Below are 144,179 nucleotides of genomic sequence, written 5' to 3'. Positions count from 1 at the left end.
ATCTGAAGTTCTCTGGGCATGGGATTTTGACATATTCCCCAAACCAAAAGGAATGAGTGGGAAACAATCAATAAAACAGATAGAAGCACTTGCATTTGAATGAGTTTCAAGCATGCTTGGGTACTTGTGTGATCTGAGTGACTCAGTTTTGGAATACAACTGTCGCGTGGCGCAACGCGACCTCCAGGCACCACGGAGTTTCTGAAAAAAAAAATTCAGCGATTTTCACGAAACCACTTTTCTTCAACTTGAATTGGGCTAAAAATCCATCCCTGAAAATAAAAATTCTCTGAGTAGTGTGTAAATGCTGATCCTTACCCTACCTGGGGTGTCCACTGAGCATTTCCGCGAACTCTAGTTGAAGTTCTCTGGGCATGGGATTTTGACATGTTCCCCAAAACAAAAGGAATGAGTGGGAAACAATCAAGAAAACAGATAGAAGCACTTGCATTTGAATGAGTTTCAAGCATGCTTGGGTACTTGTGTGATCTGAGTGACTCAGTTTTGGAATACAACTGTCGGGTGGCGCACTGCAACCTCCAGGCACCACGGAATATCTGAAAAAAAATTTTCTGCGATTTTCACGAAACCACTTTTCTTCAACTTGAATTGGGCTAAAAATCCATCCCTGAAAATAAAAATTCTCTGAGTAGTGTGTAAATGCTGATCCTTACCCTACCTGGGGTGTCCACTGAGCATTTCCGAGAACTCTAGTTGAAGTTCTCTGGGCATGGGATTTTGACATGTTCCCCAAAACAAAAGGAATGAGTGGGAAACAATCAAGACAACAGATAGAAGCACTTGCATTTGAATGAGTTTGAAGCATGCTTGGGTACTTGTGTGATCTGAGTGACTCAGTTTTGGAATACAACTGTCGCGTGGCACACTGCAACCTCCAGGCACCACGGAGTTTCTGAAAAAAAATTTTCTGCGATTTTCACGAAATCACTTTTCTTCAACTTGAATTGGGCTAAAAATCCATCCCTGAAAATAAAAATTCTCTGAGTAGTGTGTAAATGCAGATCCTTACCCTACCTGGGGTGTCCACTGAGCATTTCCGCGAACTCTAGTTGAAGTTCTCTGGGCATGGGATTTTGACATGTTCCCCAAACCAAAAGGAATGAGTGGGAAAAAATCAAGACAACAGAAAGAAGCACTTGCATTTGAATGAGTTTCAAGCATGCTTGGGTACTTGTGTGATCTGAGTGACTCAGTTTTGGAATACAACTGTCGCGTGGCGCACTGCGACCTACAGGCACCACGGAGTTTCTGAAAAAAAAATTTCTGCGATTTTCACGAAACCACTTTTCTTCAACTTGAATTGGGCTAAAAATCCATCCCTGAAAATAACAATTCTCTGAGTAGTGTGTAAATACTGATCCTTACCCTACCTGGGGTGTCCACTGAGCATTTCCGCGAACTCTAGTTGAAGTTCTCTGGGCATGGGATTTTGACATGTTCCCCAAACCAAGAGGAATAAGTGGAAAACACTCAAGACAACAGATAGAAGTACTTGCATTTGAATGAGTTTCAAGCATGCTTGGGTACTCGCGTGATCTGAGTGACTCAGTTTTGGAATACAACTGTAGCGTGGTTTACCGCAACATCCATGCACCCCGGAGTTTCTGAAAAAAAATTTTCAGCGATTTTCACGAAACCACTTTTTTTCAACTTGAATTGGGCTAAAAATCCATCCCTGAAAATAAAAATTCTCTGAGTAGTGTGTAAATGCTGATCCTCACACTACCTGGGGTGTGCACTGAGCATTTCCGCGAACTCTAGTTGAAGTTCTCTAGGCATGGGAGTTTGACATGTTCCCAAAACCAAAAGGAATGAGTTGGAAACAATCAAGACAACAGATAGAAGCACTTGCATTTGAATGAGTTTCAAGCATGCTTGGGTACTTGTGTGATCTCAGTGACTCAGTTTTGGAATACAACTGTCGCGTGGCGCACTGCGACCTCCAAGCACCACGGAGTTTCTGAAAAAAAAATTTCTGCGATTTTCACGAAACCACTTTTCTTCAACTTGAATTGGGCTAAAAATCCATCCCTGAAAATAAAAATTCTCTGAGTAGTGTGTAAATGCTGATCCTTATCCTACCTGGGGTGTCCACTGAGCATTTCCGCGAACTCTAGTTGAAGTTCTCTGGGCATGGGATTTTGACATGTTCCCCAAACCAAGAGGAATAAGTGGAAAACACTCAAGACAACAGATAGAAGTACTTGCATTTGAATGAGTTTCAAGCATGCTTGAGTACTCGTGTGATCTGAGTGACTCAGTTTTGGAATACAACTGTCGCGTGGCGCAACGCAACCTCCAGGCACCACGGAGTTTCTTAAAAAAAATTTTCTGCGATTTTCACGAAACCACTTTTCTTCAACTTGAATTCGGCTAAAAATCCATCCCTGAAAATAAAAATTCTCTGAGTAGTGTGTAAATGCTGATCCTTATCCTACCTGGGGTGTCCACTGAGCATTTCCGCGAACTCTAGTTGAAGTTCTCTGGGCATGGGATTTTGACATGTTCCCCAAACCAAAAGGAATGAGTGGGAAACAATCAAGACAACAGATATTATCACTTGCATTTGAATGAGTTTCAAGCATGCTTGGGTACTCGTGTGATCTGAGTGACTCAGTTTTGGAATACAACTGTCTCACGGTGCACCGCTACATCCAGGCACCCCGGAGTTTCTGAAAAAAAATTTTCTGCGATTTTCACAAAACCACTTTTCTTCAACTTGAATTGGGCTAAAAATCCATCCCTGAAAATAAAAATTCTCTGAGTAGTGTGTAAATGCTGATCCTCACCCTACCTGGGGTGTCCACTGAGCATTTTCGCGAAATCTAGTTGACGTTCTCTGGGCATGGGATTTTGACATGTTCCCCAAACCAAAAGGAATGAGTGGGAAACAATCAAGACAACAGACAGAAGCACTTGCATTTCAATGAGTTTCAAGCATGCTTGGGTACTTGTGTGATCTCAGTGACTCAGTTTTGGAATAAAACTGTCGCGTGGCGCACTGCGACCTCCAGGCACCACGGAGTTTCTGAAAAAAAATTTTCTGCGATTTTCACGAAACCACTTTTTTTCAACTTGAATTGAGCTAAAAATCCATCCCTGAAAATAAAAATTCTCTGAGTAGTGTGTAAATGCTGATCCTTACCCTACCTGGGGTGTCCACTGAGCATTTCCGCGAACTCTAGTTGAAGTTCTCTGGGCATGGGATTTTGACATGTTCCCCAAACCAAGAGGAATAAGTGGAAATCACTCAAGACAACAGATAGAAGTACTTGCATTTGAATGAGTTTCAAGCATGCTTGGGTACTCGTGTGATCTGAGTGACTCAGTTTTGGAATACAACTGTCGCGTGGCGCACTGCGACCTCCAGGCACCACGGAGTTTCTGAAAAAAAAATTTCTGCGATTTTCACGAAACCACTTTTCTTCAACTTGAATTGGGCTAAAAATCCATCCCTGAAAATAAAAATTCTCTGAGTAGTGTGTAAATGCTGATCCTCACCCTACCTGGGGTGTGCACTGAGCATTTCCGCGAACTCTAGTGGAAGTTCTCTGGGCATGGGATTTTGACATGTTCCCCAAACCAAGAATAATAAAAGGAAAACACTCAAGACAACAGATAGAAGTACTTGCATTTGAATGAGTATCAAGCATGCTTGGGTACTTGTGTGATCTGAGTGACTCAGTTTTGGAATACAACTGTCGCACGGTGCACCGCTACATCCAAGCACCCCGGAGTTTCTGAAAAAAAAAATTCTGCGATTTTCACGAAACCACTTTTCTTCAACTTGAATTGGGCTAAAAATCCATCCCTGAAAATAAAAATTCTCTGAGTAGTGTGTAAATTCTGATCCTTATCCTACCTGGGGTGTCCACTGAGCATTTCTGCTAACTCTAGTTGAAGTTCTCTGGGCATGGGATTTTGACATGTTCCCTAAACCAAAAGGAATGAGTGGGAAACAATCAAGACAACAGATAGAAGCACTTGCATTTGAATGAGTTTCAAGCATGCTTGGGTACTTGTGTGATCTGAGTGACTCAGTTTTGCAATACAACTGTTGCGTGGCGCAACGCGACCTCCAGGCACCACGGAGATTCTGAAAAAAAATTTTCTGCGATTTTCACGAAACCACTTTTCTTCAACTTGAATTGGGCTAAAAATCCATCCCTGAAAATAAAAATTCTCTGAGTAGTGTGTAAATGCTGATCCTTACCCTACCTGGGGTGTCCACTGAGCATTTCCGCGAACTCTAGTTGAAGTTCTCTGGGCATGGGATTTTGACATGTTCCCCAAACCAAAAGGAATGAGTGGGAAACAATCAAGACAACAGATAGAAGTACTTGCATTTGAATGAGTTTCAAGCATGCTTGGGTACTCGTGTGATCTGAGTGACTCAGTTTTGGAATACAACTGTCTCACGGTGCACCGCTACATCCAGGCACCCCGGAGTTTCTGAAAAAAAATTTTCTGCGATTTTCACGAAACCACTTTTCTTCAACTTGAATTGGGCTAAAAATGCATCCCTGAAAATAAAAATTCTCTGAGTAGTGTGTAAATGCTGATCCTCACCCTACCTGGGGTGTCCACTGAGCATTTCCGCGAAATCTAGTTCACGTTCTCTGGGCATGGGATTTTGACATGTTCCCCAAACCAAAAGGAATGAGTGGGAAACAATCAAGACAACAGATATTATCACTTGCATTTGAATGAGTTTCAAGCATGCTTGGGTACTCGTGTGATCTGAGTGACTCAGTTTTGGAATACAACTGTCGCGTGGCGCAACGCGGCCTCCAGGCACCACGGAGTTTCTGAAAAAAAATTTTCTGCGATTTTCACGAAACCACTTTTCTTCAACTTGAATTGGGCTAAAAATCCATCCCTGAAAATAAAAATTCTCTGAGTAGTGTGTAAATGCTGATCCTTATCCTACCTGGGGTGTCCACTGAGGATTTCCACAAACTTTAGTTGAAGTTCTCTGGGCATGGGATTTTGACATGTTCCCCAAACCAAAAGGAATAAGTGGAAAACACTCAAGACAACAGATAGAAGTACTTGCATTTGAATGAGTTTCAAGCATGCTTGGGTACTCGTGTGATCTGTGTGACTCAGTTTTGGAATACAACTGTCGCGTGGCGCAACGCGACCTCCAGGCACCACGGAGTTTCTGAAAAAAAAATTTCTGCGATTTTCACGAAACCACTTTTCTTCAACTTGAATTGGGCTAAAAATCCATCCCTGAAAATAAAAATTCTCTGAGTAGTGTGTAAATGCTGATCCTCACCCTACCTGGGGTGTGCACTGAGCATTTCCGCGAACTCTAGTTGAAGTTCTCTGGGCATGGGATTTTGACATGTTCCCCAAACCAAAAGGAATGAGTGGGAAACAATCAAGACAACAGATAGAAGTACTTGCATTTGAATGAGTTTCAAGCATGCTTGGGTACTCGTGTGATCTGAGTGACTCAGTTTTGGAATACAACTGTCTCACGGTGCACCGCTACATCCAGGCACCCCGGAGTTTCTGAAAAAAAATTTTCTGCGATTTTCACGAAACCACTTTTCTTCAACTTGAATTGGGCTAAAAATGCATCCCTGAAAATAAAAATTCTCTGAGTAGTGTGTAAATGCTGATCCTCACCCTACCTGGGGTGTCCACTGAGCATTTCCGCGAAATCTAGTTGACGTTCTCTGGGCATGGGATTTTGACATGTTCCCCAAACCAAAAGGAATGAGTGGGAAACAATCAAGACAACAGATATTATCACTTGCATTTGAATGAGTTTCAAGCATGCTTGGGTACTCGTGTGATCTGAGTGACTCAGTTTTGGAATACAACTGTCGCGTGGCGCAACGCGGCCTCCAGGCACCACGGAGTTTCTGAAAAAAAATTTTCTGCGATTTTCACGAAACCACTTTTCTTCAACTTGAATTGGGCTAAAAATCCATCCCTGAAAATAAAAATTCTCTGAGTAGTGTGTAAATGCTGATCCTTATCCTACCTGGGGTGTCCACTGAGCATTTCCGCGAACTCTAGTTGAAGTTCTCTGGGCATGGGATTTTGACATGTTCCCCAAACCAAAAGGAATGAGTGGGAAACAATCAAGACAACAGATATTATCACTTGCATTTGAATGAGTTTCAAGCATGCTTGGGTACTCGTGTGATCTGAGTGACTCAGTTTTGGAATACAGCTGTCGCACGGTGCACCGCTACATCCAGGCACCCCGGAGTTTCTGAAAAAAAAATTTCTGCGATTTTCACGAAACCACTTTTTTTCAACTTGAATTGGGCTAAAAATCCATCCCTGAAAATAAAAATTCTCTGAGTAGTGTGTAAATGCTGATCCTCACCCTTCCTGGGGTGTCCACTGAGCATTTCCGCGAAATCTAGTTGACGTTCTCTGGGCATGGGATTTTGACATGTTCCCCAAACCAAAAGGAATGAGTGGGAAACAATCAAGACAACAGATAGAAGCACTTGCATTTGAATGAGTTTCAAGCATGCTTGGGTACTCGTGTGATCTGAATGACTCAGTTTTGGAATACAACTGTCACGTGGCGCAACGCGACCTCCAGGCACCACGGAGTTTCTGAAAAAAAATTTTCAGCGATTTTCACGAAACCACTTTTCTTCAACTTGAATTGGGCTAAAAATCCATCCCTGAAAATAAAAATTCTCTGAGTAGTGTGTAAATGCTGATCCTTATCCTACCTGGGGTGTCCACTGAGCATTTCCGCGAACTCTAGTTGAAGTTCTCTGGGCATGGGATTTTGACATGTTCCCCAAACATAAAGGAATGAGTGGGAAACAATCAAGACAACAGATAGAAGCACTTGCATTTGAATGAGTTTCAAGCATGCTTGGGTACTCGTGTGATCTGAGTGACTCAGTTTTGGAATACAGCTGTCGCACGATGCACCGCTACATCCAGACACCCCGGAGTTTCTGAAAAAAAATTTTCTGCGATTTTCACGAAACCACTTTTTTTCAACTTGAATTGGGCTAAAAATCCATCCCTGAAAATAAAAATTCTCTGAGTAGTGTGTAAATGCTGATCCTCACCCTACCTGGGGTGTCCACTGAGCATTTCCGCGAAATCTAGTTGACGTTCTCTGGGCATGGGATTTTGACATGTTCCCCAAACCAAAAGGAATGAGTGGGAAACAATCAAGACAACAGATATTATCACTTGCATTTGAATGAGTTTCAAGCATGCTTGGGTGCTCGTGTGATCTGAGTGACTCAGTTTTGGAATACAACTGTCGCGTGGCGCAACGCGACCTCCAGGCACCACGGAGTTTCTGAAAAAAAATTTTCTGCGTTTTTCACGAAACCACTTTTCTTCAACTTGAATTGGGCTAAAAATCCATCCCTGAAAATAAAAATTCTCTGAGTAGTTTGTAAATGCTGATCCTTATCCTACCTGGGGTGTCCACTGAGCATTTCCGCGAACTCTAGTTGAAGTTCTCTGGTCATGGGATTTTGACATGTTCCCCAAACCAAAAGGAATGAGTGGGAAACAATCAAGACAACAGATATTATCACTTGCATTTGAATGAGTTTCAAGCATGCTTGGGTACTCGTGTGATCTGAGTGACTCAGTTTTGGAATACAACTGTCGCGTGGCGCAACGCGACCTCCAGGCACCACGGAGTTTCTGAAAAAAAATTTTCTGCGATTTTCACGAAACCACTTTTCTTCAACTTGAATTGGGCTAAAAATCCATCCCTGAAAATAAAAATTCTCTGAGTAGTGTGTAAATGCTGATCCTTATCCTACCTGGGGTGTCCACTGAGGATTTCCACGAACTTTAGTTGAAGTTCTCTGGGCATGGGATTTTGACATGTTCCCCAAACCAAAAGGAATAAGTGGAAAACACTCAAGACAACAGATAGAATTACTTGCATTTGAATGAGTTTCAAGCATGCTTGGGTACTCGTGTGATCTGTGTGACTCAGTTTTGGAATACAACTGTCGCGTGGCGCAACGCGACCTCCAGGCACCACGGAGTTTCTGAAAAAAAATTTTCTGCGATTTTCACGAAACCACTTTTCTTCAACTTGAATTGGGCTAAAAATCCATCCCTGAAAATAAAAATTCTCTGAGTAGTGTGTAAATGCTGATCCTTATCCTACCTGGGGTGTCCACTGAGCATTTCCGCGAACTCTAGTTGAAGTTCTCTGGGCATGGGATTTTGACATGTTCCCCAAACCAAAAGGAATGAGTGGGAAACAATCAAGACAACAGATAGAAGCACTTGCAGTTGAATGAGTTTCAAGCATGCTTGGGTACTCGTGTGATCTGAGTGACTCAGTTTTGGAATACAGCTGTCGCACGGTGCACCGCTACATCCAGGCACCCCGGAGTTTCTGAAAAAAAATTTTCTGCGATTTTCACGAAACCACTTTTTTTCAACTTGAATTGGGCTAAAAATCCATCCCTGAAAATAAAAATTCTCTGAGTAGTGTGTAAATGCTGATCCTCACCCTACCTGGGGTGTCCACTGAGCATTTCCGCGAAATCTAGTTGACGTTCTCTGGGCATGGGATTTTGACATGTTCCCCAAACAAAAAGGAATGAGTGGGAAACAATCAAGACAACAGATATTATCACTTGCATTTGAATGAGTTTCAAGCATGCTTGGGTACTCGTGTGATCTGAGTGACTCAGTTTTGGAATACAACTGTCGCGGGGCGCAACGCGACCTCCAGGCACCACGGAGTTTCTGAAAAAAAAATTTCTGCGATTTTCACGAAACCACTTTTCTTTAACTTGAATTGGGCTAAAAATCCATCCCTGAAAATAAAAATTCTCTGAGTAGTGTGTAAATGCTGATCCTTATCCTACCTGGGGTGTCCACTGAGCATTTCCGCGAACTCTAGTTGAAGTTCTCTGGGCATGGGATTTTGACATGTTCCCCAAACCAAAAGGAATGAGTGGAAAATACTCAAGACAACAGATAGAAGTACTTGCATTTGAATGAGTTTCAAGCATGCTTGGGTACTCGTGTGATCTGAGTGACTCAGTTTTGGAATACAACTGTCGCGTGGCGCAACGCGACCTCCAGGCACCACGGAGTTTCTGAAAAAAAATTTTCTGCGATTTTCACGAAACCACTTTTCTTTAACTTGAATTGGGCTAAAAATCCATCCCTGAAAATAAAAATTCTCTGAGTAGTGTGTAAACGCTGATCCTTATCCTACCTGGGGTGTCCACTGAGCATTTCCGCGAACTCTAGTTGAAGTTCTCTGGGCATGGGATTTTGACATGTTCCCCAAACCAAAAGGAATGAGTGGGAAACAATCAAGACAACAGATAGAAGCACTTGCATTTGAATTAGTTTCAAGCATGCTTGTGTACTCGTGTGATCTGAGTGACTCAGTTTTGGAATACAACTGTCGCGTGGCGCAACGCGACCTCCAGGCACCACGGAGTTTCTGAAAAAAAATTTTCTGCGATTTTCACGAAACCACTTTTCTTCAACTTGAATTGGGCTAAAAATCCATCCCTGAAAATAAAAATTCTCTGAGTAGTGTGTAAATGCTGATCCTTATCCTACCTGGGGTGTCCACTGAGCTTTTCCGCGAACTCTAGTTGAAGTTCTCTGGGCATGGGATTTTGACATGTTCCCCAAACAAAAAGGAATGAGTGGGAAACAATCAAGACAACAGATATTATCACTTGCATTTGAATGAGTTTCAAGCATGCTTGGGTACTCGTGTGATCTGAGTGACTCAGTTTTGGAATACAACTGTCGCGTGGCGCAACGCGACCTCCAGACACCACGGAGTTTCTGAAAAAAAAATTTCTGCGATTTTCACGAAACCACTTTTCTTTAACTTGAATTGGGCTAAAAATCCATCCCTGAAAATAAAAATTCTCTGAGTAGTGTGTAAATGCTGATCCTTATCCTACCTGGGGTGTCCACTGAGCATTTCCGCGAACTCTAGTTGAAGTTCTCTGGGCATGGGATTTTGACATGTTCCCCAAACCAAAAGGAATAAGTGGAAAACACTCAAGACAACAGATAGAAGTACTTGCATTTGAATGAGTTTCAAGCATGCTTGGGTACTCGTGTGATCTGTGTGACTCAGTTTTGGAATACAACTGTCGCGTGGCGCAACGCGACCTCCAGGCACCACGGAGTTTCTGAAAAAAAATTTTCTGCGATTTTCACGAAACCACTTTTTTTCAACTTGAATTGGGCTAAAAATCCATCCCTGAAAATAAAAATTCTCTGAGTAGTGTGTAAATGCTGATCCTTATCCTACCTGGGGTGTCCACTGAGCTTTTCCGCGAACTCTAGTTGAAGTTCTCTGGGCATGGGATTTTGACATGTTCCCCAAACCAAAAGGAATGAGTGGGAAACAATCAAGACAACAGATAGAAGCACTTGCATTTGAATGAGTTTCAAGCATGCTTGGGTACTCGTGTGATCTGAGTGACTCAGTTTTGGAATACAGCTGTCGCACGGTGCACCGCTACATCCAGGCACCCCGGAGTTTCTGAAAAAAATTTTTCTGCGATTTTCACGAAACCACTTTTTTTCAACTTGAATTGGGCTAAAAATCCATCCCTGAAAATAAAAATTCTCTGAGTAGTGTGTAAATGCTGATCCTAACCCTACCTGGGGTGTCCACTGAGCATTTCCGCGAAATCTAGTTGACGTTCTCTGGGCATGGGATTTTGACATGTTCCCCAAACCAAAAGGAATGAGTGGGAAACAATCAAGACAACAGATATTATCACTTAAATTTGAATGAGTTTCAAGCATGCTTGGGTACTCGTGTGATCTGAGTGACTCAGTTTTGGAATACAACTGTCGCGTGGCGCAACGCGACCTCCAGGCACCACGGAGTTTCTGAAAAAAAATTTTCTGCGATTTTCACGAAACCACTTTTCTTTAACTTGAATTGGGCTAAAAATCCATCCCTGAAAATAAAAATTCTCTGAGTAGTGTGTAAACGCTGATCCTTATCCTACCTGGGCTGTCCACTGAGCATTTCCGCGAACTCTAGTTGAAGTTCTCTGGGCATGGGATTTTGACATGTTCCCCAAACCAAGAGGAATAAGTGGAAAACACTCAAGACAACAGATAGAAGTACTTGCATTTGAATGAGTTTCAAGCATGCTTGGGTACTCGTGTGATCTGAGTGACTCAGTTTTGGAATACAACTGTCGCGTGGCGCAACGCAACCTCCAGGCACCACGGAGTTTCTGAAAAAAAATATTCTGCGATTTTCACGAAACCACTTTTCTTCAACTTGAATTGGGCTAAATATACATCCCTGAAAATAAAAATTCTCTGAGTAGTGTGTAAATGCTGATCCTTATCCTACCTGGGGTGTCCACTGAGCATTTCCGCGAACTCTAGTTGAAGTTCTCTGGGCATGGGATTTTGACATGTTCCCCAAACCAAAAGGAATGAGTGGGAAACAATCGAGACAACAGATAGAAGCTCTTGCATTTGAATGAGTTTCAAGCATGCTTGCGTACTCGTGTGATCTGAGTGACTCAGTTTTGGAATACAACTGCCGCGTGGCACAACGCGACCTCCAGGCACCACGGAGTTTCTGAAAAAAAAATTTCTGCGATTTTCACTAAACCACTTTTCTTCAACTTGAATTGGGCTAAAAATCCATCCCTGAAAATAAACATTCTCTGAGTAGTGTGTAAATGCTGATCCTCACCCTACCTGGGGTGTCCACTGAGCATTTCCGCGAAATCTAGTTGACGTTCTCTGGGCATGGGATTTTGACATGTTCCCCAAACCAAAAGGAATGAGTGGGAAACAATCAAGACAACAGATATTATCACTTGCATTTGAATGAGTTTCAAGCATGCTTGGGTACTCGTGTGATCTGAGAGACTCAGTTTTGGAATACAACTGTCGCGTGGCGCAACGCGACCTCCAGGCACCACGGAGTTTCTGAAAAAAAATTTTCTGCGATTTTCACGAAACCACTTTTCTTCAACTTGAATTGGGCTAAAAATCCATCCCTGAAAATAAAAATTCTCTGAGTAGTGTGTAAATGCTGATCCTTATCCTACCTTAGGGTGTCCACTGAGCATTTCCACGAACTCTAGTTGAAGTTCTCTGGGCATGGGATTTTGACATGTTTCCCAAACCAAAAGGAATGAGTGGGAAACAATCAAGACAACAGATAGAAGCACTTGCATTTGAATTAGTTTCAAGCATGCTTGGGTACTCGTGTGATCTGAGTGACTCAGTTTTGGAATACAACTGTCGCGTGGCGCAACGCGACCTCCAGGCACCACGGAGTTTCTGAAAACAAATTTTCTGCGATTTTCACGAAACCACTTTTCTTCAACTTGAATTGGGCTAAAAATCCATCCCTGAAAATAAAAATTCTCTGAGTAGTGTGTAAATGCTGATCCTTATCCTACCTGGGGTGTCCACTGAGCATTTCCGCGAACTCTAGTTGAAGTTCTCTGGGCATGGGATTTTGACATGTTCCCCAAACCAAAAGGAATGAGTGGGAAACAATCAAGACAACAGATAGAAGCACTTGGATTTGAATGAGTTTCAAGCATGCTTGGGTACTTGTGTGATCTGAGTGACTCAGTTTTGAAATACAGCTGTCGCACGGTGCACCGCTACATCCAGGCACCCCGGAGTTTCTGAAAAAAAATTTTCTGCGATTTTCACGAAACCACTTTTTTTCAACTTGAATTGGGCTAAAAATCCATCCCTGAAAATAAAAATTCTCTGAGTAGTGTGTAAATGCTGATCCTCACCCTACCTGGGGTGTCCACTGAGCATTTCCGCGAAATCTAGTTGACGTTCTCTGGGCATGGGATTTTGACATGTTCCCCAAACCAATAGGAATGAGTGGGAAACAATCAAGACAACAGATATTATCACTTGCATTTGAATGAGTTTCAAGCATGCTTGGGTACTCGGTGATCTGAGTGACTCAGTTTTGGAATACAACTGTCGCGTGGCGCAACGCGACCTCCAGGCACCACGGAGTTTCTGAAAAAAAAATTTCTGCGATTTTCACGAAACCACTTTTCTTCAACTTGAATTGGGCTAAAAATCCATCCCTGAAAATAAAAATTCTCTGAGTAGTGTGTAAATGCTGATCTTTATCCTACCTGGGGTGTCCACTGAGCATTTCCGCGAACTCTAGTTGAAGTTCTCTGGGCATGGGATTTTGACATGTTCCCCAAACCAAAAGGAATGAGTGGGAAACAATCAAGACAACAGATATTATCACTTGCATTTGAATGAGTTTCAAGCATGCTTGGGTACTCGTGTGATCTGAGTGACTCAGTTTTGGAATACAACTGTCGCGTGGCGCAACGCGACCTCCAGGCACCACGGAGTTTCTGAAAAAAAAATTTCTGCGATTTTCACGAAACCACTTTTCTTTAACTTGAATTGGGCTAAAAATCCATCCCTGAAAATAAAAATTCTCTGAGTAGTGTGTAAACGCTGATCCTTATCCTACCTGGGCTGTCCACTGAGCATTTCCGCGAACTCTAGTTGAAGTTCTCTGGGCATGGGATTTTGACATGTTCCCCAAACCAAGAGGAATAAGTGGAAAACACTCAAGACAACAGATAGAAGTACTTGCATTTGAATGAGTTTCAAGCATGCTTGGGTACTCGTGTGATCTGAGTGACTCAGTTTTGGAATAGAGCTGTCGCACGGTGCACCGCTACATCCAGGCACCCCGGAGTTTCTGAAAAAAAAATTTCTGCGATTTTCACGAAACCACTTTTTTTCAACTTGAATTGGGCTAAAAATCCATCCCTGAAAATAAAAATTCTCTGAGTAGTGTGTAAATGCTATTCCTTATCCTACCTGGGGTGTCCACTGAGCATTTCCGCGAACTCTAGTTGAAGTTCTCTGGGCATGGGATTTTGACATGTTCCCCAAACCAAAAGGAATGAGTGGGAAACAATCAAGACAACAGATAGAAGCACTTGCATTTGAATTAGTTTCAAGCATGCTTGCGTACTCGTGTGATCTGAGTGACTCAGTTTTGGAATACAACTGTCGCGTTGCGCAACGCGACCTCCAGGCACCACGGAGTTTCTGAAAAAAAATTTTCTGCGATTTTCACGAAACCACTTTTCTTCAACTTGAATTGGGCTAAAAATCCATCCCTGAAAATAAAAATTCTCTGAGTAGTGTGTAAATGCTGATCCTTATCCTACCTGGGGTGTCCACTGAGCATTTCCGCGAACTCTAGTTGAAGTTCTCTGGGCATGGGATTTTGACATGTTCCCCAAACCAAAAGGAATGAGTGGGAAACAATCAAGACAACAGATAGAAGCACTTGGATTTGAATGAGTTTCAAGCATGCTTGGGTACTTGTGTGATCTGAGTGACTCAGTTTTGAAATACAGCTGTCGCACGGTGCACCGCTACATCCAGGCACCCCGGAGTTTCTGAAAAAAAATTTTCTGCGATTTTCACGAAACCACTTTTTTTCAACTTGAATTGGGCTAAAAATCCATCCCTGAAAATAAAAATTCTCTGAGTAGTGTGTAAATGCTGATCCTCACCCTACCTGGGGTGTCCACTGAGCATTTCCGCGAAATCTAGTTGACGTTCTCTGGGCATGGGATTTTGACATGTTCCCCAAACCAATAGGAATGAGTGGGAAACAATCAAGACAACAGATATTATCACTTGCATTTGAATGAGTTTCAAGCATGCTTGGGTACTCGGTGATCTGAGTGACTCAGTTTTGGAATACAACTGTCGCGTGGCGCAACGCGACCTCCAGGCACCACGGAGTTTCTGAAAAAAAAATTTCTGCGATTTTCACGAAACCACTTTTCTTCAACTTGAATTGGGCTAAAAATCCATCCCTGAAAATAAAAATTCTCTGAGTAGTGTGTAAATGCTGATCTTTATCCTACCTGGGGTGTCCACTGAGCATTTCCGCGAACTCTAGTTGAAGTTCTCTGGGCATGGGATTTTGACATGTTCCCCAAACCAAAAGGAATGAGTGGGAAACAATCAAGACAACAGATATTATCACTTGCATTTGAATGAGTTTCAAGCATGCTTGGGTACTCGTGTGATCTGAGTGACTCAGTTTTGGAATACAACTGTCGCGTGGCGCAACGCGACCTCCAGGCACCACGGAGTTTCTGAAAAAAAAATTTCTGCGATTTTCACGAAACCACTTTTCTTTAACTTGAATTGGGCTAAAAATCCATCCCTGAAAATAAAAATTCTCTGAGTAGTGTGTAAACGCTGATCCTTATCCTACCTGGGCTGTCCACTGAGCATTTCCGCGAACTCTAGTTGAAGTTCTCTGGGCATGGGATTTTGACATGTTCCCCAAACCAAGAGGAATAAGTGGAAAACACTCAAGACAACAGATAGAAGTACTTGCATTTGAATGAGTTTCAAGCATGCTTGGGTACTCGTGTGATCTGAGTGACTCAGTTTTGGAATACAGCTGTCGCACGGTGCACCGCTACATCCAGGCACCCCGGAGTTTCTGAAAAAAAATTTTCTGCGATTTTCACGAAACCACTTTTTTTCAACTTGAATTGGGCTAAAAATCCATCCCTGAAAATAAAAATTCTCTGAGTAGTGTGTAAATGCTGATCCTTATCCTACCTGGGGTGTCCACTGAGCATTTCCGCGAACTCTAGTTGAAGTTCTCTGGGCATGGGATTTTGACATGTTCCCCAAACCAAAAGGAATGAGTGGGAAACAATCAAGACAACAGATAGAAGCACTTGCATTTGAATTAGTTTCAAGCATGCTTGCGTACTCGTGTGATCTGAGTGACTCAGTTTTGGAATACAACTGTCGCGTTGCGCAACGCGACCTCCAGGCACCACGGAGTTTCTGAAAAAAAATTTTCTGCGATTTTCACGAAACCACTTTTCTTCAACTTGAATTGGGCTAAAAATCCATCCCTGAAAATAAAAATTCTCTGAGTAGTGTGTAAATGCTGATCCTTATCCTACCTGGGATGTCCACTGAGCATTTCCGCGAACTCTAGTTGAAGTTCTCTGGGCATGGGATTTTGACATGTTCCCCAAACCAAAAGGAATGAGTGGGAAACAATCAAGACAACAGATAGAAGCACTTGGATTTGAATGAGTTTCAAGCATGCTTGGGTACTTGTGTGATCTGAGTGACTCAGTTTTGAAATACAGCTGTCGCACGGTGCACCGCTACATCCAGGCACCCCGGAGTTTCTGAAAAAAAATTTTCTGCGATTTTCACGAAACCACTTTTTTTCAACTTGAATTGGGCTAAAAATCCATCCCTGAAAATAAAAATTCTCTGAGTACTGTGTAAATGCTGATCCTCACCCTACCTGGGGTGTCCACTGAGCATTTCCGCGAAATCTAGTTGACGTTCTCTGGGCATGGGATTTTGACATGTTCCCCAAACCAATAGGAATGAGTGGGAAACAATCAAGACAACAGATATTATCACTTGCATTTGAATGAGTTTCAAGCATGCTTGGGTACTCGGTGATCTGAGTGACTCAGTTTTGGAATACAACTGTCGCGTGGCGCAACGCGACCTCCAGGCACCACGGAGTTTCTGAAAAAAAAATTTCTGCGATTTTCACGAAACCACTTTTCTTCAACTTGAATTGGGCTAAAAATCCATCCCTGAAAATAAAAATTCTCTGAGTAGTGTGTAAATGCTGATCTTTATCCTACCTGGGGTGTCCACTGAGCATTTCCGCGAACTCTAGTTGAAGTTCTCTGGGCATGGGATTTTGACATGTTCCCCAAACCAAAAGGAATGAGTGGGAAACAATCAAGACAACAGATATTATCACTTGCATTTGAATGAGTTTCAAGCATGCTTGGGTACTCGTGTGATCTGAGTGACTCAGTTTTGGAATACAACTGTCGCGTGGCGCAACGCGACCTCCAGGCACCACGGAGTTTCTGAAAAAAAATTTTCTGCGATTTTCACGAAACCACTTTTCTTTAACTTGAATTGTGCTAAAAATCTATCCCTGAAAATAAAAATTCTCTGAGTAGTGTGTAAACGCTGATCCTTATCCTACCTGGGCTGTCCACTGAGCATTTCCGCGAACTCTAGTTGAAGTTCTCTGGGCATGGGATTTTGACATGTTCCCCAAACCAAGAGGAATAAGTGGAAAACACTCAAGACAACAGATAGAAGTACTTGCATTTGAATGAGTTTCAAGCATGCTTGGGTACTCGTGTGATCTGAGTGACTCAGTTTTGGAATACAGCTGTCGCACGGTGCACCGCTACATCCAGGCACCCCGGAGTTTCTGAAAAAAAATTTTCTGCGATTTTCACGAAACCACTTTTTTTCAACTTGAATTGGGCTAAAAATCCATCCCTGAAAATAAAAATTCTCTGAGTAGTGTGTAAATGCTGATCCTTATCCTACCTGGGGTGTCCACTGAGCATTTCCGCGAACTCTAGTTGAAGTTCTCTGGGCATGGGATTTTGACATGTTCCCCAAACCAAAAGGAATGAGTGGGAAACAATCAAGACAACAGATAGAAGCACTTGCATTTGAATTAGTTTCAAGCATGCTTGCGTACTCGTGTGATCTGAGTGACTCAGTTTTGGAATACAACTGTCGCGTTGCGCAACGCGACCTCCAGGCACCACGGAGTTTCTGAAAAAAAATTTTCTGCGATTTTCACGAAACCACTTTTCTTCAACTTGAATTGGGCTAAAAATCCATCCCTGAAAATAAAAATTCTCTGAGTAGTGTGTAAATGCTGATCCTTATCCTACCTGGGATGTCCACTGAGCATTTCCGCGAACTCTAGTTGAAGTTCTCTGGGCATGGGATTTTGACATGTTCCCCAAACCAAAAGGAATGAGTGGGAAACAAGACAACAGATAGAAGCACTTGCATTTGAATGAGTTTCAAGCATGCTTGGGTACTCGTGTGATCTGAGTGACTCAGTTTTGGAATACAGCTGTCGCACGGTGCACCGCTACATCCTGGCACCCCGGAGTTTCTGAAAAAAAATTTTCTGCGATTTTCACGAAACCACTTTTTTTCAACTTGAATTGGGCTAAAAATCCATCCCTGAAAATAAAAATTCTCTGAGTAGTGTGTAAATGCTGATCCTCACCCTACCTGGGGTGTCCACTGAGCATTTCCGCGAAATCTAGTTGACGTTCTCTGGGCATGGGATTTTGACATGTTCCCCAAACCAAAAGGAATGAGTGGGAAACAATCAAGACAACAGATATTATCACTTGCATTTGAATGAGTTTCAAGCATGCTTGGGTACTCGTGTGATCTGAGTGACTCAGTTTTGGAATACAACTGTCGCGTGGCGCAACGCGACCTCCAGGAACCAGGGAGTTTCTGAAAAAAAAATTTCTGCGATTTTCATGAAACCACTTTTCTTCAACTTGAATTGGGCTAAAAATCCATCCCTGAAAATAAACATTCTCTGAGTAGTGTGTAAATGCTGATCCTTATCCTACCTGGGGTGTCCACTGAGCATTTCCGCGAACTCTAGTTGAAGTTCTCTGGGCATGGGATTTTGACATGTTCCCCAAACCAAAAGGAATGAGTGGGAAACAATCAAGACAACAGATAGAAGCACTTGCATTTGAATGAGTTTCAAGCATGCTTGGGTACTTGTGTGATCTGAGTGACTCAGTTTTGGAATACAGCTGTCGCACGGTGCACCGCTACATCCAGGCACCCCGGAGTTTCTGAAAAAAAATTTTCTGCGATTTTCACGAAACCACTTTTTTTCAACTTGAATTGGGCTAAAAATCCATCCCTGAAAATAAAAATTCTCTGAGTAGTGTGTAAATGCTGATCCTCACCCTACCTGGGGTGTCCACTGAGCATTTCCGCGAAATCTAGTTGACGTTCTCTGGGCATGGGATTTTGACATGTTCCCCAAACCAATAGAAATGAGTGGGAAACAATCAAGACAACAGATATTATCACTTGCATTTGAATGAGTTTCAAGCATGCTTGGGTACTCGGTGATCTGAGTGACTCAGTTTTGGAATACAACTGTCGCGTGGCGCAACGCGACCTCCAGGCACCACGGAGTTTCTGAAAAAAAAATTTCTGCGATTTTCACGAAACCACTTTTCTTCAACTTGAATTGGGCTAAAAATCCATCCCTGAAAATAAAAAGTCTCTGAGTAGTGTGTAAATGCTGATCCTAACCCTACCTGGGGTGTCCACTGAGCATTTCCGCGAAATCTAGTTGACGTTCTCTGGGCATGGGATTTTGACATGTTCCCCACACCAAAAGGAATGAGTGGGAAACAATCAAGACAACAGATATTATCACTTAAATTTGAATGAGTTTCAAGCATGCTTGGGTACTCGTGTGATCTGAGTGACTCAGTTTTGGAATACAACAGTCGCGTGGCGCAACGCGACCTCCAAGGACCACGGAGTTTCTGAAAAAAAATTTTCTGCGATTTTCACGAAACCACTTTTCTTTAACTTGAATTGGGCTAAAAATCCATCCCTGAAAATAAAAATTCTCTGAGTAGTGTGTAAACGCTGATCCTTATCCTACCTGGGCTGTCCACTGAGCATTTCCGCGAACTCTAGTTGAAGTTCTCTGGGCATGGGATTTTGACATGTTCCCCAAACCAAGAGGAATAAGTGGAAAACACTCAAGACAACAGATAGAAGTACTTGCATTTGAATGAGTTTCAAGCATGCTTGGGTACTCGTGTGATCTGAGTGACTCAGTTTTGGAATACAACTGTCGCGTGGCGCAACGCAACCTCCAGGCACCACGGAGTTTCTGAAAAAAAATATTCTGCGATTTTCACGAAACCACTTTTCTTCAACTTGAATTGGGCTAAATATACATCCCTGAAAATAAAAATTCTCTGAGTAGTGTGTAAATGCTGATCCTTATCCTACCTGGGGTGTCCACTGAGCATTTCCGCGAACTCTAGTTGAAGTTCTCTGGGCATGGGATTTTGACATGTTCCCCAAACCAAAAGGAATGAGTGGGAAACAATCGAGACAACAGATAGAAGCTCTTGCATTTGAATGAGTTTCAAGCATGCTTGCGTACTCGTGTGATCTGAGTGACTCAGTTTTGGAATACAACTGCCGCGTGGCACAACGCGACCTCCAGGCACCACGGAGTTTCTGAAAAAAAAATTTCTGCGATTTTCACTAAACCACTTTTCTTCAACTTGAATTGGGCTAAAAATCCATCCCTGAAAATAAACATTCTCTGAGTAGTGTGTAAATGCTGATCCTCACCCTACCTGGGGTGTCCACTGAGCATTTCCGCGAAATCTAGTTGACGTTCTCTGGGCATGGGATTTTGACATGTTCCCCAAACCAAAAGGAATGAGTGGGAAACAATCAAGACAACAGATATTATCACTTGCATTTGAATGAGTTTCAAGCATGCTTGGGTACTCGTGTGATCTGAGAGACTCAGTTTTGGAATACAACTGTCGCGTGGCGCAACGCGACCTCCAGGCACCACGGAGTTTCTGAAAAAAAATTTTCTGCGATTTTCACGAAACCACTTTTCTTCAACTTGAATTGGGCTAAAAATCCATCCCTGAAAATAAAAATTCTCTGAGTAGTGTGTAAATGCTGATCCTTATCCTACCTTAGGGTGTCCACTGAGCATTTCCACGAACTCTAGTTGAAGTTCTCTGGGCATGGGATTTTGACATGTTTCCCAAACCAAAAGGAATGAGTGGGAAACAATCAAGACAACAGATAGAAGCACTTGCATTTGAATTAGTTTCAAGCATGCTTGGGTACTCGTGTGATCTGAGTGACTCAGTTTTGGAATACAACTGTCGCGTGGCGCAACGCGACCTCCAGGCACCACGGAGTTTCTGAAAACAAATTTTCTGCGATTTTCACGAAACCACTTTTCTTCAACTTGAATTGGGCTAAAAATCCATCCCTGAAAATAAAAATTCTCTGAGTAGTGTGTAAATGCTGATCCTTATCCTACCTGGGGTGTCCACTGAGCATTTCCGCGAACTCTAGTTGAAGTTCTCTGGGCATGGGATTTTGACATGTTCCCCAAACCAAAAGGAATGAGTGGGAAACAATCAAGACAACAGATAGAAGCACTTGGATTTGAATGAGTTTCAAGCATGCTTGGGTACTTGTGTGATCTGAGTGACTCAGTTTTGAAATACAGCTGTCGCACGGTGCACCGCTACATCCAGGCACCCCGGAGTTTCTGAAAAAAAATTTTCTGCGATTTTCACGAAACCACTTTTTTTCAACTTGAATTGGGCTAAAAATCCATCCCTGAAAATAAAAATTCTCTGAGTAGTGTGTAAATGCTGATCCTCACCCTACCTGGGGTGTCCACTGAGCATTTCCGCGAAATCTAGTTGACGTTCTCTGGGCATGGGATTTTGACATGTTCCCCAAACCAATAGAAATGAGTGGGAAACAATCAAGACAACAGATATTATCACTTGCATTTGAATGAGTTTCAAGCATGCTTGGGTACTCGGTGATCTGAGTGACTCAGTTTTGGAATACAACTGTCGCGTGGCGCAACGCGACCTCCAGGCACCACGGAGTTTCTGAAAAAAAAATTTCTGCGATTTTCACGAAACCACTTTTCTTCAACTTGAATTGGGCTAAAAATCCATCCCTGAAAATAAAAAGTCTCTGAGTAGTGTGTAAATGCTGATCCTAACCCTACCTGGGGTGTCCACTGAGCATTTCCGCGAAATCTAGTTGACGTTCTCTGGGCATGGGATTTTGACATGTTCCCCACACCAAAAGGAATGAGTGGGAAACAATCAAGACAACAGATATTATCACTTAAATTTGAATGAGTTTCAAGCATGCTTGGGTACTCGTGTGATCTGAGTGACTCAGTTTTGGAATACAACAGTCGCGTGGCGCAACGCGACCTCCAAGGACCACGGAGTTTCTGAAAAAAAATTTTCTGCGATTTTCACGAAACCACTTTTCTTTAACTTGAATTGGGCTAAAAATCCATCCCTGAAAATAAAAATTCTCTGAGTAGTGTGTAAACGCTGATCCTTATCCTACCTGGGCTGTCCACTGAGCATTTCCGCGAACTCTAGTTGAAGTTCTCTGGGCATGGGATTTTGACATGTTCCCCAAACCAAGAGGAATAAGTGGAAAACACTCAAGACAACAGATAGAAGTACTTGCATTTGAATGAGTTTCAAGCATGCTTGGGTACTCGTGTGATCTGAGTGACTCAGTTTTGGAATACAACTGTCGCGTGGCGCAACGCAACCTCCAGGCACCACGGAGTTTCTGAAAAAAAATATTCTGCGATTTTCACGAAACCACTTTTCTTCAACTTGAATTGGGCTAAATATACATCCCTGAAAATAAAAATTCTCTGAGTAGTGTGTAAATGCTGATCCTTATCCTACCTGGGGTGTCCACTGAGCATTTCCGCGAACTCTAGTTGAAGTTCTCTGGGCATGGGATTTTGACATGTTCCTCAAACCAAAAGGAATGAGTGGGAAACAATCGAGACAACAGATAGAAGCTCTTGCATTTGAATGAGTTTCAAGCATGCTTGCGTACTCGTGTGATCTGAGTGACTCAGTTTTGGAATACAACTGCCGCGTGGCACAACGCGACCTCCAGGCACCACGGAGTTTCTGAAAAAAAAATTTCTGCGATTTTCACTAAACCACTTTTCTTCAACTTGAATTGGGCTAAAAATCCATCCCTGAAAATAAACATTCTCTGAGTAGTGTGTAAATGCTGATCCTCACCCTACCTGGGGTGTCCACTGAGCATTTCCGCGAAATCTAGTTGACGTTCTCTGGGCATGGGATTTTGACATGTTCCCCAAACCAAAAGGAATGAGTGGGAAACAATCAAGACAACAGATATTATCACTTGCATTTGAATGAGTTTCAAGCATGCTTGGGTACTCGGTGATCTGAGTGACTCAGTTTTGGAATACAACTGTCGCGTGGCGCAACGCGACCTCCAGGCACCACGGAGTTTCTGAAAAAAAAATGTCTGCGATTTTCACGAAACCACTTTTCTTCAACTTGAATTGGGCTAAAAATCCATCCCTGAAAATAAAAATTCTCTGAGTAGTGTGTAAATGCTGATCTTTATCCTACCTGGGGTGTCCACTGAGCATTTCCGCGAACTCTAGTTGAAGTTCTCTGGGCATGGGATTTTGACATGTTCCCCAAACCAAAAGGAATGAGTGGGAAACAATCAAGACAACAGATATTATCACTTGCATTTGAATGAGTTTCAAGCATGCTTGGGTACTCGTGTGATCTGAGTGACTCAGTTTTGGAATACAACTGTCGCGTGGCGCAACGCGACCTCCAGGCACCACGGAGTTTCTGAAAAAAAATGTTCTGCGATTTTCACGAAACCACTTTTCTTCAACTTGAATTGGGCTAAAAATCCATCCCTGAAAATAAAAATTCTCTGAGTAGTGTGTAAATGCTGATCCTTATCCTACCTGGGGTGTCCACTGAGCATTTCCGCGAACTCTAGTTGAAGTTCTCGGGGCATGGGATTTTGACATGTTCCCCAAACCAAAAGGAATGAGTGGGAAACAATCAAGACAACAGATAGAATCACTTGCATTTGAATGAGTTTCAAGCATGCTTGGGTACTCGTGTGATCTGAGTGACTCAGTTTTGGAATACAGCTGTCGCACGGTGCACCGCTACATCCAGGCACCCCGGAGTTTCTGAAAAAAAATTTTCTGCGATTTTCACGAAACCACTTTTTTTCAACTTGAATTGGGCTAAAAATCCATCCCTGAAAATAAAAATTCTCTGAGTAGTGTGTAAATGCTGATCCTCACCCTACCTGGGGTGTCCACTGAGCATTTCCGCGAAATCTAGTTGAAGTTCTCGGGGCATGGGATTTTGACATGTTCCCCAAACCAAAAGGAATGAGTGGGAAACAATCAAGACAACAGATATTATCACTTGCATTTGAATGAGTTTCAAGCATGCTTGAGTACACGTGTGATCTGAGTGACTCAGTTTTGGAATACAACTGTCGCGTGGCGCAACGTGACCTCCAGGCACCACGGAGTTTCTGAAAAAAAATTTTCTGCGATTTTCACGAAACCACTTTTCTTTAACTTGAATTGGGCTAAAAATCCATCCCTGAAAATAAAAATTCTCTGAGTAGTGTATAAACGCTGATCCTTATCCTACCTGGGGTGTCCACTGAGCATTTCCGCGAACTCTAGTTGAAGTTCTCTGGGCATGGGATTTTGACATGTTCCCCAAACCAAGAGGAATAAGTGGAAAACACTCAAGACAACAGATAGAAGTACTTGCATTTGAATGAGTTTCAAGCATGCTTGGGTACTCGTGTGATCTGAGTGACTCAGTTTTGGAATACAACTGTCGCGTGGCGCAACGCGACCTCCAGGCACCACGGAGTTTCTGAAAAAAAATGTTCTGCGATTTTCACGAAACCACTTTTCTTCAACTTGAATTGGGCTAAAAATCCATCCCTGAAAATAAAAATTCTCTGAGTAGTGTGTAAATGCTGATCCTTATCCTACCTGGGGTGTCCACTGAGCATTTCCGCGAACTCTAGTTGAAGTTCTCGGGGCATGGGATTTTGACATGTTCCCCAAACCAAAAGGAATGAGTGGGAAACACTCAAGACAACAGATAGAATCACTTGCATTTGAATGAGTTTCAAGCATGCTTGGGTACTCGTGTGATCTGAGTGACTCAGTTTTGGAATACAACTGTCGCGTGGCGCAACGCGACCTCCAGGCACCACGGAGTTTCTGAAAAAAAATTTTCTGCGATTTTCACGAAACCACTTTTCTTCAACTTGAATTGGGCTAAAAATCCATCCCTGAAAATAAAAATTCTCTGAGTAGTGTGTAAATGCTGATCCTTATCCTACCTTAGGGTGTCCACTGAGCATTTCCACGAACTCTAGTTGAAGTTCTCTGGGCATGGGATTTTGACATGTTTCCCAAACCAAAAGGAATGAGTGGGAAACAATCAAGACAACAGATAGAAGCACTTGCATTTGAATTAGTTTCAAGCATGCTTGGGTACTCGTGTGATCTGAGTGACTCAGTTTTGGAATACAACTGTCGCGTGGCGCAACGCGACCTCCAGGCACCACGGAGTTTCTGAAAACAAATTTTCTGCGATTTTCACGAAACCACTTTTCTTCAACTTGAATTGGGCTAAAAATCCATCCCTGAAAATAAAAATTCTCTGAGTAGTGTGTAAATGCTGATCCTTATCCTACCTGGGGTGTCCACTGAGCATTTCCGCGAACTCTAGTTGAAGTTCTCTGGGCATGGGATTTTGACATGTTCCCCAAACCAAAAGGAATGAGTGGGAAACAATCAAGACAACAGATAGAAGCACTTGGATTTGAATGAGTTTCAAGCATGCTTGGGTACTTGTGTGATCTGAGTGACTCAGTTTTGAAATACAGCTGTCGCACGGTGCACCGCTACATCCAGGCACCCCGGAGTTTCTGAAAAAAAATTTTCTGCGATTTTCACGAAACCACTTTTTTTCAACTTGAATTGGGCTAAAAATCCATCCCTGAAAATAAAAATTCTCTGAGTAGTGTGTAAATGCTGATCCTCACCCTACCTGGGGTGTCCACTGAGCATTTCCGCGAAATCTAGTTGACGTTCTCTGGGCATGGGATTTTGACATGTTCCCCAAACCAATAGAAATGAGTGGGAAACAATCAAGACAACAGATATTATCACTTGCATTTGAATGAGTTTCAAGCATGCTTGGGTACTCGGTGATCTGAGTGACTCAGTTTTGGAATACAACTGTCGCGTGGCGCAACGCGACCTCCAGGCACCACGGAGTTTCTGAAAAAAAAATTTCTGCGATTTTCACGAAACCACTTTTCTTCAACTTGAATTGGGCTAAAAATCCATCCCTGAAAATAAAAAGTCTCTGAGTAGTGTGTAAATGCTGATCCTAACCCTACCTGGGGTGTCCACTGAGCATTTCCGCGAAATCTAGTTGACGTTCTCTGGGCATGGGATTTTGACATGTTCCCCACACCAAAAGGAATGAGTGGGAAACAATCAAGACAACAGATATTATCACTTAAATTTGAATGAGTTTCAAGCATGCTTGGGTACTCGTGTGATCTGAGTGACTCAGTTTTGGAATACAACAGTCGCGTGGCGCAACGCGACCTCCAAGGACCACGGAGTTTCTGAAAAAAAATTTTCTGCGATTTTCACGAAACCACTTTTCTTTAACTTGAATTGGGCTAAAAATCCATCCCTGAAAATAAAAATTCTCTGAGTAGTGTGTAAACGCTGATCCTTATCCTACCTGGGCTGTCCACTGAGCATTTCCGCGAACTCTAGTTGAAGTTCTCTGGGCATGGGATTTTGACATGTTCCCCAAACCAAGAGGAATAAGTGGAAAACACTCAAGACAACAGATAGAAGTACTTGCATTTGAATGAGTTTCAAGCATGCTTGGGTACTCGTGTGATCTGAGTGACTCAGTTTTGGAATACAACTGTCGCGTGGCGCAACGCAACCTCCAGGCACCACGGAGTTTCTGAAAAAAAATATTCTGCGATTTTCACGAAACCACTTTTCTTCAACTTGAATTGGGCTAAATATACATCCCTGAAAATAAAAATTCTCTGAGTAGTGTGTAAATGCTGATCCTTATCCTACCTGGGGTGTCCACTGAGCATTTCCGCGAACTCTAGTTGAAGTTCTCTGGGCATGGGATTTTGACATGTTCCTCAAACCAAAAGGAATGAGTGGGAAACAATCGAGACAACAGATAGAAGCTCTTGCATTTGAATGAGTTTCAAGCATGCTTGCGTACTCGTGTGATCTGAGTGACTCAGTTTTGGAATACAACTGCCGCGTGGCACAACGCGACCTCCAGGCACCACGGAGTTTCTGAAAAAAAAATTTCTGCGATTTTCACTAAACCACTTTTCTTCAACTTGAATTGGGCTAAAAATCCATCCCTGAAAATAAACATTCTCTGAGTAGTGTGTAAATGCTGATCCTCACCCTACCTGGGGTGTCCACTGAGCATTTCCGCGAAATCTAGTTGACGTTCTCTGGGCATGGGATTTTGACATGTTCCCCAAACCAAAAGGAATGAGTGGGAAACAATCAAGACAACAGATATTATCACTTGCATTTGAATGAGTTTCAAGCATGCTTGGGTACTCGGTGATCTGAGTGACTCAGTTTTGGAATACAACTGTCGCGTGGCGCAACGCGACCTCCAGGCACCACGGAGTTTCTGAAAAAAAAATGTCTGCGATTTTCACGAAACCACTTTTCTTCAACTTGAATTGGGCTAAAAATCCATCCCTGAAAATAAAAATTCTCTGAGTAGTGTGTAAATGCTGATCTTTATCCTACCTGGGGTGTCCACTGAGCATTTCCGCGAACTCTAGTTGAAGTTCTCTGGGCATGGGATTTTGACATGTTCCCCAAACCAAAAGGAATGAGTGGGAAACAATCAAGACAACAGATATTATCACTTGCATTTGAATGAGTTTCAAGCATGCTTGGGTACTCGTGTGATCTGAGTGACTCAGTTTTGGAATACAACTGTCGCGTGGCGCAACGCGACCTCCAGGCACCACGGAGTTTCTGAAAAAAAATGTTCTGCGATTTTCACGAAACCACTTTTCTTCAACTTGAATTGGGCTAAAAATCCATCCCTGAAAATAAAAATTCTCTGAGTAGTGTGTAAATGCTGATCCTTATCCTACCTGGGGTGTCCACTGAGCATTTCCGCGAACTCTAGTTGAAGTTCTCGGGGCATGGGATTTTGACATGTTCCCCAAACCAAAAGGAATGAGTGGGAAACAATCAAGACAACAGATAGAATCACTTGCATTTGAATGAGTTTCAAGCATGCTTGGGTACTCGTGTGATCTGAGTGACTCAGTTTTGGAATACAGCTGTCGCACGGTGCACCGCTACATCCAGGCACCCCGGAGTTTCTGAAAAAAAATTTTCTGCGATTTTCACGAAACCACTTTTTTTCAACTTGAATTGGGCTAAAAATCCATCCCTGAAAATAAAAATTCTCTGAGTAGTGTGTAAATGCTGATCCTCACCCTACCTGGGGTGTCCACTGAGCATTTCCGCGAAATCTAGTTGAAGTTCTCGGGGCATGGGATTTTGACATGTTCCCCAAACCAAAAGGAATGAGTGGGAAACAATCAAGACAACAGATATTATCACTTGCATTTGAATGAGTTTCAAGCATGCTTGAGTACACGTGTGATCTGAGTGACTCAGTTTTGGAATACAACTGTCGCGTGGCGCAACGTGACCTCCAGGCACCACGGAGTTTCTGAAAAAAAATTTTCTGCGATTTTCACGAAACCACTTTTCTTTAACTTGAATTGGGCTAAAAATCCATCCCTGAAAATAAAAATTCTCTGAGTAGTGTATAAACGCTGATCCTTATCCTACCTGGGGTGTCCACTGAGCATTTCCGCGAACTCTAGTTGAAGTTCTCTGGGCATGGGATTTTGACATGTTCCCCAAACCAAGAGGAATAAGTGGAAAACACTCAAGACAACAGATAGAAGTACTTGCATTTGAATGAGTTTCAAGCATGCTTGGGTACTCGTGTGATCTGAGTGACTCAGTTTTGGAATACAACTGTCGCGTGGCGCAACGCGACCTCCAGGCACCACGGAGTTTCTGAAAAAAAATGTTCTGCGATTTTCACGAAACCACTTTTCTTCAACTTGAATTGGGCTAAAAATCCATCCCTGAAAATAAAAATTCTCTGAGTAGTGTGTAAATGCTGATCCTTATCCTACCTGGGGTGTCCACTGAGCATTTCCGCGAACTCTAGTTGAAGTTCTCGGGGCATGGGATTTTGACATGTTCCCCAAACCAAAAGGAATGAGTGGGAAACACTCAAGACAACAGATAGAATCACTTGCATTTGAATGAGTTTCAAGCATGCTTGGGTACTCGTGTGATCTGAGTGACTCAGTTTTGGAATACAGCTGTCGCACGGTGCACCGCTACATCCAGGCACCCCGGAGTTTCTGAAAAAAAATTTTCTGCGATTTTCACGAAACCACTTTTTTTCAACTTGAATTGGGCTAAAAATCCATCCCTGAAAATAAAAATTCTCTGAGTAGTGTGTAAATGCTGATCCTCACCCTACCTGGGGTGTCCACTGAGCATTTCCGCGAAATCTAGTTGACGTTCTCTGGGCATGGGATTTTGACATGTTCCCCAAACCAAAAGGAATGAGTGGGAAACAATCAAGACAACAGATATTATCACTTGCATTTGAATGAGTTTCAAGCATGCTTGGGTACTCGTGTGATCTGAGTGACTCAGTTTTGGAATACAACTGTCGCGTGGCGCAACGCGACCTCCAGGCACCACGGAGTTTCTGAAAAAAAATTTTCTGCGATTTTCACGAAACCACTTTTCTTTAACTTGAATTGGGCTAAAAATCCATCCCTGAAAATAAAAATTCTCTGAGTAGTGTGTAAACGCTGATCCTTATCCTACCTGGGGTGTCCACTGAGCATTTCCGCGAACTCTAGTTGAAGTTCTCTGGGCATGGGATTTTGACATGTTCCCCAAACCAAGAGGAATAAGTGGAAAACACTCAAGACAACAGATAGAAGCACTTGCATTTGAATGAGTTTCAAGCATGCTTGGGTACTCGTGTGATCTGAGTGACTCAGTTTTGGAATACAACTGTCGCGTGGCGCAACGCGACCTCCAGGCACCACGGAGTTTCTGAAAAAAAATTTTCTGCGATTTTCACGAAACCACTTTTCTTCAACTTGAATTGGGCTAAAAATCCATCCCTGAAAATAAAAATTCTCTGAGTAGTGTGTAAATGCTGATCCTTATCCTACCTGGGGTGTCCACTGAGCATTTCCGCGAACTCTAGTTGAAGTTCTCGGGGCATGGGATTTTGACATGTTCCCCAAACCAAAAGGAATGAGTGGGAAACAATCAAGACAACAGATAGAAGCACTTGCATTTGAATGAGTTTCAAGCATGCTTGGGTACTCGTGTGATCTGAGTGACTCAGTTTTGGAATACAGCTGTCGCACGGTGCACCGCTACATCCAGGCACCCCGGAGTTTCTGAAAAAAAATTTTCTGCGATTTTCACGAAACCACTTTTTTTCAACTTGAATTGGGCTAAAAATCCATCCCTGAAAATAAAAATTCTCTGAGTAGTGTGTAAATGCTGATCCTCACCCTACCTGGGGTGTCCACTGAGCATTTCCGCGAACTCTAGTTGAAGTTCTCTGGGAATGGGATTTTGACATGTTCCCCAAACCAAAAGGAATGAGTGGGAAACAATCAAGACAACAGATATTATCACTTGCATTTGAATGAGTTTCAAGCATGCTTGGGTACTCGTGTGATCTGAGTGACTCAGTTTTGGAATACAACTGTCGCGTGGCGCAACGCGACCTCCAGGCACCACGGAGTTTCTGAAAAAAAATTTTCTGCGATTTTCACGAAACCACTTTTCTTCAACTTGAATTGGGCTAAAAATCCATCCCTGAAAATAAAAATTCTCTGAGTAGTGTGTAAACGCTGATCCTTATCCTACCTGGGGTGTCCACTGAGCATTTCCGTGAACTCTAGTTGAAGTTCTCGGGGCATGGGATTTTGACATGTTCCCCAAACCAAAAGGAATGAGTGGGAAACAATCAAGACAACAGATAGAAGCACTTGCATTTGAATGAGTTTCAAGCATGCTTGGGTACTCGTGTGATCTGAGTGACTCAGTTTTGGAATACAGCTGTCGCACGGTGCACCGCTACATCCAGGCACCCTGGAGTTTCTGAAAAAAATTTTTCTGCGATTTTCACGAAACCACTTTTTCTCAACTTGAATTGGGCTAAAAATCCATCCCTGAAAATAAAAATTCTCTGAGTAGTGTGTAAATGCTGATCCTTATCCTACCTGGGGTGTCCACTGAGCATTTCCGCGAACTCTAGTTGAAGTTCTCTGGGCATGGGATTTTGACATGTTCCCCAAACCAAAAGGAATGAGTGGGAGACAATCAAGATAACAGAAAGAAGCAATTGCATTTAAATGAGTTTCAAGCATGCTTGGGTACTCGTGTGATCTGAGTGACTCAGTTTTGGAATACAACTGTCGCGTGGCGCAATGCGACCTCCAGGCACCACGGAGTTTCTGAAAAAAAAATTTCTGCGATTTTCACGAAACCACTTTTCTTCAACTTGAATTGGGCTAAAAATCCATCCCTGAAAATAAAAATTCTCTGAGTAGTGTGTAAATGCTGATCCTTATCCTACCTGGGGTGTCCACTGAGCATTTCCGCGAACTCTAGTTGAAGTTCTCTGGGCATGGGATTTTGACATGTTCCCCAAACCAAGAGGAATAAGTGGAAAACACTCAAGACAACAGATAGAAGCACTTGCATTTGAATGAGTTTCAAGCATGCTTGGGTACTCGTGTGATCTGAGTGACTCAGTTTTGGAATACAGCTGTCGCACGGTGCACCGCTACATCCAGGCACCCCGGAGTTTCTGAAAAAAAATTTTCTGCGATTTTCACGAAACCACTTTTTTTCAACTTGAATTGGGCTAAAAATCCATCCCTGGAAATAAAAATTCTCTGAGTAGTGTGTAAATGCTGATCCTCACCCTACCTGGGGTGTCCACTGAGCATTTCCGCGAAATCTAGTTGACGTTCTCTGGGCATGGGATTTTGACATGTTCCCCAAACCAAAAGGAATGAGTGGGAAACAATCAAGACAACAGATATTATCACTTGCATTTGAATGAGTTTCAAGCATGCTTGGGAACTCGTGTGATCTGAGTGACTCAGTTTTGGAATACAACTGTAGCGTGACGCAACGCGACCTCCAGGCACCACGGAGTTTCTGAAAAAAATTTTTCTGCGATTTTCACGAAAACACTTTTCTTTAACTTGAATTGGGCTAGAAATCCATCCCTGAAAATAAAAATTCTCTGAGTAGTGTATAAACGCTGATCCTTATCCTACCTGGGGTGTCCACTGAGCATTTCCGCGAACTCTAGTTGAAGTTCTCTGGGCATGGGATTTTGACATGTTCCCCAAACCAAGAGGAATAAGTGGAAAACACTCAAGACAACAGATAGAAGTACTTGCATTTGAATGAGTTTCAAGCATGCTTGGGTACTCGTGTGATCTGAGTGACTCAGTTTTGGAATACAACTGTCGCGTGGCGTAAAGCGACCTCCAGGCACCACGGAGTTTCTGAAAAAAAATTTTCTGCGATTTTCACGAAACCACTTTTCTTCAACTTGAATTGGGCTAAAAATCCATCCCTGAAAATAAAAATTCTCTGAGTAGTGTGTAAATGCTGATCCTCACCCTACCTGGGGTGTCCACTGAGCATTTCCGCGAAATCTAGTTGACGTTCTCTGGGCATGGGATTTTGACATGTTCCCCAAACCAAAAGGAATGAGTGGGAAACAATCAAGACAACAGATATTATCACTTGCATTTGAATGAGTTTCAAGCATGCTTGGGAACTCGTGTGATCTGAGTGACTCAGTTTTGGAATACAACTGTCGCGTGGCGCAACGCGACCTCCAGGCACCACGGAGTTTCTGAAAAAAAAATTTCTGCGATTTTCACGAAAACACTTTTCTTTAACTTGAATTGGGCTAAAAATCCATCCCTGAAAATAAAAATTCTCTGAGTAGTGTATAAATGCTGATCCTTATCCTACCTAGGGTGTCCACTGAGCATTTCCGCGAACTCTAGTTGAAGTTCTCGGGGCATGGGATTTTGACATGTTCCCCAAACCAAGAGGAATGAGTGGGAAACAATCAAGACAACAGATAGAAGCACTTGCATTTGAATGAGTTTCAAGCATGCTTGGGTACTCGTGTGATCTGAGTGACTCAGTTTTGGAATACAGCTGTCGCACGGTGCACCGCTACATCCAGGCACCCCGGAGTTTCTGAAAAAAAATTTTCTGCGATTTTCACGACAGCACTTTTTTTCAACTTGAATTGGGCTAAAAATCCATCCCTGAAAATAAAAATTCTCTGAGTAGTGTGTAAATGCTGATCCTCACCCTACCTGGGGTGTCCACTGAGCATTTCCGCGAAATCTAGTTGACGTTCTCTGGGCATGGGATTTTGACATGTTCCCCAAACCAAAAGGAATGAGTGGGAAACAATCAAGACAACAGATATTATCACTTGCATTTGAATGAGTTTCAAGCATGCTTGGGTACTCGTGTGATCTGAGTGACTCAGTATTGGAATACAACTGTCGCGTGGCTCAACGCGACCTCCAGGCACCACGGAGTTTCTGAAAAAAAAATTTCTGCGATTTTCACGAAACCACTTTTCTTCAACTTGAATTGGGCTAAAAATCCATCCCTGAAAATAAAAATTCTCTGAGTAGTGTATAAACGCTGATCCTTATCCTACCTGGGGTGTCCACTGAGCATTTCCGCGAACTCTAGTTTAAGTTCTCTGGGCATGGGATTTTGACATGTTCCCCAAACCAAGAGGAATAAGTGGAAAACACTCAAGACAACAGATAGAAGTACTTGCATTTGAATGAGTTTCAAGCATGCTTGGGTACTCGTGTGATCTGAGTGACTCAGTTTTGGAATACAACTGTCTCGTGGCGCAACGCGACCTCCAGGCACCACGGAGTTTCTGAAAAAAAATGTTCTGCGATTTTCACGAAACCACTTTTCTTCAACTTGAATTGGGCTAAAAATCCATCCCTGAAAATAAAAATTCTCTGAGTAGTGTGTAAATGCTGATCCTTATCCTACCTGGGGTGTCCACTGAGCATTTCCGCGAACTCTAGTTGAAGTTCTCGGGGCATGGGATTTTGACATGTTCCCCAAACCAAAAGGAATGAGTGGGAAACACTCAAGACAACAGATAGAATCACTTGCATTTGAATGAGTTTCAAGCATGCTTGGGTACTCGTGTGATCTGAGTGACTCAGTTTTGGAATACAGCTGTCGCACGGTGCACCGCTACATCCAGGCACCCCGGAGTTTCTGAAAAAAAATTTTCTGCGATTTTCACGAAACCACTTTTTTTCAACTTGAATTGGGCTAAAAATCCATCCCTGAAAATAAAAATTCTCTGAGTAGTGTGTAAATGCTGATCCTCACCCTACCTGGGGTGTCTACTGAGCATTTCCGCATAATCTAGTTGACGTTCTCTGGGCATGGGATTTTGACATGTTCCCCAAACCAAAAGGAATGAGTGGGAAACAATCAAGACAACAGATATTATCACTTGCATTTGAATGAGTTTCAAGCATGCTTGGGTACTCGTGTGATCTGAGTGACTCAGTATTGGAATACAACTGTCGCGTGGCTCAACGCGACCTCCAGGCACCACGGAGTTTCTGAAAAAAAAATTTCTGCGATTTTCACGAAACCACTTTTCTTCAACTTGAATTGGGCTAAAAATCCATCCCTGAAAATAAAAATTTTCTGAGTAGTGTGTAAATGCTGATCCTTATCCTACCTGAGGTGTCCACTGAGCATTTCCGCGAACTCTAGTTGAAGTTCTCGGGGCATGGGATTTTGACATGTTCCCCAAACCAAAAGGAATGAGTGGGAAACAATCAAGACAACAGATAGAAGCACTTGCATTTGAATGAGTTTCAAGCATGCTTGGGTACTCGTGTGATCTGAGTGACTCAGTTTTGGAATACAGCTGTCGCACGGTGCACCGCTACATCCAGGCACCCCGGAGTTTCTGAAAAAAAATTTTCTGCGATTTTCACGAAACCACTTTTTTTCAACTTGAATTGGGCTAAAAATCCATCCCTGAAAATAAAAATTCTCTGAGTAGTGTGTAAATGCTGATCCTCACCCTACCTGGGGTGTCCACTGAGCATTTCCGCGAAATCTAGTTGACGTTCTCTGGGCATGGGATTTTGACATGTTCCCCAAACCAAAAGGAATGAGTGGGAAACAATCAAGACAACAGATATTATCACTTGCATTTGAATGAGTTTCAAGCATGCTTGGGTACTCGTGTGATCTGAGTGACTCAGTTTTGGAATACAACTGTCGCGTGGCGCAACGCGACCTCCAGGCACCACGGAGTTTCTGAAAAAAAATTTTCTGCGATTTTCACGAAACCACTTTTCTTTAACTTGAATTGGGCTAAAAATCCATCCCTGAAAATAAAAATTCTCTGAGTAGTGTGTAAACGCTGATCCTTATCCTACCTGGGGTGTCCACTGAGCATTTCCGCGAACTCTAGTTGAAGTTCTCTGGGCATGGGATTTTGACATGTTCCCCAAACGAAGAGGAATAAGTGGAAAACACTCAAGACAACAGATAGAAGTACTTGCATTTGAATGAGTTTCAAGCATGCTTGGGTACTCGTGTGATCTGAGTGACTCAGTTTTGGAATACAACTGTCGCGTGGCGCAACGCGACCTCCAGGCACCACGGAGTTTCTGAAAAAAAATTTTCTGCGATTTTCACGAAACCACTTTTCTTCAACTTGAATTGGGCTAAAAATCCATCCCTGAAAATAAAAATTCTCTGAGTAGTGTGTAAATGCTGATCCTTATCCTACCTGGGGTGTCCACTGAGCATTTCCGTGAACTCTAGTTGAAATTCTCGGGGCATGGGATTTTGACATGTTCCCCAAACCAAAAGGAATGAGTGGGAAACAATCAAGACAACAGATAGAAGCACTTGCATTTGAATGAGTTTCAAGCATGCTTGGGTACTCGTGTGATCTGAGTGACTCAGTTTTGGAATACAGCTGTCGCACGGTGCACCGCTACATCCAGGCACCACGGAGTTTCTGAAAAAAATTTTTCTGCGATTTTCACGAAACCACTTTTTTTCAACTTGAATTGGGCTAAAAATCCATCCCTGAAAATAAAAATTCTCTGAGTAGTGTGTAAATGCTGATCCTCACCCTACCTGGGGTGTTCACTGAGCATTCCCGCGAAATCTAGTTGACGTTCTCTGGGCATGGGATTTTGACATGTTCCCCAAACTAAAAGGAATGAGTGGGAAACAATCAAGACAACAGATAGAAGCACTTGCATTTGAATGAGTTTCAAGCATGCTTGGGTACTCGTGTGATCTGAGTGACTCAGTTTTGGAATAAAACTGTCGCGTGGCGCAACGCGACCTCCAGGCACCACGGAGTTTCTGAAAAAAAATTTTCTGCGATTTTCACGAAACCACTTTTCTTCAACTTGAATTGGGCTAAAAATCCATCCCTGAAAATAAAAATTCTCTGAATAGTGTGTAAACGCTGATCCTTATCCTACCTGGGGTGTCCACTGAGCATTTCCGCGAACTCTAGTTGAAGTTCTCTGGGCATGGGATTTTGATATGTTCCCCAAACCAAGAGGAATAAGTGGAAAACACTCAAGACAACAGATAGAAGCACTTGCATTTCAATGAGTTTCAAGCATGCTTGGGTACTCGTGTGATCTGAGTGACTCAGTTTTGGAATACAACTGTCGCGTGGCGCAACGCGACCTCCAGGCACCACGGAGTTTCTGAAAAAAAATTTTCTGCGATTTTCACGAAACCACTTTTCTTCAACTTGAATTGGGCTAAAAATCCATCCCTGAAAATAAAAATTCTCTGAGTAGTGTGTAAATGCTGATCCTTATCCTACCTGGGGTGTCCACTGAGCATTTCCGCGAACTCTAGTTGAAGTTCTCTGGGCATGGGATTTTGACATGTTCCCCAAACCAAAAGGAATGAGTGGGAGACAATCAAGACAACAGATAGAAGCAATTGCATTTGAATGAGTTTCAAGCATGCTTGGGTACTCGTGTGATCTGAGTGACTCAGTTTTGGAATACAACTGTCGCGTGGCGCAATGCGACCTCCAGGCACCACGGAGTTTCTGAAAAAAAAATTTCTGCGATTTTCACGAAACCACTTTTCTTCAACTTGAATTGGGCTAAAAATCCATCCCTGAAAATAAAAATTCTCTGAGTAGTGTGTAAATGCTGATCCTTATCCTACCTGGGGTGTCCACTGAGCATTTCCGCGAACTCTAGTTGAAGTTCTCTGGGCATGGGATTTTGACATGTTCCCCAAACCAAAAGGAATGAGTGGGAAACAATCAAGACAACAGATAGAAGCACTTGCATTTGAATGAGTTTCAAGCATGCTTGGGTACTCGTGTGATCTGAGTGACTCAATTTTGGAATACAACTGTCGCGTGGCGCAACGCGACCTCCAGGCACCAGGAAGTTTCTGAAAAAAATTTTCTGCGATTTTCACGAAACCACTTTTCTTTAACTTGAATTGGGCTAAAAATCCATCCCTGAAAATAAAAATTCTCTGAGTAGTGTATAAACGCTGATCCTTATCCTACCTGGGGTGTCCACTGAGCATTTCCGCGAACTCTAGTTGAAGTTCTCTGGGCATGGGATTTTGACATGTTCCCCAAACCAAGAGGAATAAGTGGAAAACACTCAAGACAACAGATAGAAGTACTTGCATTTGAATGAGTTTCAAGCATGCTTGGGTACTCATGTGATCTGAGTGACTCAGTTTTGGAATACAACTGTCGCGTGGCGTAAAGCGACCTCCAGGCACCACGGAGTTTCTGAAAAAAAATTTTCTGCGATTTTCACGAAACCACTTTTCTTCAAGTTGAATTGGGCTAAAAATCCATCCCTGAAAATAAAAATTCTCTGAGTAGTGTGTAAATGCTGATCCTTATCCTACCTGGGGTGTCCACTGAGCATTTCCGCGAACTCTAGTTGAAGTTCTCGGGGCATGGGATTTTGACATGTTCCCCAAACCAAAAGGAATGAGTGGGAAACAATCAAGACAACAGATAGAAGCACTTGCATTTGAATGAGTTTCAAGCATGCTTGGGTACTCGTGTGATCTGAGTGACTCAGTTTTGGAATACAGCTGTCGCAAGGTCCACCGCTACATCCAGGCACCCCGGAGTTTCTGAAAAAAAATTTTCTGCGATTTTCACGGAACCACTTTTTTTCAACTTGAATTGGGCTAAAAATCCACTCTGAAAATAAAAATTCTCTGAGTAGTGTGTAAATGCTGATCCTCACCCTACCTGGGGTGTCCACTGAGCATTTCCGCGAAATCTAGTTGACGTTCTCTGGGCATGGGATTTTGACATGTTCCCCAAACCAAAAGGAATGAGTGGGAAACAATCAAGACAACAGATATTATCACTTGCATTTGAATGAGTTTCAAGCATGCTTGGGTACTCGTGTGATCTGAGTGACTCAGTATTGGAATACAACTGTCGCGTGGCTCAACGCGACCTCCAGGCACCACGGAGTTTCTGAAAAAAAAATTTCTGCGATTTTCACGAAACCACTTTTCTTCAACTTGAATTGGGCTAAAAATCCATCCCTGAAAATAAAAATTCTCTGAGTAGTGTATAAACGCTGATCCTTATCCTACCTGGGGTGTCCACTGAGCATTTCCGCGAACTCTAGTTGAAGTTCTCTGGGCATGGGATTTTGACATGTTCCCCAAACCAAGAGGAATAAGTGGAAAACACTCAAGACAACAGATAGAAGTACTTGCATTTGAATGAGTTTCAAGCATGCTTGGGTACTCGTGTGATCTGAGTGACTCAGTTTTGGAATACAACTGTCTCGTGGCGCAACGCGACCTCCAGGCACCACGGAGTTTCTGAAAAAAAATGTTCTGCGATTTTCAAGAAACCATTTTTCTTCAACTTGAATTGGGCTAAAAATCCATCCCTGAAAATAAAAATTCTCTGAGTAGTGTGTAAATGCTGATCCTTATCCTACCTGGGGTGTCCACTGAGCATTTCCGCGAACTCTAGTTGAAGTTCTCGGGGCATGGGATTTTGACATGTTCCCCAAACCAAAAGGAATGAGTGGGAAACAATCAAGACAACAGATAGAAGCACTTGCATTTGAATGAGTTTCAAGCATGCTTGGGTACTCGTGTGATCTGAGTGACTCAGTTTTGGAATACAGCTGTCGCACGGTGCACCGCTACATCCAGGCACCCCGGAGTTTCTGAAAAAAAATTTTCTGCGATTTTCACGAAACCACTTTTTTTCAACTTGAATTGGGCTAAAAATCCATCCCTGAAAATAAAAATTCTCTGAGTAGTGTGTAAATGCTGATCCTCACCCTACCTGGGGTGTCCACTGAGCATTTCCGCGAAATCTAGTTGACGTTCTCTGGGCATGGGATTTTGACATGTTCCCCAAACCAAAAGGAATGAGTGGGAAACAATCAAGACAACAGATATTATCACTTGCATTTGAATGAGTTTCAAGCATGCTTGGGTACTCGTGTGATCTGAGTGACTCAGTATTGGAATACAACTGTCGCGTGGCTCAACGCGACCTCCAGGCACCACGGAGTTTCTGAAAAAAAAATTTCTGCGATTTTCACGAAACCACTTTTCTTCAACTTGAATTGGGCTAAAAATCCATCCCTGAAAATAAAAATTTTCTGAGTAGTGTGTAAATGCTGATCCTCACCCTACCTGGGGTGTCCACTGAGCATTTCCGCGAAATCTAGTTGACGTTCTCTGGGCATGGGATTTTGACATGTTCCCCAAACCAAAAGGAATGAGTGGGAAACAATCAAGACAACAGATATTATCACTTGCATTTGAATGAGTTTCAAGCATGCTTGGGTACTCGTGTGATCTGAGTGACTCAGTTTTGGAATACAACTGTCGCGTGGCGCAACGCGACCTCCAGGCACCACGGAGTTTCTGAAAAAAAAATTTCTGCGATTTTCACGAAACCACTTTTCTTTAACTTGAATTGGGCTAAAAATCCATCCCTGAAAATAAAAATTCTCTGAGTAGTGTGTAAACTCTGATCCTTATCCTACCTGGGGTGTCCACTGAGCATTTCCGCGAACTCTAGTTGAAGTTCTCTGGGCATGGGATTTTGACATGTTCCCCAAACGAAGAGGAATAAGTGGAAAACACTCAAGACAACAGATAGAAGTACTTGCATTTGAATGAGTTTCAAGCATGCTTGGGTACTCGTGTGATCTGAGTGACTCAGTTTTGGAATACAACTGTCGCGTGGCGCAACGCGACCTCCAGGCACCACGGAGTTTCTGAAAAAAAATTTTCTGCGATTTTCACGAAACCACTTTTCTTCAACTTGAATTGGGCTAAAAATCCATCCCTGAAAATAAAAATTCTCTGAGTAGTGTGTAAATGCTGATCCTTATCCTACCTGGGGTGTCCACTGAGCATTTCCGCATAATCTAGTTGACGTTCTCTGGGCATGGGATTTTGACATGTTCCCCAAACCAAAAGGAATGAGTGGGAAACAATCAAGACAACAGATATTATCACTTGCATTTGAATGAGTTTCAAGCATGCTTGGGTACTCGTGTGATCTGAGTGACTCAGTATTGGAATACAACTGTCGCGTGGCTCAACGCGACCTCCAGGCACCACGGAGTTTCTGAAAAAAAAATTTCTGCGATTTTCACGAAACCACTTTTCTTCAACTTGAATTGGGCTAAAAATCCATCCCTGAAAATAAAAATTTTCTGAGTAGTGTGTAAATGCTGATCCTTATCCTACCTGAGGTGTCCACTGAGCATTTCCGCGAACTCTAGTTGAAGTTCTCGGGGCATGGGATTTTGACATGTTCCCCAAACCAAAAGGAATGAGTGGGAAACAATCAAGACAACAGATAGAAGCACTTGCATTTGAATGAGTTTCAAGCATGCTTGGGTACTCGTGTGATCTGAGTGACTCAGTTTTGGAATACAGCTGTCGCACGGTGCACCGCTACATCCAGGCACCCCGGAGTTTCTGAAAAAAAATTTTCTGCGATTTTCACGAAACCACTTTTTTTCAACTTGAATTGGGCTAAAAATCCATCCCTGAAAATAAAAATTCTCTGAGTAGTGTGTAAATGCTGATCCTCACCCTACCTGGGGTGTCCACTGAGCATTTCCGCGAAATCTAGTTGACGTTCTCTGGGCATGGGATTTTGACATGTTCCCCAAACCAAAAGGAATGAGTGGGAAACAATCAAGACAACAGATATTATCACTTGCATTTGAATGAGTTTCAAGCATGCTTGGGTACTCGTGTGATCTGAGTGACTCAGTTTTGGAATACAACTGTCGCGTGGCGCAACGCGACCTCCAGGCACCACGGAGTTTCTGAAAAAAAATTTTCTGCGATTTTCACGAAACCACTTTTCTTTAACTTGAATTGGGCTAAAAATCCATCCCTGAAAATAAAAATTCTCTGAGTAGTGTGTAAACGCTGATCCTTATCCTACCTGGGGTGTCCACTGAGCATTTCCGCGAACTCTAGTTGAAGTTCTCTGGGCATGGGATTTTGACATGTTCCCCAAACGAAGAGGAATAAGTGGAAAACACTCAAGACAACAGATAGAAGTACTTGCATTTGAATGAGTTTCAAGCATGCTTGGGTACTCGTGTGATCTGAGTGACTCAGTTTTGGAATACAACTGTCGCGTGGCGCAACGCGACCTCCAGGCACCACGGAGTTTCTGAAAAAAAATTTTCTGCGATTTTCACGAAACCACTTTTCTTCAACTTGAATTGGGCTAAAAATCCATCCCTGAAAATAAAAATTCTCTGAGTAGTGTGTAAATGCTGATCCTTATCCTACCTGGGGTGTCCACTGAGCATTTCCGTGAACTCTAGTTGAAATTCTCGGGGCATGGGATTTTGACATGTTCCCCAAACCAAAAGGAATGAGTGGGAAACAATCAAGACAACAGATAGAAGCACTTGCATTTGAATGAGTTTCAAGCATGCTTGGGTACTCGTGTGATCTGAGTGACTCAGTTTTGGAATACAGCTGTCGCACGGTGCACCGCTACATCCAGGCACCACGGAGTTTCTGAAAAAAATTTTTCTGCGATTTTCACGAAACCACTTTTTTTCAACTTGAATTGGGCTAAAAATCCATCCCTGAAAATAAAAATTCTCTGAGTAGTGTGTAAATGCTGATCCTCACCCTACCTGGGGTGTTCACTGAGCATTCCCGCGAAATCTAGTTGACGTTCTCTGGGCATGGGATTTTGACATGTTCCCCAAACTAAAAGGAATGAGTGGGAAACAATCAAGACAACAGATAGAAGCACTTGCATTTGAATGAGTTTCAAGCATGCTTGGGTACTCGTGTGATCTGAGTGACTCAGTTTTGGAATAAAACTGTCGCGTGGCGCAACGCGACCTCCAGGCACCACGGAGTTTCTGAAAAAAAATTTTCTGCGATTTTCACGAAACCACTTTTCTTCAACTTGAATTGGGCTAAAAATCCATCCCTGAAAATAAAAATTCTCTGAATAGTGTGTAAACGCTGATCCTTATCCTACCTGGGGTGTCCACTGAGCATTTCCGCGAACTCTAGTTGAAGTTCTCTGGGCATGGGATTTTGATATGTTCCCCAAACCAAGAGGAATAAGTGGAAAACACTCAAGACAACAGATAGAAGCACTTGCATTTCAATGAGTTTCAAGCATGCTTGGGTACTCGTGTGATCTGAGTGACTCAGTTTTGGAATACAACTGTCGCGTGGCGCAACGCGACCTCCAGGCACCACGGAGTTTCTGAAAAAAAATTTTCTGCGATTTTCACGAAACCACTTTTCTTCAACTTGAATTGGGCTAAAAATCCATCCCTGAAAATAAAAATTCTCTGAGTAGTGTGTAAATGCTGATCCTTATCCTACCTGGGGTGTCCACTGAGCATTTCCGCGAACTCTAGTTGAAGTTCTCTGGGCATGGGATTTTGACATGTTCCCCAAACCAAAAGGAATGAGTGGGAGACAATCAAGACAACAGATAGAAGCAATTGCATTTGAATGAGTTTCAAGCATGCTTGGGTACTCGTGTGATCTGAGTGACTCAGTTTTGGAATACAACTGTCGCGTGGCGCAATGCGACCTCCAGGCACCACGGAGTTTCTGAAAAAAAAATTTCTGCGATTTTCACGAAACCACTTTTCTTCAACTTGAATTGGGCTAAAAATCCATCCCTGAAAATAAAAATTCTCTGAGTAGTGTGTAAATGCTGATCCTTATCCTACCTGGGGTGTCCACTGAGCATTTCCGCGAACTCTAGTTGAAGTTCTCTGGGCATGGGATTTTGACATGTTCCCCAAACCAAAAGGAATGAGTGGGAAACAATCAAGACAACAGATAGAAGCACTTGCATTTGAATGAGTTTCAAGCATGCTTGGGTACTCGTGTGATCTGAGTGACTCAATTTTGGAATACAACTGTCGCGTGGCGCAACGCGACCTCCAGGCACCAGGAAGTTTCTGAAAAAAATTTTCTGCGATTTTCACGAAACCACTTTTCTTTAACTTGAATTGGGCTAAAAATCCATCCCTGAAAATAAAAATTCTCTGAGTAGTGTATAAACGCTGATCCTTATCCTACCTGGGGTGTCCACTGAGCATTTCCGCGAACTCTAGTTGAAGTTCTCTGGGCATGGGATTTTGACATGTTCCCCAAACCAAGAGGAATAAGTGGAAAACACTCAAGACAACAGATAGAAGTACTTGCATTTGAATGAGTTTCAAGCATGCTTGGGTACTCATGTGATCTGAGTGACTCAGTTTTGGAATACAACTGTCGCGTGGCGTAAAGCGACCTCCAGGCACCACGGAGTTTCTGAAAAAAAATTTTCTGCGATTTTCACGAAACCACTTTTCTTCAAGTTGAATTGGGCTAAAAATCCATCCCTGAAAATAAAAATTCTCTGAGTAGTGTGTAAATGCTGATCCTTATCCTACCTGGGGTGTCCACTGAGCATTTCCGCGAACTCTAGTTGAAGTTCTCGGGGCATGGGATTTTGACATGTTCCCCAAACCAAAAGGAATGAGTGGGAAACAATCAAGACAACAGATAGAAGCACTTGCATTTGAATGAGTTTCAAGCATGCTTGGGTACTCGTGTGATCTGAGTGACTCAGTTTTGGAATACAGCTGTCGCAAGGTCCACCGCTACATCCAGGCACCCCGGAGTTTCTGAAAAAAAATTTTCTGCGATTTTCACGGAACCACTTTTTTTCAACTTGAATTGGGCTAAAAATCCACTCTGAAAATAAAAATTCTCTGAGTAGTGTGTAAATGCTGATCCTCACCCTACCTGGGGTGTCCACTGAGCATTTCCGCGAAATCTAGTTGACGTTCTCTGGGCATGGGATTTTGACATGTTCCCCAAACCAAAAGGAATGAGTGGGAAACAATCAAGACAACAGATATTATCACTTGCATTTGAATGAGTTTCAAGCATGCTTGGGTACTCGTGTGATCTGAGTGACTCAGTATTGGAATACAACTGTCGCGTGGCTCAACGCGACCTCCAGGCACCACGGAGTTTCTGAAAAAAAAATTTCTGCGATTTTCACGAAACCACTTTTCTTCAACTTGAATTGGGCTAAAAATCCATCCCTGAAAATAAAAATTCTCTGAGTAGTGTATAAACGCTGATCCTTATCCTACCTGGGGTGTCCACTGAGCATTTCCGCGAACTCTAGTTGAAGTTCTCTGGGCATGGGATTTTGACATGTTCCCCAAACCAAGAGGAATAAGTGGAAAACACTCAAGACAACAGATAGAAGTACTTGCATTTGAATGAGTTTCAAGCATGCTTGGGTACTCGTGTGATCTGAGTGACTCAGTTTTGGAATACAACTGTCTCGTGGCGCAACGCGACCTCCAGGCACCACGGAGTTTCTGAAAAAAAATGTTCTGCGATTTTCAAGAAACCATTTTTCTTCAACTTGAATTGGGCTAAAAATCCATCCCTGAAAATAAAAATTCTCTGAGTAGTGTGTAAATGCTGATCCTTATCCTACCTGGGGTGTCCACTGAGCATTTCCGCGAACTCTAGTTGAAGTTCTCGGGGCATGGGATTTTGACATGTTCCCCAAACCAAAAGGAATGAGTGGGAAACAATCAAGACAACAGATAGAAGCACTTGCATTTGAATGAGTTTCAAGCATGCTTGGGTACTCGTGTGATCTGAGTGACTCAGTTTTGGAATACAGCTGTCGCACGGTGCACCGCTACATCCAGGCACCCCGGAGTTTCTGAAAAAAAATTTTCTGCGATTTTCACGAAACCACTTTTTTTCAACTTGAATTGGGCTAAAAATCCATCCCTGAAAATAAAAATTCTCTGAGTAGTGTGTAAATGCTGATCCTCACCCTACCTGGGGTGTCCACTGAGCATTTCCGCGAAATCTAGTTGACGTTCTCTGGGCATGGGATTTTGACATGTTCCCCAAACCAAAAGGAATGAGTGGGAAACAATCAAGACAACAGATATTATCACTTGCATTTGAATGAGTTTCAAGCATGCTTGGGTACTCGTGTGATCTGAGTGACTCAGTATTGGAATACAACTGTCGCGTGGCTCAACGCGACCTCCAGGCACCACGGAGTTTCTGAAAAAAAAATTTCTGCGATTTTCACGAAACCACTTTTCTTCAACTTGAATTGGGCTAAAAATCCATCCCTGAAAATAAAAATTTTCTGAGTAGTGTGTAAATGCTGATCCTCACCCTACCTGGGGTGTCCACTGAGCATTTCCGCGAAATCTAGTTGACGTTCTCTGGGCATGGGATTTTGACATGTTCCCCAAACCAAAAGGAATGAGTGGGAAACAATCAAGACAACAGATATTATCACTTGCATTTGAATGAGTTTCAAGCATGCTTGGGTACTCGTGTGATCTGAGTGACTCAGTTTTGGAATACAACTGTCGCGTGGCGCAACGCGACCTCCAGGCACCACGGAGTTTCTGAAAAAAAAATTTCTGCGATTTTCACGAAACCACTTTTCTTTAACTTGAATTGGGCTAAAAATCCATCCCTGAAAATAAAAATTCTCTGAGTAGTGTGTAAACTCTGATCCTTATCCTACCTGGGGTGTCCACTGAGCATTTCCGCGAACTCTAGTTGAAGTTCTCTGGGCATGGGATTTTGACATGTTCCCCAAACGAAGAGGAATAAGTGGAAAACACTCAAGACAACAGATAGAAGTACTTGCATTTGAATGAGTTTCAAGCATGCTTGGGTACTCGTGTGATCTGAGTGACTCAGTTTTGGAATACAACTGTCGCGTGGCGCAACGCGACCTCCAGGCACCACGGAGTTTCTGAAAAAAAATTTTCTGCGATTTTCACGAAACCACTTTTCTTCAACTTGAATTGGGCTAAAAATCCATCCCTGAAAATAAAAATTCTCTGAGTAGTGTGTAAATGCTGATCCTTATCCTACCTGGGGTGTCCACTGAGCATTTCCGTGAACTCTAGTTGAAATTCTCGGGGCATGGGATTTTGACATGTTCCCCAAACCAAAAGGAATGAGTGGGAAACAATCAAGACAACAGATAGAAGCACTTGCATTTGAATGAGTTTCAAGCATGCTTGGGTACTCGTGTGATCTGAGTGACTCAGTTTTGGAATACAGCTGTCGCACGGTGCACCGCTACATCCAGGCACCACGGAGTTTCTGAAAAAAAATTTTCTGCGATTTTCACGAAACCACTTTTTTTCAACTTGAATTGGGCTAAAAATCCATCCCTGAAAATAAAAATTCTCTGAGTAGTGTGTAAATGCTGATCCTCACCCTACCTGGGGTGTTCACTGAGCATTCCCGCGAAATCTAGTTGACGTTCTCTGGGCATGGGATTTTGACATGTTCCCCAAACTAAAAGGAATGAGTGGGAAACAATCAAGACAACAGATAGAAGCACTTGCATTTGAATGAGTTTCAAGCATGCTTGGGTACTCGTGTGATCTGAGTGACTCAGTTTTGGAATAAAACTGTCGCGTGGCGCAACGCGACCTCCAGGCACCACGGAGTTTCTGAAAAAAAATTTTCTGCGATTTTCACGAAACCACTTTTCTTCAACTTGAATTGGGCTAAAAATCCATCCCTGAAAATAAAAATTCTCTGAGTAGTGTGTAAACGCTGATCCTTATCCTACCTGGGGTGTCCACTGAGCATTTCCGCGAACTCTAGTTGAAGTTCTCTGGGCATGGGATTTTGATATGTTCCCCAAACCAAGAGGAATAAGTGGAAAACACTCAAGACAACAGATAGAAGCACTTGCATTTCAATGAGTTTCAAGCATGCTTGGGTACTCGTGTGATCTGAGTGACTCAGTTTTGGAATACAACTGTCGCGTGGCGCAACGCGACCTCCAGGCACCACGGAGTTTCTGAAAAAAAATTTTCTGCGATTTTCACGAAACCACTTTTCTTCAACTTGAATTGGGCTAAAAATCCATCCCTGAAAATAAAAATTCTCTGAGTAGTGTGTAAATGCTGATCCTTATCCTACCTGGGGTGTCCACTGAGCATTTCCGCGAACTCTAGTTGAAGTTCTCTGGGCATGGGATTTTGACATGTTCCCCAAACCAAAAGGAATGAGTGGGAGACAATCAAGACAACAGATAGAAGCAATTGCATTTGAATGAGTTTCAAGCATGCTTGGGTACTCGTGTGATCTGAGTGACTCAGTTTTGGAATACAACTGTCGCGTGGCGCAATGCGACCTCCAGGCACCACGGAGTTTCTGAAAAAAAAATTTCTGCGATTTTCACGAAACCACTTTTCTTCAACTTGAATTGGGCTAAAAATCCATCCCTGAAAATAAAAATTCTCTGAGTAGTGTGTAAATGCTGATCCTTATCCTACCTGGGGTGTCCACTGAGCATTTCCGCGAACTCTAGTTGAAGTTCTCTGGGCATGGGATTTTGACATGTTCCCCAAACCAAAAGGAATGAGTGGGAAACAATCAAGACAACAGATAGAAGCACTTGCATTTGAATGAGTTTCAAGCATGCTTGGGTACTCGTGTGATCTGAGTGACTCAATTTTGGAATACAACTGTCGCGTGGCGCAACGCGACCTCCAGGCACCAGGGAGTTTCTGAAAAAAATTTTCTGCGATTTTCACGAAACCACTTTTCTTTAACTTGAATTGGGCTAAAAATCCATCCCTGAAAATAAAAATTCTCTGAGTAGTGTATAAACGCTGATCCTTATCCTACCTGGGGTGTCCACTGAGCATTTCCGCGAACTCTAGTTGAAGTTCTCTGGGCATGGGATTTTGACATGTTCCCCAAACCAAGAGGAATAAGTGGAAAACACTCAAGACAACAGATAGAAGTACTTGCATTTGAATGAGTTTCAAGCATGCTTGGGTACTCGTGTGATCTGAGTGACTCAGTTTTGGAATACAACTGTCGCGTGGCGCAACGCGACCTCCAGGCACCACGGAGTTTCTGAAAAAAAATGTTCTGCGATTTTCACGAAACCACTTTTCTTCAACTTGAATTGGGCTAAAAATCCATCCCTGAAAATAAAAATTCTCTGAGTAGTGTGTAAATGCTGATCCTTATCCTACCTGGGGTGTCCACTGAGCATTTCCGCGAACTCTAGTTGAAGTTCTCGGGGCATGGGATTTTGACATGTTCCCCAAACCAAAAGGAATGAGTGGGAAACAATCAAGACAACAGATATTATCACTTGCATTTGAATGAGTTTCAAGCATGCTTGGGTACTCGTGTGATCTGAGTGACTCAGTATTGGAATACAACTGTCGCGTGGCTCAACGCGACCTCCAGGCACCACGGAGTTTCTGAAAAAAAAATTTCTGCGATTTTCACGAAACCACTTTTCTTCAACTTGAATTGGGCTAAAAATCCATCCCTGAAAATAAAAATTCTCTGAGTAGTGTATAAACGCTGATCCTTATCCTACCTGGGGTGTCCACTGAGCATTTCCGCGAACTCTAGTTGAAGTTCCCTGGGCATGGGATTTTGATATGTTCCCCAAACCAAGAGGAATAAGTGGAAAACACTCAAGACAACAGATAGAAGCAATTGCATTTGAATGAGTTTCAAGCATGCTTGGGTACTCGTGTGATCTGAGTGACTCAGTTTTGGAATACAACTGTCGCGTGGCGCAATGCGACCTCCAGGCACCACGGAGTTTCTGAAAAAAAATTTTCTGCGATTTTCACGAAACCACTTTTTTTCAACTTGAATTGGGCTAAAAATCCATCCCTGAAAATAAAAATTCTCTGAGTAGTGTGTAAATGCTGATCCTCACCCTACCTGGGGTGTCCACTGAGCATTTCCGCGAAATCTAGTTGACGTTCTCTGGGCATGGGATTTTGACATGTTCCCCAAACCAAAAGGAATGAGTGGGAAACAATCAAGACAACAGATATTATCACTTGCATTTGAATGAGTTTCAAGCATGCTTGGGTACTCGTGTGATCTGAGTGACTCAGTATTGGAATACAACTGTCGCGTGGCTCAACGCGACCTCCAGGCACCACGGAGTTTCTGAAAAAAAAATTTCTGCGATTTTCACGAAACCACTTTTCTTCAACTTGAATTGGGCTAAAAATCCATCCCTGAAAATAAAAATTCTCTGAGTAGTGTATAAACGCTGATCCTTATCCTACCTGGGGTGTCCACTGAGCATTTCCGCGAACTCTAGTTGAAGTTCTCTGGGCATGGGATTTTGACATGTTCCCCAAACCAAGAGGAATAAGTGGAAAACACTCAAGACAACAGATAGAAGTACTTGCATTTGAATGAGTTTCAAGCATGCTTGGGTACTCGTGTGATCTGAGTGACTCAGTTTTGGAATACAACTGTCTCGTGGCGCAACGCGACCTCCAGGCACCACGGAGTTTCTGAAAAAAAATGTTCTGCGATTTTCACGAAACCACTTTTCTTCAACTTGAATTGGGCTAAAAATCCATCCCTGAAAATAAAAATTCTCTGAGTAGTGTGTAAATGCTGATCCTTATCCTACCTGGGGTGTCCACTGAGCATTTCCGCGAACTCTAGTTGAAGTTCTCGGGGCATGGGATTTTGACATGTTCCCCAAACCAAAAGGAATGAGTGGGAAACAATCAAGACAACAGATAGAAGCACTTGCATTTGAATGAGTTTCAAGCATGCTTGGGTACTCGTGTGATCTGAGTGACTCAGTTTTGGAATACAGCTGTCGCACGGTGCACCGCTACATCCAGGCACCCCGGAGTTTCTGAAAAAAAATTTTCTGCGATTTTCACGAAACCACTTTTTTTCAACTTGAATTGGGCTAAAAATCCATCCCTGAAAATAAAAATTCTCTGAGTAGTGTGTAAATGCTGATCCTCACCCTACCTGGGGTGTCCACTGAGCATTTCCGCGAAATCTAGTTGACGTTCTCTGGGCATGGGATTTTGACATGTTCCCCAAACCAAAAGGAATGAGTGGGAAACAATCAAGACAACAGATATTATCACTTGCATTTGAATGAGTTTCAAGCATGCTTGGGTACTCGTGTGATCTGAGTGACTCAGTATTGGAATACAACTGTCGCGTGGCTCAACGCGACCTCCAGGCACCACGGAGTTTCTGAAAAAAAAATTTCTGCGATTTTCACGAAACCACTTTTCTTCAACTTGAATTGGGCTAAAAATCCATCCCTGAAAATAAAAATTTTCTGAGTAGTGTGTAAATGCTGATCCTTATCCTACCTGAGGTGTCCACTGAGCATTTCCGCGAACTCTAGTTGAAGTTCTCGGGGCATGGGATTTTGACATGTTCCCCAAACCAAAAGGAATGAGTGGGAAACAATCAAGACAACAGATAGAAGCACTTGCATTTGAATGAGTTTCAAGCATGCTTGGGTACTCGTGTGATCTGAGTGACTCAGTTTTGGAATACAGCTGTCGCACGGTGCACCGCTACATCCAGGCACCCCGGAGTTTCTGAAAAAAAATTTTCTGCGATTTTCACGAAACCACTTTTTTTCAACTTGAATTGGGCTAAAAATCCATCCCTGAAAATAAAAATTCTCTGAGTAGTGTGTAAATGCTGATCCTCACCCTACCTGGGGTGTCCACTGAGCATTTCCGCGAAATCTAGTTGACGTTCTCTGGGCATGGGATTTTGACATGTTCCCCAAACCAAAAGGAATGAGTGGGAAACAATCAAGACAACAGATATTATCACTTGCATTTGAATGAGTTTCAAGCATGCTTGGGTACTCGTGTGATCTGAGTGACTCAGTTTTGGAATACAACTGTCGCGTGGCGCAACGCGACCTCCAGGCACCACGGAGTTTCTGAAAAAAAATTTTCTGCGATTTTCACGAAACCACTTTTCTTTAACTTGAATTGGGCTAAAAATCCATCCCTGAAAATAAAAATTCTCTGAGTAGTGTGTAAACGCTGATCCTTATCCTACCTGGGGTGTCCACTGAGCATTTCCGCGAACTCTAGTTGAAGTTCTCTGGGCATGGGATTTTGACATGTTCCCCAAACGAAGAGGAATAAGTGGAAAACACTCAAGACAACAGATAGAAGTACTTGCATTTGAATGAGTTTCAAGCATGCTTGGGTACTCGTGTGATCTGAGTGACTCAGTTTTGGAATACAACTGTCGCGTGGCGCAACGCGACCTCCAGGCACCACGGAGTTTCTGAAAAAAAATTTTCTGCGATTTTCACGAAACCACTTTTCTTCAACTTGAATTGGGCTAAAAATCCATCCCTGAAAATAAAAATTCTCTGAGTAGTGTGTAAATGCTGATCCTTATCCTACCTGGGGTGTCCACTGAGCATTTCCGTGAACTCTAGTTGAAATTCTCGGGGCATGGGATTTTGACATGTTCCCCAAACCAAAAGGAATGAGTGGGAAACAATCAAGACAACAGATAGAAGCACTTGCATTTGAATGAGTTTCAAGCATGCTTGGGTACTCGTGTGATCTGAGTGACTCAGTTTTGGAATACAGCTGTCGCACGGTGCACCGCTACATCCAGGCACCACGGAGTTTCTGAAAAAAATTTTTCTGCGATTTTCACGAAACCACTTTTTTTCAACTTGAATTGGGCTAAAAATCCATCCCTGAAAATAAAAATTCTCTGAGTAGTGTGTAAATGCTGATCCTCACCCTACCTGGGGTGTCCACTGAGCATTCCCGCGAAATCTAGTTGACGTTCTCTGGGCATGGGATTTTGACATGTTCCCCAAACTAAAAGGAATGAGTGGGAAACAATCAAGACAACAGATAGAAGCACTTGCATTTGAATGAGTTTCAAGCATGCTTGGGTACTCGTGTGATCTGAGTGACTCAGTTTTGGTATAAAACTGTCGCGTGGCGCAACGCGACCTCCAGGCACCACGGAGTTTCTGAAAAAAAATTTTCTGCGATTTTCACGAAACCACTTTTCTTCAACTTGAATTGGGCTAAAAATCCATCCCTGAAAATAAAAATTCTCTGAGTAGTGTGTAAACGCTGATCCTTATCCTACCTGGGGTGTCCACTGAGCATTTCCGCGAACTCTAGTTGAAGTTCTCTGGGCATGGGATTTTGATATGTTCCCCAAACCAAGAGGAATAAGTGGAAAACACTCAAGACAACAGATAGAAGCACTTGCATTTCAATGAGTTTCAAGCATGCTTGGGTACTCGTGTGATCTGAGTGACTCAGTTTTGGAATACAACTGTCGCGTGGCGCAACGCGACCTCCAGGCACCACGGAGTTTCTGAAAAAAAATTTTCTGCGATTTTCACGAAACCACTTTTCTTCAACTTGAATTGGGCTAAAAATCCATCCCTGAAAATAAAAATTCTCTGAGTAGTGTGTAAATGCTGATCCTTATCCTACCTGGGGTGTCCACTGAGCATTTCCGCGAACTCTAGTTGAAGTTCTCTGGGCATGGGATTTTGACATGTTCCCCAAACCAAAAGGAATGAGTGGGAGACAATCAAGACAACAGATAGAAGCAATTGCATTTGAATGAGTTTCAAGCATGCTTGGGTACTCGTGTGATCTGAGTGACTCAGTTTTGGAATACAACTGTCGCGTGGCGCAATGCGACCTCCAGGCACCACGGAGTTTCTGAAAAAAAAATTTCTGCGATTTTCACGAAACCACTTTTCTTCAACTTGAATTGGGCTAAAAATCCATCCCTGAAAATAAAAATTCTCTGAGTAGTGTGTAAATGCTGATCCTTATCCTACCTGGGGTGTCCACTGAGCATTTCCGCGAACTCTAGTTGAAGTTCTCTGGGCATGGGATTTTGACATGTTCCCCAAACCAAAAGGAATGAGTGGGAAACAATCAAGACAACAGATAGAAGCACTTGCATTTGAATGAGTTTCAAGCATGCTTGGGTACTCGTGTGATCTGAGTGACTCAATTTTGGAATACAACTGTCGCGTGGCGCAACGCGACCTCCAGGCACCAGGGAGTTTCTGAAAAAAATTTTCTGCGATTTTCACGAAACCACTTTTCTTTAACTTGAATTGGGCTAAAAATCCATCCCTGAAAATAAAAATTCTCTGAGTAGTGTATAAACGCTGATCCTTATCCTACCTGGGGTGTCCACTGAGCATTTCCGCGAACTCTAGTTGAAGTTCTCTGGGCATGGGATTTTGACATGTTCCCCAAACCAAGAGGAATAAGTGGAAAACACTCAAGACAACAGATAGAAGTACTTGCATTTGAATGAGTTTCAAGCATGCTTGGGTACTCGTGTGATCTGAGTGACTCAGTTTTGGAATACAACTGTCGCGTGGCGTAAAGCGACCTCCAGGCACCACGGAGTTTCTGAAAAAAAATTTTCTGCGATTTTCACGAAACCACTTTTCTTCAAGTTGAATTGGGCTAAAAATCCATCCCTGAAAATAAAAATTCTCTGAGTAGTGTGTAAATGCTGATCCTCACCCTACCTGGGGTGTCCACTGAGCATTTCCGCGAAATCTAGTTGACGTTCTCTGGGCAGGAGATTTTGACATGTTCCCCAAACCAAAAGGAATGAGTGGGAAACAATCAAGACAACAGATATTATCACTTGCATTTGAATGAGTTTCAAGCATGCCTGGGAACTCGTGTGATCTGAGTGACTCAGTTTTGGAATACAACTGTCGTGTGGCGCAACGCGACCTCCAGGCACCACGGAGTTTCTGAAAAAAAATTTTCTGCGATTTTCACGAAACCACTTTTCTTTAACTTGAATTGGGCTAAAAATCCATCCCTGAAAATAAAAATTCTCTGAGTAGTGTGTAAACGCTGATCCTTATCCTACCTGGGGTGTCCACTGAGCATTTCCGCGAACTCTAGTTGAAGTTCTCTGGGCATGGGATTTTGACATGTTCCCCAAACCAAGAGGAATAAGTGGAAAACACTCAAGACATCAGATAGAAGTACTTGCATTTGAATGAGTTTCAAGCATGCTTGGGTACTCGTGTGATCTGAGTGACTCAGTTTTGGAATACAACTGTCGCGTGGCGCAACGCGACCTCCAGGCACCACGGAGTTTCTGAAAAAAAATGTTCTGCGATTTTCACGAAACCACTTTTCTTCAACTTGAATTGGGCTAAAAATCCATCCCTGAAAATAAAAATTCTCTGAGTAGTGTGTAAATGCTGATCCTTATCCTACCTGGGGTGTCCACTGAGCATTTCCGCGAACTCTAGTTGAAGTTCTCGGGGCATGGGATTTTGACATGTTCCCCAAACCAAAAGGAATGAGTGGGAAACAATCAAGACAACAGATAGAAGCACTTGCATTTGAATGAGTTTCAAGCATGCTTGGGTACTCGTGTGATCTGAGTGACTCAGTTTTGGAATACAGCTGTCGCACGGTGCACCGCTACATCCAGGCACCCCGGAGTTTCTGAAAAAAAATTTTCTGCGATTTTCACGAAACCACTTTTTTTCAACTTGAATTGGGCTAAAAATCCATCCCTGAAAATAAAAATTCTCTGAGTAGTGTGTAAATGCTGATCCTCACCCTACCTGGGGTGTCCACTGAGCATTTCCGCGAAATCTAGTTGACGTTCTCTGGGCATGGGATTTTGACATGTTCCCCAAACCAAAAGGAATGAGTGGGAAACAATCAAGACAACAGATATTATCACTTGCATTTGAATGAGTTTCAAGCATGCTTGGGTACTCGTGTGATCTGAGTGACTCAGTATTGGAATACAACTGTCGCGTGGCTCAACGCGACCTCCAGGCACCACGGAGTTTCTGAAAAAAAAATTTCTGCGATTTTCACGAAACCACTTTTCTTCAACTTGAATTGGGCTAAAAATCCATCCCTGAAAATAAAAATTCTCTGAGTAGTGTATAAACGCTGATCCTTATCCTACCTGGGGTGTCCACTGAGCATTTCCGCGAACTCTAGTTGAAGTTCCCTGGGCATGGGATTTTGATATGTTCCCCAAACCAAGAGGAATAAGTGGAAAACACTCAAGACAACAGATAGAAGCAATTGCATTTGAATGAGTTTCAAGCATGCTTGGGTACTCGTGTGATCTGAGAGACTCAGTTTTGGAATACAACTGTCGCGTGGCGCAACGCGACCTCCAGGCACCACGGAGTTTCTGAAAAAAAATTTTCTGCGATTTTCACGAAACCACTTTTCTTCAACTTGAATTGGGCTAAAAATCCATCCCTGAAAATAAAAATTCTCTGAGTAGTGTGTAAATGCTGATCCTTATCCTACCTGGGGTGTCCACTGAGCATTTCCGCGAACTCTAGTTGAAGTTCTCTGGGCATGGGATTTTGACATGTTCCCCAAAAAAAAAGGAATGAGTGGGAAACAACCAAGACAACAGATAGAAGCACTTGCATTTGAATGAGTTTCAAGCATGCTTGGGTACTTATGTGATCTGAGTGACTCAGTTTTGGAATACAGCTGTCGCACGGTGCACCGCTACGTCCAGGCACCCCGGAGTTTCTGAAAAAAAATTTTCTGCGATTTTCACGAAACCACTTTTTTTCAACTTGAATTGGGCTAAAAATCCATCCCTGAAAATAAAAATTCTCTGAGTAGTGTGTAAATGCTGATCCTTACCCTTCCTGGGGTGTCCACTGAGCATTTCCGCGAAATCTAGTTGACGTTCTCTGGGCATGGGATTTTGACATGTTCCCCAAACCAAAAGGAATGAGTGGGAAACAATCAAGACAACAGATATTATCACTTGCATTTGAATGAGTTTCAAGCATGCTTGGGTACTCGTGTGATCTGAGTGACTCAGTTTTGGAATACAACTGTCGCGTGGCGCAACGCGACCTCCAGGCACCACGGAGTTTCTGAAAAAAAATTTTCTGCGATTTTCACGAAACCACTTTTCTTTAACTTGAATTGGGCTAAAAATCCATCCCTGAAAATAAAAATTCTCTGAGTAGTGGGTAAACGCTGATCCTTATCCTACCTGGGGTGTCCACTGAGCATTTCCGCGAACTCTAGTTGAAGTTCTCTGGGCATGGGATTTTGACATATTCCCCAAACCAAGAGGAATAAGTGGAAAACACTCAAGACAACAGATAGAAGTACTTGCATTTGAATGAGTTTCAGGCATGCTTGGGTACTCGTGTGATCTGAGTGACTCAGTTTTGGAATACAACTGTCGCGTGGCGCAACGCGACCTCCAGGCACCTTTGAGTTTCTGAAAAAAATTTATCTGCGATTTTCACGAAACCACTTTTCTTCAACTTGAATTGGGCTAAAAATCCATCCCTGAAAATAAAAATTCTCTGAGTAGTGTGTAAATGCTGATCCTTATCCTACCTGGGGTGTCCACTGAGCATTTCCGCGAACTCTAGTTGAAGTTCTCTGGGCATGGGATTTTGATATGTTCCCCAAACCAAAAGGAATGAGTGGGAAACAATCAAGACAACAGATAGAAGCACTTGCATTTGAATGAGTTTCAAGCATGCTTGCGTACTCTTGTGATCTGAGTGACTCAGTTTTGGAATACAACTGTCGCGTGGTGCAACGCGACCTCCAGGCACCACGGAGTTTCTGAAAAAAAATTTTCTGCGATTTTCACGAAACCACTTTTCTTCAACTTGAATTGGGCTAAAAATCCATCCCTGAGAATAAAAATTCTCTGAGTAGTGTGTAAATGCTGATCCTTATCCTACCTGGGGTGTCCACTGAGCATTTCCGCGAACTCTAGTTGAAGTTCTCTGGGCATGGGATTTTGACATGTTCCCCAAACCAAGAGGAATAAGTGGAAAACACTCAAGACAACAGATAGAAGTACTTGCATTTGAATGAGTTTCAAGCATGCTTGGGTACTCGTGTGATCTGAGTGACTCAGTTTTGGAATACAACTGTCTCTTGGCGCAACGCGACCTCCAGGCACCACGGAGTTTCTGAAAGAAATTTTTCTGCGATTTTCACGAAACCACTTTTCTTCAACTTGAATTGGGCTAAAAATCCATCCCTGAAAATAAAAATTCTCTGAGTAATGTGTAAATGCTGATCCTTATCCTACCTGGGGTGTCCACTGAGCATTTCCGCGAACTCTAGTTGAAGTTCTCTGGGCATGGGATTTTGACATGTTCCCCAAACCAAAAGGAATGAGTGGGAAACAATCAAGACAACAGATAGAAGCACTTGCATTTGAATGAGTTTCAAGCATGCTTGGGTACTCGTGTGATCTGAGTGACTCAGTTTTGGAATACAGCTGTCGCACGGTGCACCGCTACATCCAGGCACCCCGGAGTTTCTGAAAAAAAATTTTCTGCGATTTTCAGAAACCACTTTTTTTCAACTTGAATTGGGCTAAAAATCCATCCCTGAAAATAAAAATTCTCTGAGTAGTGTGTAAATGCTGATCCTCACCCTACCTGGGGTGTCCACTGAGCATTTCCGCGAAATCTAGTTGACGTTCTCTGGGCATGGGATTTTGACATGTTCCCCAAACCAAAAGGAATGAGTGGGAAACAATCAAGACAACAGATAGAAGCACTTGCATTTGAATGAGTTTCAAGCATGCTTGGGAACTCGTGTGATCTGAGTGACTCAGTTTTGGAATACAACTGTCGCGTGGCGCAACGCGACCTCCAGGCACCACGGAGTTTCTGAAAAAAATTTTTCTGCGATTTTCACGAAACCACTTTTCTTTAACTTGAATTGGGCTAAAAATCCATCCCTGAAAATAAAAATTCTCTGAGTAGTGTATAAACGCTGATCCTTATCCTACCTGGGGTGTCCACTGAGCATTTCCGCGAACTCTAGTTGAAGTTATCTGGGCATGGGATTTTGACATGTTCCCCAAACCAAGAGGAATAAGTGGAAAACACTCAAGACAACAGATAGAAGTACTTGCATTTGAATGAGTTTCAAGCATGCTTGGGTACTCGTGTGATCTGAGTGACTCAGTTTTGGAATACAACTGTCTCGTGGCGCAACGCGACCTCCAGGCACCACGGAGTTTCTGAAAGAAATTTTTCTGCGATTTTCACGAAACCACTTTTCTTCAACTTGAATTGGGCTAAAAATCCATCCCTGAAAATAAAAATTCTCTGAGTAATGTGTAAATGCTGATCCTTATCCTACCTGGGGTGTCCACTGAGCATTTCCGCGAACTCTAGTTGAAGTTCTCTGGGCATGGGATTTTGACATGTTCCCCAAACCAAAAGGAATGAGTGGGAAACAATCAAGACAACAGATAGAAGCACTTGCATTTGAATGAGTTTCAAGCATGCTTGGGTACTCGTGTGATCTGAGTGACTCAGTTTTGGAATACAGCTGTCGCACGGTGCACCGCTACATCCAGGCACCCCGGAGTTTCTGAAAAAAAATTTTCTGCGATTTTCACGAAACCACTTTTTTTCAACTTGAATTGGGCTAAAAATCCATCCCTGAAAATAAAAATTCTCTGAGTAGTGTGTAAATGCTGATCCTCACCCTACCTGGGGTGTCCACTGAGCATTTCCGCGAACTCTAGTTGAAGTTCTCTGGGCATGGGATTTTGACATGTTCCCCAAACCAAAAGGAATGAGTGGGAAACAATCAAGACAACAGATAGAAGCACTTGCATTTGAATGAGTTTCAAGCATGCTTGGGTACTCGTGTGATCTGAGTGACTCAGTTTTGGAATACAACTGTCGCGTGGCGTAAAGCGACCTCCAGGCACCACGGAGTTTCTGAAAAAAAATTTTCTGCGATTTTCACGAAACCACTTTTCTTCAACTTGAATTGGGCTAAAAATCCATCCCTGAAAATAAAAATTCTCTGAGTAGTGTGTAAATGCTGATCCTTATCCTACCTGGGGTGTCCACTGAGCATTTCCGCGAACTCTAGTTGAAGTTCTCTGGGCATGGGATTTTGACATGTTCCCCAAACCAAAAGGAATGAGTGGGAAACAATCAAGACAACAGATAGAAGCACTTGCATTTGAATGAGTTTCAAGCATGCTTGGGTACTCGTGTGATCTGAGTGACTCAGTTTTGGAATACAACTGTCGCGTGGCGTAAAGCGACCTCCAGGCACCACAGAGTTTCTGAAAAAAAATTTTCTGCGATTTTCACGAAACCACTTTTCTTCAACTTGGATTGGGCTAAAAATCCATCCCTGAAAATAAAAATTCTCTGAGTGGTGTGTAAATGCTGATCCTCACCCTACCTGGGGTGTCCACTGAGCATTTCCGCGAAATCTAGTTGACGTTCTCTGGGCATGGGATTTTGACATGTTCCCCAAACCAAAAGGAATGAGTGGGAAACAATCAAGACAACAGATATTATCACTTGCATTTGAATGAGTTTCAAGCATGCTTGCGTACTCGTGTGATCTGAGTGACTCAGTTTTGGAATACAACTGTCGCGTGGCGCAACGCGACCTCCAGGCACCACGGAGTTTCTGAAAAAAAATTTTCTGCGATTTTCACGAAACCACTTTTCTTTAACTTGAATTGGGCTAAAAATCCATCCCTGAAAATAAAAATTCTCTGAGTAGTGTATAAACGCTGATCCTTATCCTACCTGGGGTGTCCACTGAGCATTTCCGGGAACTCTAGTTGAAGTTCTCTGGGCATGGGATTTTGATATGTTCCCCAAACCAAAAGGAATGAGTGGGAAACAATAAAGACAACAGATAGAAGCACTTGCATTTGAATGATTTTCAAGCATGCTTGCGTACTCGTGTGATCTGAGTGACTCAGTTTTGGAATACAACTGTCGCGTGGCGCAACGCGACCTCCAGGCACCACGGAGTTTCTGAAAAAAAATTTTCTGCGATTTTCACGAAACCACTTTTCTTCAACTTGAATTGGGCTAAAAATCAATCCCTGAAAATAAAAATTCTCTGAGTAGTGTGTAAATGCTGATCCTTATCCTACCTGGGGTGTCCACTGAGCATTTCCGCGAACTGTAGTTGAAGTTCTCTGGGCATGGGATTTTGACATGTTCCCCAAACCAAAAGGAATGAGTGGGAAACAATCAAGACAACAGATAGAAGCACTTGCATTTGAATGAGTTTCAAGCATGCTTGGGTACTCGTGTGATCTGAGTGACTCAGTTTTGGAATACAACTGTCGCGTGGCGTAAAGCGACCTCCAGGCACCACGGAGTTTCTGAAAAAAAATATTCTGCGATTTTCACGAAACCACTTTTCTTCAACTTGAATTGGGCTAAAAATCCATCCCTGAAAATAAAAATTCTCTGAGTAGTGTGTAAATGCTGATCCTTATCCTACCTGGGGTGTCCACTGAGCATTTCCGCGAACTCTAGTTGAAGTTCTCTGGGCATGGGATTTTGACATGTTCCCCAAACCAAAAGGAATGAGTGGGAAACAATCAAGACAACAGATAGAAGCACTTGCATTTGAATGAGTTTCAAGCATGCTTGGGTACTCGTGTGATCTGAGTGACTCAGTTTTGGAATACAACTGTCGCGTGGCGTAAAGCGACCTCCAGGCACCACAGAGTTTCTGAAAAAAATTTTTCTGCGATTTTCACGAAACCACTTTTCTTCAACTTGGATTGGGCTAAAAATCCATCCCTGAAAATAAAAATTCTCTGAGTGGTGTGTAAATGCTGATCCTCACCCTACCTGGGGTGTCCACTGAGCATTTCCGCGAAATCTAGTTGACGTTCTCTGGGCATGGGATTTTGACATGTTCCCCAAACCAAAAGGAATGAGTGGGAAACAATCAAGACAACAGATATTATCACTTGCATTTGAATGAGTTTCAAGCATGCTTGCGTACTCGTGTGATCTGAGTGACTCAGTTTTGGAATACAACTGTCGCGTGGCGCAACGCGACCTCCAGGCACCACGGAGTTTCTGAAAAAAAATTTTCTGCGATTTTCACGAAACCACTTTTCTTTAACTTGAATTGGGCTAAAAATCCATCCCTGAAAATAAAAATTCTCTGAGTAGTGTATAAACGCTGATCCTTATCCTACCTGGGGTGTCCACTGAGCATTTCCGGGAACTCTAGTTGAAGTTCTCTGGGCATGGGATTTTGATATGTTCCCCAAACCAAAAGGAATGAGTGGGAAACAATAAAGACAACAGATAGAAGCACTTGCATTTGAATGATTTTCAAGCATGCTTGCGTACTCGTGTGATCTGAGTGACTCAGTTTTGGAATACAACTGTCGCGTGGCGCAACGCGACCTCCAGGCACCACGGAGTTTCTGAAAAAAAATTTTCTGCGATTTTCACGAAACCACTTTTCTTCAACTTGAATTGGGCTAAAAATCCATCCCTGAAAATAAAAATTCTCTGAGTAGTGTGTAAATGCTGATCCTTATCCTACCTGGGGTGTCCACTGAGCATTTCCGCGAACTGTAGTTGAAGTTCTCTGGGCATGGGATTTTGACATGTTCCCCAAACCAAAAGGAATGAGTGGGAAACAATCAAGACAACAGATAGAAGCACTTGCATTTGAATGAGTTTCAAGCATGCTTGGGTACTCGTGTGATCTGAGTGACTCAGTTTTGGAATACAGCTGTCGCACGGTGCACCGCTACATCCAGGCACCCCGGAGTTTCTGAAAAAAAATTTTCTGCGATTTTCACGAAACCACTTTTTTTCAACTTGAATTGGGCTAAAAATCCATCCCTGAAAATAAAAATTCTCTGAGTAGTGTGTAAATGCTGATCCTCACCCTACCTGGGGTGTCCACTGAGCATTTCCGCGAAATCTAGTTGACGTTCTCTGGGCATGGGATTTTGACATGTTCCCCAAACCAAAAGGAATGAGTGGGAAACAATCAAGACAACAGATATTATCACTTGCATTTGAATGAGTTTCAAGCATGCTTGGGAACTCGTGTGATCTGAGTGACTCAGTTTTGGAATACAACTGTCGCGTGGCGCAACGCGACCTCCAGGCACCACGGAGTTTCTGAAAAAAATTTTTCTGCGATTTTCACAAAACCACTTTTCTTTAACTTGAATTGGGCTAAAAATCCATCCCTGAAAATAAAAATTCTCTGAGTAGTGTATAAACGCTGATCCTTATCCTACCTGGGGTGTCCACTGAGCATTTCCGCGAACTCTAGTTGAAGTTCTCTGGGCATAGGATTTTGACATGTTCCCCAAACCAAGAGGAATAAGTGGAAAACACTCAAGACAACAGATAGAAGTACTTGCATTTGAATGAGTTTCAAGCATGCTTGGGTACTCGTGTGATCTGAGTGACTCAGTTTTGGAATACAACTGTCGCGTGGCGCAACGCGACCTCCAGGCACCACGGAGTTTCTGAAAAAAAATTTTCTGCGATTTTCACGAAACCACTTTTCTTTAACTTGAATTGGGCTAAAAATCCATCCCTGAAAATAAAAATTCTCTGAGTAGTGTATAAACGCTGATCCTGATCCTACCTGGGGTGTCCACTGAGCATTTCCGGGAACTCTAGTTGAAGTTCTCTGGGCATGGGATTTTGATATGTTCCCCAAACCAAAAGGAATGAGTGGGAAACAATAAAGACAACAGATAGAAGCACTTGCATTTGAATGAGTTTCAAGCATGCTTGCGTACTCGTGTGATCTGAGTGACTCAGTTTTGGAATACAACTGTCGCGTGGCGCAACGCGACCTCCAGGCACCACGGAGTTTCTGAAAAAAAATTTTCTGCGATTTTCACGAAACCACTTTTCTTCAACTTGAATTGGGCTAAAAATCCATCCCTGAAAATAAAAATTCTCTGAGTAGTGTGTAAATGCTGATCCTTATCCTACCTGGGGTGTCCACTGAGCATTTCCGCGAACTGTAGTTGAAGTTCTCTGGGCATGGGATTTTGACATGTTCCCCAAACCAAAAGGAATGAGTGGGAAACAATCAAGACAACAGATAGAAGCACTTGCATTTGAATGAGTTTCAAGCATGCTTGGGTACTCGTGTGATCTGAGTGACTCAGTTTTGGAATACAGCTGTCGCACGGTGCACCGCTACATCCAGGCACCCCGGAGTTTCTGAAAAAAAATTTTCTGCGATTTTCACGAAACCACTTTTTTTCAACTTGAATTGGGCTAAAAATCCATCCCTGAAAATAAAAATTCTCTGAGTAGTGTGTAAATGCTGATCCTCACCCTACCTGGGGTGTCCACTGAGCATTTCCGCGAAATCTAGTTGACGTTCTCTGGGCATGGGATTTTGACATGTTCCCCAAACCAAAAGGAATGAGTGGGAAACAATCAAGACAACAGATATTATCACTTGCATTTGAATGAGTTTCAAGCATGCTTGGGAACTCGTGTGATCTGAGTGACTCAGTTTTGGAATACAACTGTCGCGTGGCGCAACGCGACCTCCAGGCACCACGGAGTTTCTGAAAAAAATTTTTCTGCGATTTTCACAAAACCACTTTTCTTTAACTTGAATTGGGCTAAAAATCCATCCCTGAAAATAAAAATTCTCTGAGTAGTGTATAAACGCTGATCCTTATCCTACCTGGGGTGTCCACTGAGCATTTCCGCGAACTCTAGTTGAAGTTCTCTGGGCATAGGATTTTGACATGTTCCCCAAACCAAGAGGAATAAGTGGAAAACACTCAAGACAACAGATAGAAGTACTTGCATTTGAATGAGTTTCAAGCATGCTTGGGTACTCGTGTGATCTGAGTGACTCAGTTTTGGAATACAACTGTCGCGTGGCGCAACGCGACCTCCAGGCACCACGGAGTTTCTGAAAAAAAATTTTCTGCGATTTTCACGAAACCACTTTTCTTTAACTTGAATTGGGCTAAAAATCCATCCCTGAAAATAAAAATTCTCTGAGTAGTGTATAAACGCTGATCCTGATCCTACCTGGGGTGTCCACTGAGCATTTCCGGGAACTCTAGTTGAAGTTCTCTGGGCATGGGATTTTGATATGTTCCCCAAACCAAAAGGAATGAGTGGGAAACAATAAAGACAACAGATAGAAGCACTTGCATTTGAATGAGTTTCAAGCATGCTTGCGTACTCGTGTGATCTGAGTGACTCAGTTTTGGAATACAACTGTCGCGTGGCGCAACGCGACCTCCAGGCACCACGGAGTTTCTGAAAAAAAATTTTCTGCGATTTTCACGAAACCACTTTTCTTCAACTTGAATTGGGCTAAAAATCCATCCCTGAAAATAAAAATTCTCTGAGTAGTGTGTAAATGCTGATCCTTATCCTACCTGGGGTGTCCACTGAGCATTTCCGCGAACTGTAGTTGAAGTTCTCTGGGCATGGGATTTTGACATGTTCCCCAAACCAAAAGGAATGAGTGGGAAACAATCAAGACAACAGATAGAAGCACTTGCATTTGAATGAGTTTCAAGCATGCTTGGGTACTCGTGTGATCTGAGTGACTCAGTTTTGGAATACAGCTGTCGCACGGTGCACCGCTACATCCAGGCACCCCGGAGTTTCTGAAAAAAAATTTTCTGCGATTTTCACAAAACCACTTTTTTTCAACTTGAATTGGGCTAAAAATCCATCCCTGAAAATAAAAATTCTCTGAGTAGTGTGTAAATGCTGATCCTCACCCTACCTGGGGTGTCCACTGAGCATTTCCGCGAAATCTAGTTGACGTTCTCTGGGCATGGGATTTTGACATGTTCCCCAAACCAAAAGGAATGAGTGGGAAACAATCAAGACAACAGATATTATCACTTGCATTTGAATGAGTTTCAAGCATGCTTGGGAACTCGTGTGATCTGAGTGACTCAGTTTTGGAATACAACTGTCGCGTGGCGCAACGCGACCTCCAGGCACCACGGAATTTCTGAAAAAAATTTTTCTGCGATTTTCACAAAACCACTTTTCTTTAACTTGAATTGGGCTAAAAATCCATCCCTGAAAATAAAAATTCTCTGAGTAGTGTATAAACGCTGATCCTTATCCTACCTGGGGTGTCCACTGAGCATTTCCGCGAACTCTAGTTGAAGTTCTCTGGGCATGGGATTTTGATATGTTCCCCAAACCAAGAGGAATAAGTGGAAAACACTCAAGACAACAGATAGAAGCACTTGCATTTGAATGAGTTTCAAGCATGCTTGCGTACTCGTGTGATCTGAGTGACTCAGTTTTGGAATACAACTGTCGCGTGGCGCAACGCGACCTCCAGGCACCACGGAGTTTCTGAAAAAAAATTTTCTGCGATTTTCACGAAACCACTTTTCTTCAACTTGAATTGGGCTAAAAATCCATCCCTGAGAATAAAAATTCTCTGAGTAGTGTGTAAATGCTGATCCTTATCCTACCTGGGGTGTCCACTGAGCATTTCCGCGAACTCTAGTTGAAGTTCTCTGGGCATGGGATTTTGACATGTTCCCCAAACCAAGAGGAATAAGTGGAAAACACTCAAGACAACAGATAGAAGTACTTGCATTTGAATGAGTTTCAAGCATGCTTGGGTACTCGTGTGATCTGAGTGACTCAGTTTTGGAATACAACTGTCGCGTGGCGCAACGCGACCTCCAGGCACCACGGAGTTTCTGAAAAAAAATTTTCTGCGATTTTCACGAAACCACTTTTCTTCAACTTGAATTGGGCTAAAAATCCATCCCTGAAAATAAAAATTCTCTGAGTAGTGTGTAAATGCTGATCCTTATCCTACCTGGGGTGTCCACTGAGCATTTCCGCGAACTCTAGTTGAAGTTCTCTGGGCATGGGATTTTGACATGTTCCCCAAACCAAGAGGAATAAGTGGAAAACACTCAAGACAACAGATAGAAGTACTTGCATTTGAATGAGTTTCAAGCATGCTTGGGTACTCGTGTGATCTGAGTGACTCAGTTTTGGAATACAACTGTCGCGTGGCGCAACGCGACCTCCAGGCACCACGGAGTTTCTGAAAAAAAATTTTCTGCGATTTTCACGAAACCACTTTTCTTTAACTTGAATTGGGCTAAAAATCCATCCCTGAAAATAAAAATTCTCTGAGTAGTGTATAAACGCTGATCCTGATCCTACCTGGGGTGTCCACTGAGCATTTCCGGGAACTCTAGTTGAAGTTCTCTGGGCATGGGATTTTGATATGTTCCCCAAACCAAAAGGAATGAGTGGGAAACAATAAAGACAACAGATAGAAGCACTTGCATTTGAATGAGTTTCAAGCATGCTTGCGTACTCGTGTGATCTGAGTGACTCAGTTTTGGAATACAACTGTCGCGTGGCGCAACGCGACCTCCAGGCACCACGGAGTTTCTGAAAAAAAATTTTCTGCGATTTTCACGAAACCACTTTTCTTCAACTTGAATTGGGCTAAAAATCCATCCCTGAAAATAAAAATTCTCTGAGTAGTGTGTAAATGCTGATCCTTATCCTACCTGGGGTGTCCACTGAGCATTTCCGCGAACTGTAGTTGAAGTTCTCTGGGCATGGGATTTTGACATGTTCCCCAAACCAAAAGGAATGAGTGGGAAACAATCAAGACAACAGATAGAAGCACTTGCATTTGAATGAGTTTCAAGCATGCTTGGGTACTCGTGTGATCTGAGTGACTCAGTTTTGGAATACAACTGTCGCGTGGCGTAAAGCGACCTCCAGGCACCACGGAGTTTCTGAAAAAAAATTTTCTGCGATTTTCACGAAACCACTTTTCTTCAACTTGAATTGGGCTAAAAATCCATCCCTGAAAATAAAAATTCTCTGAGTAGTGTGTAAATGCTGATCCTTATCCTACCTGGGGTGTCCACTGAGCATTTCCGCGAACTCTAGTTGAAGTTCTCTGGGCATGGGATTTTGACATGTTCCCCAAACCAAAAGGAATGAGTGGGAAACAATCAAGACAACAGATAGAAGCACTTGCATTTGAATGAGTTTCAAGCATGCTTGGGTACTCGTGTGATCTGAGTGACTCAGTTTTGGAATACAACTGTCGCGTGGCGTAAAGCGACCTCCAGGCACCACAGAGTTTCTGAAAAAAAATTTTCTGCGATTTTCACGAAACCACTTTTCTTCAACTTGGATTGGGCTAAAAATCCATCCCTGAAAATAAAAATTCTCTGAGTGGTGTGTAAATGCTGATCCTCACCCTACCTGGGGTGTCCACTGAGCATTTCCGCGAAATCTAGTTGACGTTCTCTGGGCATGGGATTTTGACATGTTCCCCAAACCAAAAGGAATGAGTGGGAAACAATCAAGACAACAGATATTATCACTTGCATTTGAATGAGTTTCAAGCATGCTTGCGTACTCGTGTGATCTGAGTGACTCAGTTTTGGAATACAACTGTCGCGTGGCGCAACGCGACCTCCAGGCACCACGGAGTTTCTGAAAAAAAATTTTCTGCGATTTTCACGAAACCACTTTTCTTTAACTTGAATTGGGCTAAAAATCCATCCCTGAAAATAAAAATTCTCTGAGTAGTGTATAAACGCTGATCCTTATCCTACCTGGGGTGTCCACTGAGCATTTCCGGGAACTCTAGTTGAAGTTCTCTGGGCATGGGATTTTGATATGTTCCCCAAACCAAAAGGAATGAGTGGGAAACAATAAAGACAACAGATAGAAGCACTTGCATTTGAATGATTTTCAAGCATGCTTGCGTACTCGTGTGATCTGAGTGACTCAGTTTTGGAATACAACTGTCGCGTGGCGCAACGCGACCTCCAGGCACCACGGAGTTTCTGAAAAAAAATTTTCTGCGATTTTCACGAAACCACTTTTCTTCAACTTGAATTGGGCTAAAAATCCATCCCTGAAAATAAAAATTCTCTGAGTAGTGTGTAAATGCTGATCCTTATCCTACCTGGGGTGTCCACTGAGCATTTCCGCGAACTGTAGTTGAAGTTCTCTGGGCATGGGATTTTGACATGTTCCCCAAACCAAAAGGAATGAGTGGGAAACAATCAAGACAACAGATAGAAGCACTTGCATTTGAATGAGTTTCAAGCATGCTTGGGTACTCGTGTGATCTGAGTGACTCAGTTTTGGAATACAACTGTCGCGTGGCGTAAAGCGACCTCCAGGCACCACGGAGTTTCTGAAAAAAAATTTTCTGCGATTTTCACGAAACCACTTTTCTTCAACTTGAATTGGGCTAAAAATCCATCCCTGAAAATAAAAATTCTCTGAGTAGTGTGTAAATGCTGATCCTTATCCTACCTGGGGTGTCCACTGAGCATTTCCGCGAACTCTAGTTGAAGTTCTCTGGGCATGGGATTTTGACATGTTCCCCAAACCAAAAGGAATGAGTGGGAAACAATCAAGACAACAGATAGAAGCACTTGCATTTGAATGAGTTTCAAGCATGCTTGGGTACTCGTGTGATCTGAGTGACTCAGTTTTGGAATACAACTGTCGCGTGGCGTAAAGCGACCTCCAGGCACCACAGAGTTTCTGAAAAAAAAATTTCTGCGATTTTCACGAAACCACTTTTCTTCAACTTGAATTGGGCTAAAAATCCATCCCTGAAAATAAAAATTCTCTGAGTAGTGTGTAAATGCTGATCCTTATCCTACCTGGGGTGTCCACTGAGCATTTCCGCGAACTGTAGTTGAAGTTCTCTGGGCATGGGATTTTGACATGTTCCCCAAACCAAAAGGAATGAGTGGGAAACAATCAAGACAACAGATAGAAGCACTTGCATTTGAATGAGTTTCAAGCATGCTTGGGTACTCGTGTGATCTGAGTGACTCAGTTTTGGAATACAGCTGTCGCACGGTGCACCGCTACATCCAGGCACCCCGGAGTTTCTGAAAAAAAATTTTCTGCGATTTTCACGAAACCACTTTTTTTCAACTTGAATTGGGCTAAAAATCCATCCCTGAAAATAAAAATTCTCTGAGTAGTGTGTAAATGCTGATCCTCACCCTACCTGAGGTGTCCACTGAGCATTTCCGCGAAATCTAGTTGACGTTCTCTGGGCATGGGATTTTGACATGTTCCCCAAACCAAAAGGAATGAGTGGGAAACAATCAAGACAACAGATATTATCACTTGCATTTGAATGAGTTTCAAGCATGCTTGGGAACTCGTGTGATCTGAGTGACTCAGTTTTGGAATACAACTGTCGCGTGGCGCAACGCGACCTCCAGGCACCACGGAGTTTCTGAAAAAAATTTTTCTGCGATTTTCACAAAACCACTTTTCTTTAACTTGAATTGGGCTAAAAATCCATCCCTGAAAATAAAAATTCTCTGAGTAGTGTATAAACGCTGATCCTTATCCTACCTGGGGTGTCCACTGAGCATTTCCGCGAACTCTAGTTGAAGTTCTCTGGGCATAGGATTTTGACATGTTCCCCAAACCAAGAGGAATAAGTGGAAAACACTCAAGACAACAGATAGAAGTACTTGCATTTGAATGAGTTTCAAGCATGCTTGGGTACTCGTGTGATCTGAGTGACTCAGTTTTGGAATACAACTGTCGCGTGGCGCAACGCGACCTCCAGGCACCACGGAGTTTCTGAAAAAAAATTTTCTGCGATTTTCACGAAACCACTTTTCTTCAACTTGAATTGGGCTAAAAATCCATCCCTGAAAATAAAAATTCTCTGAGTAGTGTGTAAATGCTGATCCTTATCCTACCTGGGGTGTCCACTGAGCATTTCCGCGAACTCTAGTTGAAGTTCTCTGGGCATGGGATTTTGACATGTTCCCCAAACCAAGAGGAATAAGTGGAAAACACTCAAGACAACAGATAGAAGTACTTGCATTTGAATGAGTTTCAAGCATGCTTGGGTACTCGTGTGATCTGAGTGACTCAGTTTTGGAATACAACTGTCGCGTGGCGCAACGCGACCTCCAGGCACCACGGAGTTTCTGAAAAAAAATTTTCTGCGATTTTCACGAAACCACTTTTCTTTAACTTGAATTGGGCTAAAAATCCATCCCTGAAAATAAAAATTCTCTGAGTAGTGTATAAACGCTGATCCTGATCCTACCTGGGGTGTCCACTGAGCATTTCCGGGAACTCTAGTTGAAGTTCTCTGGGCATGGGATTTTGATATGTTCCCCAAACCAAAAGGAATGAGTGGGAAACAATAAAGACAACAGATAGAAGCACTTGCATTTGAATGAGTTTCAAGCATGCTTGCGTACTCGTGTGATCTGAGTGACTCAGTTTTGGAATACAACTGTCGCGTGGCGCAACGCGACCTCCAGGCACCACGGAGTTTCTGAAAAAAAATTTTCTGCGATTTTCACGAAACCACTTTTCTTCAACTTGAATTGGGCTAAAAATCCATCCCTGAAAATAAAAATTCTCTGAGTAGTGTGTAAATGCTGATCCTTATCCTACCTGGGGTGTCCACTGAGCATTTCCGCGAACTGTAGTTGAAGTTCTCTGGGCATGGGATTTTGACATGTTCCCCAAACCAAAAGGAATGAGTGGGAAACAATCAAGACAACAGATAGAAGCACTTGCATTTGAATGAGTTTCAAGCATGCTTGGGTACTCGTGTGATCTGAGTGACTCAGTTTTGGAATACAGCTGTCGCACGGTGCACCGCTACATCCAGGCACCCCGGAGTTTCTGAAAAAAAATTTTCTGCGATTTTCACAAAACCACTTTTTTTCAACTTGAATTGGGCTAAAAATCCATCCCTGAAAATAAAAATTCTCTGAGTAGTGTGTAAATGCTGATCCTCACCCTACCTGGGGTGTCCACTGAGCATTTCCGCGAAATCTAGTTGACGTTCTCTGGGCATGGGATTTTGACATGTTCCCCAAACCAAAAGGAATGAGTGGGAAACAATCAAGACAACAGATATTATCACTTGCATTTGAATGAGTTTCAAGCATGCTTGGGAACTCGTGTGATCTGAGTGACTCAGTTTTGGAATACAACTGTCGCGTGGCGCAACGCGACCTCCAGGCACCACGGAGTTTCTGAAAAAAATTTTTCTGCGATTTTCACAAAACCACTTTTCTTTAACTTGAATTGGGCTAAAAATCCATCCCTGAAAATAAAAATTCTCTGAGTAGTGTATAAACGCTGATCCTTATCCTACCTGGGGTGTCCACTGAGCATTTCCGCGAACTCTAGTTGAAGTTCTCTGGGCATGGGATTTTGATATGTTCCCCAAACCAAGAGGAATAAGTGGAAAACACTCAAGACAACAGATAGAAGCACTTGCATTTGAATGAGTTTCAAGCATGCTTGCGTACTCGTGTGATCTGAGTGACTCAGTTTTGGAATACAACTGTCGCGTGGCGCAACGCGACCTCCAGGCACCACGGAGTTTCTGAAAAAAAATTTTCTGCGATTTTCACGAAACCACTTTTCTTCAACTTGAATTGGGCTAAAAATCCATCCCTGAGAATAAAAATTCTCTGAGTAGTGTGTAAATGCTGATCCTTATCCTACCTGGGGTGTCCACTGAGCATTTCCGCGAACTCTAGTTGAAGTTCTCTGGGCATGGGATTTTGACATGTTCCCCAAACCAAGAGGAATAAGTGGAAAACACTCAAGACAACAGATAGAAGTACTTGCATTTGAATGAGTTTCAAGCATGCTTGGGTACTCGTGTGATCTGAGTGACTCAGTTTTGGAATACAACTGTCGCGTGGCGCAACGCGACCTCCAGGCACCACGGAGTTTCTGAAAAAAAATTTTCTGCGATTTTCACGAAACCACTTTTCTTCAACTTGAATTGGGCTAAAAATCCATCCCTGAAAATAAAAATTCTCTGAGTAGTGTGTAAATGCTGATCCTTATCCTACCTGGGGTGTCCACTGAGCATTTCCGCGAACTCTAGTTGAAGTTCTCTGGGCATGGGATTTTGACATGTTCCCCAAACCAAGAGGAATAAGTGGAAAACACTCAAGACAACAGATAGAAGTACTTGCATTTGAATGAGTTTCAAGCATGCTTGGGTACTCGTGTGATCTGAGTGACTCAGTTTTGGAATACAACTGTCGCGTGGCGCAACGCGACCTCCAGGCACCACGGAGTTTCTGAAAAAAAATTTTCTGCGATTTTCACGAAACCACTTTTCTTTAACTTGAATTGGGCTAAAAATCCATCCCTGAAAATAAAAATTCTCTGAGTAGTGTATAAACGCTGATCCTGATCCTACCTGGGGTGTCCACTGAGCATTTCCGGGAACTCTAGTTGAAGTTCTCTGGGCATGGGATTTTGATATGTTCCCCAAACCAAAAGGAATGAGTGGGAAACAATAAAGACAACAGATAGAAGCACTTGCATTTGAATGAGTTTCAAGCATGCTTGCGTACTCGTGTGATCTGAGTGACTCAGTTTTGGAATACAACTGTCGCGTGGCGCAACGCGACCTCCAGGCACCACGGAGTTTCTGAAAAAAAATTTTCTGCGATTTTCACGAAACCACTTTTCTTCAACTTGAATTGGGCTAAAAATCCATCCCTGAAAATAAAAATTCTCTGAGTAGTGTGTAAATGCTGATCCTTATCCTACCTGGGGTGTCCACTGAGCATTTCCGCGAACTGTAGTTGAAGTTCTCTGGGCATGGGATTTTGACATGTTCCCCAAACCAAAAGGAATGAGTGGGAAACAATCAAGACAACAGATAGAAGCACTTGCAGTTGAATGAGTTTCAAGCATGCTTGGGTACTCGTGTGATCTGAGTGACTCAGTTTTGGAATACAGCTGTCGCACGGTGCACCGCTACATCCAGGCACCCCGGAGTTTCTGAAAAAAAATTTTCTGCGATTTTCACGAAACCACTTTTTTTCAACTTGAATTGGGCTAAAAATCCATCCCTGAAAATAAAAATTCTCTGAGTAGTGTGTAAATGCTGATCCTCACCCTACCTGGGGTGTCCACTGAGCATTTCCGCGAAATCTAGTTGACGTTCTCTGGGCATGGGATTTTGACATGTTCCCCAAACCAAAAGGAATGAGTGGGAAACAATCAAGACAACAGATATTATCACTTGCATTTGAATGAGTTTCAAGCATGCTTGGGAACTCGTGTGATCTGAGTGACTCAGTTTTGGAATACAACTGTCGCGTGGCGCAACGCGACCTCCAGGCACCACGGAGTTTCTGAAAAAAAATTTTCTGCGATTTTCACAAAACCACTTTTCTTTAACTTGAATTGGGCTAAAAATCCATCCCTGAAAATAAAAATTCTCTGAGTAGTGTATAAACGCTGATCCTTATCCTACCTGGGGTGTCCACTGAGCATTTCCGCGAACTCTAGTTGAAGTTCTCTGGGCATGGGATTTTGATATGTTCCCCAAACCAAGAGGAATAAGTGGAAAACACTCAAGACAACAGATAGAAGCACTTGCATTTGAATGAGTTTCAAGCATGCTTGCGTACTCGTGTGATCTGAGTGACTCAGTTTTGGAATACAACTGTCGCGTGGCGCAACGCGACCTCCAGGCACCACGGAGTTTCTGAAAAAAAATTTTCTGCGATTTTCACGAAACCACTTTTCTTCAACTTGAATTGGGCTAAAAATCCATCCCTGAGAATAAAAATTCTCTGAGTAGTGTGTAAATGCTGATCCTTATCCTACCTGGGGTGTCCACTGAGCATTTCCGCGAACTCTAGTTGAAGTTCTCTGGGCATGGGATTTTGACATGTTCCCCAAACCAAGAGGAATAAGTGGAAAACACTCAAGACAACAGATAGAAGTACTTGCATTTGAATGAGTTTCAAGCATGCTTGGGTACTCGTGTGATCTGAGTGACTCAGTTTTGGAATACAACTGTCGCGTGGCGCAACGCGACCTCCAGGCACCACGGAGTTTCTGAAAAAAAATTTTCTGCGATTTTCACGAAACCACTTTTCTTTAACTTGAATTGGGCTAAAAATCCATCCCTGAAAATAAAAATTCTCTGAGTAGTGTGTAAATGCTGATCCTTATCCTACCTGGGGTGTCCACTGAGCATTTCCGCGAACTCTAGTTGAAGTTCTCTGGGCATGGGATTTTGACATGTTCCCCAAACCAAAAGGAATGAGTGGGAAACAATCAAGACAACAGATAGAAGCACTTGCATTTGAATGAGTTTCAAGCATGCTTGGGTACTCGTGTGATCTGAGTGACTCAGTTTTGGAATACAGCTGTCGCACGGTGCACCGCTACATCCAGGCACCCCGGAGTTTCTGAAAAAAAATTTTCTGCGATTTTCACGAAACCACTTTTTTTCAACTTGAATTGGGCTAAAAATCCATCCCTGAAAATAAAAATTCTCTGAGTAGTGTGTAAATGCTGATCCTCAACCTACCTGGGGTGTCCACTGAGCATTTCCGCGAAATCTAGTTGACGTTCTCTGGGCATGGGATTTTGACATGTTCCGCAACGCGACCTCCAGGCACCTTTGAGTTTCTGAAAAAAAATTTTCTGCGATTTTCACGAAACCACTTTTCTTCAACTTGAATTGGGCTAAAAATCCATCCCTGAAAATAAAAATTCTCTGAGTAGTGTGTAAATGCTGATCCTTATCCTACCTGGGGTGTCCACTGAGCATTTCCGCGAAATCTAGTTGACGTTCTCTGGGCATGGGATTTTGACATGTTCCCCAAACCAAAAGGAATGAGTGGGAAACAATCAAGACAACAGATATTATCACTTGCATTTGAATGAGTTTCAAGCATGCTTGGGAACTCGTATGATCTGAGTGACTCAGTTTTGGAATACAACTGTCGCGTGGCGCAACGCGACCTCCAGGCACCACGGAGTTTCTGAAAAAAAATTTTCTGCGATTTTCACGAAACCACTTTTCTTTAACTTGAATTGGGCTAAAAATCTATCCCTGAAAATAAAAATTCTCTGAGTAGTGTATAAACGCTGATCCTTATCCTACCTGGGGTGTCCACTGAGCATTTCCGCGAACTCTAGTTGAAGTTCTCTGGGCATGGGATTTTGACATATTCCCCAAACCAAGAGGAATAAGTGGAAAACACTCAAGACAACAGATAGAAGTACTTGCATTTGAATGAGTTTCAAGTATGCTTGGGTACTCGTGTGATCTGAGTGACTCAGTTTTGGAATACAACTGTCGCGTGGCGCAACGCGACCTCCAGGCACCACGGAGTTTCTGAAAAAAAATTTTCTGCGATTTTCACGAAACCACTTTTCTTCAACTTGAATTGGGCTAAAAATCCATCCCTGAAAATAAAAATTCTCTGAGTAGTGTGTAAATGCTGATCCTTATCCTACCTGGGGTGTCCACTGAGCATTTCCGCGAACTCTAGTTGAAGTTCTCTGGGCATGGGATTTTGACATGTTCCCCAAACCAAAAGGAATGAGTGGGAAACAATCAAGACAACAGATAGAAGCACTTGCATTTGAATGAGTTTCAAGCATGCTTGGGTACTCGTGTGATCTGAGTGACTCAGTTTTGGAATACAGCTGTCGCACGGTGCACCGCTACATCCAGGCACCCCGGAGTTTCTGAAAAAAAATTTTCTGCGATTTTCACGAAACCACTTTTTTTCAACTTGAATTGGGCTAAAAATCCATCCCTGAAAATAAAAATTCTCTGAGTAGTGTGTAAATGCTGATCCTCACCCTACCTGGGGTGTCCACTGAGCATTTCCGCGAAATCTAGTTGACGTTCTCTGGGCATGGGATTTTGACATGTTCCGCAACGCGACCTCCAGGCACCTTTGAGTTTCTGAAAAAAAATTTTCTGCGATTTTCACGAAACCACTTTTCTTCAACTTGAATTGGGCTAAAAATCCATCCCTGAAAATAAAAATTCTCTGAGTAGTGTGTAAATGCTGATCCTTATCCTACCTGGGGTGTCCACTGAGCATTTCCGCGAACTCTAGTTGAAGTTCTCTGGGCATGGGATTTTGACATATTCCCCAAACCAAGAGGAATAAGTGGAAAACACTCAAGACAACAGATAGAAGTACTTGCATTTGAATGAGTTTCAAGTATGCTTGGGTACTCGTGTGATCTGAGTGACTCAGTTTTGGAATACAACTGTCGCGTGGCGCAACGCGACCTCCAGGCACCACGGAGTTTCTGAAAAAAAATTTTCTGCGATTTTCACGAAACCACTTTTCTTCAACTTGAATTGGGCTAAAAATCCATCCCTGAAAATAAAAATTCTCTGAGTAGTGTGTAAATGCTGATCCTTATCCTACCTGGGGTGTCCACTGAGCATTTCCGCGAAATCTAGTTGACGTTCTCTGGGCATGGGATTTTGACATGTTCCCCAAACCAAAAGGAATGAGTGGGAAACAATCAAGACAACAGATATTATCACTTGCATTTGAATGAGTTTCAAGCATGCTTGGGAACTCGTGTGATCTGAGTGACTCAGTTTTGGAATACAACTGTCGCGTGGCGCAACGCGACCTCCAGGCACCACGGAGTTTCTGAAAAAAAATTTTCTGCGATTTTCACGAAACCACTTTTCTTTAACTTGAATTGGGCTAAAAATCCATCCCTGAAAATAAAAATTCTCTGAGTAGTGTATAAACGCTGATCCTTATCCTACCTGGGGTGTCCACTGAGCATTTCCGGGAACTCTAGTTGAAGTTCTCTGGGCATGGGATTTTGACATGTTCCCCAAACCAAGAGGAATAAGTGGAAAACACTCAAGACAACAGATAGAAGTTCTTGCATTTGAATGAGTTTCAAGCATGCTTGGATACTCGTGTGATCTGAGTGACTCAGTTTTGGAATACAACTGTCGCGTGGCGCAACGCGACCTCCAGGCACCACGGAGTTTCTGAAAAAAAATTTTCTGCGATTTTCACGAAACCACTTTTCTTCAACTTGAATTGGGCTAAAAATCCATCCCTGAACATAAAAATTCTCTGAGTAGTGTGTAAATGCTGATCCTTATCCTACCTGGGGTGTCCACTGAGCATTTCCGCGAACTCTAGTTGAAGTTCTCTGGGCATGGGATTTTGACATGTTCCCCAAACCAAAAGGAATGAGTGGGAAACAATCAAGACAACAGATAGAAGCACTTGCATTTGAATGAGTTTCAAGCATGCTTGGGTACTCGTGTGATCTGAGTGACTCAGTTTTGGAATACAACTGTCGCGTGGCGTAAAGCGACCTCCAGGCACCACGGAGTTTCTGAAAAAAATTTTCTGCGATTTTCACGAAACCACTTTTCTTCAACTTGAATTGGGCTAAAAATCCATCCCTGAGAATAAAAATTCTCTGAGTAGTGTGTAAATGCTGATCCTTATCCTACCTGGGGTGTCCACTGAGCATTTCCGCGAACTCTAGTTGAAGTTCTCTGGGCATGGGATTTTGACATGTTCCCCAAACCAAGAGGAATAAGTGGAAAACACTCAAGACAACAGATAGAAGTACTTGCATTTGAATGAGTTTCAAGCATGCTTGGGTACTCGTGTGATCTGAGTGACTCAGTTTTGGAATACAACTGTCGCGTGGCGCAACGCGACCTCCAGGCACCACGGAGTTTCTGAAAAAAAATTTTCTGCGATTTTCACGAAACCACTTTTCTTCAACTTGAATTGGGCTAAAAATCCATCCCTGAAAATAAAAATTCTCTGAGTAGTGTGTAAATGCTGATCCTTATCCTACCTGGGGTGTCCACTGAGCATTTCCGCGAACTCTAGTTGAAGTTCTCTGGGCATGGGATTTTGACATGTTCCCCAAACCAAAAGGAATGAGTGGGAAACAATCAAGACAACAGATAGAAGCACTTGCATTTGAATGAGTTTCAAGCATGCTTGGGTACTCGTGTGATCTGAGTGACTCAGTTTTGGAATACAGCTGTCGCACGGTGCACCGCTACATCCAGGCACCCCGGAGTTTCTGAAAAAAAATTTTCTGCGATTTTCACGAAACCACTTTTTTTCAACTTGAATTGGGCTAAAAATCCATCCCTGAAAATAAAAATTCTCTGAGTAGTGTGTAAATGCTGATCCTCACCCTACCTGGGGTGTCCACTGAGCATTTCCGCGAAATCTAGTTGACGTTCTCTGGGCATGGGATTTTGACATGTTCCGCAACGCGACCTCCAGGCACCTTTGAGTTTCTGAAAAAAAAATTTCTGCGATTTTCACGAAACCACTTTTCTTCAACTTGAATTGGGCTAAAAATCCATCCCTGAAAATAAAAATTCTCTGAGTAGTGTGTAAATGCTGATCCTTATCCTACCTGGGGTGTCCACTGAGCATTTCCGCGAAATCTAGTTGACGTTCTCTGGGCATGGGATTTTGACATGTTCCCCAAACCAAAAGGAATGAGTGGGAAACAATCAAGACAACAGATATTATCACTTGCATTTGAATGAGTTTCAAGCATGCTTGCGTACTCGTGTGATCTGAGTGACTCAGTTTTGGAATACAACTGTCGCGTGGCGCAACGCGACCTCCAGGCACCACGGAGTTTCTGAAAAAAAATTTTCTGCGATTTTCACGAAACCACTTTTCTTTAACTTAAATTGGGCTAAAAATCCATCCCTGAAAATAAAAATTCTCTGAGTAGTGTATAAACGCTGATCCTTATCCTATCTGGGGTGTCCACTGAGCATTTCCGCGAACTCTAGTTGAAGTTCTCTGGGCATGGGATTTTGACATATTCCCCAAACCAAGAGGAATAAGTGGAAAACACTCAAGACAACAGATAGAAGTACTTGCATTTGAATGAGTTTCAAGCATGCTTGGGTACTCGTGTGATCTGAGTGACTCAGTTTTGGAATACAACTGTCGCGTGGCGTAAAGCGACCTCCAGGCACCACGGAGTTTCTGAAAAAAAATTTTCTGCGATTTTCACGAAACCACTTTTCTTCAACTTGAATTGGGCTAAAAATCCATCCCTGAAAATAAAAATTCTCTGAGTAGTGTGTAAATGCTGATCCTTATCCTACCTGGGGTGTCCACTGAGCATTTCCACGAACTCTAGTTGAAGTTCTCTGGGCATGGGATTTTGACATGTTCCCCAAACCAAAAGGAATGAGTGGGAAACAATCAAAACAACAGATAGAAGCACTTGCATTTGAATGAGTTTCAAGCATGCTTGGGTACTCGTGTGATCTGAGTGACTCAGTTTTGGAATACAACTGTTGCGTGGCGTAAAGCGACCTCCAGGCACCACGGAGTTTCTGAAAAAAAATTTTCTGCGATTTTCACGAAACCACTTTTCTTCAACTTGAATTGGGCTAAAAATCCATCCCTGAAAATAAAAATTCTCTGAGTAGTGTGTAAATGCTGATCCTCACCCTACCTGGGGTGTCCACTGAGCATTTCCGCGAAATCTAGTTGACGTTCTCTGGGCATGGGATTTTGACATGTTCCCCAAACCAAAAGGAATGAGTGGGAAACAATCAAGACAACAGATTTTATCACTTGCATTTGAATGAGTTTCAAGCATGCTTGGGAACTCGTGTGATCTGAGTGACTCAGTTTTGGAATACAACTGTCGCGTGGCGCAACGCGACCTCCAGGCACCACGGAGTTTCTGAAAAAAAATTTTCTGCGATTTTCACGAAACCACTTTTCTTCAACTTGAATTGGGCTAAAAATCCATCCCTGAAAATAAAAATTCTCTGAGTAGTGTGTAAATGCTGATCCTTATCCTACCTGGGGTGTCCACTGAGCATTTCCGCGAACTCTAGTTGAAGTTCTCTGGGCATGGGATTTTGACATGTTCCCCAAACCAAGAGGAATAAGTGGAAAACACTCAAGACAACAGATAGAAGTACTTGCATTTGAATGAGTTTCAAGTATGCTTGGGTACTCGTGTGATCTGAGTGACTCAGTTTTGGAATACAACTGTCGCGTGGCGCAACGCGACCTCCAGGCACCACGGAGTTTCTGAAAAAAAATTTTCTGCGATTTTCACGAAACCACTTTTCTTCAACTTGAATTGGGCTAAAAATCCATCCCTGAAAATAAAAATTCTCTGAGTAGTGTGTAAATGCTGATCCTTATCCTACCTGGGGTGTCCACTGAGCATTTCCGCGAACTCTAGTTGAAGTTCTCTGGGCATGGGATTTTGACATGTTCCCCAAACCAAAAGGAATGAGTGGGAAACAATCAAGACAACAGATAGAAGCACTTGCATTTGAATGAGTTTCAAGCATGCTTGGGTACTCGTGTGATCTGAGTGACTCAGTTTTGGAATACAACTGTCGCGTGGCGTAAAGCGACCTCCAGGCACCACGGAGTTTCTGAAAAAAAATTTTCTGCGATTTTCACGAAACCACTTTTCTTTAACTTGAATTGGGCTAAAAATCCATCCCTGAAAATAAAAATTCTCTGAGTAGTGTATAAACGCTGATCCTTATCCTACCTGGGGTGTCCACTGAGCATTTCCGGGAACTCTAGTTGAAGTTCTCTGGGCATGGGATTTTGACATGTTCCCCAAACCAAGAGGAATAAGTGGAAAACACTCATGACAACAGATAGAAGTACTTGCATTTGAATGAGTTTCAAGCATGCTTGGGTACTCGTGTGATCTGAGTGACTCAGTTTTGGAATACAACTGTCGCGTGGCGTAAAGCGACCTCCAGGCACCACGGAGTTTCTGAAAAAAAATTTTCTGCGATTTTCACGAAACCACTTTTCTTCAACTTGAATTGGGCTAAAAATCCATCCCTGAAAATAAAAATTCTCTGAGTAGTGTGTAAATGCTGATCCTTATCCTACCTGGGGTGTCCACTGAGCATTTCCACGAACTCTAGTTGAAGTTCTCTGGGCATGGGATTTTGACATGTTCCCCAAACCAAAAGGAATGAGTGGGAAACAATCAAGACAACAGATAGAAGCACTTGCATTTGAATGAGTTTCAAGCATGCTTGGGTACTCGTGTGATCTGAGTGACTCAGTTTTGGAATACAACTGTTGCGTGGCGTAAAGCGACCTCCAGGCACCACGGAGTTTCTGAAAAAAAATTTTCTGCGATTTTCACGAAACCACTTTTCTTCAACTTGAATTGGGCTAAAAATCCATCCCTGAAAATAAAAATTCTCTGAGTAGTGTGTAAATGCTGATCCTCACCCTACCTGGGGTGTCCACTGAGCATTTCCGCGAAATCTAGTTGACGTTCTCTGGGCATGGGATTTTGACATGTTCCCCAAACCAAATGGAATGAGTGGGAAACAATCAAGACAACAGATATTATCACTTGCATTTGAATGAGTTTCAAGCATGCTTGGGAACTCGTGTGATCTGAGTGACTCAGTTTTGGAATACAACTGTCGCGTGGCGCAACGCGACCTCCAGGCACCAGGGAGTTTCTGAATAAAATTTTCTGCGATTTTCACGAAACCACTTTTCTTTAACTTGAATTGGGCTAAAAATCCATCCCTGAAAATAAAAATTCTCTGAGTAGTGTATAAACGCTGATCCTTATCCTACCTGGGGTGTCCACTGAGCATTTCCGCGAACTCTAGTTGAAGTTCTCTGGGCATGGGATTTTGACATGTTCCCCAAACCAAGAGGAATAAGTGGAAAACACTCAAGACAACAGATAGAAGTACTTGCATTTGAATGAGTTTCAAGCATGCTTGGGTACTCGTGTGATCTGAGTGACTCAGTTTTGGAATACAACTGTCGCGTGGCGCAACGCGACCTCCAGGCACCACGGAGTTTCTGAAAAAAAACTTTCTGCGATTTTCACGAAACCACTTTTCTTCAACTTGAATTGGGCTAAAAATCCATCCCTGAAAATAAAAATTCTCTGAGTAGTGTGTAAATGCTGATCCTTATCCTACCTGGGGTGTCCACTGAGCATTTCCGCGAACTCTAGTTGAAGTTTTCTGGGCATGGGATTTTGACATGTTCCCCAAACCAAAAGGAATGAGTGGGAAACAATCAAGACAACAGATAGAAGCACTTGCATTTGAATGAGTTTCAAGCATGCTTGGGTACTCGTGTGATCTGAGTGACTCAGTTTTGGAATACAACTGTCGCGTCGCGTAAAGCGACCTCCAGGCACCACGGAGTTTCTGAAAAAAAATTTTCTGCGATTTTCACGAAACCACTTTTCTTCAACTTGAATTGGGCTAAAAATCCATCCCTGAAAATAAAAATTCTCTGAGTAGTGTGTAAATGCTGATCCTTATCCTACCTGGGGTGTCCACTGAGCATTTCCGCGAACTCTAGTTGAAGTTCTCGGGGCATAGGATTTTGACATGTTCCCCAAACCAAAAGGAATGAGTGGGAAACAATCAAGACAACAGATAGAAGCACTTGCATTTGAATGAGTTTCAAGCATGCTTGGGTACTCGTGTGATCTGAGTGACTCAGTTTTGGAATACAGCTGTCGCACGGTGCACCGCTACATCCAGGCACCCCGGAGTTTCTGAAAAAAAATTTTCTGCGATTTTCACGAAACCACTTTTTTTCAACTTGAATTGGGTTAAAAATCCATCCCTGAAAATAAAAATTCTCTGAGTAGTGTGTAAATGCTGATCCTCACCCTACCTGGGGTGTCCACTGAGCATTTCCGCGAAATCTAGTTGACGTTCTCTGGGCATGGGATTTTGACATGTTCCCCAAACCAAAAGGAATGAGTGGGAAACAATCAAGACAACAGATATTATCACTTGCATTTGAATGAGTTTCAAGCATGCTTGGGTACTCGTGTGATCTGAGTGACTCAGTATTGGAATACAACTGTCGCGTGGCTCAACGCGACCTCCAGGCACCACGGAGTTTCTGAAAAAAAATTTTCTGCGATTTTCACGAAACCACTTTTCTTCAACTTGAATTGGGCTAAAAATCCATCCCTGAAAATAAAAATTTTCTGAGTAGTGTTGAAATGCTGATCCTTATCCTACCTGGGGTGTCCACTGAGCATTTCCGCGAACTCTAGTTGAAGTTCTCGGGGCATGGGATTTTGACATGTTCCCCAAACCAAAAGGAATGAGTGGGAAACAATCAAGACAACAGATAGAAGCACTTGCATTTGAATGAGTTTCAAGCATGCTTGGGTACTCGTGTGATCTGAGTGACTCAGTTTTGAAATACAGCTGTCGCACGGTGCACCGCTACATCCAGGCACCCCGGAGTCTCTGAAAAAAAATTTTCTGCAATTTTAACGAAACCACTTTTTTTCAACTTGAATTGGGCTAAAAATCCATCCCTGAAAATAAAAATTCTCTGAGTAGTGTGTAAATGCTGATCCTCACCCTACCTGGGGTGTCCACTGAGCATTTCCGCGAAATCTAGTTGACGTTCTCTGGGCATGGGATTTTGACATGTTCCCCAAACCAAAAGGAATGAGTGGGAAACAATCAAGACAGCAGATATTATCACTTGCATTTGAATGAGTTTCAAGCATGCTTGGGTACTCGTGTGATCTGAGTGACTCAGTTTTGGAATACAACTGTCGCGTGGCGCAACGCGACCTCCAGGCACCACGGAGTTTCTGAAAAAAAATTTTCTGCGATTTTCACGAAACCACTTTTCTTCAACTTGAATTGGGCTAAAAATCCATCCCTGAAAATAAAAATTCTCTGAGTAGTGTGTAAATGCTGATCCTCACCCTACCTGGGGTGTCCACTGAGCATTTCCGCGAAATCTAGTTGACGTTCTCTGGGCATGGGATTTTGACATGTTCCCCAAACCAAAAGGAATGAGTGGGAAACAATCAAGACAACAGATATTATCAATTGCATTTGAATGAGTTTCAAGCATGCTTTGGAACTCGTGTGATCTGAGTGACTCAGTTTTGGAATACAACTGTCGCGTGGCGCAACGCGACCTCCAGGCACCACGGAGTTTCTGAAAAAAAATTTTCTGCGATTTTCACGAAACCACTTTTCTTTAACTTGAATTGGGCTAAAAATCCATCCCTGAAAATAAAAATTCTCTGGGTAGTGTATAAACGCTGATCCTTATCCTACCTGGGGTGTCCACTGAGCATTTCCGCGAACTCTAGTTGAAGTTATCTGGGCATGGGATTTTGACATGTTCCCCAAACCAAGAGGAATAAGTGGAAAACACTCAAGACAACAGATAGAAGTACTTGCATTTGAATGAGTTTCAAGCATGCTTGGGTACTCGTGTGATCTGAGTGACTCAGTTTTGGAATACAACTGTCGCGTGGCGCAACGCGGCCTCCAGGCACCACGGAGTTTCTGAAAAAAAATTTTCTGCGATTTTCACGAAACCACTTTTCTTCAACTTGAATTGGGCTAAAAATCCATCCCTGAAAATAAAAATTCTCTGAGTAGTGTGTAAATGCTGATCCTCACCCTACCTGGGGTGTCCACTGAGCATTTCCGCGAACTCTAGTTTAAGTTCTCTGGGCATGGGATTTTGACATGTTCCCCAAACCAAAAGGAATGAGTGGGAAACAATCAAAACAACAGATAGAAGCACTTGCATTTGAATGAGTTTCAAGCATGCTTGCGTACTCGTGTGATCTGAGTGACTCAGTTTTGGAATACAACTGTCGCGTGGCGCAACGCGACCTCCAGGCACCACGGAGTTTCTGAAAAAAAATTTTCTGCGATTTTCACGAAACCACTTTTCTTCAACTTGAATTGGGCTAAAAATCCATCCCTGAAAATAAAAATTCTCTGAGTAGTGTGTAAATGCTGATCCTTATCCTACCTGGGGTGTCCACTGAGCATTTCCGCGAACTCTAGTTGAAGTTCTCTGGGCATGGGATTTTGACATGTTCCCCAAACCAAAAGGAATGAGTGGATAACAATCAAGACAACAGATAGAAGCACTTGCATTTGAATGAGTTTCAAGCATGCTTGGGTACTCGTGTGATCTGAGTGACTCAGTTTTGGAATACAACTGTCGCGTGGCGTAAAGCGACCTCCAGGCACCACGGAGTTTCTGAAAAAAAATTTTCTGCGATTTTCACGAAACCACTTTTCTTCAACTTGAATTGGGCTAAAAATCCATCCCTGAAAATAAAAATTCTCTGAGTAGTATGTAAATGCTGATCCTTATCCTACCTGGGGTGTCCACTGAGCATTTCCGCGAACTCTAGTTGAAGTTCTCTGGGCATGGGATTTTGACATGTTCCCCAAACCAAAAGGAATGAGTGGGAAACAATCAAGACAACAGATAGAAGCACTTGCATTTGAATGAGTTTCAAGCATGCTTGGGTACTCGTGTGATCTGAGTGACTCAGTTTTGGAATACAACTGTCGCGTGGCGCAACGCGACCTCCAGGCACCACGGAGTTTCTGAAAAAAAATTTTCTGCGATTTTCACGAAACCACGTTTCTTTAACTTGAATTGGGCTAAAAATCCATCCCTGAAAATAAAAATTCTCTGAGTAGTGTGTAAATGCTGATCCTTATCCTACCTGGGGTGTCCACTGAGCATTTCCGCGAACTCTAGTTGAAGTTCTCTGGGCATGGGATTTTGACATATTCCCCAAACCAAAAGGAATGAGTGGGAAACAATCAAAACAACAGATAGAAGCACTTGCATTTGAATGAGTTTCAAGCATGCTTGCGTACTCGTGTGATCTGAGTGACTCAGTTTTGGAATACAACTGTCGCGTGGCGCAACGCGACCTCCAGGCACCACGGAGTTTCTGAAAAAAAATTTTCTGCGATTTTCACGAAACCACTTTTCTTCAACTTGAATTGGGCTAAAAATCCATCCCTGAAAATAAAAATTCTCTGAGTAGTTTGTAAATGCTGATCCTTATCCTACCTGGGGTGTCCACTGAGCATTTCTGCGAACTCTAGTTGAAGTTCTCTGGGCATGGGATTTTGACATGTTCCCCAAACCAAAAGGAATGAGTGGGAAACAATCAAGACAACAGATAGAAGTTCTTGCATTTGAATGAGTTTCAAGCATGCTTGGGTACTCGTGTGATCTGAGTGACTCAGTTTTGGAATACAACTGTCGCGTGGCGCAACGCGGCCTCCAGGCACCACGGAGTTTCTGAAAAAAATTTTTTTGCGATTTTCACGAAACCACTTTTCTTCAACTTGAATTGGGCTAAAAATCCATCCCTGAAAATAAAAATTCTCTGAGTAGTGTGTAAATGCTGATCCTCACCCTACCTGGGGTGTCCACTGAGCATTTCCGCGAACTCTAGTTTAAGTTCTCTGGGCATGGGATTTTGACATGTTCCCCAAACCAAAAGGAATGAGTGGGAAACAATCAAGACAACAGATAGAAGCACTTGCATTTGAATGAGTTTCAAGCATGCTTGGGTACTAGTGTGATCTGAGTGACTCAGTTTTGGAATACAACTGTCGCGTGGCGTAAAGCGACCTCCAGGCACCACGGAGTTTCTGAAAAAAAATTTTCTGCGATTTTCACGAAACCACTTTTCTTCAACTTGAATTGGGCTAAAAATCCATCCCTGAAAATAAAAATTCTCTGAGTAGTGTGTAAATGCTGAACCTCACCCTACCTGGGGTGTCCACTGAGCATTTCCGCGAAATATAGTTGACGTTCTCTGGGCATGGGATTTTGACATGTTCCCCAAACCAAAAGGAATGAGTGGGAAACAATCAAGACAACAGATATTATCACTTGCATTTGAATGAGTTTCAAGCATGCTTGGGAACTCGTGTGATCTGAGTGACTCAGTTTTGGAATACAACTGTCGCGTGGCGCAACGCGACCTCCAGGCACCACGGAGTTTCTGAAAAAAAATTTTCTGCGATTTTCACGAAACCACTTTTCTTCAACTTGAATTGGGCTAAAAATCCATCCCTGAAAATAAAAATTCTCTGAGTAGTGTGTAAACGCTGATCCTTATCCTACCTGGGGTATCCACTGAGCATTTCCGCGAACTCTAGTTGAAGTTCTCGGGGCATGGGATTTTGACATGTTCCCCAAACCAAAAGGAATGAGTGGGAAACAATCAAGACAACAGATAGAAGCACTTGCATTTGAATGAGTTTCAAGCATGCTTGGGTACTCGTGTGATCTGAGTGACTCAGTTTTGGAATACAGCTGTCGCACGGTGCACCGCTACATCCAGGCACCCCGGAGTTTCTGAAAAAAAATTTTCTGCGATTTTCACGAAACCACTTTTTTTCAACTTGAATTGGGCTAAAAATCCATCCCTGAAAATAAAAATTCTCTGAGTAGTGTGTAAATGCTGATCCTTATCCTACCTGTGGTGTCCACTGAGCATTTCCGCGAACTCTAGTTGAAGTTCTCTGGGCATGGGATTTTGACATGTTCCCCAAACCAAAAGGAATGAGTGGGAAACAATCAAAACAAGAGATAGAAGCACTTGCATTTGAATGAGTTTCAAGCATGCTTGCGTACTCGTGTGATCTGAGTGACTCAGTTTTGGAATACAACTGTCGCGTGGCGCAACGCGACCTCCAGGCACCACGGAGTTTCTGAAAAAAAATTTTCTGCGATTTTCACGAAACCACTTTTCTTCAACTTGAATTGGGCTAAAAATCCATCCCTGAAAATAAAAATTCTCTGAGTAGTGTGTAAATGCTGATCCTTATCCTACCTGGGGTGTCCACTGAGCATTTCCGCGAACTCTAGTTGAAGTTCTCTGGGCATGGGATTTTGACATGTTCCCCAAACCAAAATGAATGAGTGGGAAACAATCAAGACAACAGATATTATCACTTGCATTTGAATGAGTTTCAAGCATGCTTGGGAACTCGTGTGATCTGAGTGACTCAGTTTTGGAATACAACTGTCGCGTGGCGCAACGCGACCTCGAGGCACCACGGAGTTTCTGAAAAAAAAATTTCTGCGATTTTCACGAAACCACTTTTCTTTAACTTGAATTGGGCTAAAAATCCATCCCTGAAAATAAAAATTCTCTGAGCAGTGTGTAAACGCTGATCCTTATCCTACCTGGGGTGTCCACTGAGCATTTCCGCGAACTCTAGTTGAAGTTCTCTGGGCATGGGATTTTGACATGTTCCCCAAACAAAGAGGAATAAGTGGAAAATACTCAAGACAACAGATAGAAGCACTTGCATTTGAATGAGTTTCAAGCATGCTTGGGTACTCGTGTGATCTGAGTGACTCAGTTTTGGAATACAACTGTCGCGTGGCGCAACGCGACCTCCAGGCACCACGGAGTTTCTGAAAAAAAATTTTCTGCGATTTTCACGAAACCACTTTTCTTCAACTTGAATTGGGCTAAAAATCCATCCCTGAAAATAAAAATTCTCTGAGTAGTGTGTAAATGCTGATCCTTATCCTACCTGGGGTGTGCACTGAGCATTTCCGCGAACTCTAGTTGAAGTGTGATCTGAGTGACTCAGTTTTGGAATACAACTGTCGCGTGGCGCAACGCGACCTCCAGGCACCACGGAGTTTCTGAAAAAAAAATTTCTGCGATTTTCACGAAACCACTTTTCTTCAACTTGAATTGGGCTAAAAATCCATCCCTGAAAATAAAAATTCTCTGAGTAGTGTGTAAATGCTGATCCTTATCCTACCTGGGGTGTCCACTGAGCATTTCCGCGAACTCTAGTTGAAGTTCTCTGGGCATGGGATTTTGACATGTTCCCCAAACCAAAAGGAATGAGTGGGAAACAATCAAGACAACAGATAGAAGCACTTGCATTTGAATGAGTTTCAAGCATGCTTGGGTACTCGTGTGATCTGAGTGACTCAGTTTTGGAATACAGCTGTCGCACGGTGCACCGCTACATCCAGGCACCCCGGAGTTTCTGAAAAAAAATTTTCTGCGATTTTCACGAAACCACTTTTTTTCAACTTGAATTGGGCTAAAAATCCATCCCTGAAAATAAAAATTCTCTGAGTAGTGTGTAAATGCTGAACCTCACCCTACCTGGGGTGTCCACTGAGCATTTCCGCGAAATATAGTTGACGTTCTCTGGGCATGGGATTTTGACATGTTCCCCAAACCAAAAGGAATGAGTGGGAAACAATCAAGACAACAGATATTATCACTTGCATTTGAATGAGTTTCAAGCATGCTTGGGAACTCGTGTGATCTGAGTGACTCAGTTTTGGAATACAACTGTCGCGTGGCGCAACGCGACCTCCAGGCACCACGGAGTTTCTGAAAAAAAATTTTCTGCGATTTTCACGAAACCACTTTTCTTCAACTTGAATTGGGCTAAAAATCCATCCCTGAAAATAAAAATTCTCTGAGTAGTGTGTAAACGCTGATCCTTATCCTACCTGGGGTATCCACTGAGCATTTCCGCGAACTCTAGTTGAAGTTCTCGGGGCATGGGATTTTGACATGTTCCCCAAACCAAAAGGAATGAGTGGGAAACAATCAAGACAACAGATAGAAGCACTTGCATTTGAATGAGTTTCAAGCATGCTTGGGTACTCGTGTGATCTGAGTGACTCAGTTTTGGAATACAGCTGTCGCACGGTGCACCGCTACATCCAGGCACCCCGGAGTTTCTGAAAAAAAATTTTCTGCGATTTTCACGAAACCACTTTTTTTCAACTTGAATTGGGCTAAAAATCCATCCCTGAAAATAAAAATTCTCTGAGTAGTGTGTAAATGCTGATCCTCACCCTACCTGGGGTGTCCACTGAGCATTTCCGCGAAATCTAGTTGACGTTCTCTGGGCATGGGATTTTGACATGTTACCCAAACCAAAAGGAATGAGTGAGAAACAATCAAGACAACAGATATTATCACTTGCATTTGAATGAGTTTCAAGCATGCTTGGGTACTCGTGTGATCTGAGTGACTCAGTTTTGGAATACAACTGTCGCGTGGCGCAACGCGACCTCCAGGCACCACGGAGTTTCTGAAAAAAAATTTTCTGCGATTTTCACGAAACCACGTTTCTTTAACTTGAATTGGGCTAAAAATCCATCCCTGAAAATAAAAATTCTCTGAGTAGTGTGTAAATGCTGATCCTTATCCTACCTGTGGTGTCCACTGAGCATTTCCGCGAACTCTAGTTGAAGTTCTCTGGGCATGGGATTTTGACATGTTCCCCAAACCAAAAGGAATGAGTGGGAAACAATCAAAACAACAGATAGAAGCACTTGCATTTGAATGAGTTTCAAGCATGCTTGCGTACTCGTGTGATCTGAGTGACTCAGTTTTGGAATACAACTGTCGCGTGGCGCAACGCGACCTCCAGGCACCACGGAGTTTCTGAAAAAAAATTTTCTGCGATTTTCACGAAACCACTTTTCTTCAACTTGAATTGGGCTAAAAATCCATCCCTGAAAATAAAAATTCTCTGAGTAGTTTGTAAATGCTGATCCTTATCCTACCTGGGGTGTCCACTGAGCATTTCTGCGAACTCTAGTTGAAGTTCTCTGGGCATGGGATTTTGACATGTTCCCCAAACCAAAAGGAATGAGTGGGAAACAATCAAGACAACAGATAGAAGCACTTGCATTTGAATGAGTTTCAAGTATGCTTGGGTACTCGTGTGATCTGAGTGACTCAGTTTTGGAATACAACTGTCGCGTGGCGTAAAGCGACCTCCAGGCACCACGGAGTTTCTGAAAAAAAATTTTCTGCGATTTTCACGAAACCACTTTTCTTCAACTTGAATTGGGCTAAAAATCCATCCCTGAAAATAAAAATTCTCTGAGTAGTGTGTAAATGCTGATCCTTATCCTACCTGGGGTGTCCACTGAGCATTTCCGCGAACTCTAGTTGAAGTTCTCTGGGCATGGGATTTTGACATGTTCCCCAAACCAAAATGAATGAGTGGGAAACAATCAAGACAACAGATATTATCACTTGCATTTGAATGAGTTTCAAGCATGCTTGGGAACTCGTGTGATCTGAGTGACTCAGTTTTGGAATACAACTGTCGCGTGGCGCAACGCGACCTCGAGGCACCACGGAGTTTCTGAAAAAAAAATTTCTGCGATTTTCACGAAACCACTTTTCTTTAACTTGAATTGGGCTAAAAATCCATCCCTGAAAATAAAAATTCTCTGAGCAGTGTGTAAACGCTGATCCTTATCCTACCTGGGGTGTCCACTGAGCATTTCCGCGAACTCTAGTTGAAGTTCTCTGGGCATGGGATTTTGACATGTTCCCCAAACAAAGAGGAATAAGTGGAAAATACTCAAGACAACAGATAGAAGCACTTGCATTTGAATGAGTTTCAAGCATGCTTGGGTACTCGTGTGATCTGAGTGACTCAGTTTTGGAATACAACTGTCGCGTGGCGCAACGCGACCTCCAGGCACCACGGAGTTTCTGAAAAAAAATTTTCTGCGATTTTCACGAAACCACTTTTCTTCAACTTGAATTGGGCTAAAAATCCATCCCTGAAAATAAAAATTCTCTGAGTAGTGTGTAAATGCTGATCCTTATCCTACCTGGGGTGTGCACTGAGCATTTCCGCGAACTCTAGTTGAAGTTCTCTGGGCATGGGATTTTGACATGTTCCCCAAACCAAAGGAATGAGTTGGAAACAATCAAGACAACAGATAGAAGCACTTGCATTTGAATGAGTTTCAAGCATGCTTGCGTACTCGTGTGATCTGAGTGACTCAGTTTTGGAATACAACTGTCGCGTGGCGCAACGCGACCTCCAGGCACCACGGAGTTTCTGAAAAAAAATTTTCTGCGATTTTCACGAAACCACTTTTCTTCAACTTGAATTGGGCTAAAAATCCATCCCTGAAAATAAAAATTTTCTGAGTAGTGTGTAAATGCTGATCCTTATCCTACCTGGGGTGTCCACTGAGCATTTCCGCGAACTCTAGTTGAAGTTCTCTGGGCATGGGATTTTGACATGTTCCCCAAACCAAAAGGAATGTGTGGGAAACAATCAAAACAACAGATAGAAGCACTTGCATTTGAATGAGTTTCAAGCATGCTTGCGTACTCGTGTGATCTGAGTGACTCAGTTTTGGAATACAACTGTCGCGTGGCGCAACGCGACCTCCAGGCACCACGGAGTTTCTGAAAAAAAATTTTCTGCGATTTTCACGAAACCACTTTTCTTTAACTTGAATTGGGCTAAAAATCCATCCCTGAAAATAAAAATTCTCTGAGTAGTGTGTAAACGCTGATCCTTATCCTACCTGGGGTGTCCACTGAGCATGTCCGCGAACTCTAGTTGAAGTTCTCTGGGCATGGGATTTTGACATGTTCCCCAAACGAAGAGGAATAAGTGGAAAATACTCAAGACAACAGATAGAAGCACTTGCATTTGAATGAGTTTCAAGCATGCTTGGGTACTCGTGTGATCTGAGTGACTCAGTTTTGGAATACAACTGTCGCGTGGCGCAACGCGACCTCCAGGCACCACGGAGTTTCTGAAAAAAAATTTTCTGCGATTTTCACGAAACCACTTTTCTTCAACTTGAATTGGGCTAAAAATCCATCCCTGAAAATAAAAATTCTCTGAGTAGTGTGTAAATGCTGATCCTTATCCTACCTGGGGTGTCCACTGAGCATTTCCGCGAAATCTAGTTGACGTTCTCTGGGCATGGGATTTTGACATGTTCCCCAAACCAAAAGGAATGAGTGGGAAACAATCAAGACAACAGATATTATCACTTGCATTTGAATGAGTTTCAAGCATGCTTGGGAACTCGTGTGATCTGAGTGACTCAGTTTTGGAATACAACTGTCGCGTGGCGCAACGCGACCTCGAGGCACCACGGAGTTTCTGAAAAAAAAATTTCTGCGATTTTCACGAAACCACTTTTCTTTAACTTGAATTGGGCTAAAAATCCATCCCTGAAAATAAAAATTCTCTGAGCAGTGTATAAACGCTGATCCTTATCCTACCTGGGGTGTCCACTGAGCATTTCCGCGAACTCTAGTTGAAGTTCTCTGGGCATGGGATTTTGACATGTTCCCCAAACCAAAAGGAATAAGTGGAAAACACTCAAGACAACAGATAGAAGTACTTGCATTTGAATGAGTTTCAAGCATGCTTGGGTACTCGTGTGATCTGAGTGACTCAGTTTTGGAATACAACTGTCGCGTGGCGCAACGCGACCTCCAGGCACCACGGAGTTTCTGAAAAAAAATTTTCTGCGATTTTCACGAAACCACTTTTCTTCAACTTGAATTGGGCTAAAAATCCATCCCTGAAAATAAAAATTCTCTGAGTAGTGTGTAAATGCTGATCCTTATCCTACCTGGGGTGTGCACTGAGCATTTCCGCGAACTCTAGTTGAAGTGTGATCTGAGTGACTCAGTTTTGGAATACAACTGTCGCGTGGCGCAACGCGACCTCCAGGCACCACGGAGTTTCTGAAAAAAAATTTTCTGCGATTTTCACGACACCACTTTTCTTCAACTTGAATTGGGCTAAAAATCCATCCCTGAAAATAAAAATTCTCTGAGTAGTGTGTAAATGCTGATCCTTATCCTACCTGGGGTGTCCACTGAGCATTTCCGCGAACTCTAGTTGAAGTTCTCTGGGCATGGGATTTTGACATGTTCCCCAAACCAAAAGGAATGAGTGGGAAACAATCAAGACAACAGATAGAAGCACTTGCATTTGAATGAGTTTCAAGCATGCTTGGGTACTCGTGTGATCTGAGTGACTCAGTTTTGGAATACAGCTGTCGCACGGTGCACCGCTACATCCAGGCACCCCGGAGTTTCTGAAAAAAAATTTTCTGCGATTTTCACGAAACCACTTTTTTTCAACTTGAATTGGGCTAAAAATCCATCCCTGAAAATAAAAATTCTCTGAGTAGTGTGTAAATGCTGATCCTCACCCTACCTGGGGTGTCCACTGAGCATTTTCGCGAAATCTAGTTGACGTTCTCTGGGCATGGGATTTTGACATGTTCCGCAACGCGACCTCCAGGCACCTTTGAGTTTCTGAAAAAAAAATTTCTGCGATTTTCACGAAACCACTTTTCTTCAACTTGAATTGGGCTAAAAATCCATCCCTGAAAATAAAAATTCTCTGAGTAGTGTGTAAACGCTGATCCTTATCCTACCTGGGGTATCCACTGAGCATTTCCGCGAACTCTAGTTGAAGTTCTCGGGGCATGGGATTTTGACATGTTCCCCAAACCAAAAGGAATGAGTGGGAAACAATCAAGACAACAGATAGAAGCACTTGCATTTGAATGAGTTTCAAGCATGCTTGGGTACTCGTGTGATCTGAGTGACTCAGTTTTGGAATACAGCTGTCGAACGGTGCACCGCTACATCCAGGCACCCCGGAGTTTCTGAAAAAAATTTTCTGCGATTTTCACGAAACCACTTTTTTTCAACTTGAATTGGGCTAAAAATCCATCCCTGAAAATAAAAATTCTCTGAGTAGTGTGTAAATGCTGATCCTCACCCTACCTGGGGTGTCCACTGAGCATTTCCGCGAAATCTAGTTGACGTTCTCTGGGCATGGGATTTTGACATGTTACCCAAACCAAAAGGAATGAGTGGGAAACAATCAAGACAACAGATATTATCACTTGCATTTGAATGAGTTTCAAGCATGCTTGGGTACTCGTGTGATCTGAGTGACTCAGTTTTGGAATACAACTGTCGCGTGGCGCAACGTGACCTCCAGGCACCACGGAGTTTCTGAAAAAAAATTTTCTGCGATTTTCACGAAACCACGTTTCTTTAACTTGAATTGGGCTAAAAATCCATCCTGAAAATAAAAATTCTCTGAGTAGTGTGTAAACGCTGATCCTTATCCTACCTGTGGTGTCCACTGAGCATTTCCGCGAACTCTAGTTGAAGTTCTCTGGGCATGGGATTTTGACATGTTCCCCAAACGAAGAGGAATAAGTGGAAAATACTCAAGACAACAGATAGAAGTACTTGCATTTGAATGAGTTTCAAGCATGCTTGGGTACTCGTGTGATCTGAGTGACTCAGTTTTGGAATACAACTGTCGCGTGGCGCAATGCGACCTCCAGGCACCACGGAGTTTCTGAAAAAAAATTTTCTGCGATTTTCACGAAACCACTTTTCTTCAACTTGAATTGGGCTAAAAATCCATCCCTGAAAATAAAAATTCTCTGAGTAGTGTGTAAATGCTGATCCTTATCCTACCTGGGGTGTCCACTGAGCATTTCCGCGAACTCTAGTTGAAGTTCTCTGGGCATGGGATTTTGACATGTTCCCCAAACCAAAAGGAATGAGTGGGAAACAATCAAAACAACAGATAGAAGCACTTGCATTTGAATGAGTTTCAAGCATGCTTGCGTACTCGTGTGATCTGAGTGAGTCAGTTTTGGAATACAACTGTCGCGTGGCGCAACGCGACCTCCAGGCACCACGGAGTTTCTGAAAAAAAATTTTCTGCGATTTTCACGAAACCACTTTTCTTCAACTTGAATTGGGCTAAAAATCCATCCCTGAAAATAAAAATTCTCTGAGTAGTGTGTAAATGCTGATCCTTATCCTACCTGGGGTGTCCACTGAGCATTTCCGCGAACTCTAGTTGAAGTTCTCTGGGCATGGGATTTTGACATGTTCCCCAAACCAAAAAGAATGAGTGGGAAACAATCAAGACAACAGATATTATCACTTGCATTTGAATGAGTTTCAAGCATGCTTGGGTACTCGTGTGATCTGAGTGACTCAGTTTTGGAATACAACTGTCGCGTGGCGTAAAGCGACCTCCAGGCACCACGGAGTTTCTGAAAAAAAATTTTCTGCGATTTTCACGAAACCACTTTTCTTCAACTTGAATTGGGCTAAAAATCCATCCCTGAAAATAAAAATTCTCTGAGTAGTGTGTAAATGCTGATCCTTATCCTACCTGGGGTGTCCACTGAGCATTTCCGCGAACTCTAGTTGAAGTTCTCTGGGCATGGGATTTTGACATGTTCCCCAAACCAAAAGGAATGAGTGGGAAACAATCAAAACAACAGATAGAAGCACTTGCATTTGAATGAGTTTCAAGCATGCTTGCGTACTCGTGTGATCTGAGTGACTCAGTTTTGGAATACAACTGTCGCGTGGCGCAACGCGACCTCCAGGCACCACGGAGTTTCTGAAAAAAAATTTTCTGCGATTTTCACGAAACCACTTTTCTTCAACTTGAATTGGGCTAAAAATCCATCCCTGAAAATAAAAATTCTCTGAGTAGTGTGTAAATGCTGATCCTTATCCTACCTGGGGTGTCCACTGAGCATTTCCGCGAACTGTAGTTGAAGTTCTCTGGGCATGGGATTTTGACATGTTCCCCAAACCAAAAGGAATGAGTGGGAAACAATCAAAACAACAGATAGAAGCACTTGCATTTGAATGAGTTTCAAGCATGCTTGGGTACTCGTGTGATCTGAGTGACTCAGTTTTGGAATACAACTGTCGCGTGGCGTAAAGCGAATTCCAGGCACCACGGAGTTTCTGAAAAAAAATTTTCTGCGATTTTCACGAAACCACTTTTCTTCAACTTGAATTGGGCTAAAAATCCATCCCTGAAAATAAAAATTCTCTGAGTAGTGTGTAAATGCTGATCCTCACCCTACCTGGGGTGTCCACTGAGCATTTCCGCGAACTCTAGTTGAAGTTCTCTGGGCATGGGATTTTGACATGTTCCCCAAACGAAGAGGAATAAGTGGAAAATACTCAAGACAACAGATAGAAGTACTTGCATTTGAATGAGTTTCAAGCATGCTTGGGTACTCGTGTGATCTGAGTGACTCAGTTTTGGAATACAACTGTCGCGTGGCGCAAAGCGACCTCCAGGCACCACGGAGTTTCTGAAAAAAAATTTTCTGCGATTTTCACGAAACCACTTTTCTTCAACTTGAATTGGGCTAAAAATCCATCCCTGAAAATAAAAATTCTCTGAGTAGTGTGTAAATGCTGATCCTTATCCTACCTGGGGTGTCCACTGAGCATTTCCGCGAACTCTAGTTGAAGTTCTCTGGGCATGGGATTTTGACATGTTCCCCAAACCAAAAGGAATGAGTGGGAAACAATCAAAACAACAGATAGAAGCACTTGCATTTGAATGAGTTTCAAGCATGCTTGCGTACTCGTGTGATCTGAGTGAGTCAGTTTTGGAATACAACTGTCGCGTGGCGCAACGCGACCTCCAGGCACCACGGAGTTTCTGAAAAAAAATTTTCTGCGATTTTCACGAAACCACTTTTCTTCAACTTGAATTGGGCTAAAAATCCATCCCTGAAAATAAAAATTCTCTGAGTAGTGTGTAAATGCTGATCCTTATCCTACCTGGGGTGTCCACTGAGCATTTCCGCGAACTCTAGTTGAAGTTCTCTGGGCATGGGATTTTGACATGTTCCCCAAACCAAAAAGAATGAGTGGGAAACAATCAAGACAACAGATATTATCACTTGCATTTGAATGAGTTTCAAGCATGCTTGGGTACTCGTGTGATCTGAGTGACTCAGTTTTGGAATACAACTGTCGCGTGGCGTAAAGCGACCTCCAGGCACCACGGAGTTTCTGAAAAAAAATTTTCTGCGATTTTCACGAAACCACTTTTCTTCAACTTGAATTGGGCTAAAAATCCATCCCTGAAAATAAAAATTCTCTGAGTAGTGTGTAAATGCTGATCCTTATCCTACCTGGGGTGTCCACTGAGCATTTCCGCGAACTCTAGTTGAAGTTCTCTGGGCATGGGATTTTGACATGTTCCCCAAACCAAGAGGAATGAGTGGGAAACAATCAAAACAACAGATAGAAGCACTTACATTTGAATGAGTTTCAAGCATGCTTGCGTACTCGTGTGATCTGAGTGACTCAGTTTTGGAATACAACTGTCGCGTGGCGCAACGCGACCTCCAGGCACCACGGAGTTTCTGAAAAAAAATTTTCTGCGATTTTCACGAAACCACTTTTCTTCAACTTGAATTGGGCTAAAAATCCATCCCTGAAAATAAAAATTCTCTGAGTAGTGTGTAAATGCTGATCCTTATCCTACCTGGGGTGTCCACTGAGCATTTCCGCGAACTCTAGTTGAAGTTCTCTGGGCATGGGATTTTGACATGTTCCCCAAACCAAAAGGAATGAGTGGGAAACAATCAAAACAACAGATAGAAGCACTTGCATTTGAATGAGTTTCAAGCATGCTTGCGTACTCGTGTGATCTGAGTGAGTCAGTTTTGGAATACAACTGTCGCGTGGCGCAACGCGACCTCCAGGCACCACGGAGTTTCTGAAAAAAAATTTTCTGCGATTTTCACGAAACCACTTTTCTTCAACTTGAATTGGGCTAAAAATCCATCCCTGAAAATAAAAATTCTCTGAGTAGTGTGTAAATGCTGATCCTTATCCTACCTGGGGTGTCCACTGAGCATTTCCGCGAACTCTAGTTGAAGTTCTCTGGGCATGGGATTTTGACATGTTCCCCAAACCAAAAAGAATGAGTGGGAAACAATCAAGACAACAGATATTATCACTTGCATTTGAATGAGTTTCAAGCATGCTTGGGTACTCGTGTGATCTGAGTGACTCAGTTTTGGAATACAACTGTCGCGTGGCGTAAAGCGACCTCCAGGCACCACGGAGTTTCTGAAAAAAAATTTTCTGTGATTTTCACGAAACCACTTTTCTTCAACTTGAATTGGGCTTAAAATCCATCCCTGAAAATAAAAATTCTCTGAGTAGTGTGTAAATGCTGATCCTTATCCTACCTGGGGTGTCCACTGAGCATTTCCGCGAACTCTAGTTGAAGTTCTCTGGGCATGGGATTTTGACATGTTCCCCAAACCAAAAGGAATGAGTGGGAAACAATCAAAACAACAGATAGAAGCACTTGCATTTGAATGAGTTTCAAGCATGCTTGCGTACTCGTGTGATCTGAGTGACTCAGTTTTGGAATACAACTGTCGCGTGGCGCAACGCGACCTCCAGGCACCACGGAGTTTCTGAAAAAAAATTTTCTGCGATTTTCACGAAACCACTTTTCTTCAACTTGAATTGGGCTAAAAATCCATCCCTGAAAATAAAAATTCTCTGAGTAGTGTGTAAATGCTGATCCTTATCCTACCTGGGGTGTCCACTGAGCATTTCCGAGAAATCTAGTTGACGTTCTCTGGGCATGGGATTTTGACATGTTCCCCAAACCAAAAGGAATGAGTGGGAAACAATCAAGACAACAGATAGAAGCACTTGCATTTGAATGAGTTTCAAGCATGCTTGGGTACTCGTGTGATCTGAGTGACTCAGTTTTGGAATACAGCTGTCGCACGGTGCACCGCTACATAAAGGCACCCCGGAGTTTCTGAAAAAAAATTTTCTGCGATTTTCACGAAACCACTTTTTTTCAACTTGAATTGGGCTAAAAATCCATCCCTGAAAATAAAAATTCTCTGAGTAGTGTGTAAATGCTGATCCTCACCCTACCTGGAGTGTCCACTGAGCATTTCCGCGAAATCTAGTTGACGTTCTCTGGGCATGGGATTTTGACATGTTCCCCAAACCAAAAGGAATGAGTGGGAAACAATCAAGACAACAGATATTATCACTTGCATTTGAATGAGTTTCAAGCATGCTTGGGAACTCGTGTGATCTGAGTGACTCAGTTTTGGAATACAACTGTCGCGTGGCGCAACGCGACCTCCAGGCACCACGGAGTTTCTGAAAAAAAATTTTCTGCGATTTTCACGAAACCACTTTTCTTTAACTTGAATTGGGCTAAAAATCCATCCCTGAAAATAAATATTCTCTGAGCAGTGTATAAACGCTGATCCTTATCCTACCTGGGGTGTCCACTGAGCATTTCCGCGAACTCTAGCTGAAGTTCTCTGGGCATGGGATTTTGACATGTTCCCCAAACCAAGAGGAATAAGTGGAAAACACTCAAGACAACAGATAGAAGTACTTGCATTTGAATGAGTTTCAAGCATGCTTGGGTACTCGTGTGATCTGAGTGACTCAGTTTTGGAATACAACTGTCGCGTGGCGCAACGCGACCTCCAGGCACCACGGAGTTTCTGAAAAAAAATTTTCTGCGATTTTCACGAAACCACTTTTCTTCAACTTGAATTGGGCTAAAAATCCATCCCTGAAAATAAAAATTCTCTGAGTAGTGTGTAAATGCTGATCCTTATCCTACCTGGGGTGTCCACTGAGCATTTCCGCGAACTCTAGTTGAAGTTCTCTGGGCATGGGATTTTGACATGTTCCCCAAACCAAAAGGAATGAGTGGGAAACAATCAAGACAACAGATAGAAGCACTTGCATTTGAATGAGTTTCAAGCATGCTTGGGTACTCGTGTGATCTGAGTGACTCAGTTTTGGAATACAACTGTCGCGTGGCGTAAAGCGACCTCCAGGCACCACGGAGTTTCTGAAAAAAAATTTTCTGCGATTTTCACGAAACCACTTTTCTTCAACTTGAATTGGGCTAAAAATCCATCCCTGAAAATAAAAATTCTCTGAGTAGTGTGTAAACGCTGATCCTTATCCTACCTGGGGTATCCACTGAGCATTTCCGCGAACTCTAGTTGAAGTTCTCGGGGCATGGGATTTTGACATGTTCCCCAAACCAAAAGGAATGAGTGGGAAACAATCAAGACAACAGATAGAAGCACTTGCATTTGAATGAGTTTCAAGCATGCTTGGGTACTCGTGTGATCTGAGTGACTCAGTTTTGGAATACAGCTGTCGAACGGTGCACCGCTACATCCAGGCACCCCGGAGTTTCTGAAAAAAAATTTTCTGCGATTTTCACGAAACCACTTTTTTTCAACTTGAATTGGGCTAAAAATCCATCCCTGAAAATAAAAATTCTCTGAGTAGTGTGTAAATGCTGATCCTCACCCTACCTGGGGTGTCCACTGAGCATTTCCGCGAAATCTAGTTGACGTTCTCTGGGCATGGGATTTTGACATGTTACCCAAACCAAAAGGAATGAGTGGGAAACAATCAAGACAACAGATATTATCACTTGCATTTGAATGAGTTTCAAGCATGCTTGGGTGCTCGTGTGATCTGAGTGACTCAGTTTTGGAATACAACTGTCGCGTGGCGCAACGTGACCTCCAGGCACCACGGAGTTTCTGAAAAAAAATTTTCTGCGATTTTCACGAAACCACGTTTCTTTAACTTGAATTGGGCTAAAAATCCATCCCTGAAAATAAAAATTCTCTGAGTAGTGTGTAAACGCTGATCCTTATCCTACCTGTGGTGTCCACTGAGCATTTCCGCGAACTCTAGTTGAAGTTCTCTGGGCATGGGATTTTGACATGTTCCCCAAACGAAGAGGAATAAGTGGAAAATACTCAAGACAACAGATAGAAGCACTTGCATTTGAATGAGTTTCAAGCATGCTTGCGTACTCGTGTGATCTGAGTGACTCAGTTTTGGAATACAACTGTCGCGTGGCGCAACGCGACCTCCAGGCACCACGGAGTTTCTGAAAAAAAATTTTCTGCGATTTTCACGAAACCACTTTTCTTCAACTTGAATTGGGCTAAAAATCCATCCCTGAAAATAAAAATTCTCTGAGTAGTGTGTAAATGCTGATCCTTATCCTACCTGGGGTGTCCACTGAGCATTTCCGCGAACTCTAGTTGAAGTTCTCTGGGCACGGGATTTTGACATGTTCCCCAAACCAAAAGGAATGAGTGGGAAACAATCAAGACAACAGATAGAAGCACTTGCATTTGAATGAGTTTCAAGCATGCTTGGGTACTCGTGTGATCTGAGTGACTCAGTTTTGGAATACAGCTGTCGCACGGTGCACCGCTACATCCAGGCACCCCGGAGTTTCTGAAAAAAAATTTTCTGCGATTTTCACGAAACCACTTTTTTTCAACTTGAATTGGGCTAAAAATCCATCCCTGAAAATAAAAATTCTCTGAGTAGTGTGTAAATGCTGATCCTAACCCTACCTGGGGTGTCCACTGAGCATTTCCGCGAAATCTAGTTGACGTTCTCTCGGCATGGGATTTTGACATGTTCCCCAAACCAAAAGGAATGAGTGGGAAACAATCAAGACAACAGATATTATCACTTGCATTTGAATGAGTTTCAAGCATGCTTGGGAACTCGTGTGATCTGAGTGACTCAGTTTTGGAATACAACTGTTGCGTGGCGCAACGCGACCTCCAGGCACCACGGAGTTTCTGAAAAAAAAATTTCTGCGATTTTCACGAAACCACTTTTCTTTAACTTGAATTGGGCTAAAAATCCATCCCTGAAAATAAAAATTCTCTGAGCAGTGTATAAACGCTGATCCTTATCCTACCTGGGGTGTCCACTGAGCATTTCCGCGAACTCTAGTTGAAGTTCTCTGGGCATGGGATTTTGACATGTTCCCCAAACCAAGAGGAATAAGTGGAAAACACTCAAGACAACAGATAGAAGTACTTGCATTTGAATGAGTTTCAAGCATGCTTGGGTACTCGTGTGATCTGAGTGACTCAGTTTTGGAATACAACTGTCGCGTGGCGCAACGCGACCTCCAGGCACCACGGAGTTTCTGAAAAAAAATTTTCTGCGATTTTCACGAAACCACTTTTCTTCAACTTGAATTGGGCTAAAAATCCATCCCTGAAAATAAAAATTCTCTGAGTAGTGTGTAAATGCTGATCCTTATCCTAACTGGGGTGTCCACTGAGCATTTCCGCGAACTCTAGTTGAAGTTCTCTGGGCATGGGATTTTGACATGTTCCCCAAACCAAAAGGAATGAGTGGGAAACAATCAAGACAACAGATAGAAGCACTTGCATTTGAATGAGTTTCAAGCATGCTTGGGTACTCGTGTGATCTGAGTGACTCAGTTTTGGAATACAACTGTCGCGTGGCGTAAAGCGAATTCCAGGCACCACGGAGTTTCTGAAAAAAAATTTTCTGCGATTTTCACGAAACCACTTTTCTTCAACTTGAATTGGGCTAAAAATCCATCCCTGAAAATAAAAATTCTCTGAGTAGTGTGTAAATGCTGATCCTCACCCTACCTGGGGTGTCCACTGAGCATTTCCGCGAAATCTAGTTGACGTTCTCTGGGCATGGGATTTTGACATGTTCCCCAAACCAAAAGGAATGAGTGGGAAACAATCAAAACAACAGATAGAAGCACTTGCATTTGAATGAGTTTCAAGCATGCTTGGGTACTCGTGTGATCTGAGTGACTCAGTTTTGGAATACAACTGTCGCGTGGCGTAAAGCGACCTCCAGGCACCACGGAGTTTCTGAAAAAAAATTTTCTGCGATTTTCACGAAACCACTTTTCTTCAACTTGAATTGGGCTAAAAATCCATCCCTGAAAATAAAAATTCTCTGAGTAGTGTGTAAATGCTGATCCTTATCCTACCTGGGGTGTCCACTGAGCATTTCCGCGAACTCTAGTTGAAGTTCTCTGGGCATGGGATTTTGACATGTTCCCCAAACCAAGAGGAATAAGTGGAAAACACTCAAGACAACAGATAGAAGTACTTGCATTTGAATGAGTTTCAAGCATGCTTGGGTACTCGTGTGATCTGAGTGACTCAGTTTTGGAATACAACTGTCGCGTGGCGCAACGCGACCTCCAGGCACCACGGAGTTTCTGAAAAAAAATTTTCTGCGATTTTCACGAAACCACTTTTCTTCAACTTGAATTGGGCTAAAAATCCATCCCTGAAAATAAAAATTCTCTGAGTAGTGTGTAAATGCTGATCCTTATCCTAACTGGGGTGTCCACTGAGCATTTCCGCGAACTCTAGTTGAAGTTCTCTGGGCATGGGATTTTGACATGTTCCCCAAACCAAAAGGAATGAGTGGGAAAAAATCAAGACAACAGATAGAAGCACTTGCATTTGAATGAGTTTCAAGCATGCTTGGGTACTCGTGTGATCTGAGTGACTCAGTTTTGGAATACAACTGTCGCGTGGCGTAAAGCGAATTCCAGGCACCACAGAGTTTCTGAAAAAAAATTTTCTGCGATTTTCACGAAACCACTTTTCTTCAACTTGAATTGGGCTAAAAATCCATCCCTGAAAATAAAAATTCTCTGAGTAGTGTGTAAATGCTGATCCTCACCCTACCTGGGGTGTCCACTGAGCATTTCCGCGAACTCTAGTTGAAGTTCTCTGGGCATGGGATTTTGACATGTTCCCCAAACCAAAAGGAATGAGTGGGAAACAATCAAGACAACAGATAGAAGCACTTGCATTTGAATGAGTTTCAAGCATGCTTGGGTACTCGTGTGATCTGACTGACTCAGTTTTGGAATACAGCTGTCGCACGGTGCACCGCTACATCCAGGCACCCCGGAGTTTCTGAAAAAAAATTTTCTGCGATTTTCACGAAACCACTTTTTTTCAACTTGAATTGGGCTAAAAATCCATCCCTGAAAATAAAAATTCTCTGAGTAGTGTGTAAATGCTGATCCTCACCCTACCTGGAGTGTCCACTGAGCATTTCCGCGAAATCTAGTTGACGTTCTCTGGGCATGGGATTTTGACATGTTCCCCAAACCAAAAGGAATGAGTGGGAAACAATCAAGACAACAGATATTATCACTTGCATTTGAATGAGTTTCAAGCATGCTTGGGAACTCGTGTGATCTGAGTGACTCAGTTTTGGAATACAACTGTCGCGTGGCGCAACGCGACCTCCAGGCACCACGGAGTTTCTGAAAAAAAATTTTCTGCGATTTTCACGAAACCACTTTTCTTCAACTTGAATTGGGCTAAAAATCCATCCCTGAAAATAAAAATTCTCTGAGTAGTGTGTAAATGCTGATCCTTATCCTACCTGGGGTGTCCACTGAGCATTTCCGCGAACTCTAGTTGAAGTTCTCTGGGCATGGGATTTTGACATGTTCCCCAAACCAAAAGGAATGAGTGGGAAACAATCAAGACAACAGATAGAAGCACTTGCATTTGAATGAGTTTCAAGCATGCTTGGGTACTCGTGTGATCTGAGTGACTCAGTTTTGGAATACAACTGTCGCGTGGCGTAAAGCGACCTCCAGGCACCACGGAGTTTCTGAAAAAAAATTTTCTGCGATTTTCACGAAACCACTTTTCTTCAACTTGAATTGGGCTAAAAATCCATCCCTGAAAATAAAAATTCTCTGAGTAGTGTGTAAACGCTGATCCTTATCCTACCTGGGGTATCCACTGAGCATTTCCGCGAACTCTAGTTGAAGTTCTCGGGGCATGGGATTTTGACATGTTCCCCAAACCAAAAGGAATGAGTGGGAAACAATCAAGACAACAGATAGAAGCACTTGCATTTGAATGAGTTTCAAGCATGCTTGGGTACTCGTGTGATCTGAGTGACTCAGTTTTGGAATACAGCTGTCGAACGGTGCACCGCTACATCCAGGCACCCCGGAGTTTCTGAAAAAAAATTTTCTGCGATTTTCACGAAACCACTTTTTTTCAACTTGAATTGGGCTAAAAATCCATCCCTGAAAATAAAAATTCTCTGAGTAGTGTGTAAATGCTGATCCTCACCCTACCTGGGGTGTCCACTGAGCATTTCCGCGAAATCTAGTTGACGTTCTCTGGGCATGGGATTTTGGCATGTTACCCAAACCAAAAGGAATGAGTGGGAAACAATCAAGACAACAGATATTATCACTTGCATTTGAATGAGTTTCAAGCATGCTTGGGTACTCGTGTGATCTGAGTGACTCAGTTTTGGAATACAACTGTCGCGTGGCGCAACGTGACCTCCAGGCACCACGGAGTTTCTGAAAAAAAATTTTCTGCGATTTTCACGAAACCACGTTTCTTTAACTTGAATTGGGCTAAAAATCCATCCCTGAAAATAAAAATTCTCTGAGTAGTGTGTAAACGCTGATCCTTATCCTACCTGTGGTGTCCACTGAGCATTTCCGCGAACTCTAGTTGAAGTTCTCTGGGCATGGGATTTTGACATGTTCCCCAAACGAAGAGGAATAAGTGGAAAATACTCAAGACAACAGATAGAAGTACTTGCATTTGAATGAGTTTCAAGCATGCTTGGGTACTCGTGTGATCTGAGTGACTCAGTTTTGGAATACAACTGTCGCGTGGCGCAACGCGACCTCCAGGCACCACGGAGTTTCTGAAAAAAAATTTTCTGCGATTTTCACGAAACCACTTTTCTTCAACTTGAATTGGGCTAAAAATCCATCCCTGAAAATAAAAATTCTCTGAGTAGTGTGTAAATGCTGATCCTTATCCTACCTGGGGTGTCCACTGAGCATTTCCGCGAACTCTAGTTGAAGTTCTCTGGGCATGGGATTTTGACATGTTCCCCAAACCAAAAGGAATGAGTGGGAAACAATCAAAACAACAGATAGAAGCACTTGCATTTGAATGAGTTTCAAGCATGCTTGCGTACTTGTGTGATCTGAGTGACTCAGTTTTGGAATACAACTGTCGCGTGGCGCAACGCGACCTCCAGGCACCACGGAGTTTCTGAAAAAAAATTTTCTGCGATTTTCACGAAACCACTTTTCTTCAACTTGAATTGGGCTAAAAATCCATCCCTGAAAATAAAAATTCTCTGAGTAGTGTGTAAATGCTGATCCTTATCCTACCTGGGGTGTCCACTGAGCATTTCCGCGAACTCTAGTTGAAGTTCTCTGGGCATGGGATTTTGACATGTTCCCCAAACCAAAAGGAATGAGTGGGAAACAATCAAGACAACAGATAGAAGCACTTGCATTTGAATGAGTTTCAAGCATGCTTGGGTACTCGTGTGATCTGAGTGACTCAGTTTTGGAATACAGCTGTCGCACGGTGCACCGCTACATCCAGGCACCCCGGAGTTTCTGAAAAAAAATTTTCTGCGATTTTCACGAAACCACTTTTTTTCAACTTGAATTGGGCTAAAAATCCATCCCTGAAAATAAAAATTCTCTGAGTAGTGTGTAAATGCTGATCCTAACCCTACCTGGGGTGTCCACTGAGCATTTCCGCGAAATCTAGTTGACGTTCTCTGGGCATGGGATTTTGACATGTTCCCCAAACCAAAAGGAATGAGTGGGAAACAATCAAGACAACAGATATTATCACTTGCATTTGAATGAGTTTCAAGCATGCTTGGGAACTCGTGTGATCTGAGTGACTCAGTTTTGGAATACAACTGTCGCGTGGCGTAAAGCGAATTCCAGGCACCACGGAGTTTCTGAAAAAAAATTTTCTGCGATTTTCACGAAACCACTTTTCTTCAACTTGAATTGGGCTAAAAATCCATCCCTGAAAATAAAAATTCTCTGAGTAGTGTGTAAATGCTGATCCTCACCCTACCTGGGGTGTCCACTGAGCATTTCCGCGAAATCTAGTTGACGTTCTCTGGGCATGGGATTTTGACATGTTCCCCAAACCAAAAGGAATGAGTGGGAAACAATCAAAACAACAGATAGAAGCACTTGCATTTGAATGAGTTTCAAGCATGCTTGGGTACTCGTGTGATCTGAGTGACTCAGTTTTGGAATACAACTGTCGCGTGGCGTAAAGCGACCTCCAGGCACCACGGAGTTTCTGAAAAAAAATTTTCTGCGATTTTCACGAAACCACTTTTCTTCAACTTGAATTGGGCTAAAAATCCATCCCTGAAAATAAAAATTCTCTGAGTAGTGTGTAAATGCTGATCCTTATCCTACCTGGGGTGTCCACTGAGCATTTCCGCGAACTCTAGTTGAAGTTCTCTGGGCATGGGATTTTGACATGTTCCCCAAACCAAGAGGAATAAGTGGAAAACACTCAAGACAACAGATAGAAGTACTTGCATTTGAATGAGTTTCAAGCATGCTTGGGTACTCGTGTGATCTGAGTGACTCAGTTTTGGAATACAACTGTCGCGTGGCGCAACGCGACCTCCAGGCACCACGGAGTTTCTGAAAAAAAATTTTCTGCGATTTTCACGAAACCACTTTTCTTCAACTTGAATTGGGCTAAAAATCCATCCCTGAAAATAAAAATTCTCTGAGTAGTGTGTAAATGCTGATCCTTATCCTAACTGGGGTGTCCACTGAGCATTTCCGCGAACTCTAGTTGAAGTTCTCTGGGCATGGGATTTTGACATGTTCCCCAAACCAAAAGGAATGAGTGGGAAAAAATCAAGACAACAGATAGAAGCACTTGCATTTGAATGAGTTTCAAGCATGCTTGGGTACTCGTGTGATCTGAGTGACTCAGTTTTGGAATACAACTGTCGCGTGGCGTAAAGCGAATTCCAGGCACCACAGAGTTTCTGAAAAAAAATTTTCTGCGATTTTCACGAAACCACTTTTCTTCAACTTGAATTGGGCTAAAAATCCATCCCTGAAAATAAAAATTCTCTGAGTAGTGTGTAAATGCTGATCCTCACCCTACCTGGGGTGTCCACTGAGCATTTCCGCGAACTCTAGTTGAAGTTCTCTGGGCATGGGATTTTGACATGTTCCCCAAACCAAAAGGAATGAGTGGGAAACAATCAAGACAACAGATAGAAGCACTTGCATTTGAATGAGTTTCAAGCATGCTTGGGTACTCGTGTGATCTGACTGACTCAGTTTTGGAATACAGCTGTCGCACGGTGCACCGCTACATCCAGGCACCCCGGAGTTTCTGAAAAAAAATTTTCTGCGATTTTCACGAAACCACTTTTTTTCAACTTGAATTGGGCTAAAAATCCATCCCTGAAAATAAAAATTCTCTGAGTAGTGTGTAAATGCTGATCCTCACCCTACCTGGAGTGTCCACTGAGCATTTCCGCGAAATCTAGTTGACGTTCTCTGGGCATGGGATTTTGACATGTTCCCCAAACCAAAAGGAATGAGTGGGAAACAATCAAGACAACAGATATTATCACTTGCATTTGAATGAGTTTCAAGCATGCTTGGGAACTCGTGTGATCTGAGTGACTCAGTTTTGGAATACAACTGTCGCGTGGCGCAACGCGACCTCCAGGCACCACGGAGTTTCTGAAAAAAAATTTTCTGCGATTTTCACGAAACCACTTTTCTTCAACTTGAATTGGGCTAAAAATCCATCCCTGAAAATAAAAATTCTCTGAGTAGTGTGTAAATGCTGATCCTTATCCTACCTGGGGTGTCCACTGAGCATTTCCGCGAACTCTAGTTGAAGTTCTCTGGGCATGGGATTTTGACATGTTCCCCAAACCAAAAGGAATGAGTGGGAAACAATCAAGACAACAGATAGAAGCACTTGCATTTGAATGAGTTTCAAGCATGCTTGGGTACTCGTGTGATCTGAGTGACTCAGTTTTGGAATACAACTGTCGCGTGGCGTAAAGCGACCTCCAGGCACCACGGAGTTTCTGAAAAAAAATTTTCTGCGATTTTCACGAAACCACTTTTCTTCAACTTGAATTGGGCTAAAAATCCATCCCTGAAAATAAAAATTCTCTGAGTAGTGTGTAAACGCTGATCCTTATCCTACCTGGGGTATCCACTGAGCATTTCCGCGAACTCTAGTTGAAGTTCTCGGGGCATGGGATTTTGACATGTTCCCCAAACCAAAAGGAATGAGTGGGAAACAATCAAGACAACAGATAGAAGCACTTGCATTTGAATGAGTTTCAAGCATGCTTGGGTACTCGTGTGATCTGAGTGACTCAGTTTTGGAATACAGCTGTCGAACGGTGCACCGCTACATCCAGGCACCCCGGAGTTTCTGAAAAAAAATTTTCTGCGATTTTCACGAAACCACTTTTTTTCAACTTGAATTGGGCTAAAAATCCATCCCTGAAAATAAAAATTCTCTGAGTAGTGTGTAAATGCTGATCCTCACCCTACCTGGGGTGTCCACTGAGCATTTCCGCGAAATCTAGTTGACGTTCTCTGGGCATGGGATTTTGGCATGTTACCCAAACCAAAAGGAATGAGTGGGAAACAATCAAGACAACAGATATTATCACTTGCATTTGAATGAGTTTCAAGCATGCTTGGGTACTCGTGTGATCTGAGTGACTCAGTTTTGGAATACAACTGTCGCGTGGCGCAACGTGACCTCCAGGCACCACGGAGTTTCTGAAAAAAAATTTTCTGCGATTTTCACGAAACCACGTTTCTTTAACTTGAATTGGGCTAAAAATCCATCCCTGAAAATAAAAATTCTCTGAGTAGTGTGTAAACGCTGATCCTTATCCTACCTGTGGTGTCCACTGAGCATTTCCGCGAACTCTAGTTGAAGTTCTCTGGGCATGGGATTTTGACATGTTCCCCAAACGAAGAGGAATAAGTGGAAAATACTCAAGACAACAGATAGAAGTACTTGCATTTGAATGAGTTTCAAGCATGCTTGGGTACTCGTGTGATCTGAGTGACTCAGTTTTGGAATACAACTGTCGCGTGGCGCAACGCGACCTCCAGGCACCACGGAGTTTCTGAAAAAAAATTTTCTGCGATTTTCACGAAACCACTTTTCTTCAACTTGAATTGGGCTAAAAATCCATCCCTGAAAATAAAAATTCTCTGAGTAGTGTGTAAATGCTGATCCTTATCCTACCTGGGGTGTCCACTGAGCATTTCCGCGAACTCTAGTTGAAGTTCTCTGGGCATGGGATTTTGACATGTTCCCCAAACCAAAAGGAATGAGTGGGAAACAATCAAAACAACAGATAGAAGCACTTGCATTTGAATGAGTTTCAAGCATGCTTGCGTACTTGTGTGATCTGAGTGACTCAGTTTTGGAATACAACTGTCGCGTGGCGCAACGCGACCTCCAGGCACCACGGAGTTTCTGAAAAAAAATTTTCTGCGATTTTCACGAAACCACTTTTCTTCAACTTGAATTGGGCTAAAAATCCATCCCTGAAAATAAAAATTCTCTGAGTAGTGTGTAAATGCTGATCCTTATCCTACCTGGGGTGTCCACTGAGCATTTCCGCGAACTCTAGTTGAAGTTCTCTGGGCATGGGATTTTGACATGTTCCCCAAACCAAAAGGAATGAGTGGGAAACAATCAAGACAACAGATAGAAGCACTTGCATTTGAATGAGTTTCAAGCATGCTTGGGTACTCGTGTGATCTGAGTGACTCAGTTTTGGAATACAGCTGTCGCACGGTGCACCGCTACATCCAGGCACCCCGGAGTTTCTGAAAAAAAATTTTCTGCGATTTTCACGAAACCACTTTTTTTCAACTTGAATTGGGCTAAAAATCCATCCCTGAAAATAAAAATTCTCTGAGTAGTGTGTAAATGCTGATCCTAACCCTACCTGGGGTGTCCACTGAGCATTTCCGCGAAATCTAGTTGACGTTCTCTGGGCATGGGATTTTGACATGTTCCCCAAACCAAAAGGAATGAGTGGGAAACAATCAAGACAACAGATATTATCACTTGCATTTGAATGAGTTTCAAGCATGCTTGGGAACTCGTGTGATCTGAGTGACTCAGTTTTGGAATACAACTGTCGCGTGGCGCAACGCGACCTCCAGGCACCACGGAGTTTCTGAAAAAAAAATTTCTGCGATTTTCACGAAACCACTTTTCTTTAACTTGAATTGGGCTAAAAATCCATCCCTGAAAATAAAAATTCTCTGAGCAGTGTATAAACGCTGATCCTTATCCTACCTGGGGTGTCCACTGAGCATTTCCGCGAACTCTAGTTGAAGTTCTCTGGGCATGGGATTTTGACATGTTCCCCAAACCAAGAGGAATAAGTGGAAAACACTCAAGACAACAGATAGAAGTACTTGCATTTGAATGAGTTTCAAGCATGCTTGGGTACTCGTGTGATCTGAGTGACTCAGTTTTGGAATACAACTGTCGCGTGGCGCAACGCGACCTCCAGGCACCACGGAGTTTCTGAAAAAAAATTTTCTGCGATTTTCACGAAACCACTTTTCTTCAACTTGAATTGGGCTAAAAATCCATCCCTGAAAATAAAAATTCTCTGAGTAGTGTGTAAATGCTGATCCTTATCCTAACTGGGGTGTCCACTGAGCATTTCCGCGAACTCTAGTTGAAGTTCTCTGGGCATGGGATTTTGACATGTTCCCCAAACCAAAAGGAATGAGTGAGAAACAATCAAGACAACAGATAGAAGCACTTGCATTTGAATGAGTTTCAAGCATGCTTGGGTACTCGTGTGATCTGAGTGACTCAGTTTTGGAATACAACTGTCGCGTGGCGTAAAGCGAATTCCAGGCACCACGGAGTTTCTGAAAAAAAATTTTCTGCGATTTTCACGAAACCACTTTTCTTCAACTTGAATTGGGCTAAAAATCCATCCCTGAAAATAAAAATTCTCTGAGTAGTGTGTAAATGCTGATCCTCACCCTACCTGGGGTGTCCACTGAGCATTTCCGCGAAATCTAGTTGACGTTCTCTGGGCATGGGATTTTGACATGTTCCCCAAACCAAAAGGAATGAGTGGGAAACAATCAAAACAACAGATAGAAGCACTTGCATTTGAATGAGTTTCAAGCATGCTTGGGTACTCGTGTGATCTGAGTGACTCAGTTTTGGAATACAGCTGTCGCACGGTGCACCGCTACATCCAGGCACCCCGGAGTTTCTGAAAAAAAATTTTCTGCGATTTTCACGAAACCACTTTTTTTCAACTTGAATTGGGCTAAAAATCCATCCCTGAAAATAAAAATTCTCTGAGTAGTGTGTAAATGCTGATCCTCACCCTACCTGGAGTGTCCACTGAGCATTTCCGCGAAATCTAGTTGACGTTCTCTGGGCATGGGATTTTGACATGTTCCCCAAACCAAAAGGAATGAGTGGGAAACAATCAAGACAACAGATATTATCACTTGCATTTGAATGAGTTTCAAGCATGCTTGGGAACTCGTGTGATCTGAGTGACTCAGTTTTGGAATACAACTGTCGCGTGGCGCAACGCGACCTCCAGGCACCACGGAGTTTCTGAAAAAAAATTTTCTGCGATTTTCACGAAACCACTTTTCTTTAACTTGAATTGGGCTAAAAATCCATCCCTGAAAATAAAAATTCTCTGAGCAGTGTATAAACGCTGATCCTTATCCTACCTGGGGTGTCCACTGAGCATTTCCGCGAACTCTAGCTGAAGTTCTCTGGGCATGGGATTTTGACATGTTCCCCAAACCAAGAGGAATAAGTGGAAAACACTCAAGACAACAGATAGAAGTACTTGCATTTGAATGAGTTTCAAGCATGCTTGGGTACTCGTGTGATCTGAGTGACTCAGTTTTGGAATACAACTGTCGCGTGGCGCAACGCGACCTCCAGGCACCACGGAGTTTCTGAAAAAAAATTTTCTGCGATTTTCACGAAACCACTTTTCTTCAACTTGAATTGGGCTAAAAATCCATCCCTGAAAATAAAAATTCTCTGAGTAGTGTGTAAATGCTGATCCTTATCCTACCTGGGGTGTCCACTGAGCATTTCCGCGAACTCTAGTTGAAGTTCTCTGGGCATGGGATTTTGACATGTTCCCCAAACCAAAAGGAATGAGTGGGAAACAATCAAGACAACAGATAGAAGCACTTGCATTTGAATGAGTTTCAAGCATGCTTGGGTACTCGTGTGATCTGAGTGACTCAGTTTTGGAATACAGCTGTCGCACGGTGCACCGCTACATCCAGGCACCCCGGAGTTTCTGAAAAAAAAATTTCTGCGATTTTCACGAAACCACTTTTTTTCAACTTGAATTGGGCTAAAAATCCATCCCTGAAAATAAAAATTCTCTGAGTAGTGTGTAAATGCTGATCCTAACCCTACCTGGGGTGTCCACTGAGCATTTCCGCGAAATCTAGTTGACGTTCTCTGGGCATGGGATTTTGACATGTTCCCCAAACCAAAAGGAATGAGTGGGAAACAATCAAGACAACAGATATTATCACTTGCATTTGAATGAGTTTCAAGCATGCTTGGGAACTCGTGTGATCTGAGTGACTCAGTTTTGGAATACAACTGTCGCGTGGCGCAACGCGACCTCCAGGCACCACGGAGTTTCTGAAAAAAAAATTTCTGCGATTTTCACGAAACCACTTTTCTTTAACTTGAATTGGGCTAAAAATCCATCCCTGAAAATAAAAATTCTCTGAGCAGTGTATAAACGCTGATCCTTATCCTACCTGGGGTGTCCACTGAGCATTTCCGCGAACTCTAGTTGAAGTTCTCTGGGCATGGGATTTTGACATGTTCCCCAAACCAAGAGGAATAAGTGGAAAACACTCAAGACAACAGATAGAAGTACTTGCATTTGAATGAGTTTCAAGCATGCTTGGGTACTCGTGTGATCTGAGTGACTCAGTTTTGGAATACAACTGTCGCGTGGCGCAACGCGACCTCCAGGCACCACGGAGTTTCTGAAAAAAAATTTTCTGCGATTTTCACGAAACCACTTTTCTTCAACTTGAATTGGGCTAAAAATCCATCCCTGAAAATAAAAATTCTCTGAGTAGTGTGTAAATGCTGATCCTTATCCTAACTGGGGTGTCCACTGAGCATTTCCGCGAACTCTAGTTGAAGTTCTCTGGGCATGGGATTTTGACATGTTCCCCAAACCAAAAGGAATGAGTGAGAAACAATCAAGACAACAGATAGAAGCACTTGCATTTGAATGAGTTTCAAGCATGCTTGGGTACTCGTGTGATCTGAGTGACTCAGTTTTGGAATACAACTGTCGCGTGGCGTAAAGCGAATTCCAGGCACCACGGAGTTTCTGAAAAAAAATTTTCTGCGATTTTCACGAAACCACTTTTCTTCAACTTGAATTGGGCTAAAAATCCATCCCTGAAAATAAAAATTCTCTGAGTAGTGTGTAAATGCTGATCCTCACCCTACCTGGGGTGTCCACTGAGCATTTCCGCGAAATCTAGTTGACGTTCTCTGGGCATGGGATTTTGACATGTTCCCCAAACCAAAAGGAATGAGTGGGAAACAATCAAAACAACAGATAGAAGCACTTGCATTTGAATGAGTTTCAAGCATGCTTGGGTACTCGTGTGATCTGAGTGACTCAGTTTTGGAATACAACTGTCGCGTGGCGTAAAGCGACCTCCAGGCACCACGGAGTTTCTGAAAAAAAATTTTCTGCGATTTTCACGAAACCACTTTTCTTCAACTTGAATTGGGCTAAAAATCCATCCCTGAAAATAAAAATTCTCTGAGTAGTGTGTAAATGCTGATCCTTATCCTACCTGGGGTGTCCACTGAGCATTTCCGCGAACTCTAGTTGAAGTTCTCTGGGCATGGGATTTTGACATGTTCCCCAAACCAAAAGGAATGAGTGGGAAACAATTAAAACAACAGATAGAAGCACTTGCATTTGAATGAGTTTCAAGCATGCTTGCGTACTCGTGTGATCTGAGTGACTCAGTTTTGGAATACAACTGTCGCGTGGCGCAACGCGACCTCCAGGCACCACGGAGTTTCTGAAAAAAAATTTTCTGCGATTTTCACGAAACCACTTTTCTTCAACTTGAATTGGGCTAAAAATCCATCCCTGAAAATAAAAATTCTCTGAGTAGTGTGTAAATGCTGATCCTTATCCTACCTGGGGTGTCCACTGAGCATTTCCGCGAACTCTAGTTGAAGTTCTCAGGGCATGGGATTTTGATATGTTCCCCAAACCAAAAGGAATGAGTGGGAAACAATCAAGACAACAGATAGAAGCACTTGCATTTGAATGAGTTTCAAGCATGCTTGGGTACTCGTGTGATCTGAGTGACTCAGTTTTGGAATACAGCTGTCGCACGGTGCACCGCTACATCCAGGCACCCCGGAGTTTCTGAAAAAAAAATTTCTGCGATTTTCACGAAACCACTTTTTTTCAACTTGAATTGGGCTAAAAATCCATCCCTGAAAATAAAAATTCTCTGAGTAGTGTGTAAATGCTGATCCTAACCCTACCTGGGGTGTCCACTGAGCATTTCCGCGAAATCTAGTTGACGTTCTCTGGGCATGGGATTTTGACATGTTCCCCAAACCAAAAGGAATGAGTGGGAAACAATCAAGACAACAGATATTATCACTTGCATTTGAATGAGTTTCAAGCATGCTTGGGAACTCGTGTGATCTGAGTGACTCAGTTTTGGAATACAACTGTCGCGTGGCGCAACGCGACCTCCAGGCACCACGGAGTTTCTGAAAAAAAAATTTCTGCGATTTTCACGAAACCACTTTTCTTTAACTTGAATTGGGCTAAAAATCCATCCCTGAAAATAAAAATTCTCTGAGCAGTGTATAAACGCTGATCCTTATCCTACCTGGGGTGTCCACTGAGCATTTCCGCGAACTCTAGTTGAAGTTCTCTGGGCATGGGATTTTGACATGTTCCCCAAACCAAGAGGAATAAGTGGAAAACACTCAAGACAACAGATAGAAGTACTTGCATTTGAATGAGTTTCAAGCATGCTTGGGTACTCGTGTGATCTGAGTGACTCAGTTTTGGAATACAACTGTCGCGTGGCGCAACGCGACCTCCAGGCACCACGGAGTTTCTGAAAAAAAATTTTCTGCGATTTTCACGAAACCACTTTTCTTCAACTTGAATTGGGCTAAAAATCCATCCCTGAAAATAAAAATTCTCTGAGTAGTGTGTAAATGCTGATCCTTATCCTAACTGGGGTGTCCACTGAGCATTTCCGCGAACTCTAGTTGAAGTTCTCTGGGCATGGGATTTTGACATGTTCCCCAAACCAAAAGGAATGAGTGAGAAACAATCAAGACAACAGATAGAAGCACTTGCATTTGAATGAGTTTCAAGCATGCTTGGGTACTCGTGTGATCTGAGTGACTCAGTTTTGGAATACAACTGTCGCGTGGCGTAAAGCGAATTCCAGGCACCACGGAGTTTCTGAAAAAAAATTTTCTGCGATTTTCACGAAACCACTTTTCTTCAACTTGAATTGGGCTAAAAATCCATCCCTGAAAATAAAAATTCTCTGAGTAGTGTGTAAATGCTGATCCTCACCCTACCTGGGGTGTCCACTGAGCATTTCCGCGAAATCTAGTTGACGTTCTCTGGGCATGGGATTTTGACATGTTCCCCAAACCAAAAGGAATGAGTGGGAAACAATCAAAACAACACATAGAAGCACTTGCATTTGAATGAGTTTCAAGCATGCTTGGGTACTCGTGTGATCTGAGTGACTCAGTTTTGGAATACAACTGTCGCGTGGCGTAAAGCGACCTCCAGGCACCACGGAGTTTCTGAAAAAAAATTTTCTGCGATTTTCACGAAACCACTTTTCTTCAACTTGAATTGGGCTAAAAATCCATCCCTGAAAATAAAAATTCTCTGAGTAGTGTGTAAATGCTGATCCTTATCCTACCTGGGGTGTCCACTGAGCATTTCCGCGAACTCTAGTTGAAGTTCTCTGGGCATGGGATTTTGACATGTTCCCCAAACCAAAAGGAATGAGTGGGAAACAATTAAAACAACAGATAGAAGCACTTGCATTTGAATGAGTTTCAAGCATGCTTGCGTACTCGTGTGATCTGAGTGACTCAGTTTTGGAATACAACTGTCGCGTGGCGCAACGCGACCTCCAGGCACCACGGAGTTTCTGAAAAAAAATTTTCTGCGATTTTCACGAAACCACTTTTCTTCAACTTGAATTGGGCTAAAAATCCATCCCTGAAAATAAAAATTCTCTGAGTAGTGTGTAAATGCTGATCCTTATCCTACCTGGGGTGTCCACTGAGCATTTCCGCGAACTCTAGTTGAAGTTCTCTGGGCATGGGATTTTGATATGTTCCCCAAACCAAAAGGAATGAGTGGGAAACAATCAAGACAACAGATAGAAGCACTTGCATTTGAATGAGTTTCAAGCATGCTTGGGTACTCGTGTGATCTGAGTGACTCAGTTTTGGAATACAGCTGTCGCACGGTGCACCGCTACATCCAGGCACCCCGGAGTTTCTGAAAAAAAATTTTCTGCGATTTTCACGAAACCACTTTTTTTCAACTTGAATTGGGCTAAAAATCCATCCCTGAAAATAAAAATTCTCTGAGTAGTGTGTAAATGCTGATCCTCACCCTACCTGGAGTGTCCACTGAGCATTTCCGCGAAATCTAGTTGACGTTCTCTGGGCATGGGATTTTGACATGTTCCCCAAACCAAAAGGAATGAGTGGGAAACAATCAAGACAACAGATATAATCACTTGCATTTGAATGAGTTTCAAGCATGCTTGGGAACTCGTGTGATCTGAGTGACTCAGTTTTGGAATACAACTGTCGCGTGGCCCAACGCGACCTCCAGGCACCACGGAGTTTCTGAAAAAAAATTTTCTGCGATTTTCACGAAACCACTTTTCTTTAACTTGAATTGGGCTAAAAATCCATCCCTGAAAATAAAAATTCTCTGAGCAGTGTATAAACGCTGATCCTTATCCTACCTGGGGTGTCCACTGAGCATTTCCGCGAACTCTAGCTGAAGTTCTCTGGGCATGGGATTTTGACATGTTCCCCAAACCAAGAGGAATAAGTGGAAAACACTCAAGACAACAGATAGAAGTACTTGCATTTGAATGAGTTTCAAGCATGCTTGGGTACTCGTGTGATCTGAGTGACTCAGTTTTGGAATACAACTGTCGCGTGGCGCAACGCGACCTCCAGGCACCACGGAGTTTCTGAAAAAAAATTTTCTGCGATTTTCACGAAACCACTTTTTTTCAACTTGAATTGGGCTAAAAATCCATCCCTGAAAATAAAAATTCTCTGAGTAGTGTGTAAATGCTGATCCTCACCCTACCTGGAGTGTCCACTGAGCATTTCCGCGAAATCTAGTTGACGTTCTCTGGGCATGGGATTTTGACATGTTCCCCAAACCAAAAGGAATGAGTGGGAAACAATCAAGACAACAGATATTATCACTTGCATTTGAATGAGTTTCAAGCATGCTTGGGAACTCGTGTGATCTGAGTGACTCAGTTTTGGAATACAACTGTCGCGTGGCGCAACGCGACCTCCAGGCACCACGGAGTTTCTGAAAAAAAATTTTCTGCGATTTTCACGAAACCACTTTTCTTTAACTTGAATTGGGCTAAAAATCCATCCCTGAAAATAAAAATTCTCTGAGCAGTGTATAAACGCTGATCCTTATCCTACCTGGGGTGTCCACTGAGCATTTCCGCGAACTCTAGCTGAAGTTCTCTGGGCATGGGATTTTGACATGTTCCCCAAACCAAGAGGAATAAGTGGAAAACACTCAAGACAACAGATAGAAGTACTTGCATTTGAATGAGTTTCAAGCATGCTTGGGTACTCGTGTGATCTGAGTGACTCAGTTTTGGAATACAACTGTCGCGTGGCGCAACGCGACCTCCAGGCACCACGGAGTTTCTGAAAAAAAATTTTCTGCGATTTTCACGAAACCACTTTTCTTCAACTTGAATTGGGCTAAAAATCCATCCTTGAAAATAAAAATTCTCTGAGTAGTGTGTAAATGCTGATCCTTATCCTACCTGGGGTGTCCACTGAGCATTTCCGCGAACTCTAGTTGAAGTTCTCTGGGCATGGGATTTTGATATGTTCCCCAAACCAAAAGGAATGAGTGGGAAACAATCAAGACAACAGATAGAAGCACTTGCATTTGAATGAGTTTCAAGCATGCTTGGGTACTCGTGTGATCTGAGTGACTCAGTTTTGGAATACAGCTGTCGTACGGTGCACCGCTACATCCAGGCACCCCGGAGTTTCTGAAAAAAAATTTTCTGCGATTTTCACGAAACCACTTTTTTTTAACTTGAATTGGGCTAAAAATCCATCCCTGAAAATAAAAATTCTCTGAGTAGTGTGTAAATGCTGATCCTCACCCTACCTGGAGTGTCCACTGAGCATTTCCGCGAAATTTAGTTGACGTTCTCTGGGCATGGGATTTTGACATGTTCCCCAAACCAAAAGGAATGAGTGGGAAACAATCAAGACAACAGATAGAAGCACTTGCATTTGAATGAGTTTCAAGCATGCTTGGGTACTCGTGTGATCTGAGTGACTCAGTTTTGGAATACAGCTGTCGTACGGTGCACCGCTACATCCAGGCACCCCGGAGTTTCTGAAAAAAAATTTTCTGCGATTTTCACGAAACCACTTTTTTTCAACTTGAATTGGGCTAAAAATCCATCCCTGAAAATAAAAATTCTCTGAGTAGTGTGTAAATGCTGATCCTCACCCTACCTGGAGTGTCCACTGAGCATTTCCGCGAAATTTAGTTGACGTTCTCTGGGCATGGGATTTTGACATGTTCCCCAAACCAAAAGGAATGAGTGGGAAACAATCAAGACAACAGATATTATCACTTGCATTTGAATGAGTTTCAAGCATGCTTGGGAACTCGTGTGATCTGAGTGACTCAGTTTTAGAATACAACTGTCGCGTGGCGCAACGCGACCTCCAGGCACCACGGAGTTTCTGAAAAAAAATTTTCTGCGATTTTCACGAAACCACTTTTCTTTAACTTGAATTGGGCTAAAAATCCATCCCTGAAAATAAATATTCTCTGAGCAGTGTATAAACGCTGATCCTTATCCTACCTGGGGTGTCCACTGAGCATTTCCGCGAACTCTAGCTGAAGTTCTCTGGGCATGGGATTTTGACATGTTCCCCAAACCAAGAGGAATAAGTGGAAAACACTCAAGACAACAGATAGAAGTACTTGCATTTGAATGAGTTTCAAGCATGCTTGGGTACTCGTGTGATCTGAGTGACTCAGTTTTGGAATACAACTGTCGCGTGGCGCAACGCGACCTCCAGGCACCACGGAGTTTCTGAAAAAAAATTTTCTGCGATTTTCACGAAACCACTTTTCTTCAACTTGAATTGGGCTAAAAATCCATCCCTGAAAATAAAAATTCTCTGAGTAGTGTGTAAATGCTGATCCTTATCCTACCTGGGGTGTCCACTGAGTATTTCCGCGAACTCTAGTTGAAGGACTCTGGGCATGGGATTTTGACATGTTCCCCAAACCAAAAGGAATGAGTGGGAAACAATCAAGACAACAGATAGAAGCACTTGCATTTGAATGAGTTTCAAGCATGCTTGGGTACTCGTGTGATCTGAGTGACTCAGTTTTGGAATACAACTGTCGCGTGGCGTAAAGCGACCTCCAGGCACCACGGAGTTTCTGAAAAAAAATTTTCTGCGATTTTCACGAAACCACTTTTCTTCAACTTGAATTGGGCTAAAAATCCATCCCTGAAAATAAAAATTCTCTGAGTAGTGTGTAAATGCTGATCCTTATCCTACCTGGGGTGTCCACTGAGCATTTCCGCGAACTCTAGTTGAAGTTCTCTGGGCATGGGATTTTGACATGTTCCCCAAACCAAAAGGAATGAGAGGGAAACAATCAAGACAACAGATAGAAGCACTTGCATTTGAATGAGTTTCAAGCATGCTTGGGTACTCGTGTGATCTGAGTGACTCAGTTTTGGAATACAGCTGTCGCACGGTGCACCGCTACATCCAGGCACCACGGAGTTTCTGAACAAAAATGTTCTGCGATTTTCACGAAACCACTTTTCTTCAACTTGAATTGGGCTAAAAATCCATCCCTGAAAATAAAAATTCTCTGAGTAGTGTGTAAATGCTGATCCTCACCCTACCTGGGGTGTCCACTGAGCATTTCCGTGAAATCTACTTGACGTTCTCTGGGCATGGGATTTTGACATGTTCCCCAAACCAAAAGGAATGAGTGGGAAACAATCAAAACAACAGATAGAAGTACTTGCATTTGAATGAGTTTCAAGCATGCTTGGGTACTCGTGTGATCTGAGTGACTCAGTTTTGGAATACAACTGTCGCGTGGCGCAACGCGACCTCCAGGCACCACGGAGTTTCTGAAAAAAAATTTTCTGCGATTTTCACGAAACCACTTTTCTTCAACTTGAATTGGGCTAAAAATCCATCCCTGAAAATAAAAATTCTCTGAGTAGTGTGTAAATGCTGATCCTTATCCTACCTGGGGTGTCCACTGAGCATTTCCGCGAACTCTAGTTGAAGTTCTCTGGGCATGGGATTTTGACATGTTCCCCAAACCAAAAGGAATGAGTGGGAAACAATCAAGACAACAGATAGAAGCACTTGCATTTGAATGAGATTCAAGCATGCTTGGGTACTCGTGTGATCTGAGTGACTCAGTTTTGGAATACAACTGTCGCGTGGCGAAAAGCGACCTCCAGGCACCACGGAGTTTCTGAAAAAAAATTTTCTGCGATTTTCACGAAACCACTTTTCTTCAACTTGAATTGGGCTAAAAATCCATCCCTGAAAATAAAAATTCTCTGAGTAGTGTGTAAATGCTGATCCTTATCCTACCTGGGGTGTCCACTGAGCATTTCCGCGAACTCTAGTTGAAGTTCTCTGGGCATGGGATTTTGACATGTTCCCCAAACCAAAAGGAATGAGTGGGAAACAATCAAGACAACAGATAGAAGCACTTGCATTTGAATGAGTTTCAAGCATGCTTGGGTACTCGTGTGATCTGAGTGACTCAGTTTTGGAATACAGCTGTCGCACGGTGCACCGCTACATCCAGGCACCACGGAGTTTCTGAAAAAAAATTTTCTGCGATTTTCACGAAACCACTTTTCTTCAACTTGAATTGGGCTAAAAATCCATCCCTGAAAATAAAAATTCTCTGAGTAGTGTGTAAATGCTGATCCTCACCCTACCTGGGGTGTCCACTGAGCATTTCCGCGAAATCTAGTTGACGTTCTCTGGGCATGGGATTTTGACATGTTCCCCAAACCAAAAGGAATGAGTGGGAAACAATCAAGACAACAGATATTATCACTTGCATTTGAATGAGTTTCAAGCATGCTTGGGAACTCGTGTGATCTGAGTGACTCAGTTTTGGAATACAACTGTCGCGTGGCGCAACGCGACCTCCAGGCACCACGGAGTTTCTGAAAAAAAATTTTCTGCGATTTTCACGAAACCACTTTTCTTTAACTTGAATTGGGCTAAAAATCCATCCCTGAAAATAAATATTCTCTGAGCAGTGTATAAACGCTGATCCTTATCCTACCTGGGGTGTCCACTGAGCATTTCCGCGAACTCTAGCTGAAGTTCTCTGGGCATGGGATTTTGACATGTTCCCCAAACCAAGAGGAATAAGTGGAAAACACTCAAGACAACAGATAGAAGTACTTGCATTTGAATGAGTTTCAAGCATGCTTGGGTACTCGTGTGATCTGAGTGACTCAGTTTTGGAATACAACTGTCGCGTGGCGCAACGCGACCTCCAGGCACCACGGAGTTTCTGAAAAAAAATTTTCTGCGATTTTCACGAAACCACTTTTCTTCAACTTGAATTGGGCTAAAAATCCATCCCTGAAAATAAAAATTCTCTGAGTAGTGTGTAAATGCTGATCCTTATCCTACCTGGGGTGTCCACTGAGTATTTCCGCGAACTCTAGTTGAAGTTCTCTGGGCATGGGATTTTGACATGTTCCCCAAACCAAAAGGAATGAGTGGGAAACAATCAAGACAACAGATAGAAGCACTTGCATTTGAATGAGTTTCAAGCATGCTTGGGTACTCGTGTGATCTGAGTGACTCAGTTTTGGAATACAACTGTCGCGTGGCGTAAAGCGACCTCCAGGCACCACGGAGTTTCTGAAAAAAAATTTTCTGCGATTTTCACGAAACCACTTTTCTTCAACTTGAATTGGGCTAAAAATCCATCCCTGAAAATAAAAATTCTCTGAGTAGTGTGTAAATGCTGATCCTTATCCTACCTGGGGTGTCCACTGAGCATTTCCGCGAACTCTAGTTGAAGTTCTCTGGGCATGGGATTTTGACATGTTCCCCAAACCAAAAGGAATGAGAGGGAAACAATCAAGACAACAGATAGAAGCACTTGCATTTGAATGAGTTTCAAGCATGCTTGGGTACTCGTGTGATCTGAGTGACTCAGTTTTGGAATACAGCTGTCGCACGGTGCACCGCTACATCCAGGCACCACGGAGTTTCTGAACAAAAATGTTCTGCGATTTTCACGAAACCACTTTTCTTCAACTTGAATTGGGCTAAAAATCCATCCCTGAAAATAAAAATTCTCTGAGTAGTGTGTAAATGCTGATCCTCACCCTACCTGGGGTGTCCACTGAGCATTTCCGTGAAATCTACTTGACGTTCTCTGGGCATGGGATTTTGACATGTTCCCCAAACCAAAAGGAATGAGTGGGAAACAATCAAAACAACAGATAGAAGCACTTGCATTTGAATGAGTTTCAAGCATGCTTGGGTACTCGTGTGATCTGAGTGACTCAGTTTTGGAATACAACTGTCGCGTGGCGTAAAGAGACCTCCAGGCACCACGGAGTTTCTGAAAAAAAATTTTCTGCGATTTTCACGAAACCACTTTTCTTCAACTTGAATTGGGCTAAAAATCCATCCCTGAAAATAAAAATTCTCTGAGCAGTGTATAAACGCTGATCCTTATCCTACCTGGGGTGTCCACTGAGCATTTCCGCGAACTCTAGTTGAAGTTCTCTGGGCATGGGATTTTGACATGTTCCCCAAACCAAGAGGAATAAGTGGAAAACACTCAAGACAACAGATAGAAGTACTTGCATTTGAATGAGTTTCAAGCATGCTTGGGTACTCGTGTGATCTGAGTGACTCAGTTTTGGAATACAACTGTCGCGTGGCGCAACGCGACCTCCAGGCACCACGGAGTTTCTGAAAAAAAATTTTCTGCGATTTTCACGAAACCACTTTTCTTCAACTTGAATTGGGCTAAAAATCCATCCCTGAAAATAAAAATTCTCTGAGTAGTGTGTAAATGCTGATCCTTATCCTACCTGGGGTGTCCACTGAGCATTTCCGCGAACTCTAGTTGAAGTTCTCTGGGCATGGGATTTTGACATGTTCCCCAAACCAAAAGGAATGAGTGGGAAACAATCAAGACAACAGATAGAAGCACTTGCATTTGAATGAGTTTCAAGCATGCTTGGGTACTCGTGTGATCTGAGTGACTCAGTTTTGGAATACAACTGTCGCGTGGCGAAAAGCGACCTCCAGGCACCACGGAGTTTCTGAAAAAAAATTTTCTGCGATTTTCACGAAACCACTTTTCTTCAACTTGAATTGGGCTAAAAATCCATCCCTGAAAATAAAAATTCTCTGAGTAGTGTGTAAATGCTGATCCTCACCCTACCTGGGGTGTCCACTGAGCATTTCCGTGAAATCTACTTGACGTTCTCTGGGCATGGGATTTTGACATGTTCCCCAAACCAAAAGGAATGAGTGGGAAACAATCAAAACAACAGATAGAAGTACTTGCATTTGAATGAGTTTCAAGCATGCTTGGGTACTCGTGTGATCTGAGTGACTCAGTTTTGGAATACAACTGTCGCGTGGCGCAACGCGACCTCCAGGCACCACGGAGTTTCTGAAAAAAAATTTTCTGCGATTTTCACGAAACCACTTTTCTTCAACTTGAATTGGGCTAAAAATCCATCCCTGAAAATAAAAATTCTCTGAGTAGTGTGTAAATGCTGATCCTTATCCTACCTGGGGTGTCCACTGAGCATTTCCGCGAACTCTAGTTGAAGTTCTCTGGGCATGGGATTTTGACATGTTCCCCAAACCAAAAGGAATGAGTGGGAAACAATCAAGACAACAGATAGAAGCACTTGCATTTGAATGAGATTCAAGCATGCTTGGGTACTCGTGTGATCTGAGTGACTCAGTTTTGGAATACAACTGTCGCGTGGCGAAAAGCGACCTCCAGGCACCACGGAGTTTCTGAAAAAAAATTTTCTGCGATTTTCACGAAACCACTTTTCTTCAACTTGAATTGGGCTAAAAATCCATCCCTGAAAATAAAAATTCTCTGAGTAGTGTGTAAATGCTGATCCTTATCCTACCTGGGGTGTCCACTGAGCATTTCCGCGAACTCTAGTTGAAGTTCTCTGGGCATGGGATTTTGACATGTTCCCCAAACCAAAAGGAATGAGTGGGAAACAATCAAGACAACAGATAGAAGCACTTGCATTTGAATGAGTTTCAAGCATGCTTGGGTACTCGTGTGATCTGAGTGACTCAGTTTTGGAATACAGCTGTTGCACGGTGCACCGCTACATCCAGGCACCACGGAGTTTCTGAAAAAAAATTTTCTGCGATTTTCACGAAACCACTTTTCTTCAACTTGAATTGGGATAAAAATCCATCCCTGAAAATAAAAATTCTCTGAGTAGTGTGTAAATGCTGATCCTCACCCTACCTGGGGTGTCCACTGAGCATTTCCGCGAAATCTAGTTGACGTTCTCTGGGCATGGGATTTTGACATGTTCCCCAAACCAAAAGGAATGAGTGGGAAACAATCAAGACAACAGATATTATCACTTGCATTTGAATGAGTTTCAAGCATGCTTGGGAACTCGTGTGATCTGAGTGACTCAGTTTTGGAATACAACTGTCGCGTGGCGCAACGCGACCTCCAGGCACCACGGAGTTTCTGAAAAAAAATTTTCTGCGATTTTCACGAAACCACTTTTCTTTAACTTGAATTGGGCTAAAAATCCATCCCTGAAAATAAAAATTCTCTGAGCAGTGTATAAACGCTGATCCTTATCCTACCTGGGGTGTCCACTGAGCATTTCAGCGAACTCTAGTTGAAGTTCTCTGGGCATGGGATTTTGACATGTTCCCCAAACCAAGAGGAATAAGTGAAAAACACTCAAGACAACAGATAGAAGTACTTGCATTTGAATGAGTTTCAAGCATGCTTGGGTACTCGTGTGATCTGAGTGACTCAGTTTTGGAATACAGCTGTCGCACGGTGCACCGCTACATCCAGGCACCACGGAGTTTCTGAACAAAAATGTTCTGCGATTTTCACGAAACCACTTTTCTTCAACTTGAATTGGGCTAAAAATCCATCCCTGAAAATAAAAATTCTCTGAGTAGTGTGTAAATGCTGATCCTCACCCTACCTGGGGTGTCCACTGAGCATTTCCGTGAAATCTACTTGACGTTCTCTGGGCATGGGATTTTGACATGTTCCCCAAACCAAAAGGAATGAGTGGGAAACAATCAAAACAACAGATAGAAGCACTTGCATTTGAATGAGTTTCAAGCATGCTTGGGTACTCGTGTGATCTGAGTGACTCAGTTTTGGAATACAACTGTCGCGTGGCGTAAAGAGACCTCCAGGCACCACGGAGTTTCTGAAAAAAAATTTTCTGCGATTTTCACGAAACCACTTTTCTTCAACTTGAATTTGGCTAAAAATCCATCCCTGAAAATAAAAATTCTCTGAGCAGTGTATAAACGCTGATCCTTATCCTACCTGGGGTGTCCACTGAGCATTTCCGCGAACTCTAGTTGAAGTTCTCTGGGCATGGGATTTTGACATGTTCCCCAAACCAAGAGGAATAAGTGGAAAACACTCAAGACAACAGATAGAAGTACTTGCATTTGAATGAGTTTCAAGCATGCTTGGGTACTCGTGTGATCTGAGTGACTCAGTTTTGGAATACAACTGTCGCGTGGCGCAACGCGACCTCCAGGCACCACGGAGTTTCTGAAAAAAAAATTTCTGCGATTTTCACGAAACCACTTTTCTTCAACTTGAATTGGGCTAAAAATCCATCCCTGAAAATAAAAATTCTCTGAGTAGTGTGTAAATGCTGATCCTTATCCTACCTGGGGTGTCCACTGAGCATTTCCGCGAACTCTAGTTGAAGTTCTCTGGGCATGGGATTTTGACATGTTCCCCAAACCAAAAGGAATGAGTGGGAAACAATCAAGACAACAGATAGAAGCACTTGCATTTGAATGAGATTCAAGCATGCTTGGGTACTCGTGTGATCTGAGTGACTCAGTTTTGGAATACAACTGTCGCGTGGCGAAAAGCGACCTCCAGGCACCACGGAGTTTCTGAAAAAAAAATTTCTGCGATTTTCACGAAACCACTTTTCTTCAACTTGAATTGGGCTAAAAATCCATCCCTGAAAATAAAAATTCTCTGAGTAGTGTGTAAATGCTGATCCTTATCCTACCTGGGGTGTCCACTGAGCATTTCCGCGAACTCTAGTTGAAGTTCTCTGGGCATGGGATTTTGACATGTTCCCCAAACCAAAAGGAATGAGTGGGAAACAATCAAGACAACAGATAGAAGCACTTGCATTTGAATGAGTTTCAAGCATGCTTGGGTACTCGTGTGATCTGAGTGACTCAGTTTTGGAATACAGCTGTCGCACGGTGCACCGCTACATCCAGGCACCACGGAGTTTCTGAAAAAAAATTTTCTGCGATTTTCACGAAACCACTTTTCTTCAACTTGAATTGGGCTAAAAATCCATCCCTGAAAATAAAAATTCTCTGAGTAGTGTGTAAATGCTGATCCTCACCCTACCTGGGGTGTCCACTGAGCATTTCCGCGAAATCTAGTTGACGTTCTCTGGGCATGGGATTTTGACATGTTCCCCAAACCAAAAGGAATGAGTGGGAAACAATCAAGACAACAGATATTATCACTTGCATTTGAATGAGTTTCAAGCATGCTTGGGAACTCGTGTGATCTGAGTGACTCAGTTTTGGAATACAACTGTCGCGTGGCGCAACGCGACCTCCAGGCACCACGGAGTTTCTGAAAAAAAATTTTCTGCGATTTTCACGAAACCACTTTTCTTTAACTTGAATTGGGCTAAAAATCCATCCCTGAAAATAAAAATTCTCTGAGCAGTGTATAAACGCTGATCCTTATCCTACCTGGGGTGTCCACTGAGCATTTCCGCGAACTCTAGTTGAAGTTCTCTGGGCATGGGATTTTGACATGTTCCCCAAACCAAGAGGAATAAGTGAAAAACACTCAAGACAACAGATAGAAGTACTTGCATTTGAATGAGTTTCAAGCATGCTTGGGTACTCGTGTGATCTGAGTGACTCAGTTTTGGAATACAACTGTCGCGTGGCGCAACGCGACCTCCAGGCACCACGGAGTTTCTGAAAAAAAATTTTCTGCGATTTTCACGAAACCACTTTTCTTCAACTTGAATTGGGCTAAAAATCCATCCCTGAAAATAAAAATTCTCTGAGTAGTGTGTAAATGCTGATCCTTATCCTACCTGGGGTGTCCACTGAGCATTTCCGCGAACTCTAGTTGAAGTTCTCTGGGCATGGGATTTTGACATGTTCCCCAAACCAAAAGGAATGAGTGGGAAACAATCAAGACAACAGATAGAAGCACTTGCATTTGAATGAGTTTCAAGCATGCTTGGGTACTCGTGTGATCTGAGTGACTCAGTTTTGGAATACAACTGTCGCGTGGCGAAAAGCGACCTCCAGGCACCACGGAGTTTCTGAAAAAAAATTTTCTGCGATTTTCACGAAACCACTTTTCTTCAACTTGAATTGGGCTAAAAATCCATCCCTGAAAATAAAAATTCTCTGAGTAGTGTGTAAATGCTGATCCTTATCCTACCTGGGGTGTCCACTGAGCATTTCCGCGAACTCTAGTTGAAGTTCTCTGGGCATGGGATTTTGACATGTTCCTCAAACCAAAAGGAATGAGTGGGAAACAATCAAGACAACAGATAGAAGCACTTGCATTTGAATGAGTTTCAAGCATGCTTGGGTACTCGTGTGATCTGAGTTACTCAGTTTTGGAATACAGCTGTCGCACGGTGCACCGCTACATCCAGGCACCCCGGAGTTTCTGAAAAAAAATTTTCTGCGATTTTCACGAAACCACTTTTTTTCAACTTGAATTGGGCTAAAAATCCATCCCTGAAAATAAAAATTCTCTGAGTAGTGTGTAAATGCTGATCCTCACCCTACCTGGAGTGTCCACTGAGCATTTCCGCGAAATCTAGTTGACGTTCTCTGGGCATGGGATTTTGACATGTTCCCCAAACCAAAAGGAATGAGTGGGAAACAATCAAGACAACAGATATTATCACTTGCATTTGAATGAGTTTCAAGCATGCTTGGGAACTCGTGTGATCTGAGTGACTCAGTTTTGGAATACAACTGTCGCGTGGCGCAACGCGACCTCCAGGCACCACGGAGTTTCTGAAAAAAAATTTTCTGCGATTTTCACGAAACCACTTTTCTTTAACTTGAATTGGGCTAAAAATCCATCCCTGAAAATAAAAATTCTCTGAGCAGTGTATAAACGCTGATCCTTATCCTACCTGGGGTGTCCACTGAGCATTTCCGCGAACTCTAGCTGAAGTTCTCTGGGCATGGGATTTTGACATGTTCCCCAAACCAAGAGGAATAAGTGGAAAACACTCAAGACAACAGATAGAAGTACTTGCATTTGAATGAGTTTCAAGCATGCTTGGGTACTCGTGTGATCTGAGTGACTCAGTTTTGGAATACAACTGTCGCGTGGCGCAACGCGACCTCCAGGCACCACGGAGTTTCTGAAAAAAAATTTTCTGCGATTTTCACGAAACCACTTTTCTTCAACTTGAATTGGGCTAAAAATCCATCCCTGAAAATAAAAATTCTCTGAGTAGTGTGTAAATGCTGATCCTTATCCTACCTGGGGTGTCCACTGAGCATTTCCGCGAACTCTAGTTGAAGTTCTCTGGGCATGGGATTTTGACATGTTCCCCAAACCAAAAGGAATGAGTGGGAAACAATCAAGACAACAGATAGAAGCACTTGCATTTGAATGAGTTTCAAGCATGCTTGGGTACTCGTGTGATCTGAGTGACTCAGTTTTGGAATACAACTGTCGCGTGGCGCAACGCGACCTCCAGGCACCACGGAGTTTCTGAAAAACAATTTTCTGCGATTTTCACGAAACCACTTTTCTTCAACTTGAATTGGGCTAAAAATCCATCCCTGAAAATAAAAATTCTCTGAGTAGTGTGTAAATGCTGATCCTTATCCTACCTGGGGTGTCCACTGAGCATTTCCGCGAACTCTAGTTGAAGTTCTCTGGGCATGGGATTTTGATATGTTCCCCAAACCAAAAGGAATGAGTGGGAAACAATCAAGACAACAGATAGAAGCACTTGCATTTGAATGAGTTTCAAGCATGCTTGGGTACTCGTGTGATCTGAGTGACTCAGTTTTGGAATACAGCTGTCGTACGGTGCACCGCTACATCCAGGCACCCCGGAGTTTCTGAAAAAAAATTTTCTGCGATTTTCACGAAACCACTTTTTTTCAACTTGAATTGGGCTAAAAATCCATCCCTGAAAATAAAAATTCTCTGAGTAGTGTGTAAATGCTGATCCTCACCCTACCTGGAGTGTCCACTGAGCATTTCCGCGAAATTTAGTTGACGTTCTCTGGGCATGGGATTTTGACATGTTCCCCAAACCAAAAGGAATGAGTGGGAAACAATCAAGACAACAGATATTATCACTTGCATTTGAATGAGTTTCAAGCATGCTTGGGAACTCGTGTGATCTGAGTGACTCAGTTTTAGAATACAACTGTCGCGTGGCGCAACGCGACCTCCAGGCACCACGGAGTTTCTGAAAAAAAATTTTCTGCGATTTTCACGAAACCACTTTTCTTTAACTTGAATTGGGCTAAAAATCCATCCCTGAAAATAAATATTCTCTGAGCAGTGTATAAACGCTGATCCTTATCCTACCTGGGGTGTCCACTGAGCATTTCCGCGAACTCTAGCTGAAGTTCTCTGGGCATGGGATTTTGACATGTTCCCCAAACCAAGAGGAATAAGTGGAAAACACTCAAGACAACAGATAGAAGTACTTGCATTTGAATGAGTTTCAAGCATGCTTGGGTACTCGTGTGATCTGAGTGACTCAGTTTTGGAATACAACTGTCGCGTGGCGCAACGCGACCTCCAGGCACCACGGAGTTTCTGAAAAAAAATTTTCTGCGATTTTCACGAAACCACTTTTCTTCAACTTGAATTGGGCTAAAAATCCATCCCTGAAAATAAAAATTCTCTGAGTAGTGTGTAAATGCTGATCCTTATCCTACCTGGGGTGTCCACTGAGTATTTCCGCGAACTCTAGTTGAAGTTCTCTGGGCATGGGATTTTGACATGTTCCCCAAACCAAAAGGAATGAGTGGGAAACAATCAAGACAACAGATAGAAGCACTTGCATTTGAATGAGTTTCAAGCATGCTTGGGTACTCGTGTGATCTGAGTGACTCAGTTTTGGAATACAACTGTCGCGTGGCGTAAAGCGACCTCCAGGCACCACGGAGTTTCTGAAAAAAAATTTTCTGCGATTTTCACGAAACCACTTTTCTTCAACTTGAATTGGGCTAAAAATCCATCCCTGAAAATAAAAATTCTCTGAGTAGTGTGTAAATGCTGATCCTTATCCTACCTGGGGTGTCCACTGAGCATTTCCGCGAACTCTAGTTGAAGTTCTCTGGGCATGGGATTTTGACATGTTCCCCAAACCAAAAGGAATGAGAGGGAAACAATCAAGACAACAGATAGAAGCACTTGCATTTGAATGAGTTTCAAGCATGCTTGGGTACTCGTGTGATCTGAGTGACTCAGTTTTGGAATACAGCTGTCGCACGGTGCACCGCTACATCCAGGCACCACGGAGTTTCTGAACAAAAATGTTCTGCGATTTTCACGAAACCACTTTTCTTCAACTTGAATTGGGCTAAAAATCCATCCCTGAAAATAAAAATTCTCTGAGTAGTGTGTAAATGCTGATCCTCACCCTACCTGGGGTGTCCACTGAGCATTTCCGTGAAATCTACTTGACGTTCTCTGGGCATGGGATTTTGACATGTTCCCCAAACCAAAAGGAATGAGTGGGAAACAATCAAAACAACAGATAGAAGTACTTGCATTTGAATGAGTTTCAAGCATGCTTGGGTACTCGTGTGATCTGAGTGACTCAGTTTTGGAATACAACTGTCGCGTGGCGCAACGCGACCTCCAGGCACCACGGAGTTTCTGAAAAAAAATTTTCTGCGATTTTCACGAAACCACTTTTCTTCAACTTGAATTGGGCTAAAAATCCATCCCTGAAAATAAAAATTCTCTGAGTAGTGTGTAAATGCTGATCCTTATCCTACCTGGGGTGTCCACTGAGCATTTCCGCAAACTCTAGTTGAAGTTCTCTGGGCATGGGATTTTGACATGTTCCCCAAACCAAAAGGAATGAGTGGGAAACAATCAAGACAACAGATAGAAGCACTTGCATTTGAATGAGATTCAAGCATGCTTGGGTACTCGTGTGATCTGAGTGACTCAGTTTTGGAATACAACTGTCGCGTGGCGAAAAGCGACCTCCAGGCACCACGGAGTTTCTGAAAAAAAATTTTCTGCGATTTTCACGAAACCACTTTTCTTCAACTTGAATTGGGCTAAAAATCCATCCCTGAAAATAAAAATTCTCTGAGTAGTGTGTAAATGCTGATCCTTATCCTACCTGGGGTGTCCACTGAGCATTTCCGCGAACTCTAGTTGAAGTTCTCTGGGCATGGGATTTTGACATGTTCCCCAAACCAAAAGGAATGAGTGGGAAACAATCAAGACAACAGATAGAAGCACTTGCATTTGAATGAGTTTCAAGCATGCTTGGGTACTCGTGTGATCTGAGTGACTCAGTTTTGGAATACAGCTGTCGCACGGTGCACCGCTACATCCAGGCACCACGGAGTTTCTGAAAAAAAATTTTCTGCGATTTTCACGAAACCACTTTTCTTCAACTTGAATTGGGCTAAAAATCCATCCCTGAAAATAAAAATTCTCTGAGTAGTGTGTAAATGCTGATCCTCACCCTACCTGGGGTGTCCACTGAGCATTTCCGCGAAATCTAGTTGACGTTCTCTGGGCATGGGATTTTGACATGTTCCCCAAACCAAAAGGAATGAGTGGGAAACAATCAAGACAACAGATATTATCACTTGCATTTGAATGAGTTTCAAGCATGCTTGGGAACTCGTGTGATCTGAGTGACTCAGTTTTGGAATACAACTGTCGCGTGGCGCAACGCGACCTCCAGGCACCACGGAGTTTCTGAAAAAAAATTTTCTGCGATTTTCACGAAACCACTTTTCTTTAACTTGAATTGGGCTAAAAATCCATCCCTGAAAATAAATATTCTCTGAGCAGTGTATAAACGCTGATCCTTATCCTACCTGGGGTGTCCACTGAGCATTTCCGCGAACTCTAGCTGAAGTTCTCTGGGCATGGGATTTTGACATGTTCCCCAAACCAAGAGGAATAAGTGGAAAACACTCAAGACAACAGATAGAAGTACTTGCATTTGAATGAGTTTCAAGCATGCTTGGGTACTCGTGTGATCTGAGTGACTCAGTTTTGGAATACAACTGTCGCGTGGCGCAACGCGACCTCCAGGCACCACGGAGTTTCTGAAAAAAAATTTTCTGCGATTTTCACGAAACCACTTTTCTTCAACTTGAATTGGGCTAAAAATCCATCCCTGAAAATAAAAATTCTCTGAGTAGTGTGTAAATGCTGATCCTTATCCTACCTGGGGTGTCCACTGAGTATTTCCGCGAACTCTAGTTGAAGTTCTCTGGGCATGGGATTTTGACATGTTCCCCAAACCAAAAGGAATGAGTGGGAAACAATCAAGACAACAGATAGAAGCACTTGCATTTGAATGAGTTTCAAGCATGCTTGGGTACTCGTGTGATCTGAGTGACTCAGTTTTGGAATACAACTGTCGCGTGGCGTAAAGCGACCTCCAGGCACCACGGAGTTTCTGAAAAAAAATTTTCTGCGATTTTCACGAAACCACTTTTCTTCAATTTGAATTGGGCTAAAAATCCATCCCTGAAAATAAAAATTCTCTGAGTAGTGTGTAAATGCTGATCCTTATCCTACCTGGGGTGTCCACTGAGCATTTCCGCGAACTCTAGTTGAAGTTCTCTGGGCATGGGATTTTGACATGTTCCCCAAACCAAAAGGAATGAGAGGGAAACAATCAAGACAACAGATAGAAGCACTTGCATTTGAATGAGTTTCAAGCATGCTTGGGTACTCGTGTGATCTGAGTGACTCAGTTTTGGAATACAGCTGTCGCACGGTGCACCGCTACATCCAGGCACCACGGAGTTTCTGAACAAAAATGTTCTGCGATTTTCACGAAACCACTTTTCTTCAACTTGAATTGGGCTAAAAATCCATCCCTGAAAATAAAAATTCTCTGAGTAGTGTGTAAATGCTGATCCTCACCCTACCTGGGGTGTCCACTGAGCATTTCCGCGAAATCTAGTTGACGTTCTCTGGGCATGGGATTTTGACATGTTCCCCAAACCAAAAGGAATGAGTGGGAAACAATCAAGACAACAGATATTATCACTTGCATTTGAATGAGTTTCAAGCATGCTTGGGAACTCGTGTGATCTGAGTGACTCAGTTTTGGAATACAACTGTCGCGTGGCGCAACGCGACCTCCAGGCACCACGGAGTTTCTGAAAAAAAATTTTCTGCGATTTTCAAGAAACCACTTTTCTTTAACTTGAATTGGGCTAAAAATCCATCCCTGAAAATAAATATTCTCTGAGCAGTGTATAAACGCTGATCCTTATCCTACCTGGGGTGTCCACTGAGCATTTCCGCGAACTCTAGCTGAAGTTCTCTGGGCATGGGATTTTGACATGTTCCCCAAACCAAGAGGAATAAGTGGAAAACACTCAAGACAACAGATAGAAGTACTTGCATTTGAATGAGTTTCAAGCATGCTTGGGTACTCGTGTGATCTGAGTGACTCAGTTTTGGAATACAACTGTCGCGTGGCGCAACGCGACCTCCAGGCACCACGGAGTTTCTGAAAAAAAATTTTCTGCGATTTTCACGAAACCACTTTTCTTCAACTTGAATTGGGCTAAAAATCCATCCCTGAAAATAAAAATTCTCTGAGTAGTGTGTAAATGCTGATCCTTATCCTACCTGGGGTGTCCACTGAGTATTTTCGCGAACTCTAGTTGAAGTTCTCTGGGCATGGGATTTTGACATGTTCCCCAAACCAAAAGGAATGAGTGGGAAACAATCAAGACAACAGATAGAAGCACTTGCATTTGAATGAGTTTCAAGCATGCTTGGGTACTCGTGTGATCTGAGTGACTCAGTTTTGGAATACAACTGTCGCGTGGCGTAAAGCGACCTCCAGGCACCACGGAGTTTCTGAAAAAAAATTTTCTGCGATTTTCACGAAACCACTTTTCTTCAACTTGAATTGGGCTAAAAATCCATCCCTGAAAATAAAAATTCTCTGAGTAGTGTGTAAATGCTGATCCTTATCCTACCTGGGGTGTCCACTGAGCATTTCCGCGAACTCTAGTTGAAGTTCTCTGGGCATGGGATTTTGACATGTTCCCCAAACCAAAAGGAATGAGAGGGAAACAATCAAGACAACAGATAGAAGCACTTGCATTTGAATGAGTTTCAAGCATGCTTGGGTACTCGTGTGATCTGAGTGACTCAGTTTTGGAATACAGCTGTCGCACGGTGCACCGCTACATCCAGGCACCACGGAGTTTCTGAACAAAAATGTTCTGCGATTTTCACGAAACCACTTTTCTTCAACTTGAATTGGGCTAAAAATCCATCCCTGAAAATAAAAATTCTCTGAGTAGTGTGTAAATGCTGATCCTCACCCTACCTGGGGTGTCCACTGAGCATTTCCGTGAAATCTACTTGACGTTCTCTGGGCATGGGATTTTGACATGTTCCCCAAACCAAAAGGAATGAGTGGGAAACAATCAAAACAACAGATAGAAGCACTTGCATTTGAATGAGTTTCAAGCATGCTTGGGTACTCGTGTGATCTGAGTGACTCAGTTTTGGAATACAACTGTCGCGTGGCGTAAAGAGACCTCCAGGCACCACGGAGTTTCTGAAAAAAAATTTTCTGCGATTTTCACGAAACCACTTTTCTTCAACTTGAATTGGGCTAAAAATCCATCCCTGAAAATAAAAATTCTCTGAGCAGTGTATAAACGCTGATCCTTATCCTACCTGGGGTGTCCACTGAGCATTTCCGCGAACTCTAGCTGAAGTTCTCTGGGCATGGGATTTTGACATGTTCCCCAAACCAAGAGGAATAAGTGGAAAACACTCAAGACAACAGATAGAAGTACTTGCATTTGAATGAGTTTCAAGCATGCTTGGGTACTCGTGTGATCTGAGTGACTCAGTTTTGGAATACAACTGTCGCGTGGCGCAACGCGACCTCCAGGCACCACGGAGTTTCTGAAAAAAAATTTTCTGCGATTTTCACGAAACCACTTTTCTTCAACTTGAATTGGGCTAAAAATCCATCCCTGAAAATAAAAATTCTCTGAGTAGTGTGTAAATGCTGATCCTTATCCTACCTGGGGTGTCCACTGAGTATTTTCGCGAACTCTAGTTGAAGTTCTCTGGGCATGGGATTTTGACATGTTCCCCAAACCAAAAGGAATGAGTGGGAAACAATCAAGACAACAGATAGAAGCACTTGCATTTGAATGAGTTTCAAGCATGCTTGGGTACTCGTGTGATCTGAGTGACTCAGTTTTGGAATACAACTGTCGCGTGGCGTAAAGCGACCTCCAGGCACCACGGAGTTTCTGAAAAAAAATTTTCTGCGATTTTCACGAAACCACTTTTCTTCAACTTGAATTGGGCTAAAAATCCATCCCTGAAAATAAAAATTCTCTGAGTAGTGTGTAAATGCTGATCCTTATCCTACCTGGGGTGTCCACTGAGCATTTCCGCGAACTCTAGTTGAAGTTCTCTGGGCATGGGATTTTGACATGTTCCCCAAACCAAAAGGAATGAGAGGGAAACAATCAAGACAACAGATAGAAGCACTTGCATTTGAATGAGTTTCAAGCATGCTTGGGTACTCGTGTGATCTGAGTGACTCAGTTTTGGAATACAGCTGTCGCACGGTGCACCGCTACATCCAGGCACCACGGAGTTTCTGAACAAAAATGTTCTGCGATTTTCACGAAACCACTTTTCTTCAACTTGAATTGGGCTAAAAATCCATCCCTGAAAATAAAAATTCTCTGAGTAGTGTGTAAATGCTGATCCTCACCCTACCTGGGGTGTCCACTGAGCATTTCCGTGAAATCTACTTGACGTTCTCTGGGCATGGGATTTTGACATGTTCCCCAAACCAAAAGGAATGAGTGGGAAACAATCAAAACAACAGATAGAAGCACTTGCATTTGAATGAGTTTCAAGCATGCTTGGGTACTCGTGTGATCTGAGTGACTCAGTTTTGGAATACAACTGTCGCGTGGCGTAAAGAGACCTCCAGGCACCACGGAGTTTCTGAAAAAAAATTTTCTGCGATTTTCACGAAACCACTTTTCTTCAACTTGAATTGGGCTAAAAATCCATCCCTGAAAATAAAAATTCTCTGAGCAGTGTATAAACGCTGATCCTTATCCTACCTGGGGTGTCCACTGAGCATTTCCGCGAACTCTAGTTGAAGTTCTCTGGGCATGGGATTTTGACATGTTCCCCAAACCAAGAGGAATAAGTGGAAAACACTCAAGACAACAGATAGAAGTACTTGCATTTGAATGAGTTTCAAGCATGCTTGGGTACTCGTGTGATCTGAGTGACTCAGTTTTGGAATACAACTGTCGCGTGGCGCAACGCGACCTCCAGGCACCACGGAGTTTCTGAAAAAAAATTTTCTGCGATTTTCACGAAACCACTTTTCTTCAACTTGAATTGGGCTAAAAATCCATCCCTGAAAATAAAAATTCTCTGAGTAGTGTGTAAATGCTGATCCTTATCCTACCTGGGGTGTCCACTGAGCATTTCCGCGAACTCTAGTTGAAGTTCTCTGGGCATGGGATTTTGACATGTTCCCCAAACCAAAAGGAATGAGTGGGAAACAATCAAGACAACAGATAGAAGCACTTGCATTTGAATGAGATTCAAGCATGCTTGGGTACTCGTGTGATCTGAGTGACTCAGTTTTGGAATACAACTGTCGCGTGGCGAAAAGCGACCTCCAGGCACCACGGAGTTTCTGAAAAAAAATTTTCTGCGATTTTCACGAAACCACTTTTCTTCAACTTGAATTGGGCTAAAAATCCATCCCTGAAAATAAAAATTCTCTGAGTAGTGTGTAAATGCTGATCCTTATCCTACCTGGGGTGTCCACTGAGCATTTCCGCGAACTCTAGTTGAAGTTCTCTGGGCATGGGATTTTGACATGTTCCCCAAACCAAAAGGAATGAGTGGGAAACAATCAAGACAACAGATAGAAGCACTTGCATTTGAATGAGTTTCAAGCATGCTTGGGTACTCGTGTGATCTGAGTGACTCAGTTTTGGAATACAGCTGTCGCACGGTGCACCGCTACATCCAGGCACCACGGAGTTTCTGAAAAAAAATTTTCTGCGATTTTCACGAAACCACTTTTCTTCAACTTGAATTGGGCTAAAAATCCATCCCTGAAAATAAAAATTCTCTGAGTAGTGTGTAAATGCTGATCCTCACCCTACCTGGGGTGTCCACTGAGCATTTCCGCGAAATCTAGTTGACGTTCTCTGGGCATGGGATTTTGACATGTTCCCCAAACCAAAAGGAATGAGTGGGAAACAATCAAGACAACAGATATTATCACTTGCATTTGAATGAGTTTCAAGCATGCTTGGGAACTCGTGTGATCTGAGTGACTCAGTTTTGGAATACAACTGTCGCGTGGCGCAACGCGACCTCCAGGCACCACGGAGTTTCTGAAAAAAAATTTTCTGCGATTTTCACGAAACCACTTTTCTTTAACTTGAATTGGGCTAAAAATCCATCCCTGAAAATAAAAATTCTCTGAGCAGTGTATAAACGCTGATCCTTATCCTACCTGGGGTGTCCACTGAGCATTTCAGCGAACTCTAGTTGAAGTTCTCTGGGCATGGGATTTTGACATGTTCCCCAAACCAAGAGGAATAAGTGAAAAACACTCAAGACAACAGATAGAAGTACTTGCATTTGAATGAGTTTCAAGCATGCTTGGGTACTCGTGTGATCTGAGTGACTCAGTTTTGGAATACAGCTGTCGCACGGTGCACCGCTACATCCAGGCACCACGGAGTTTCTGAACAAAAATGTTCTGCGATTTTCACGAAACCACTTTTCTTCAACTTGAATTGGGCTAAAAATCCATCCCTGAAAATAAAAATTCTCTGAGTAGTGTGTAAATGCTGATCCTCACCCTACCTGGGGTGTCCACTGAGCATTTCCGTGAAATCTACTTGACGTTCTCTGGGCATGGGATTTTGACATGTTCCCCAAACCAAAAGGAATGAGTGGGAAACAATCAAAACAACAGATAGAAGCACTTGCATTTGAATGAGTTTCAAGCATGCTTGGGTACTCGTGTGATCTGAGTGACTCAGTTTTGGAATACAACTGTCGCGTGGCGTAAAGAGACCTCCAGGCACCACGGAGTTTCTGAAAAAAAATTTTCTGCGATTTTCACGAAACCACTTTTCTTCAACTTGAATTTGGCTAAAAATCCATCCCTGAAAATAAAAATTCTCTGAGCAGTGTATAAACGCTGATCCTTATCCTACCTGGGGTGTCCACTGAGCATTTCCGCGAACTCTAGTTGAAGTTCTCTGGGCATGGGATTTTGACATGTTCCCCAAACCAAGAGGAATAAGTGGAAAACACTCAAGACAACAGATAGAAGTACTTGCATTTGAATGAGTTTCAAGCATGCTTGGGTACTCGTGTGATCTGAGTGACTCAGTTTTGGAATACAACTGTCGCGTGGCGCAACGCGACCTCCAGGCACCACGGAGTTTCTGAAAAAAAAATTTCTGCGATTTTCACGAAACCACTTTTCTTCAACTTGAATTGGGCTAAAAATCCATCCCTGAAAATAAAAATTCTCTGAGTAGTGTGTAAATGCTGATCCTTATCCTACCTGGGGTGTCCACTGAGCATTTCCGCGAACTCTAGTTGAAGTTCTCTGGGCATGGGATTTTGACATGTTCCCCAAACCAAAAGGAATGAGTGGGAAACAATCAAGACAACAGATAGAAGCACTTGCATTTGAATGAGATTCAAGCATGCTTGGGTACTCGTGTGATCTGAGTGACTCAGTTTTGGAATACAACTGTCGCGTGGCGAAAAGCGACCTCCAGGCACCACGGAGTTTCTGAAAAAAAAATTTCTGCGATTTTCACGAAACCACTTTTCTTCAACTTGAATTGGGCTAAAAATCCATCCCTGAAAATAAAAATTCTCTGAGTAGTGTGTAAATGCTGATCCTTATCCTACCTGGGGTGTCCACTGAGCATTTCCGCGAACTCTAGTTGAAGTTCTCTGGGCATGGGATTTTGACATGTTCCCCAAACCAAAAGGAATGAGTGGGAAACAATCAAGACAACAGATAGAAGCACTTGCATTTGAATGAGTTTCAAGCATGCTTGGGTACTCGTGTGATCTGAGTGACTCAGTTTTGGAATACAGCTGTCGCACGGTGCACCGCTACATCCAGGCACCACGGAGTTTCTGAAAAAAAATTTTCTGCGATTTTCACGAAACCACTTTTCTTCAACTTGAATTGGGCTAAAAATCCATCCCTGAAAATAAAAATTCTCTGAGTAGTGTGTAAATGCTGATCCTCACCCTACCTGGGGTGTCCACTGAGCATTTCCGCGAAATCTAGTTGACGTTCTCTGGGCATGGGATTTTGACATGTTCCCCAAACCAAAAGGAATGAGTGGGAAACAATCAAGACAACAGATATTATCACTTGCATTTGAATGAGTTTCAAGCATGCTTGGGAACTCGTGTGATCTGAGTGACTCAGTTTTGGAATACAACTGTCGCGTGGCGCAACGCGACCTCCAGGCACCACGGAGTTTCTGAAAAAAAATTTTCTGCGATTTTCACGAAACCACTTTTCTTTAACTTGAATTGGGCTAAAAATCCATCCCTGAAAATAAAAATTCTCTGAGCAGTGTATAAACGCTGATCCTTATCCTACCTGGGGTGTCCACTGAGCATTTCCGCGAACTCTAGTTGAAGTTCTCTGGGCATGGGATTTTGACATGTTCCCCAAACCAAGAGGAATAAGTGAAAAACACTCAAGACAACAGATAGAAGTACTTGCATTTGAATGAGTTTCAAGCATGCTTGGGTACTCGTGTGATCTGAGTGACTCAGTTTTGGAATACAACTGTCGCGTGGCGCAACGCGACCTCCAGGCACCACGGAGTTTCTGAAAAAAAATTTTCTGCGATTTTCACGAAACCACTTTTTTTCAACTTGAATTGGGCTAAAAATCCATCCCTGAAAATAAAAATTCTCTGAGTAGTGTGTAAATGCTGATCCTTATCCTACCTGGGGTGTCCACTGAGCATTTCCGCGAACTCTAGTTGAAGTTCTCTGGGCATGGGATTTTGACATGTTCCCCAAACCAAAAGGAATGAGTGGGAAACAATCAAGACAACAGATAGAAGCACTTGCATTTGAATGAGTTTCAAGCATGCTTGGGTACTCGTGTGATCTGAGTGACTCAGTTTTGGAATACAACTGTCGCGTGGCGAAAAGCGACCTCCAGGCAGGCACCACGGAGTTTCTGAAAAAAAATTTTCTGCGATTTTCACGAAACCACTTTTCTTCAACTTGAATTGGGCTAAAAATCCATCCCTGAAAATAAAAATTCTCTGAGTAGTGTGTAAATGCTGATCCTTATCCTACCTGGGGTGTCCACTGAGCATTTCCGCGAACTCTAGTTGAAGTTCTCTGGGCATGGGATTTTGACATGTTCCCCAAACCAAAAGGAATGAGTGGGAAACAATCAAGACAACAGATAGAAGCACTTGCATTTGAATGAGTTTCAAGCATGCTTGGGTACTCGTGTGATCTGAGTTACTCAGTTTTGGAATACAGCTGTCGCACGGTGCACCGCTACATCCAGGCACCCCGGAGTTTCTGAAAAAAAATTTTCTGCGATTTTCACGAAACCACTTTTTTTCAACTTGAATTGGGCTAAAAATCCATCCCTGAAAATAAAAATTCTCTGAGTAGTGTGTAAATGCTGATCCTCACCCTACCTGGAGTGTCCACTGAGCATTTCCGCGAAATCTAGTTGACGTTCTCTGGGCATGGGATTTTGACATGTTCCCCAAACCAAAAGGAATGAGTGGGAAACAATCAAGACAACAGATATTATCACTTGCATTTGAATGAGTTTCAAGCATGCTTGGGAACTCGTGTGATCTGAGTGACTCAGTTTTGGAATACAACTGTCGCGTGGCGCAACGCGACCTCCAGGCACCACGGAGTTTCTGAAAAAAAATTTTCTGCGATTTTCACGAAACCACTTTTCTTTAACTTGAATTGGGCTAAAAATCCATCCCTGAAAATAAAAATTCTCTGAGCAGTGTATAAACGCTGATCCTTATCCTACCTGGGGTGTCCACTGAGCATTTCCGCGAACTCTAGCTGAAGTTCTCTGGGCATGGGATTTTGACATGTTCCCCAAACCAAGAGGAATAAGTGGAAAACACTCAAGACAACAGATAGAAGTACTTGCATTTGAATGAGTTTCAAGCATGCTTGGGTACTCGTGTGATCTGAGTGACTCAGTTTTGGAATACAACTGTCGCGTGGCGCAACGCGACCTCCAGGCACCACGGAGTTTCTGAAAAAAAATTTTCTGCGATTTTCACGAAACCACTTTTCTTCAACTTGAATTGGGCTAAAAATCCATCCCTGAAAATAAAAATTCTCTGAGTAGTGTGTAAATGCTGATCCTTATCCTACCTGGGGTGTCCACTGAGCATTTCCGCGAACTCTAGTTGAAGTTCTCTGGGCATGGGATTTTGACATGTTCCCCAAACCAAAAGGAATGAGTGGGAAACAATCAAGACAACAGATAGAAGCACTTGCATTTGAATGAGTTTCAAGCATGCTTGGGTACTCGTGTGATATGAGTGACTCAGTTTTGGAATACAACTGTCGCGTGGCGCAACGCGACCTCCAGGCACCACGGAGTTTCTGAAAAAAAATTTTCTGCGATTTTCACGAAACCACTTTTCTTCAACTTGAATTGGGCTAAAAATCCATCCCTGAAAATAAAAATTCTCTGAGTAGTGTGTAAATGCTGATCCTTATCCTACCTGGGGTGTCCACTGAGCATTTCCGCGAACTCTAGTTGAAGTTCTCTGGGCATGGGATTTTGATATGTTCCCCAAACCAAAAGGAATGAGTGGGAAACAATCAAGACAACAGATAGAAGCACTTGCATTTGAATGAGTTTCAAGCATGCTTGGGTACTCGTGTGATCTGAGTGACTCAGTTTTGGAATACAGCTGTCGTACGGTGCACCGCTACATCCAGGCACCCCGGAGTTTCTGAAAAAAAATTTTCTGCGATTTTCACGAAACCACTTTTTTTCAACTTGAATTGGGCTAAAAATCCATCCCTGAAAATAAAAATTCTCTGAGTAGTGTGTAAATGCTGATCCTCACCCTACCTGGAGTGTCCACTGAGCATTTCCGCGAAATTTAGTTGACGTTCTCTGGGCATGGGATTTTGACATGTTCCCCAAACCAAAAGGAATGAGTGGGAAACAATCAAGAC

The sequence above is a fragment of the Lepisosteus oculatus genome, chromosome 2 (assembly GCF_040954835.1).
Source record: "Lepisosteus oculatus isolate fLepOcu1 chromosome 2, fLepOcu1.hap2, whole genome shotgun sequence".
In the NCBI taxonomy this organism is placed as follows: Eukaryota; Metazoa; Chordata; class Actinopteri; order Semionotiformes; family Lepisosteidae; genus Lepisosteus; species Lepisosteus oculatus.
The sequence above is the reverse complement of the archived record's forward strand: the minus strand, read 5'-3'. Positions refer to the sequence as shown.